This window comes from Chlamydotis macqueenii, chromosome 18, assembly GCF_036417535.1.
Source record: "Chlamydotis macqueenii isolate bChlMac1 chromosome 18, bChlMac1.mat, whole genome shotgun sequence".
Classification (NCBI taxonomy): domain Eukaryota; kingdom Metazoa; phylum Chordata; class Aves; order Otidiformes; family Otididae; genus Chlamydotis; species Chlamydotis macqueenii.
In genome coordinates this window covers 7612777-7756955 of record NC_141573.1, presented here as the reverse complement: position 1 = coordinate 7756955, position 144179 = coordinate 7612777, and the positions used below count along the sequence as shown (strand labels likewise).

Genomic DNA, 144179 nt, shown 5'->3' with positions numbered 1-144179 from the left:
TGACCATGTGCCTCAATAAAGGTAAACAGTAAAATTACCTGACATTATGTGTGGAGTTTCACATATTTGAGTCTTGCTTATTAGAGCTCTGAGAGCTAAGGATGAAATACTTCTAGCCTTGAAAAAGCATGTCTAAGTATCTCAAGAATGTCCTTGATGCCACAAAATTATTTTCAGTGGGGAAAAGTAAAGTGAGAAGAGCTGTGGAAGAATTTAGTGATACTTACACTGGGCAAAAACACGTCAGTAAGTGCAAAGTAATGTAAACAAGAAAAACAACTCTAACTATCAAATATAGTAATGGACAGTGTTCAGGTCTACGGAGGTCAGGTTCAGGTCAGATACGTGGAGAGGAATTATTGATTTTTTTTTCTAATATGGGAAGAACTAACGATTGACAGGTAAATAAGCACCACTAAAGTAGAGAAACTATTTTTCAATAAATTAATTTAAACTATAAATCTCATTGCCAGAGAGTTTTTGGATGCCAAAAAGTAAAATTTGTCCTAATGTGATTAAATCAAAGGAACAAAAATCTAGCAAAGGCTCTTGAACACAGTCATGTCTCCTCCTATGAATCTCTAAACTCAAGATCTCCAGAACGCTGGAAGATACACAAATTAATGTTATTTTTATAGTTATATCCAGAGATGGAATACAATTTAATGAACACAGTTTCATTCAAGGTGGTTTTTCTCCTTGATATATCATGCTATATTATGTTACAACTGAAAGAACTGAAGCAGAGTAATATTTAATGATCTAATTAAGACGAGCAGTGCAGATAACAATAAAATACACATCTCGTATCCAAGGTCTGTAAGTAGAGAGCTCTGTAAAAGGACAGCTGTCATCAGACTTACGGTGGCCTCAGAAAAGTTTAAGGTATGCACCCAAATGTCATAGTGCTTTCCCAGTGAAAGATTGTCTCTGCTCCCTTAGGTCAGATTCATGGAGCATCTATGGCCTACAGTGGTTAGTAGTTACCCTCAACCCTCCAGTCAGCATTAGTTGAAATTCCCTCCTTAGGAGTCTTCTCGTCTCATATTATTTATAGGAGATTTATTCACATAGCTAGTGAGAGACCAAAAATTTCTAATTATATCTAGTAACATCACTGTCCAGTTTTCAGTTCGTTCAGTTTGCCAGACAATACTTTGCCAAAAACAAAGTTTGCCAAAAATGCTTTGCCCAAAGACAGAGGAGGCATCTGCAGCATGTGCTGACCAGACTCTATAAAAGACTCCTTGAATCCGGGCTGTCCCGTCTCCAGATAAAACTTAATGGTAAGTGCATGTCTGTGGCTGGCAGAAAGGGACAACGTCCCTGCAGTCCACATGTCCCACTTCAGCCCCGCTGTCCTGGTGTATATATGTGTCTGCAAGGATTTAACAACTGTAAGAAAAAGTATGTTGGTATTTTCACTTTGCGACCTGCCTGTGGAATTCTGTGCAGCAGTAATGAGGGATCTGCCATTTCTGCTTTGCAGCACTGATCGTCTTCCAGCCTGCAAGGCATCTTCTCGTATCATTAGAGGTAAGAGCCTGATTTACTCACACTTAAGGGTCAGACAAAAAGGTGTCAGATTTCTCTAGAACAGATTTCTTCATGGCGACAAATTTCTGTAAAATTGTGTGGGCAATTGCTGTATGCCCATACATTCCTGGCCACTGCTCGGTCATGGTAAATGCTGATGGTAGGGCAGGCTGCTCATGGCGAGCAAGCTTTCCAAAGTGGCTGTGCGTGAAGCCACTGGCCACTGATGTCATGCCAGGAAATGCTTCTTGGGGATTCCTCATGTTTAATTATGGATCAGTGAAGTAAATGATCTATTCTGGCATGAAGTCCAGATAGATAGAGCCAATCAACAGAACAGACTATTGCAAAATCTTAACTTCTTCTAACAAATTGTATGTATTCCTATACATGATAATGGCAAAACATTTATGGGAAAATACTTTTCAGATGGTACTGCAGGGTTATAATCTGCATGTTAGCCTTGTACTATGAAACCTGGAAAAATGCAAAAATCAACTAACCAACTAAACAAAGAGATACACTGCTCCTATTCCTCTGAAACAAAACAGAGTAAAGTGGAGGATCTGCACTCTACTAGGAGTTGTTGCAAATGTTAATATTTTGGTGGCTTATTTAGGTAACTAAAAGTAATGACATGACATCTAAATAAGTTGCCTCTTTGTCTAACTTCCTAGGAACTAAGGTGCTTTCTATTACTATTATTTATTTCTATTTCTGTTATTCAAAGACTGATGTTATGATGCTGGGCTGCTTAAACAGTTTGTGATGAGAAGCAAACAACTCCAGTGAATGATTCAGAGCAAAAGCAAAAGACAAAGTGCACCAGTTTGTCTTCAGAACACCTTCTAGACGCACCTATCTGTATCTTGTGTGTAGGCAAGGAAGCTTCTTAACATGGGGTTTTTGGCTTGGTAACCCCAGGTAGATGCTGTGAATATCCTCTTCCTCTGGAATGGTGCCTCACTGTGATGCTTCAGTTCTACTTTTGAAGTCATTCCTTAATATTTACTTGCAGAAGGACACAAAGCATTCACAGTATGCTTTTAAAGCTTTGAGCTTACAAAATTTTGAGTGCTTTATTGATGTTGCATTCAATCACAGTAGCCTTGAAGCATTCCTCCACAAATTCCTTCAGCCTGGAGCTGACACAAATTTATGAAAGATAGTGTGAAATCCTGCATGTAGGAAAGAAGAACCCCATGGATATGTTGGCAGTTATTTGGCTACAAAATGTTTTTGCAGAAAAGGATGATGTGTAGTGGTGCACATGGGCCAGCAATGTACCTTTAGGAGAATGAAGGCCAACAGCACATTGTCAGGCACTGCAGGTAAAGGGAAGTGATTCTTCCTCTGCATTCAGCTCCCACATCTGGAGTACTGTGTCCAGTTTGGTGCTCCCTGGTGACAAGAAAGACATTGACATTTTGGACTGAGTCCTGTGGGTAGTTTCCAACACAGGTAGCAGCAAATGATATATGAGGAGAGGCTGAAAGGGTGGGGTTTGTCCACTCTCGAGACAAAATTAAACTGTGGTATTCATATTGCTGTCTTCAATAAAAAGTGGGTGGTTATAAAGTAAAAAGAGCCAGACGTTTCTCTGATGTGCAGAGTGAAAGGATGAGGGAAAACAGACGTGTATTGTAGCAATAGAAATTTTGATCAGGTATTGGGGAAAAAAAACACTCATCATCAGGATTGTCAGACACTAAAAAGGGATGCAGAGGGACTGAGGAATGTCCATTCTTGGAGATAATAAAAACTTTACTAGAAAAGGCTCTGGGTAACTTGATCCAACATTTGCCCCCCTTTGCACAGGAAGGTGGACCAAGAAGAGATTCTTCTCAAATCACACATTCTGTGATACTTTAAGTTTTTCAATAAACTACATGGCAACAAAAAAATGTTGACTCATTTGGCCAACGTATCTCCTCTTCCACAGTGTTCTCTGCTGACAAGGCCCTCTGTAAAGTGCAGCCATGTCATCAGACTCCGAGATGGCCATCTTTGGGGAGGCAGCTCCTTACCTCCGAAAGTCAGAAAAGGAGAGAATCGAGGCCCAGAACAAGCCTTTCGATGCCAAGACATCCGTCTTTGTGGTACATGCTAAGGAATCTTTCGTGAAAGGGACAATCCAGAGCAAAGAATCAGGGAAGGTCACTGTCAAGACTGAAGGTGGAGAGGTGAGTAAAATGCAAGATTTACAAACAGCACTAAATTCCCGCTCTGGGCTCTTAGCTGACATGCATGCATCTCTTTCTTCATCTTACAGAGTCTCACTGTGAAGGAAGATCAAATCTTCGCCATGAACCCTCCCAAGTACGATAAAATTGAGGACATGGCCATGATGACCCACCTCCACGAACCCGCTGTGCTGTACAACCTCAAAGAGCGTTATGCAGCCTGGATGATCTACGTAAGTACCAGCAGCACTCTTCCCTTGGGTAGCTGGGAGGAACTGCTCTGCTGGGCTAAGTGGAAGCCAACGTGCTGTCTCCCTTCCTCGCAGACCTACTCGGGACTCTTCTGTGTCACCGTCAACCCCTACAAGTGGCTGCCGGTGTACAACCCGGAGGTGGTGTTGGCCTACCGAGGCAAGAAGCGCCAGGAGGCCCCTCCACACATCTTCTCCATCTCTGACAATGCCTATCAGTTCATGCTGACTGGTGAGTGGCTCATCTGTCTCAGAGGGATTCTACCATGAAATTCTACAAGGGCATACTCTGTCTCAGTAATATGAGGAGACTTCTTCAAAGCTTTCATGGTTCTAAAGTATACATAATATTGTATATTTCACTGTCTTCACACTGTTGTTTCTACTATGTTAAATGAAAGACACTCCTGCATTTAGTGAGGTGTTTTGGCATTTTGTCTCTTAAGTTCATGCTAACAGGGGAGTGGACCTCAGAGTCATTCTATCAAAAAGACATTTAAAAAGTAATCAGAGTTTCCCTGATAAATATGCTGATATTTTCTTAACACATCATCAGAGTTTTATTTCAGTCATAGCATTAATCACTGCTAATTTAAACAAGATTTTTTTTCACGTCAGTATTTCTAAAAACAAAGTATAGTACCAGAGGTTCTTCCATATGAGATGTGAAAATTCCGTCTAATGATGTGAAGATAATTCACTGAAGGGCCACAGGGAACATCACTATCACAAATATTCAGATTTGTCTTGATAAAACCATAACATGAAAAAATGAAATAGAATTATATATTGCTGCTAGTTGCGCTTATACCTTCTCATTCCTTTCTTTCTCTGTGCTGCTGGGTTCGGAATTATTACCCATGCTCAGGATTCCTTTGTCATGGGTTCTCACTATTCCTTTCTCTACTTCTGGTCTAACTACAGTCTGTGTTGCCAAAAGTTAAAACAAAAAAAACCACCCCAGAAACAATTTCTTGTATGCAGCAGGAAAAAAAGGCTGTAAAGGGTGCAGTAGGGAAGAAACATATGTCCCTTCAAGAGCTTTCATTGTTAAGCATTACTTTACAAAGAATTGAATTTTTAAAAAAAATGTTACTAGTTAAGCAAAGGAAAAAGCATGCAAACATTTTTCTTGTCATAACTTACATTTACGACCCTAGTTTTCAATCTTTTTGTGTTCTTCATTTTAAAATTCTATTTTTTCCTGCTTCTTTCACAGATCGCGAGAACCAGTCGATCCTGATCACGTATGTACATCTCTGCTCAGGTCACTGCAGGGGTGTCGGGTGCCAGGGGACCTCCTGCCTGACCACACGCTCTCTGCTTCTCTCTTTGGTTTGACAGCGGAGAATCCGGGGCAGGGAAGACTGTGAACACGAAACGTGTCATCCAGTACTTTGCAACAATTGCAGCGAGCGGGGAGAAGAAGAAGGAGGAGCAGCAGTCAGGCAAAATGCAGGTCAATTAATAGATGCTGGCTTGAATCAATGCTTTCCTCTGTTCCTGATGTGATTTTTGGAGAGGATGACCAACAATAATTATCGTCCTGCAGGGAACGCTTGAGGATCAAATCATCAGCGCCAACCCACTGCTGGAGGCCTTTGGAAACGCCAAGACCGTGAGGAATGACAACTCCTCACGCTTTGTAAGTTTTTGATCAGAGAAGCTGACATTTACAGGTGAACAAAGATGTCACAGCAGAAGCTGTCACTTCTGAAGTGTCATGGTCAGATGGCTGTATTCATTGAACTAATATTTTCCTCATATTTTTGTCAAGTAAAACCTGTCCAACTAGACTAATTAAAAACAAAATTTTAAAAGTGTAGTACAGTAAAAAAAATATTTACAAAGGGGGATGATTTGAATATGTATAAATATATATTATTTAATATTTATGAAAATATATACATACATACTCCTGGTATGTGTCATATAGACTGTAGATAAAAAATTGTGTACATTAGTATAATGCAGAAGGACATGAGGAAAGGAGGGAGGGAGGGAGGAAAAGACAGACAGACAGGATGGAAATTGCCTGCCTCAGGTCTGTAAAAATATTGATCTCCAGGGTTTTAGACACAAAACTGGGCAGATCTATTAATCTGACTCTTCCAATCTTGATACAAGTTATCTGGGAAGGGATAGGGACAAAGATGTCTTCAGGACTTTCTATCAAAAACCATGACATATCCTTTTGGTCATTTTGATGTAAAAAGCCATTTGTAAATATTACTAGATAAGCTGTGAACGTCCTTGAGAAATCACAATACCAATCCACAGTCTCAGCCTAAAGTTCCATGTTCTGGGTGCATTGTTCTTGTCCCCACAAGGTGGAAAATAACAGTTGCCTTCTGTTTTTCTGCAAGATTGAAAAAATTGATTTAACATTTATACCACCAAAATCCACCTTCACAGCATCTTATCTGATTTTAAAAATGAAGCAATTGCCTCTTGGCTGTTTCTATATCCATCTGTTTGATTTGAGGCATGAATGACCTAATAAAAGGCTTGCTTAGTTGTTTTCTTGTTCCTGTGGATTCAGGGTTATCCACTTAATAATAATAACTTGGCTTAGATATTTACCTTTTTATTGCCAGCATAGAGAATTTCCTGAATTTTTTTTTGTTTTGTTTCACTTTTTAAAAGAAAAATAAGAAAAAAAAATCTAAACGACTTCTAGTTTCAAATCCTGTCTTCTGCAGAGAATGTAAAGTTACGTACTTACAGTCTTAGTGAAATTTCAAAATGCCTTTTTTCTTTCCCTTCTAAAGGGCAAATTCATTCGAATTCACTTCGGAGCCACAGGCAAACTGGCTTCTGCTGACATTGAAACTTGTAAGACACGTCCTGACTTGATCTCATCCCTTCCTCCTTTTCCACCTCAGTGTACTTTCTCAGACCTAACTCTTTATACTGTCCTCGCCAGATCTGCTGGAGAAGTCCAGGGTCACTTTCCAGCTCAAGGCAGAAAGAAGCTACCACATATTCTATCAGATCATGTCCAACAAGAAGCCAGAGCTCATTGGTAGGAAGTATTATAAATTTTTTGATGGAACCTCATTGTGTTTGACATTTATCTTCGTTCCTATGCCCAGATATGTCCTATTCCTCCTTCAGACATGCTCCTGATTACCACCAACCCATACGACTATCACTTTGTAAGTCAAGGGGAGATCACGGTTCCCAGCATTAACGACCAGGAGGAGCTGATGGCTACAGATGTAAGTGACACAGAGCATACTGCTGTGGTGAAAGTTTGATTTAATGGTCCAGAGGTTTATTTGACTGATTCTCTTGCCAGAGTGCCATTGACATCCTGGGCTTCACTGCTGATGAGAAAACAGCTATTTACAAGCTGACAGGGGCTGTCATGCACTACGGCAACCTGAAGTTCAAGCAGAAACAACGAGAGGAGCAGGCAGAGCCTGACGGCACAGAAGGTATTAACAAAATCTAGAGCTTCCAATGACAGAAACAGTTACATAGCTGGCAGTTGGCTTTCAGTTATCTTGCTGTAATTTACTTTCATAAAGACGTAAGTTTCAGCTTCCGTAATATTCAAACTTCTAAATTTCCCTTCAAGCAAGCACAATATTGCAGTGGTGAAATGTACAGCCACATCTTAGAGGATGTCCACTTTCAGTGATCATTTCTCTGTCACTGTCTCCCTCTTTCTTTGTGTGTAGTTGCTGACAAGGCTGCCTACTTGATGGGTCTGAACTCAGCAGATCTGCTCAAGGCCCTGTGCTACCCCCGAGTCAAGGTTGGGAATGAGTATGTGACCAAGGGTCAAACGGTGCAGCAGGTAACAACCAGCTGGTGACTGGGAACCTCTGGCTTGATTTACTCTCTCGCTCTGGGTACTCTTTTCCTGCTGCTCCATTCTTCTTTATTTTAGGTGAACAATGCAGTCGGTGCCCTGGCAAAAGCTGTCTATGAGAAGATGTTCCTGTGGATGGTTGTTCGCATCAACCAACAGCTGGACACCAAGCAGCCCAGACAGTACTTCATTGGTGTCCTGGACATTGCTGGCTTTGAGATCTTTGATGTAAGTACCACAGAAATTATAGTAAAATCTTGCAAAGGCAGTTAGGGCTCAAGAGAAACTGGAGAATTATGGTCGGTTTTTTTGAACACATTCCATTCACTTGCAATTTCAGATGAAGTTTTACATTTTTTGGAAAAAGTTTATTTTTTATTTTCTGGAAATGCTTTCCTTCCTTGTATATGTTACTGCTTTTTCTCCAGCATAATCCATGAGTTTCAATGCATCTGTATGTAATAGCTTTATGTGATACACAAGGAAGAAGCAGTTGCCTTTTACATAATTAGCACAAATGTTGTAGCTTTCAATAATTCAAGCTTATTATTTTAAAAATGCATTGGTAAATAGCACACAAATACTGAAGATATAATATGACAGAGCGTAGGAAGAGAAAAGTGTACTTAAGTCTCACACAAAATTGTGCCAAGGCTTTGGAAAAAGAAAGCAATATATATCCTTTGCTTCTGAAGAGACAAAGGGTGATTTCAACAGGAAGTGTGCATTGGCTGCCTTAGTGCAGACAGAAAAGTTCTATAGACATTTCCAAGCCAGGACTGGCAAACACTGACAATGTCTTTTTTTTTTTTTTGTAAGGGCAATGGGAAAATTTATGTAATGAAAGAAAAAAGTGATGTAAATTGCACCTTCATAGGGATAAGACTACCAAATAATTTTAGAATTTGATTTTAAAATAAATTATATATGTAAACATTATTCAAGTAGCAAAGAACAAAAAAAAAAAACCCAACCTCTTTAAAAATAGTTAATAGAATGTTTTAACATTTTGAAAAGTTTTGTTTTAATTGGGATTCTGCGTGCACAGGAGAAAGCTATACAGGCAGTTCTTAATCTTAAGTAAATCTTGTCTTTGCACTGAGCAGTTCAACAGCCTGGAGCAGCTGTGCATCAACTTCACCAATGAGAAACTGCAACAGTTCTTCAACCACCACATGTTCGTGCTGGAGCAGGAGGAGTACAAGAAGGAAGGAATTGAATGGGAGTTCATTGACTTTGGGATGGACCTGGCTGCCTGCATTGAGCTCATCGAAAAAGTATGTTGATTACATTTATGATTTTGTGATTTCTTCTTTGTGACAGAATTTTAGTATTTTTCTTCAGCCTTATTTTTTCTTGCCCTGATGCTTCACAGATTTACCTATTATTATCCATTTATGTTCCTGGCTGTTTTTATTCAAAAAGTACTTCTTAATTTCAAATATTGTATGTGTTCAGAAATTAATTTCTAAGGACCTTTGTGATTAGGCTCACACTAACTACATTACTATGCATTTTAATAAAATTAACTGCAAGTTTGCTTGTTTGGCAGTAGAAGAATTAATGTGATCGCACATAATTTGATGGCAAGGATTCTCTTTAGGTGTGTTTTCTAGTCTTCAAAGATGAAAGATCTCTTTTCAGAAACCCAGATAAAATTTTCAGTAGTGTGATTATGATTTCAGTATTAGTACTGTGATTTCTGAAACACAATTTCTAAGTAAAATTAGAGGTGTATATAGAATAAAGGTACTGGATGAACAGGGATGAATAAAAACATCAATATGAGCTGACACTGTGTTGTGTAACATCCTGTATAGGAATGAAAAATAGATATTTCTTAAAAAATAAGATTTCAGGAAGCAGCTGAAAGATCTGTTATCTATTTAATAGACTTTTAGTAATACATCTTCATCAATATAAATTTACTTTGTGAAAACATTTAATGCAAAAAAAATTCTCCTTTTGATTCATAAGTTTCCAAATTATTTAGAAAACTTTGTGTGATTATTGTGACACTATCAATTCTTAAATGCATTAGTTTCAGACACAAATTCATATTTTGTCTAGAAATGCATGTGCAAAACTTAATAAAGTTTTGATCCATTTTTGATCCAAAAATTTAATCCATTTCTCAGTTTCCTATGCCTCACTGCAGACTCCTTCTGAAGGTAGATCTGTATTTTATTGCTGTTATTTTTGCTACTTCTCCCAGCCCATGGGCATTTTCTCCATCCTGGAAGAGGAGTGCATGTTCCCCAAGGCAACTGACACCTCTTTCAAGAACAAGCTCTATGACCAGCATCTGGGCAAGTCCAATAACTTCCAGAAGCCCAAGCCTGCCAAAGGCAAGGCTGAGGCTCACTTCTCCCTGGTGCACTATGCTGGCACGGTGGACTACAACATCTCTGGCTGGCTGGAGAAGAACAAGGATCCCCTGAATGAAACTGTCATTGGGCTGTATCAGAAAGCATCTGTGAAGACACTGGCTTTACTTTTTGCCTCTGCTGGTGGAGAGGCAGGTCAGTTCTCTGAAATGTCATCTTTTTGGTGCACAATGGTTCTGCAAAATTGTGGAAGCATGAATGGGCCATAAACCCGTAAATGTTTCATTATTTTCACTTTATCAGAGGCTAGTGGTGGTGGCGGCAAGAAGGGTGGCAAGAAGAAGGGTTCGTCTTTCCAGACTGTATCAGCTCTTTTCCGGGTAAGTAAACATTTTGTCTTTTCATCTGTGCAAATTAGAATTAAACTACACTTTCAAGTGGCTCAGTTGCAGTAAAAAATAAAACAAACAACTTTAATTCAGATCCTCACTTTAAAAAAAAAAAATCTTATGGAAAGAAAAACGACATTATAAAGTCCTAAACTTACGCTTAAAATAAACATGAACTTCCTTATAAAACTATGAAGTGTACACCCTCTATTTCTTATTGGGTTCATGGCACCTTTTTTATTTTCCTAAAAGGTGATGTTCAGTGTTCAGAATCAAGGGGAATTGAGCTATTGATTGAGGTATTATCAGTTGATAATATTTAGCCCGGTGCATTTCCATTGATAGGTCTTTTATTCTAACTGCAAATAACCTAAGAGTTTTTCCATATTCCATATAAACACACAATAAATCATGGTCCAACAGGAGAACCTAAACAAGCTGATGACCAATCTACGGAGCACTCACCCCCATTTTGTCCGTTGTATCATCCCAAATGAAACAAAAACACCTGGTAAGATGCTCAAGCAGAAAGAGAACTTGCTCTGCTGCAGCCATTCCCCTCTGCACTGGAAACTGTGGTATTCATTTATGCTCTGAATTGCTAGGTGCCATGGAGCATGAACTGGTTCTTCACCAGCTGCGGTGTAACGGCGTGCTGGAAGGCATCAGAATTTGCAGGAAAGGTTTCCCCAGCAGGGTTCTCTATGCTGACTTCAAACAGAGGTAAAAGCTATGAAATGAAGAGATAAGTCAGGTGTCCTCACTGATTGCTGTTCATCAAATACCTGATCTTTGTCAGCATCTCGAGATGGAAGCACAATACCGCAACACAAGCAAATGTAAACAAGGTTAAAAAGATGCAGATTGGGATGTGGCTACAACACACTCTCAGATAAAAACTACAAACTCAGATAAAATGCTTTGGCCATTGTATCAACTGCGAATTTAAGGGGAAGATGCTTTCTTCCTACACACAGTGGCAATGTTCCTCTCTAACAATTCTCTACACATAGGTCAAGCAAAATAAGGATTGTACTCAAATAGCTGGACATCAGTGTCCTCTTTTCATCCGTGACTGATCACCTAGAGACAGTTAAACTTTCCTTAATTTTGTTTTCAGATTCATTATAACTTTATCTCTAAACAAGGGATGCAATTCCAACTTCCCCAGCCTCAGGCTGCTGTTGATTTCAATAAACTGTATAACCTTTTGACTTGAGATTGCCTCCATTCCTATTTCCTCTCATTGCACAGATACAAGGTGCTTAATGCCAGTGCCATCCCAGAGGGACAGTTCATTGACAGCAAGAAGGCTTCTGAGAAGCTTCTTGGGTCAATCGATGTGGACCACACCCAGTACAAATTTGGCCACACCAAGGTACAAACCCTCCTTGATTCACTTGCTGCGTGTCTGTGCTTTGCTCTACCTGACAGTGATGTGCTGCAACATTCCCTTTCTCCAGGTGTTCTTCAAAGCTGGGCTGCTGGGACTTCTGGAGGAGATGAGGGATGAGAAGCTGGCACAGCTCATCACCCGCACACAGGCCATGTGCAGGGGCTTCCTGATGAGAGTGGAGTACCGGAGAATGGTGGAGAGGAGGTAGACATTCCTCATCTTCCGTTAAAGTCACTGTGCTTGGGGGAAAGTGTTGACACTCATCATAATGAAAATATTTAATGTAAGTTTTAATCATGCTTCAGGGAATCCATCTTCTGCATCCAGTACAATGTTCGGTCCTTCATGAATGTGAAGCACTGGCCCTGGATGAAGCTGTTCTTCAAGATCAAGCCCTTGCTGAAGAGTGCAGAATCTGAGAAGGAGATGGCCAACATGAAGGAGGAGTTTGAGAAAACCAAGGAAGAACTTACAAAGTCTGAGGCAAAGAGGAAGGAGCTGGAGGAGAAAATGGTTTCTTTGCTGCAGGAGAAAAATGACCTGCAGCTCCAAGTGCAGGCTGTGAGTATTGCCATTTATTTACCACTCAGAAACAGAGTCTACATTCAGACTGCTGTTTCAAAACCAGAAGGTCAGACTATAGATGACCAGATGTCAGATATTTTTCGAATTATGCATCATATTGACTGTGAAGCTGAAGAAACTAGTTTCTTAGTAACATGGTAAGCCCCCTGACAGCCAATTCAGAGAGGCAGGGAGCTTCAAATGGGAATCAGTGCTCTTTCTTTCTGAGGAAGAAGCCATCTATAGCTGGCCAAAATGAAATACCTAGGACAGGGTTGTACCTGAACCCTTAACTCCCTTTGAGCAGGTGAGTCCTGCAGGCAGTATCTCTATCTCACCAACATTAAGTAATTTTGGAGAGTAAATGCAACCTAGAATTCAAATTGATGCTTCTAAATTCAGCCACTTAATAACTAATGGAGAATGGTTTACTCAGGAAGTGGGAAATTATGGCTTGACATTTTTCTTCAGTCTACAAAAAAATTAATCCAGAGGTCCTTCTTCTGAAAAAAAAAAGGGTTCTATGGTGTTTTACTATACTCCAGAGTGCTCAGTATTCCCTGGGAAGATAAAAAGGAACATATAGATACACCCTGATACAGGGAGATGTTGAACCTTCCTAGTGAAATGGTTGGTTGCGTCCTGCCTATTCTGCTTTAATCTCTAACCATTAAAATGCAAAATATGTATACCAACTACGTAAAATAATACTAAATTACCATTTCTGGATAGGCACTCCACACCTCTGTATTACTTAGATGTAATTTAGTACAAAGCATAATAACGATGCAGATGAGTAATCAAGCAAAATCTTTCATTTCTGAGAACTGTAGTGATTTTCATCTGCAACACAGATTTTCATTATATGCCATGTGGTAGATTTGTTATTGGCAGTGTCTCATGAACTTTGTAAGCACATCAAACATAGAAAAACAAATTATTATTTAAAAATATATTTCAACACAATTTTATATTCAAAGCCTATCTTACAGAGCAATTCTAAATTACTCATTAAACTATTTAAAGCACTGAAATTACCCAATAGATTATTCACCTTTCCCATAGTTACACAGTGATTTCAAACTTCATCTAGAAAATGGGAAACCTAGGTGGTTTTCCTCAGTCTGAAAGAGAAAAATAGACACAGATCTTGATCTTCTTACATATGAAGGTATCTGTCAGTTAAACTAATTTAGGACAAAGCAATTCAAGTGAAATACCAAAGACTGAAGGAATAGAAAGCCAGGTGAAATCAGCGTTGAAAACTCCAGACTGACAGGCTGGAAATGTGACAAGTATGTACATTTTTTAAAAGGTAAAACCTCTATAGTATGTGCAGTAACTTTAATGAATGTAGAAGAGTGATATTCTTTTTTGTTTAAAAGTTTTTCTCTTGAGAATAATAAACCCTTTACATCCCCACATAACACTGGGTTCAGCATCAATTACATAAGGGAAGACACTGATCACTGTGTATGAAGCAAAAAGGGTGCAAGTCCATTCCCTTGGAAAATTAGTAACAGAGATGGCCACTTTTTTTTTTTTTGTGATGCCTGTAAGTGCACAAAGTATTCTCACAACTACAGATTCTGAGAGATATTTGCAAAAAAAAAAAAGCCAAAAAAACCCCAAAGTTGTTTTAAACAGAGAAATTGCATAACTATTTCTCAGACAGAAAAATTGACACCATTGTTCAACTGTATGAGTGGAAGGACTATTTCAGACATGGCTGCTACATAAGTCACTTTAGTAAGATAAAAGATAAAGAAGATAAACTTCCAAATATTATAAACAAAGAAAACCTATATCTCCCCACCAGGAAGCAGATAGCTTGGCTGATGCTGAGGAAAGATGTGACCAACTCATCAAAACCAAAATCCAGCTGGAAGCCAAAATTAAGGAGGTGACTGAAAGGGCTGAGGATGAGGAAGAAATTAATGCAGAGCTGACAGCCAAGAAGAGGAAACTGGAGGATGAATGCTCAGAGCTGAAGAAAGATATTGATGACCTTGAGTTAACACTGGCCAAGGTTGAGAAGGAAAAACATGCCACAGAGAACAAGGTATAAGGCAGAACCTGTCACGCTCCTGAAAAGAACACTGTGCTGTTACAGGACTTCCATACCTACTCCCTTTATTTACACTTTCTCCCTTCTTCTCTAAGGTGAAAAACCTCACAGAGGAGATGGCAACGCTGGACGAGAACATTGCCAAGCTGACAAAAGAGAAGAAAGCCCTCCAAGAGGCCCATCAGCAGACACTGGATGACCTGCAGGCAGAAGAGGACAAAGTCAATACTCTGACTAAAGCCAAAACCAAGCTGGAGCAGCAAGTGGACGATGTAAGCACACAGGCCTGCAGCAAGAACAGGGCAGGTACGGAGTTAGAGCTGGCTGGCAGAGCACTGATGGTCTTGTTGTGTTTAGCTGGAAGGGTCCCTGGAACAGGAGAAGAAACTGCGCATGGACCTTGAGAGAGCTAAGAGGAAACTCGAAGGAGACCTGAAGCTGGCCCATGACAGCATAATGGATTTGGAAAATGACAAGCAGCAGCTGGATGAGAAGCTGAAGAAGTAAGTGTGGCTGTGGGGCACCTGAGTGCTGGGCTGGTGCACTTGTCTTTTTCCTTTGGGCTCTAACGCAGTTTGCTTTGCCCAAAGGAAAGACTTTGAAATCAGCCAGATCCAGAGCAAAATAGAGGATGAGCAAGCCCTGGGCATGCAATTACAGAAGAAGATCAAGGAGCTGCAGGCAAGTCTCTGTCCCTTCTCCTCTTTCACCCAGTCTCAGGTCAGGTAGCAGGAGGGCATGGGTGTGAAGGGTCCCTAATGTTCCCCAGGCTCGTATTGAGGAACTGGAGGAGGAAATTGAGGCAGAGCGAACGTCTCGGGCAAAAGCAGAGAAGCATCGGGCTGACCTGTCACGGGAGCTGGAGGAGATCAGTGAGCGCCTGGAAGAAGCAGGAGGAGCTACCGCAGCTCAGATCGATATGAACAAGAAGCGTGAGGCAGAATTTCAGAAGATGCGGCGTGACCTCGAAGAGGCCACGCTGCAGCACGAAGCCACGGCTGCTGCCCTGCGGAAGAAGCATGCGGACAGCACAGCTGAACTTGGGGAGCAGATTGACAACCTGCAACGAGTGAAGCAGAAGCTGGAGAAGGAGAAGAGTGAGCTGAAGATGGAGATCGATGACCTGGCCAGTAACATGGATTCTGTCTCCAAAGCCAAGGTACACAAATACCTTTTATGCTCGTTGACCCAGGGGAATACAATACACTTTCTTGCATCTGCTGTTGTTAAGACTGTGAATGCTTAATCCCTCCCCTCCCATATATCAACACATAGGCAAGTCTGGAAAAGACGTGTCGCGCACTGGAAGATCAGCTAAGTGAGGTTAAGACAAAAGAAGAGGAGCATCAGCGTATGATCAATGACCTCAATGCTCAAAGAGCTCGTCTGCAGACAGAATCAGGTGAGACATTCACATCTACGATGTGCAAATGAATAATGTCATAGAGTCACCGCAGAAATGACTCTTCTGGGCATATGGTCTGTCCAATATACTTTGTCTCCCCGCTAATGACAAATGCATTAAATGGGAACATAAGGTTCTGCAAAATCTACCAACCATTTTTACAGCCCCAAATGTCCACAATACTGTCATCAATGGCAATAAAAGGCTTGTGTATCTGCAAACTTTTCCAGGTGAATATTCACGCCAGGTGGAGGAGAAAGATGCTCTGATATCTCAGCTGTCAAGAGGCAAGCAGGCATTCACCCAACAGATTGAGGAACTCAAGAGGCACCTAGAGGAAGAGATAAAGGTGAGGAGGCTTTCCAAATTCTGTCTTATCCATCAGATTCCTCCTCTCTAAGAGATACTTCAGACTCTAGAGCAACTACAGAACTATCATCAGACAGGAAAACAAAACACTTAGGTAATTCAGTGCAAGTCTTCTCATATTAACTCTTTTCTGGTGTTTATCCATTGTTTCTATTGTCAATCTCAGCTTCTTTCACCATTCCAGATATTGCTGCCATTTTACAGAGAAGAATAATCCAGTGTCCAACAACATTTCAGCCAAGGGATTTCCCAGGATATTTCATTCATTGTCCCGATACTTTTGTTGCTGCAGGCCAAGAGTGCCCTGGCCCACAGCTTGCAGTCTGCTCGCCACGACTGTGACTTGCTCCGGGAACAGTATGAGGAGGAGCAGGAAGCCAAGGGGGAGCTGCAGCGTGCCCTGTCCAAGGCCAACAGTGAAGTGGCCCAGTGGAGAACCAAATATGAGACGGATGCCATTCAGCGCACAGAGGAGCTGGAGGAGGCCAAGTACGTGGGGAAGGCTGGCAGAAACTAAGGAAAGAAATTTGAAGAGGCCACTGTGATATTGTCAGGAAGAAGCCAATGTTCTGCTGTGGAGTAGAGTGGCAGGAGGATAGTGAATACATCCTATAGTGCATACGAGTTGGAAAAAAAATAGGCAAACGTGTAGACAGATAATGCCAGATACAAACCATGTAATATGTAGACAAGTAGAAATGGAATGTGGACCACAGTCTGTGAAGTGGCTAAGCATGCTGTTCAGAAAAGCACTACTGTAAAAATTTCTCTTTGCTTGTGAGCTATGAGCTGTGCTTGCCACCTCCCAGGAAGAAGCTGGCACAGCGCCTGCAGGAGGCAGAGGAACACGTTGAAGCTGTGAATGCCAAATGTGCTTCCCTGGAAAAGACAAAGCAGAGGCTGCAGAATGAAGTGGAGGACTTGATGATTGATGTGGAGCGATCAAATGCTGCCTGCGCAGCTCTGGATAAGAAGCAGAAGAACTTTGACAAGGTCTTTTGGGTTCCAGCCTTGGGGTTTCTGGGCAGAGCATCCCCTTGTGATTGCCACATCCATACTGAGGTGCTGTTTCTCTTCAGATCCTGGCAGAGTGGAAGCAGAAGTATGAGGAGACGCAGGCTGAGCTGGAAGCCTCCCAGAAGGAGTCTCGCTCTCTCAGCACGGAGCTGTTTAAGATGAAGAATGCCTATGAGGAGTCCTTGGATCACCTGGAAACGCTGAAGCGTGAGAACAAGAACTTGCAGCGTAAGTCCCTGGCCCTCTCCTCCTCACTGGGCTTTCTCACAGTGTCCATCACTATTGATCACTCCACATGGGTCTGTGTCTGCAGGCTGGCAAAGTTGCTTGTCACCCTGGTGTGACAAAACCCTTCCCATTCCATTCTGTACCTGACCATGCCATTGGTCTTTGTTCCCACAGAGGAGATTTCTGACCTCACGGAGCAGATTGCAGAGGGAGGAAAGGCGATTCATGAGCTGGAGAAAGTCAAGAAACAAATTGAGCAGGAGAAATCTGAAATTCAGGCAGCTCTGGAGGAAGCTGAGGTACATGCGCATAATCATCATTACCCAGAGAAGGGGTACTGTGGAGTAATGTGAGAGATTGTCGTAGTGAGTAATGAGGCCCCCCCTCACTAAACAAAACCAGAACAGAGATAAAAGCTTAGGACTATCAAAGAAAGTCAAGGCCTCAATTTGCACCTCATCGAGAGCAAAATAATCCCAGTTTTCTATGTAGTAGGTAGTTTTGAAGAGAACAGCTGTTGGAAAAAACCCTTTCATTGACACAGTGTTTTTGTCTTACTCAGGCCTCCCTAGAACATGAAGAGGGGAAAATCCTGCGCCTCCAGCTTGAGCTCAACCAGGTGAAGTCTGAGATTGACAGGAAGATAGCAGAGAAAGATGAGGAGATCGACCAGATGAAGAGAAACCACCTCAGAATTGTGGAGTCCATGCAGAGCACGCTGGACGCTGAGATCAGGAGCAGGAATGAAGCCCTGCGTCTGAAGAAGAAGATGGAGGGAGACCTGAATGAAATGGAGATCCAGCTGAGCCATGCCAATCGTGTGGCTGCAGAGGCACAAAAGAACCTGAGAAACACACAGGCAGTGCTGAAGGTATGGCACAATGGAACAGGTGCTTACTGGTTTCTGAAGCAGCTAAAAATATTCCTGTGTCACAATTCTATCAGTTCTATATTGATGCGAAAACAAAAAAAAGAAACAAATAGGAAAAATCTGCCTCACAATCTGTCTTGCCTCTTTTACCAGGATACCCAGATACACTTGGACGATGCTCTCAGGACACAGGAGGACCTGAAGGAGCAGGTGGCCATGGTGGAGCGCAGAGCAAACCTGCTGCAGGCTGAAGTTGAGGAGCTCCGGGCAGCCCTGGAGCAGACAGAAAGGTCGAGGAAAGTGGCTGAGCAGGAGCTTCTGGATGCAAGTGAGCGTGTGCAGCTCCTCCACTCTCAGGTAAGCTCCAGGGTTAAATGGATATTATATCTACAGTTCTTAGAGAATTGAATCGAGCATTAGGTCTATTTACCTTTTTTAACAGCTATATGTCACTGAGTCTTCAGCAGTCTAACATTATCATTAATCAGCAGTGCATATTCTTCATATAAAATATTAATAAAACCATAAATTTTTGTTTTCTACATATGGTATAAACACTGCATTTTTTCTTCAACAGAACACCAGCTTGATCAACACCAAGAAGAAGCTGGAAACAGACATTACCCAAATTCAGGGTGAAATGGAGGATACGATCCAGGAAGCCCGCAATGCTGAAGAGAAGGCCAAGAAGGCCATCACAGATGTGAGTTGGGGAATCCGTTCACTGCTTGCAATGGATGCATTCTCCCCTAAACTGTCTCCTGACCTAAAAATGGCTTTGACCCTATGCTCTCATCAGGCAGCCATGATGGCAGAAGAGCTGAAGAAGGAGCAGGACACCAGCGCCCACCTGGAGAGGATGAAGAAGAACCTGGACCAGACGGTGAAGGACCTACAGCTTCGTCTGGATGAGGCAGAGCAGTTGGCTCTGAAGGGAGGCAAGAAGCAAATCCAGAAGCTGGAGGCCAGAGTGCGTAGGACTAGTATTTATGTAGGACAAGTATGTCCCTTGGAGAAGTATCAGGGAAGCTGCAAAGCTGGTCTTCTCATTGCAGGTGCGGGAACTGGAAGGGGAGGTTGATGCTGAGCAGAAGCGCAGCGCTGAAGCTGTGAAGGGTGTGCGCAAGTACGAGAGGAGGGTGAAGGAGCTGACCTACCAGGTAAGGCAGGAGGCCTCCTTGGGCTGACAGAGTTTTCTCACAGCCAGTCAGATTTTGCAGACACCATTCCCAAGGGGAATTGTTGACCTTATGTGATGGGAAACCAATAATTCATTCTCTTTCCTGCTTGCCAACAATTCCAGTCAGAGGAAGACCGGAAGAATATTCTCAGGCTGCAGGATCTGGTGGACAAGCTGCAAATGAAAGTGAAATCCTACAAGAGACAAGCTGAGGAGGCTGTAAGTATTGCTTGGAGAGCGGGCAAGAGCCCCTTTCCATCGGGGAAGCACACTTGTTGAGATGAGAATGAATATCAGGAAAGGAACACGAAAGAAACTCCCAAGACATAACAGTCTTGGCCACACCATTTAGCAGGGAGTCATGAGGCCTTGCTGAGTTCTGGGCACCCTGCAGCAGTCGGGGATGAACTGAGGGAAGTTCTGCAGCCTCTTTTATACAGGAGGCCAGACTGACCTAAGCCAGGGGCCACATCCACTGGCTGAAGTCAACTGGAGTTTGTGAATGCCTGCTGCCGGTCAACAGCAGAGGATTTCAGGGTCTGTCTCAACCAAATGAATCACACTGATAGTTGGGCAGCAACTAATAGGAGAATAAGTACAGAAATGACAGCTCCAAGTGACAAAATTGCTCCTCCAAGCATGACCCAGTAGCAGTGAAGCTGGTCACAGTGGGGTCCTGCATAAGGGAGGAGGAGGAGGTCTATGTGAGGCTTACATGTAAACAGTGGTGGGTGGAGGATGGAGATTTGTGCCTTCCACCAGGGAAGAGCCGCAGCTCTGAAAGGCTGAGGCACAGGAGGAGGGAAAGCCCTGCCCTGGGCTCCTCCCCACCGACTCCCTCTGCCCGCACAGGAGGAGCTGTCGAATGTCAACCTCTCCAAGTTCCGCAAGATCCAGCACGAGCTGGAGGAAGCCGAGGAGCGGGCTGACATTGCCGAGTCGCAGGTCAACAAGCTCCGAGTGAAGAGCCGGGAGTTTCATGGCAAGAAGATAGGAGAGGAAGAGTGAGGATGTCATGAAGCAGCAAAGTGACCCAAGGGATGCACAAAATGTGAACCTCTTGGTCACTTTCTTCTGTAATTAGTCTCTGTAACCATGTCAATGTCTAGAGAATAAAGACCGTAGATTCCTTTGCATAGACAGCAGATTCAGTGCTTTTCGTTGTTACAATTCAATTCTGAAGGTACTTAAGTTTTGGTTGTTTTCAAACAACTAATTTTCAGGAGTCAGCTGCAGAAATTAATTTATTTTCTGGAGTAAGATCCAGAAAGTGTACTACTCCAGCTACTGCTAACTGTTACAGCCGTCAGAAGAACTGATGCACTACACTACACTACAGTGTTTCCCAGCAACTGAATTGTAATTTAAACTTTTAAGTTATTTTCTATGAAAAAAAAGAAATTTTAAACCTATGTTCTACAATGTTTACAATGATACATATCAAGAGGAACTTATCTTGAATATTTAAAACTGGCAATGAGAACAACTCTAGGAATGTGACAGCATGAAAGAAATCTCCAAATCTGACTTTCTCAGAATACAGTGAAACACTAAACATGATAGCTCCACACTGCCAACCAGTGCTTCTTGTCTGCTTTTTTTGCAGCAATAGATGAGTTTTGTTGTATAAGAGAACTGAATTATGGGTGGAAAGAATCAGCCCACTGTCACTGACTATTTTTTTTGTCATCCCACATGAAGTAACAATGCAAACAATTAAAATTGGAATATAATGTGTAGGTGGGATAGAAATGAGGAAAAGCTGACAATGAGGAAGAACTTCAAGGCAGAAAAGGTGTCTTCTAGCCCCAGTAATTCTCCTCAGTGCCATGAGGGGGCTGGGCAGCGTAAGCAGGTGGCAAGTCTAGATACTGCTGGTGCCTCCACCCTGAAGCAAAGAGCACTGTCCCGTAGGAGATGACAAACACGTTAGTGCTTCATTTATCTGGAGCAGATGTTTAACAGAGGCAACTGCCTATTTACCTGCGCAGGAAGCAGCACTGCAGCTTAAAATACAGAACAGCCATTGTGGCAGCTCTGGACCCTGGTGCACTGTGTAGCTACTAAGGGCAGATTCTACAAGCAGATGTCAGGAATGGTAAAGGAGATTTGACTCTCTCACTACAGGCATCCCTCTAGGTTCCTGGCTACCTCTACACCACTACATTTCCAAGGAGTACTTCAGGAAGCTGTGAAGTTGCTGGGGAAGGGAGTTGATGCTGTTGAAGGAGAGGTGGGGAGGAGACAGCAGGAGGGAAGCTTTTTGCACTGACCACAGCAGTCAGTGAGTTTGCAGCAACAGCATTCAGGATTCGGAGGTCCTCCTTCTCCCAAGCATGCTGAGGTTTACACCCAAGGAATTCTCCCATGGTATAACTAAATATGGAAGTACTTTGCTAGGCTGCAGCTAAATATATTTAAGGAAAAGATGACACCCTGCGTTGACTCCTGTGTCACTGTAAGTGATGCTCTTGAGAGACAGCATCTTTATGTGTGAAGCTGTGAAAGCTGTACCGATGCCAGCAATATCTGGGCACCAAAGAAGGCCCCTCTCCACTCTCTCTTCCCACAGTATGCTCCCAAGAAATAGCTGGGATTCCTTCTTTCCGGACACTTTGAAAGGAAGCAAAAGGATTTTGTTTGTACTAAAGCACATATTTCTTTACATGAACAAACAAATGATACGGAAAGCAAAAGCTTAATTCCAAAGTCAGTGTAACTGTGGCTCAATAAAAGCGTGGAGAAGCATTTCTAGCTCCATCGGTACCTTTTGAAACCTGCTGACTGACTAGCAAATACCGCAACTTTGGGGACCACACTTTGGTGCCTACAATCCCTGTTCCTCTTGGGTAATATTGCAATGATTGTCCAAATCAAACAACCTGGCCTGACTCTGGAAGAATCATGCAGCACTTGAAAATGTTAGGGCTCTGTTCTCACCTGTAGGAAATCATGGCTTGAGAATTTGTTCCTAAATGCTCAGCTGATAAAAGGTAATGTTGTGGGTTCCTTAAATAAGAACACCTTGTTCCAATTACCTACTTCAAAGTGCATGTTGGGAAATGGAGAGAAGTCCCACACATTGAACTGGGCTGACCTGGCCTTGCCACCAGCTATCCTGGAAAGTGTGATGAAGGCTTCTTGGAATCAGAGTGGAATATTAATGGGAGGGGTAAGTAAAACTAATTTCTCCTCACTTTGTGATTTGCTGCCTTAGTTGGAGGACAGGAGTCATTTTGCTTTGACACACTATTTCTGGAGTCAGACTGCTTGTGACCTGATAAGTGCTGATGCAAAGGTAACTGATCTTGGGAAAAACATTACTCCTATCAGACACTTCCCATCAATAACTTGTCATAATAATGTTCATCATTGCTATTCTCCAAGCAATTCCATGTTATACATTCAGGACCCAGAAATATTGCCTTGACCGAAAATTGAGTTCCTTGCCAATGACAGAAAACAAGAGGGACGGAGAGTGAAACAGAGTAAGCAAGAGATAAGGAGAGCAGGGAAAGGGAGAGGGAAAGAAGGAGGAGAGGTGGGAAGAGAGATTGAGAGAAAGAAATTGAGAAAGAGCAAAAAAAAAAAAAAAATGAGGAAGGGAGGGAACAACCAAACAAACATCATCTAGCTGTTGATATCTGACCTTGGACTTCAACTCTGCTGCTTTTGATCATCTGTGAGAGCATTTGCTCTTCAAGATGCTGGGTCACAGTGCAATGTAGCTGCTGTTCCTAGGAGCAGAATCATGGCTTCAGTGGCCAGAGGTGTGATAAGAGCACATGGATGCGGTGACTGTCACAGCCGTACCTACACTCCAGCAGAGTGATCCATGCTGCTCTTGTCAACCCACTGTCCGCCCACCCATTTCATGGCCATTGCCTTAGTGCCTCACTGCCTGTCTCGCTGGTAAAAGTGCCTCGGCGAACAGATCTGTTTTCTGATCGTCTGCTTTGTCATGTCACTGCAGGAGGGGCAGGCAGGCAGGCTGTGCCTGGTGCCTCCTCACACCCCAAGTCCTTGTGAGCAATGGTGCCAAAAAAACTGGCTGAAAACACTGAAGGGAGGCTCACCTTGGGAAAGCAGAGGTACTGGTGAGGAATGGGAGGGCGAGTAGAGTGTGAGACATTGCTGGAAGAGCTGAGAGTGTGAGTTTACATGTTAGGCATTGCATGACATGCTACTACTTCACAAGCTGTTAAAACTTTTAGATATACAAAGCCTAAATGTGATGATCTTAATGGCAGACACACTAGTGAGTGAAGAGAGTATTAAAATTTAAGCTAGGCAGGAAGTTTTCCCATCCTTAAGTATTCTTGGAAATGTTCAGAATTTCCTCCCCTCTTGGTATGCGAAATCACCATATTCCAAAACACTTCTTAATGTTTGTCCCATCCTGAAAGACACCTGCCTTGGGTAGCAAAAAATCTGGCCTTAATAAAGGATGGACTATGTCCGTGCCTCCGCACTGCAATATGGAACCACAGAAATCTACAAAGAAACACTTAGGATAAATACAGACAAAATCTATTTTTCCTAGGGGTGATTTGTGGTTGTGGATCAACCCTCGTGAAGCGAGGGGGAAATGGGCATGGAAAAGATGATACAAGATAACCCACAATAGTTCTGTATGTAACTGCGTGCACCTTATTCTGTTGTCGGGAGATGTTATGGGTGTTCAAACTGGTGTTTGAATCATAAGTAATTTGTGACAGTATGTAAGAAGAGTACAGCCACAGCTCAGACAAGGGATGGTATGTATGTTCCTTTCATTTGCAGCATAAAGTAAGGCATCAAAATCATATAAATCAGCTGATGTTATGGTACCTCTGTTATCTGTCAACAACTGATGAACGTGTTCTCAGACCTTTTCTAGGGGAGTAGTCATTTTCTCAACCTTACAATATACTAGTAACCTTGATTTCCCTTTGCTCTAAATCCTTCTCCAACTCCTTCTACCACCTGTTCTCTCTCTTTTTGCCTGCTCTACCCAGGGACCACCCAGCCTTCTCACCTCACTCACCTGCTCTGTAACAGGAGCTCCTCAGCTGCTTTGGTGAGTGATGGAAAGGGCATTCTTAATGTCACGTCCTCATCCAGGACCTACTCTCCCCTTCTTTTCCATTGACGCTTGCTGGAAAGGTAGGAGAAGCCTAAGTAACTGCGTAACTTCAACATACATTCAGCACCTGCCCAGGTATTTTTTTTTTTTTTTACCTTCTTCTCAACTTCACAGTTAAGTGGTGCTGAGCTATCTTTGGTGTCCCAGTTTCTCTTCCCGCTCTCTGTTCTGGAAGACATTGTAAGTGTGAAACGTTATACATGCTTACCTGGCAGACTTCTCTATACCATTAAGCTATACCACAAATGCATTGCAAAAATTCACCTTGGAGCAGAGTCAAGAGAGTACAATTAGGAGACAGACAGATCTTTACAGTCCCCCCATGCATGGGACAGGGCAATCTTCACAAGTAACTTCTAGCCCCAGAAATGCTAGCTTACCTTTGTCATCGCCAGTGTCATGAAGGGCCAAAGTTGCCCTGAACCACTTTGTATGTCTCCTCCTAAATGTTTTTAAGCTTCTGGTAGTTATCTTCATCAATCTGTTTTCCTCAAATATCAGTTAATTAATAACTCTAGTCCTATCTCATGCACATTATGGGATGTTTTTCAACTACATAGCACAACATCACTTCAGACTAGACACTTCCTGCAGGAAGTGCTAAAAGCATGCATTTCATTAGTCAACAGGAGAAAGAGAGATTTTAATAAGGAAAGTGTGTCTTACCATCTCCAGAGTCCAGTGCCCAGCTGCAACTTAGTGTTGGGAAGTGTTGGGATGAGAAGTCTTGCTCTGAACAATCACTGTTTCAGCAATTCTGTTTCTTTGGCACTAACATTCTTGGGAGCTCTCGTTTTACACTGCGGGCAGCAGAAACGCTGCTGCAGCAGAGGCTGGGCATTCCCTGCCAGATGGCTCGTCAAGGGTCCACAGGGCACTCTGATCTCTTCAGCATGCCCTGCTCATACTGAGAGCATGGCTGACAACAGTGCTTGCAAGCTGCAAATCCCATCTGGAATGTTTATCAAATAAAGTGTTGTACTGAATAATCCATGGGTTTATAAGATCTGGCCACTTTGGTTTTTTGGGGTTTTTTTTGTTTTGTTTTTTTTTTTTCTGGATGTCTCAATAGTTTTAGTTCTTCTTGAACTAATCTTTAATCTGACAAGATTGATGTCTACTACAGCTAAATACAAAGAAGATAAAATATTGTTCACAGTAGGAGAGTAAAATTGCTTCTGTGAGTAAGGTTGACAATGGCTGTCTGAAGACATACTGGTTCTTATGTTGATCATTCAGAGACATCTGCTCTGCTGTGATAGCAAAGGTGCTGCACCAAGAATAATTTCTGTCAATGTGATTGAGAGAAAAATGATTTTTAAATGAAAGCAGCTCATGGAGCTAGCTCTAGATTACCAGAAATCCCATGGGAGTTGCTTGTGAGTTTTTTGATTGCAGTGAAGATTTCAGAAACATTTTAAAAGCCAACACATGATCAAGCTGTAAAAAGAGTACAGAAGAAAAGATCCCTGCAGAAAAGTTGTTTTTTCACTACAGAGCAATTGGGGATATTCCCTTTCTTCTTTATACAGGAGGTTTTGAATAAATAGAAGTGTAACAATGCACCAGGAATAGGTGGCACTTACCTGATATTGCTAAAAGAATTAAAATCTGAAGAAACTGAATTATTTTCTGGGGCATATAATCAGTACTTAAATCAATGCCAGAGAAATAGAAATGGCAAATGTAATGTGAGGCCTTAAGAGGGACTTGGGAGTGAATCTGAGAATACATCCCAGTATGTGTGATTTCTATATCAAGATACTGATAAAAAAGGAAGAAAGAAAATACACTGCATAAGTATCAGCATAGCTTTTGTAGAATAAAGGGTGTGCAAAAAGGCGTCTACATCAGCGCTGGGTGCCTCAATGCTGACACTGAAGCAGTGCTAAGACTGCCTTGCTTCTCTGTTGCCACAGGTATTGATGGGCATCTGCATTTGAGGAGCATTGTCAACGTGATCTCACCACAGGAACCTCAAATGTAGAACAGCAAACGCAACAGTTCACCATGCAGTGTGATATTGGTTGGAGGGTCATTGTGGAGGTGCCTTTAGATGTGGTAAAGAAAAAATTGCACTTCTCTGACTCACTAGCAAGCCTCTAAATCTACACAAGCTGGCCTTGGGGCTTGCATACTCTTCAGTACTGGCACACCAGCTTCCAGGAAGCCCTTACTTCTCTCACATTTCTGCCACTAAGGCAGGCATACAAATCAGAGTGGTGCAGGACATGGAAGAAGGTCATTGCTAGTCAGTGCTTCTGGAAGTATGCTTCTGCTGGAAAAATTTATGGCAGTAACATATGGTTGTTACCACCTCTCTGGTTGAGGCCAGATCCACGCCAGTGCGGAGCTATGCCTGTTTAGACCTAAAAAAAATTTAAAAGGTTGTCAAGGAAAACAGAACTGTCTATTGGTGGCATTGATTATTTGCCTGGGACAATAGCATTTAATGTAGGCAGTTCAGTTGTGAAGAAAGTTGAAAGTAGAAGAGGTTATGAAAGACATGCACCCTCTTTTTGGCAAAGTTATATTTAACTTTGTCTGTTCCTTTAATCAGTTCATGTCCAGTATCAGAAATAGCTGTGTTTCTCTACATAGGAGCGCAGAAGCTTGAGAAAAGGATTTGCTTAACCAGTATAGCTACCAAAGCACCTCACAACCATTATCAGGATTAATCAAAGTCTTGAGTGTGGTTCATCCTTAAATATCTTCAAACCAATGCTACTAACATTATCAGGGATTTCTATTCTAATAAGCACATGGAAAAGGTTGGCAGGAATGAGTTCCTAAGTTTTATCCACATGAATGACTGCAACTGGTCCTTCATGCAGTACCATTAAGCAACAGGACACCTATCTTCACTCCAGAAAGGCATGGCCAAAACAATGACAGATCTGGTGACAAGCACAGAAAAAAAACCCAAAACAACAGTCAACAGAGAATTGGAGCAGCTGGGGCCCAGACATAGAAAACACTTCTGGAAAAATCACAGGCTGCAAGTTTCTGCAGGTTTTAACAAGGTATAACTCAAAGGAGCTCGAGAAGCCAGCATTTTGCATGAGGGGAAAAAAAAAAAGAAAAGCAATGTAAACTGTAAGAGAAAACATTGAACCACACCCTAAAAATTCTATCTGCAGTGAAACATTGCTTTGTGCAATGGCAGTAGGTAGTCAGACACAAGTTACCTGAAGGAGAGAGGGAAAGTCCTCCCATTCCTTCAGACATCTAACACCTGTCCAGTCCCTCTTCAGGAAGATTTTCCAGAGCTGCCTGCTTACAAGCCACGAGGAACGCATCATGTGGCCTCGGGAGACTGGAGTCAAGGAGAGCTGCTGAGCACACGGAGTGTTTATGCCCGGGTACAGGCGTGTTCACCTTGCACATACGTGTGTCCGCATTGCCACTACTGGACCTTCACCCTGAACCGTCAGATGGGAATAGGATGAAGCCGTTTCTGCTGTTTGTATTTGTGCAAGTGCTGAGTGCCTTCATCTGTGCTGACCTGTGTGGCCAGCTGTGTATATATGTACATGTGTCACATGTGTGCTCCGTGTGCATGTCACTATTCTGGGAATACACACTCAGCCTCGCTACTTGGTTGGACCTGGGCTTGGCACCGTCGAGGTCTTGCGTCTGTCACACTGTCAGATTCAGCCCTGCTCCCTGACAAGGAACACCTCTGGAACAAAGCCATCAGGAAAACTGCTGTCAAGGCAGAAGACAGTCAGGTATTGAGCATTGTGAGGTGGGGAAAGGAGCGTTTCTCTACCAGACAGCCAGCCTGCCCAGCAGACCCCCTTCAGCTGGCAGGGCTGCAAAGGCTTCTGCTGCTTAAGATATTCTGGCAGTGTCTGAGATAACAAGTGAATGATGAGCATATTTGGAAAGTTCCTCTGGCTGGGAAGGCACAAACCTCACTGCTCCTTTTCTACATCAGCACTGACAAGGAGGAAGCTTGATGGAAAGCAAATTGATCAAAATAAAAGGAGAGGAACCAACTAAAATGGCTGGTGTCCAACAAATATCTCCTGAGAGAACTATTGGTAAAAAGCCTTTTGCCATAGGACAACCAGCCTCATTCATTTGGGACATTTCCCAGCAGAAGAGAGGGCACAACATTTGGCTCAAGGCAATAGGAAATCCAGGGGTGTGGGGGAACCACTGTATGTGGCCACAGAGACACGCTCTTATGTATACACACACTTGCATATAGCCTAATAAGGGCTCTTTTTTTACCATCTGCAATGTGACTGTCACAATCCAAGAAGCACCTTTCCAGCATTTTCTCCTCCGAACCTTAAAGTCAAACCCCTCCCTTTACGTTCCTCTTTCTGAGAAGACAAAGCTGTGCTGGCATCAGCATCCAGCCTGTGCCCTGTCCTGGCTCTGCGCTCCGTGCGTGCCTCCCTCCCACTGCACTGCATGGCAGCAGCGTGCTGGAAGCAGCCCGAATGCTTCGCATAATGTGGAAGCCAAACACTTAGGTGCCAAACTTCCTTGTCATGCAGATAATCCACTGTTTAGTAGATGCCATGCTACAGGGTGTTCCCAAACAATCCAAGCAGCCATTGCATGTGTGGATTGTTTCCTGGGCATGTTAACAAGCCCTTTGCTGCTGGCAGGACCGCCGCGTGGACATCTCAACTGAGGACATGAGGGAACTGCTACTTTGGCAAGAGTGAACTGATGGAAGCCTAGCACCTTCTCGTGAGGTAAAGTGCAAGCCACTGTCAACAACAGCCCAGTCTTCCCCAGTTCCTGTAGTACATCGTCAAGTCACTGATACCACAACTCCCTTTTCTGCAATGCTTCTGGGACCATTGAGCCGATGCTGCTTTCTCTGGCACTGAGGTAACCTGCCTGGCTGAACAGGAGGACAGAACTCATTTGAGCATGAAGTAGGTTGCTAAGTGAAATCTTCCACAATAACATTGAGATACAGGGAATAAAACTTTCACCCATAATTTTTCCGAGTTAGTGCCTCGTAAGACCCCTGATATTGAAGACGCAGAGGACAGAGATGCTGCTGCAGACATTTCTCAGGAGTCTGACACATTATGACCCTGGTTCCCTATGGAAATCTGATGCCACATAGGAGATCTCTCTCTTGTTGTACCACACAGAGAACAGGCAAGTGTTAGTCCAATGGGATATAAGGACTGTGGTTCCACAGCCACCCTTCTGCTGCTGAAAAAAGAAATTAGTCCACCCAGTGCAAAAGCAGCAGTGGAGAAATCTCTCTCTGTAGAACAATTTTATCACATAAAGAAAGGAAAATGTTTACTCTCCAGCACATAGGAATCTATTTTCTTTCCAGAGAGAGCTATGAATGTTGTTTCATATACTTATGTGAGAACTGGGATGACGAAACAGAAAAAAGGAGTGAACGTGGTCATGGTCAACAGTGTCCATATTTCTCTGAGGAAAAAATGGTTTGCCTACATGTTTGCCCAGAGATTCTCTCCCAGGAAGGCTTCAGACTCTGCTCAGCAACAGCAGGGCTAATCCAGAAAAGAAACGTTAGAACACCAGAAATGGTGTGGGACAGGCATATGTGAGTATGGCTGAAAGGAGAACCATCACTTTAAATGAACTTCTAACATCTAAAACAAATGCATAAATCCACAAGTTCTTATATTTGTCCCAGATCATATTCCCTGTCCAGCTGGTGGATCCCAATGCTTAATTTACTCCCCATAGAGCTCTAACCTCCCCCTCAAATTTTACAACGTCAGCGAAAAATTAGATTCTTTCTTCTGAAACCTAACCCCTGAGAGCGGTGCTATCAATAACTGTTCACTGGGGTCCTCAGAAGTGTGTTTGTATTGGAATTGCTGAGCCAAGTTATTTCCATACCAAATCAGGCTCCGCTGGGTTTCCCCAGTACAGGCGAGTTCATTTTGAGGAGAACATCACATACTGGGGAGACAGACAACTTTTTAATTTCTTCAACACAAACATGAATCAAAATAAGAGATATTTGCAAGCACCTCACAGGAGTACCTCCCACTGGAAAGAGCATTCAGTGTCATCTGGCACAGGCATTTGAAATGTCCACTTGAAAATGCCCAGTCAGCCTTGGGTCCCTCAAGTTGGAGAGGAGATAGCCAGCAGATGTAAGATAAGGTCTGTAAAATCAAGAGAGGACAAGGAGAGGAACTGAATGAATGACTTAATTTCTCTGCACAAGAAGTAAGGGAATCAAGTGAAATTAGCAGATGGCCAAAGACAGAAGGAAGAGATTCTTAAACCACTCGTAGTTAACCTGCACAGCTCCTCACCACCAACGGAGTAGCTGCTGAATGCTTCCATTCATTAAAAAAGCTACCAAACAACTCCATGGGAGGAGAACCAAGTGCAGGCTCCTGACCCCACACACAACAAACACATTGGGATTGGGATGCACCTGAGCCAGAAGGACCTGGGGAATGGGGTAACGTTCAGGGAGAGCCTCAGCGCATCTGTCTGTTCTCATAATCCCCATACTTTTTCAGCCTCATACAACCAGTGAGGCTCTCAGCCTCTGCCAGGGACACACTGCTCTGGTCTGGCCTTTGGGTTGACCCAGAGCAACTGCCACGTCCTGCCATGCCTGTCACCACCAGCCGACACGCAACAGCAAGGTAGGCAGATCCTCCTTGGGGTCAGCACCTGGTGAAGAGGCTGTGCCGTGGAGGCCCTGTACACCAGTAGGGCTTTCAGCAAAGCTGCTGGAGTTTGTCATAAATCCTGGGTTACTTCTTAAGTGGCTGGCCCACAACCTCACTGCTAATGCTATCTCACTAGTGAGACACAAGCTAACTTGGGTGTGCCATGCTGTTGCTGCATGTCTGTCCTGCAGCCCACAATGCCATGGAGAGGTGCTTGAACCAGGTGGAGCCTCTCTGGACAATCTGTTCCCACCTTGGTTCACTCTCACAACAAAAATAATTTTCCTTATTTCTGATAGGATTTTCCCATGTTCCAGCTTGTGTCCACCATTTCTCGTCATATCAGATAACTGTAGCTATCAGTAAGATATCTTTTCAGCCTCCTCTTCATCATATTGAACAAACTCATTTCTTTTAGCTTTTCCTTACACATCCTGCCTTCCCATCCCCTGACCATCTTGGTGGCCTTAAGACTAGACCATTTCATCCTACTCCCACTTCCTAATACAATAACTCACTTCCACCAGAGGTAGGAAAAGCAGTTAAGTAAATTGTTCTAGCACACTTTGGTTTTAGGAGTAATGGAAATATTCTTAGAAAGAAAACTTTTTTAGATAGTTATTTGTGCCCCTGAGAAAAGAACATGCTTTTTCTAATTAGCCCCCAAAAGGAGGGCTTTCACAGTAACTCAAGGTGCAACCATGGCCTGGGGTGAGAAGGCGTGAACAAGCTGCCAGATCTCAGTATCCAATGGTGTACTGCAAGGCGAGGGCAGGAGCAGATAATCAATGCAGGTTTCTTTCTAGATCTCAATAAGAAAGGTCCAACAACAAATGGCTTAATAAAATAGCCAGTTGGATAAGTTAGAATAAAAAGAACACAGACGCTGAGTAAATCTTAGATCCCTTCAGATGCTAGGCACCTCATGTTCATGCAGCATCAGAAAGACTCAGGATGGATCTTCCCATGGTACACTGCACAGATCCCATCTGTGGAGGGGTTCCTTGTTTTCAGGTCATTTGTGCTACTACAATTTTCTTACAAAAAAAAACCCCAAACAATTCTGCTTATAAAGGATGGCCACATGAGAACTTCTTTTTGCACTTTTAGATACAGGCAAGTCCACGCAGGTGGTGTAATCACTGGTATCGAGAGGGAGCTGCCTACTGGGTCCTCCCTTACAATGATCTGGTTGAATGTGCACTGCAGCCAAGGGATTTGTGCAGCACAGACCAGCCTGAAGGCCATGCTGGATGGGCAGCACAGTGCAACAGGAGCCTGGCCATGCTCAGGTGAACTGTGATGTGGATCACTGACTACTCCATGGAGAGTGTTCTGCTGGTCAGGATCAAGACATTCCACTCCTTGATGCAGACAGTTTAACTTTCTCATGGATATTATGAGTTAAACTTTCTGTTAATAACATACGGAAGTCTCAAACCCTAAATTCAAGGGCCAACAGAGTAGACATGGCTTGTTCAAAACCTTCTAGTCCTCAGATGAACCTTAGTAAAAACCTCAGAAAAAATACCACATCAGTCCGAAAAGAGCATGTGCACTTGGTCAATGCCAAAAGACCATTGAAATGCTGTGAGGCATAGTAGCTTACATCCAATCCTGCTCACATATTGTATATTATGCACTCAACTGGAAGCGTGATGGAGATGGAGATCCATGTATATGCTTCATGTACCAAAAACTCTGTCCCACAAAAAAAAAATGGGTTCAAGATACGAAAGCCATCATACTAGAATAGCAGGTCTAGTGAGAATGAAACTGAGCGCATTGTGGCAAAAGGTCTGCAGGTGCCTGATGTTTTATTTTTGGGAAGAATAAGTGCCATTCATGTGGCACAGCTAAGAAGACTGAAGGACTCTTACAGAGTTCCTATTAGATGTTTCTGATAGCAGAGGGAACCTGTTGTGATTATGTTGCCTGATTATGAAACATGTTGTGTTGTGGTGCTTGTTTTTGAGGGACTGTGTTATGCTGTCCATATAGTTGACCACTGGTACTTAAAAAAAATAGGTCTCTGAAGAGGAATACCAGCAGCTTTTCATTTTCTACCTGAACATCTTCAAGATGGCTGTAGTTCAGGTACTATAGGATAAAGCCCTGGAGGGAAAAGGGAGTTAATTAATACTAACTAATTAACTAACAAGGGAGTTAGTTAATATTCAGGGATCACGTCCTCCAAGCTCAGGAGTGGTGCATCCCAACAAAGAGGAAATCAGGCAAAAATGGCAGGAGGCCCACATAGATGAACAAGAAGTTCCTGGACCAACTGAAAAACAAAAAAGAAGCCAACAGAGGGTGGAAGCAAGGACAGGGAGCCTGTGAGGAATACAGAAAGATTGTTGAAGCAGCCAGGGATCAGGTAAGGAAGGCTAAAGCCCTGACAGAATTATATCTGGCCAGAGACATCAAGGACAAGAAAAGCTTCTATAGGTATGTTGGGGATAAAAGAAAGACAAGGGAGAATGTGGGTCCTCTCTAGAAGGGAACAGGAGACCTGGCTACTTGGACTTATGCAAAGCATTTGACACTGTCCCACACGACATCCTTGTCTCTAAACTGGAGAGACATGGATTTGATGGGCCAACCACTCAGTGGATAAAGAATTGGCTGGGTGGCTACACTCCAAGAGTTATGGTCAATGGCTCAATGTCTAAGCTGAGACCAGTGACGACTGGTGTTCCTCAGGAGCTGGTATTGAGACTAGCACTGTTTAACATCTTTGTTGGTGACATGGACAGTGGGATTGACTGTAAAGTTCATCAATGACTAATTAACCATGAATAGACATCACTTGGTATCGATTGCCCCAAGGAATGCAATGGTTACTGGTTCTGTGCAAATATCCTGCCCACTAAAACAAAGCAAAGCAAAGCAATTTTGTGTTCAGCAAATCTGATGGAGATGGAGGAGAGACAGGGCCCAAAGCCAGGTAAGTCAGCAGCATCAGTAAGGCTGGAAGTTTCTGTTTTGCTGTGGTGGAAGCAGAGATGCCAGCCAGTCCAGAAAAGATTCAGCCTGGGCAGTGACTAACATTACCCACTCAGATTGGAGAGAACAGAGAAGCTCCAGACCACAGCAGTGAGGGGCAGGATCAGAGTTTACAGCCTGAGACAAGGAGCCCAAGAGGGAAGCTCGAGGAGTCCAGCAATAACATCAGACATGGGAAAAAAAGGAAAAAGTATCTAATGCCTTAACCAAAGAGAGCTTAATATAAGTCAGAGCCCAAACACCAAAATGCCTCAGTGGGAATTTTACAGTTACAGAAAGTATTACTGTGGGCATACCAGGGCCCGCACAAGTTATTGTATTGCACCTACATGTCATTAACTCTCACAAATTTCTTGCAAGTATTGCAGTAATGCTGACTTTTCTGTCTTTGACTGTCTAGTGTGCTACCTTAAAATCAGGGGGCAATACTGGATGAGGATAGCAGCATAAAGGTTGTCTTGCTTATGAGTAAATGCTCCTTTCAGAACAGTGCATTGTTCATATCAGTTATTCCCACCTGAAATGTAAAAGTTACCTCCACAGGAGAATGAAGAGGGGTAAGATAATTTATTTTGGGGGTCTTGGAAGAGGCAGGCCATAAACTGAGAATTCTGATATATTTCAACTTGATTTTATCTGAACTGCTGGAATTACCTGTCTATCCTTCCTGGCTCCTCTCAGTACGGGGGAAGGGAAATCATATCTTTGGAGCTGGCAGAAAGTGAGGCAGCTGCCTGATCTCCATCTCAAGAAAGATCTATTTTCAGCACACCCAAATCCCCCCTCCTCTGCAGGGAATGTCAACACTGCACGGCCTTGCTCACACAGCATTGCTGTGCAGGATATTCTATACCCAGAGACAGCTTTCAATCAACCACTTCTTTTTGGCTGTGCTGTGTTTTCTTCTACAGCCAGTGGTGTCCAACCCTGCATAGATGGAAACAGAAATGGCAGAAAGTCAATTATTGCCAGGATCCTACTTGTTTTTCTTTTTCCATCCAAGCATTGCTGACTCTTTCAGGACTGTCCCTCTGCATGTTTAACTGAATCTTGATTAGATATGGCATGTGGATTCACAAACTGAATGCAATCCTGTTGTCAATTTCAGAGGCCATTATGTATTTCTCTTCATAATCACTTTCTCTTTGTAGCAACACTAATTATGTTTTGGTTTGGGGTGTTTTTCGGCAAAATACACAAAAATATACACCGCTCCTCTCTCCCAGGGTTGTCAGTTTCCCTTGAATTGTACTTACCTGACACTAACCTGTGCACATTATTTGCATTTCCCTTTGTTGAATGTCATGAGATTCCTATCTTCCCATTTCTCCAACCTGTCAAAGTCCTTCTGAATAGAAGCATACAATACAATGAGAGCATCCAATAACATACATTCAAGCAACAGTCTGTGTGAACAACCCCAAAAAAAACCCCACAATAGAAGGCTCAGAGATGGCAGGCAAGGATGAGGTGCTTAAGAAGCTCAGAAAAGAGTGTAGGAAGTGATCACAGCTATCCTACAGGGAGCTGAACTTATCTAAACCCAAAGGGGACCTTTGTTTTAAACAGCTGTATCAGTTGAGTGGCACAACTGTTTATGTAAATGATTTTCCTTAAAACAACCAGTAGAAATATAATCCTCCCTCCTGAGCTGGCTTCAACTCACATATTCCTGCCTGGTGACTGGGGATGGCTAATATCATGATGGTGAGCATCTAGAGACATAACAGGAATAATGTTTGTATTGGGATTCAGCCATATATTATAATCACTAGATTACATTTGTGTTGTGATTTCCATATTGTGCAGTATAACTCTGCTATATCAGAATACTGAATATGCCAAAAGCCTGAACTGATCAAAACTTTGCAGCTGATCTGCACAAATCTTTTTCACCAGGTGATGAAATCAACACTATTATAGAAATACGATACCCCCAAACCTCATTCTACTATGAAAAACAGTTTGTAAGAACACACACAAAAATAAATAATAAACAGACAGATCAGAAGCCCAAAGATTTTATGAATAAATCTCACATATCCTTTAAGTCCTAGTAGGCTGCTTCTCCTGTTCAGTGACTTTCAGATTTGCTGTGACCTCTCTGCAATCTGCTGTAAGAACAGAGGGAAAATACATCCAGTGTCAACAGTCATTTCATATACAGCAATAAGTTATAACCTTGAGCAAAGGAAGCCTGGACAAAGAAGGGACACAGGACTATTTGGAAAGTTTCTTCAGTAAGGACTACTTGTGGTCGTGCTGAAGAGGGGGTATCAGAGGAAGATGTAGAGCTATTAAAGAGTAACTTTGAAGGAGCCAGGTTCAGTTAACAGTATGGCCAGCAGCATGGACCTGCTGTTGGGGACAGTGAGCAAAGAATACTGACCTGCAAACGACTCACACTTGTGAGCATTCATGTCCCAAACTGACTCCAGGGAATGTAGAGTCAGGTAATAGCCAGAGAGTCTCAAGAGAAAGAGGACACCAGTGACTAATTGTGCCCTTTCACATATTACTCTGTTTTCGTATAATCTTTCCAATAATGCATTCTTTAAAACTTAGAAAGTAGGAATAATGGGATGTGAAGTTTGGGAGCCGTTCTGGCTGCAGTCACTGTGAGATGCTGGTATTCAGGAGCCTGGGAAGAGGGAAAAAAGCAAATTGTGGGATCATAACTCTGGCCTTCAAAAGAGCAGACTTTCACCTGTTCAGGGATCTACTTGGAAAAATCCCATGTGAGACTGTCCTGGAGAGAAGAAGGATCCAGGAGAGATGGGTGATCTTCAAGGATCGCCTCCTCCAAACTAAAGACTGGTTCATCCTGATATGCAGGAAGTCAGAGAAAAGTGGTAGTGGCATGGATGAGCAAGGAACTCCTGACTAAAATCAAACAGAAAAGAGGAGGCATTCAAGAGTTGGAAACAACATCATGTGTCCTAGGAGGAATAAATACAGTGTATGAGTGCAGGAACGGGATTAGGAAAGTCAAAACCTATCTCAAGTTGCATCTGGCAAAGGGATGTGAAGAGCAAGAAGGGCTTCTACAGGTACATCATCAGCAAAAAGATGACTGGAGAAAATGTGGGTCTGCTGATTATTAGGGCAGGGTACATGGTGGCAGGGAACATAGACAAGGTCAAGGTACTGAAAGCCTTCTTTCACTTTCATTTTCACAGGTAAAATACATCTTCAGAAATCTCAGAATCTTAAGCCCAATAGGAAAGTATGGAGCAATGAAAACATACCTTCAGTAGAGAAGAATCGAATTAGACAGTAATTAAATAATTCAGACACAGTCAAATCCGTATGACCTGATGGGACACATACAAAAGTGCTGAGGGAGTTGGCTGATGTCATTACAAAGTCATTATCAATTATCTTTGAAAGGTCGTGATGACTGGCAAGGTTCCTGAGGACTGGAAGAGCGCAAATGTCACTTCTATCCTCAGGAACGGCAGGAAGGTGCAAATTACATGCCAATCAGCTGCTCCTTGATTCTGGGGAAACAGATGCAAATCCTTATGGAAACTATTCTCATATACCTTGAAGGACAAGGAGATCATTTGGAGTACTCAGTAAGAGAAAAAATACCCAATCAACCTAATAGCCTTCTGCGATGAAATTGCTAGTTTAGTGAATAGGAAAAGAGCAGTGTCTGTTGTTCAACTTGACCTTAGCGAGGCTTTTTACACTTTTGATCCTGTGTGCCATAATATCAGAGAAGGAGGAGGGGGAGGAGATGCTCCAGGCACCGGGGTAGAGATTCCCCTGCAACCCATGGAGAGGACTACGGTGGAGCAGATATGCATGCTGCAGCTCCTGAAGCACCCCACATTGGAGCAGGTGGAAACTTCGCGCAGCAACTGCAGCCCATGGAGAGCCTACGCTAGAGTAAGGGAAAAGTATGAAAAGGAACGAGCAGCAGAAAGGAATTGTAATGGACTGACTCCTACCCTCCATTCCCCATCTACCTACACCAGTTGGAGCTGCAGAAGGATGAGCTAGGAATGAAGAAGTGAAGTTGAGTCTGGGAAGTGTTGGGGAGAATGTATTGTTTTAATTTTTATCCTTGTTTCATACTAACTGAATCTAATTTAACTGGCAAAAATTAAATACTTTTTCCTCAAGTTGGGTCTGCTTTGCCTGTGACAGTAACTGGTAAGCAGTCTCCCTGTCTTTACCTTGACCCATAAGCTTTTCCATCCTGTTGTCTCCTCTTGTCCCTGTTGAGGACGGGAGTCCAAGATCAACACCTTATCAGACAATATCACAATGAATTTTCTCTGGCGTATGCTGTGATACGTGGCAATAAGCATGAATTGAAACATAGGAAATCCCATGTAAACATAAGAAAAAATAATTCAACATTGAGGGTGTTCAAGTGCTGCAACAGGTCACTGAAACCAGCAAAACCTGGAACAAAGTCCAAACTCCTGCTTATTCCATGCAATACTATAACCTGTAGTTGCAACTCCAAGAAAACTTAAGTTACAAACTTTTTTATTATTTCAGTTATGACTTATCTGTTTAATCAGTTTATCTCTGCAAGATAAAAATCACTTAAATCATATTTTTAGGAAACAGAACATGATAACATGAAAATTAACCAGAAAATGTGATGAACCATGTAGTTGTTCCAGTCTATGTGAATTTCACTCCTCTAGATCCAAGGTGACCTAAACAACCTGAAAAACAATACAATGTGCTGGCTAGATTAAAAGTAGTTTCATTAATAATTTATAAATTACTTTCACTTTGAAATTGAATTAATTTTCAATTGCTGGTTATATTTTCCCCTTTTCCTCCTTTTTTTTTCTTTTTTTTTCTCACAATCATTGTGACATAGGGAGAACGAATAGAGAAGTGGGTTTTTTATTCTTTTCTAAGTATTTTTTACTCCATTGCTCTTTTTCCTCTCTGTAACTTTAAAAACTTAAGAAGCCCTCAAAAGTTACAGGACATGTAGTGAAGTTAAGAAAAGAAGGAAGGAAAAAGAATTGTGCTTCTATGATTAAATAAATAGGTAGAGGGATGAGGGAAAAAAAGAAGTGAACTTTAGTAAGGATTTTGACATTTTATCCTATACAATCTCATTCATAAGAATGCATTGGATGGAAGGACTGTTAGGTTTGTTGAAAATTGGCTGGACCCCTGAGTTCAACCGATAGTGATGAACGGCGTGATATTCAGTTAGCTGTTAATAATAAGCACAAGTGTGGTCCCTATTGTTCAACATTTTCATCAGCACCTTGGACAACGATAATACGGAGTATATCCTTGGCAAATCTTCAGATGACAAATGAGAATACAAGCCAGCAGTGCACCCTTATTGTGAAGGAAACAAACCATGTATTAGGCTACATTAGGAAGAGTGTCACCATCAGATTGAAGGAAGTTGCAAGTTGACGCTATACCATCCTAGTTTAACAAATTCTGTAAAAGGTCTTAATGAGAACATGAGAATGTCTCAAACATGAAAAATTATTCAGAAAATTGACAGAACAGTTAATTGTTACTTTTTTGTAATAATAACTTGGTTTCTTCTTTTCCAGACATTGAAGATTACAGAGATTACTGCAAGCAATAAAACCCCAAATTTGAGGGTGTACTATGGATCCAGTCACCTTTGACTTAGATCCTACAGGTACTTGCATTATGATGTTTTCTACTATTGCCACAGTATTTATTCGTTCTCTATTGCATCTTTTTGTTGTCAGTTGTGGGAAAAAAAAAACATTAATGCACCACCAAAATAAGAGAGATGCTTGAGCTTGAAAATTCCCAAACTGACTTTTTATAATTGTGCCTTTCCATACCACCAACACTTTTAGACCTAGAGAGTGCTAAGAGTGAGGCAATGACCGTGTTTAGGAAAGTCTTTATCTGATCATGGCCTAAGAGTCTCCTCAGGAAGAGGAAATTTTATATTGAAGAGCAGAGCAGCGTTTCCTGGCTGGGACTGGAGATGCCTTCTGTGACTGTCTTCCTTTGCTGTGTTCTGACCTAGTGTTAACATCCCAGGCAGAATCAATCTTACTCATGGAGTGAGATGGAACAGGGAGCTTTAGGCCAAATTGTCCTACACAAATGAGGAACAGTTCACTTTCTGCTCTTTATCCTGAACCTCCTTTAGGCTAAGGATCAGGATAAGGGTAAGAGGAGCACTTCTTCTCTTATACAGCAAAGTGAGAAGTTCTTCTGCCTTGGCAAGTCCCCTTTCCAGACAAGTAATGGATAGAACCTCTTTCTAGACTAATAGAGTCTTCCCATTCTCACTTTTCCAAGCTAGATGGAAAGGCAACTTAATCCGCAACTCAGGGCCTCAGGATGGCTTTGGGACCTGATATGTGTGAACTGAACTATCTGAACTAGGCAGAAGAAAGTCACGCATTGTAGAAGGTGGTCCTTTATCATCAGGTTTCTAGCAAGGGAAGCTAAAGACACAAGTAACAGAAAAACAAGTCATCTGTCTTTCCCTCTCGAATCTGTTCGAGATCGTTCCCATTACCTTAAGAGGTGAAACAAAATACAAGATGCCAAACTGACAGAGAAGATGATATATTGCATATGTGATCTTTGAACTAGTGTATGGGAATCCAAGACACCCTCTTTAATTAACGTGTGCAGAGGACCCAAGAACGAAGATGAAATATGAAGAATGATTTTGCAGCTACTACTAGACACATAAATACAGTAATGACTCTAAAAGTGGATACTGCAAGGTTCACAGAGAGCCTTAATCAGAATTAAAAGGATGAGAGGTTTCTTACAGCTATATGAATTTAAGCTGCTAAGCTTTCAGTTCCTGCACAACTTGGAAGTCACTAAGTCAACAGTCAGAGAGAAGTTTATTAAAAAACTATAGATACAACTTGGAGTCAATTTCATGTGTCATATAACAAAGAGTCAAGTCAATTATATAATGCATTAGAAGAAGAGGGGGAAATCTATCCTTTCTTTCTCTTCCTTTATCCTGTTTTCCATCCTAGAGGAGGAATAGGACCTTTCCATTTCCTTCAATGACATTTCTCCAAGTACTTATTTTTCATACAGAAACTGTAAAATCTCTATATTTATTGTTCAGAAAGACATTGTCAGACTTATAAAAGAATACTTGTTCTCAGATGTTTCTGTTGTACACACAATGTTCGAAACATATAAAAGTTCTTTAAAGCAGAGAGTTGAGAAGACTGGTCATCCTCTCTGACCCTTCTTACAGTGCTTCACTTTCTAGAAGTTTGACGGAGAGCATGAGCCTTCAAAATATGGTACAGAATCACAGCACATCATCCTAGCTCCATGGTAAAACTTAAAATGGCAGATCATACCTAACACTTTGCAAAGGAAATTATAGCGCTGCAGGACCCAGAAGGTATTCCCAGACACCTCTATAGTATCAAACTGTTGGTATTTAGACCACCTAGTGTTCTACTTTTGTCTTTTCCCCCTACACCCTTTGCACAAGATATAACATAAATTTTCTGCTGTTTGAGGTCTATCTGTAGCACCAGAGGATATGGCCACACCATATTCCCTAAAGCGGCCATATCCTTAAAATTCTCTATGACTTGCTAAAAGGCCTGTGAGTGCCTTTTTTTCCCAATTAATTAATGCATCTCTTCCCAGGTTTACATAACGTTCATCATCACTGAGAACTACCATGCTTAGTTTAAAAGCCTTCTGCACAGCTAAACTTATTTGTACATAGATAAACAACTTGCCTGTGTGAAGACACAATTCATTGTCATTGATTTATTGGAACAAGTCAAGTGCTCTTCTTCCTCTATGTAAACAGCATCCAAAACTTTTGTGAATTTTGCTTAAAGTAATTATTTTTTCTGTTTGTTTGTTTTAGAAATGACAAGTCATTTTAAGATTAAGAAAAAACTTCCTTTTTGATCTAGATTTGTATTCTTAGGGTGAGGTTTAGGTTACTTTTGTTAATACTTTCTGTTGAACGAGTCTTCTAGCAGAATAAATCTACTTAGAATATCTAGGATTTGCACTGGATTGCTATGAGGAAAAAAAAAAAAGTCGTGTCTACATCCACAGGTTAGACATGTCAAGACCCAGAGCCTCCCAGAAGTTCTATAAATTTCTGTGGAGTTTATGTTTGTGCTTAGGAAGGCTGGAGGAGGTGTGTTTGTGATATATACCCCATTCTTGCATTTGCTAACTATAGCCACTGTCTAAGGTTTCCACAACAGCAGCAAGCTGGGGAGTTAAAAATGCCAACAATCCTAAAAGACAAATGATGCAAAATGCCAGTAATCGCTGCTAGTCTAACCTTACCAAAACTTCTGCTAGACAGATGGCTGAGCAAACCAGCACAGCCAGATACGGAGAACAGCAAAACACTACCTTTAAATTCCAATCTCAAATTGTAGCCAATTGGAAGAAGGTAAAAGATGTAGTTAAATGTGTGAATCAAGGGGGATAAGCAGTCTTCTCTGATCTTTTGAAAGCAGCCAGCAAAAAGCTAAGGAGTTGTCAATAGGTGCAGTAAAACAAGCATGATACAGTTGTCCAGACTTTTGGAATTAGACTATACTAGATCATTCCTATTTTTTATTTACGTAATATTTCAGAATAGAATCTCCTCAAAGCTCTTTGTAATAGTAGTACTTCTCACTACTGCTAAGTCTTGAGGCACACAAATCTTAGATGTCAAACAGCAATTCAGGAGTCAGGAAAAGTGAAGCCAACAATTCCAGGTCCTGGTGTCTTACTCTATTTGCTGGACAGCACTTCCTCCTTTCAGATTCCTAGTCAAATATTTATAGGAGATTTATTCACATAGCTAGTAAGACTTCAAATATTTCTAAATATATCCGCAAGCACGAATGGAAATCATGCACTCAGTCAAGTTTGCCAAAAATTTTTTGACCTAAGAAAGAGAAGGAGGGAGTTACATGTGCAGACCAGAACCTATAAAAGTGCTGATAGGACAAGCCTGTTCTGTCTCCACGGAAAGCTTCAAGGTAAGAGCATGGAGGGCTGGGTGCTGGCAGATTCCCACCGTGTCTGCTGCCTGTGGAACTGCTTTCCTCAAAGGACTGTCTCTATCAATAGATTTACTTTCTGCTTTCAAGTCACTGGCATGTTTTTGCCCTGTGGCTTATCCTTGTGATTCTGTGCAAAAATAGATAAGAAGGAAGTTGTAATTTCTGTTTTTCAGTATTGACCAGCTTCCAGCCTGAGAGCCAGCTGGTATCACAAGAGGTAAGACTCCGATTTCCCCACTCCATAGGAATAGAGTCTCCAAGATGTTCTTTTAATGCAGCTGTATGGGCACTTCCCATATCCCTTTACCTCTATGCATACTAGTGCAGTACAATTCTACCTGAGCTGTGCTGTCTGAAACAGCAAATTTCCCTTCATAACTGCGTTGGACACATTGGTTTGGTACCTGCTGGGAAATAGTTGACCTCTTACCACAAAGAACTTCTAACAGAAGATTGCCTGTAAACAGCAACCCAGTAAAGAGAAGATGAGTGAACAGCACATATATAGTTAAGATTTTGTCACATTCGAGTGTTTTCCTCTTTCGGTACAAATTAATCTTAAAGGATCGGCTTGAACTGGAAAAGATAGAACAACTGGAGAAGCTAAAATTCTGTTTTCTAACTCAGGAAAAATCTTAGCATAGACAATTCACACACGTGCTTCTGCTTATTCCACATCTTTTTCCTTTTGCTGCTCCATCTCTATAGTCAATACAAATTACATGGTCTAAAATGTGCAAGGGAGAAAGGATACAAGAGGGCTTTCATAATTTCAACAAGGTGACATACCTTGGTATCTCTGCTGTTTCATATAGAAAATTTTTAGACTGTGCCAATCACTTCATTTTTTCTGTAAGGTCTGCTAAACACTGCTAGATCTAAAGAACTGAACATCTAAACTGGAATAAGGGAGATAAAGTTAAAATACTAAATTAAATATACCTATCTTCTTTGGGATCTAAACAAATTAAAGGATATCTAGGGTGAAAACCAGATAAGACAGAAAGGGAGACCATAAGAACAGGCCAAGTAGAACACTACAGAGGGTCAGGTGTGTGGCATAAATACATTTCTTCCTTCAGCCAGCACTGTAGTGCGTTTCTCCATTTCAGCACCGTGCAGTGCTGCACTCAGTAAACAGCAGCCATGTCGTCAGACTCCGAGATGGCCATCTTTGGGGCGGCAGCTCCTTACCTCCGAAAGTCAGAAAAGGAGAGAATAGAGGCCCAAAACAAGCCTTTCGATGCCAAGACATCTGTCTTTGTGGTGCATGCTAAGGAATCCTATGTGAAAAGCACAATCCAGAGCAAAGAAGGAGGGAAGGTCACTGTCAAGACCGAAGCTGGAGAGGTGAGTAAAATGCAAGATTTACAAACAGCACTAAATTTCCACTCTGGGCTCTTAGCTGACATGCATGCATCTCTTTCTTCATCTGACAGAGTCTGACTGTGAAGGAAGATCAAATCTTCGCCATGAACCCTCCCAAGTACGATAAAATCGAGGACATGGCCATGATGACCCACCTCCACGAACCCGCTGTGCTGTACAACCTCAAAGAGCGTTATGCAGCCTGGATGATCTACGTAAGTACCAGCAGCACTCTTCCCTTGGGTAGCTGGGAGGAACTGCTCTGCTGGGCTAAGTGAAAGCCAACGTGCTGTCTCCCTTCCTCGCAGACCTACTCGGGTCTCTTCTGCGTCACCGTCAACCCCTACAAGTGGCTGCCGGTGTACAACCCGGAGGTGGTGTTGGCCTACCGAGGCAAGAAGCGCCAGGAGGCCCCTCCACACATCTTCTCCATCTCTGACAACGCCTATCAGTTCATGCTAACTGGTGAGTGGCCCTCAGAATGATTCTATCAAAAACACATTTTTAAAGTAATCATAGTTTCCCTGATAAATATACTGGGTGCACTCTATCCCAGTATGTGTCATTAATGGAGGTATTAAATAGTATTGGTCCCAGTACAAACCCTTGAGGGACACCACTCCTAAACCATTTGAATATTGACTGTAACTCTTTGGAAGCAGTGATTCAGTCAATTCCTTATCCATGTAACAGTCCACCCATCAAATCTATATTCCTGTAATTTAAAGCCAAGAGTGCTGTGAGTATGTTTAGAGATAAAAATTTTAAAAAAAAATTATTAAGAGTAAACAACACAAAAAACAGGCAGAATTTTTTTCTTGTCACTACTGACATTTACTGCATTAATTTTCAGGCTGTTTGTTTTTTTCATTTACAAAATTTATTTGTTTCTGTCTCTTTCACAGATCGCGAGAACCAGTCGATCCTGATTACGTATGTACACTCCCTGCTCGGGTCACAGTGGGGCTGCCGGGTGCCAGGGGACCTCCTGTCTGACCACACGCTCTCTGCTTCTCTCTTTGGTTTGACAGCGGAGAATCCGGGGCAGGGAAGACTGTGAACACGAAACGTGTCATCCAGTACTTTGCAACAATTGCAGCCAGTGGGGATAAGAAGAAGGAAGAGCAGCAGCCATCAGGCAAAATGCAGGTGAGCTCCTAGGGGTAGGAACCAGCAACGGCTGGATCTATTTATGAGCTATCTCATGACAATAAGATTTCTGTCTCAGGGGACACTTGAGGATCAAATCATCAGTGCCAACCCACTGCTGGAGGCTTTTGGTAATGCCAAGACCGTGAGGAACGACAACTCCTCACGCTTTGTAAGTTGTTGCCTGGGACAAAACTGCTTTTTTTTTTTCACATCAGCACACTGACTCAAAGGTTTTTGCAGTCAGGTTGGGTAAAATAGATCTCGATTGACTTTTCTGCTTCTTTCAGGGTAAATTCATCAGAATCCATTTTGGTGCCACAGGCAAACTGGCTTCTGCTGACATTGAAACTTGTAAGTGACCCTCCTGGCCTGATCCCGTTCCTTCCAGCCTTCCTCAGTTCTTGTGCTAACTCTGTCCTACCGTCCTCACCAGATCTGCTGGAGAAGTCCAGAGTCACTTTCCAGCTCAAGGCAGAAAGAAGCTACCACATATTCTATCAGATCATGTCCAACAAGAAGCCAGAGCTCATTGGTAGGAAACATCACTAACTTCTCCAGACAAAGGCCACGGAACAACCCTTTGTTCCTTTACGTGCCAATTCCATTTCACCTGTATGTGCTCTGTCCTTCTTTTCAGAGATGCTGCTGATCACCACCAACCCCTATGACTACCATTATGTGAGTCAAGGTGAGGTCACGGTTCCCAGCATCAACGACCAGGAAGAGCTGATGGCCACGGATGTAAGTAGCTCACAGAAGTTTTCTTAGGTGGACTCTGACCTTTAACAGGCATGGTACTTACTCCAATGATTCTTTTGTTAGAGTGCCATTGACATCCTGGGCTTCACTGCTGATGAGAAGACAGCCATTTACAAGCTGACAGGGGCTGTCATGCACTACGGCAACCTGAAGTTTAAGCAGAAGCAGCGTGAGGAGCAGGCAGAGCCTGATGGCACAGAAGGTACCAGCATGATACATACTGGAGCATGATATACACCAGAACGCAGACTAACACAGGCAGTAATTCAGGGTCAGAATCATTGCCTCAGCCTGGGTGTTTCCCCAGATGCTGGTAGTGTAGAATACAAGCATGTCCCAACCAGAGAACCTTGCTGGAAGAACACAGCTTGTTGGAAGATGCAGATTATTTTGAGCTATACAAAGTATAAATTCCAGTGAATCTCAAAGCACAGTTCCATAGGAGTCAGGCAGAAGAAAATCAAGCTTTGCTGCTATACTATATAGCAGCTTCCCAGGCCTGACACAGAACCAGGAGCAAGTTTGTTTACTGACTTAAGTTTATGTATCCAGGTAGCTACTATCATTGACCATCAGCTGTAGTCACCTCCTAATGGTATTGTTTCCAGGTGACAGGCAGCCAGAATCCTGAAGCTGCTCTGCCTCAGATCCTGTGATCTGGAGGCAACTTGTGGCACCTGAACTGAGAGCATTGTGCTACTTCATTTCAAATGGGGGGTTAAGAAGGAACACCAGTTAATACAGCTCATATGTTCTACATTTTCTGTAGAGTCTCAGCATGTCTTCAGGACTTCTGTTTGAAAAATAGACATCTAAGATATGTCTATCATGTTTGCTTTGCCTAGGATTTTTCAAAGGTGCATTCCTTTAAAGTTTATGGAAGTATTTCCATGAAACTATAGTTATTTGTATATATTGTAATATGTACCATTAAGCTTTTTGGTTTTTTTTTTTTTCTCTTGTTGTTTTTGTGTGTGTGTTGTTTGGGATTTTTTGGGGGAAGTTAAGACAAAAGTGAAAATGACTGCAAGGAATACAATAGCAATGAATCTTGCAATGATGAATAGTAATAGTAAAATAGGCTACAAATAATAGCTGTAACTTTACTGAAGTGATGGTGTTTTGCTGGCTAAATCTTGGAAATATTTGGAGCAGTGTACCTAACACTGATTCCATTGAAATCACTTCTGTTGCACAGATACTGTAATCCTCTTCTGAAGATTACTCTGAACCTGTGAACAAATTTCTCAAAATCACGTTTTATTTTGCTAGTTTTATTGCTTATAAAGCTGGGAGAGGACTGTGGCTGTTCATCTCCTTCACCTCCTGTGGACTCCGTTTACTCTGCAATCTTTATTTCTTTATATGCTTTTGAAAACATTGAGGAAAACATGCAATCTATTCCAGTACTTCACTACCCTTACTTATTGGAATTTTTTCCCCAATTTCTAGCCTAAATATCTCTTTACAGAATTTCAGACTGTTAGATCGTGTCCAACGTTAATTTAGCAGTCCGCTATACTTTTTTTTGTCATGATTTCATTTGAATTACATAAGCATTCTTGAACAAATCATTTTACATGCTGTGTCTGCTGGCAGTCTTTGAATTCAGTAGTAAAAATGATAGAAGGCAAAATGCCAAACTTTTTGTTTGAGGATGGACTTCTAAAAACAGCCCTTCATCTCACATGTTTAGCTGTAGACTCATAAAGCTGTAATTGACACTTATGCATTGTGTTTTCTTGAGTATTACGTCTTTAAAGTTACCTTACCACAAGTCACTGAAAAAAATTGCACTTTATTTGCTTTGGAGAGGATCTGCAACTGTCTGCATATTGATGATCATCTTAGGCTTATCTTTCCTTCTTCTTTATCAGCCTATATTATTGAGAAGTCTACCTACCTACCTGTCTCTAAGCTGATTTTTCATTCAAAACTCAAAATAAACTAAGAATAGGTGAAGAACAAATAGTCAATATAAATGCTCCATAATTACCGGGGAACATTGCTTATGAACTACAAATACATTATTTTTTATCTTAACTAAGCTTTTATCTTTACTAGAATTGCCTTTTAATATTTGTTTTAAATATCTCCTGATACCTTAACAACTGATTTTTTTGGTCGTTAGTTGCTGACAAAGCTGCCTACCTGATGGGTCTGAACTCAGCAGACCTGCTTAAGGCTCTCTGCTACCCCCGAGTCAAGGTCGGGAATGAATTTGTGACCAAGGGTCAAACTGTGCAGCAGGTAACAAAAATCCCTGTTTTGTTGACAAATCCTCTGGACTTTCTCTTTTGCTCTGCATGATAACTACATCCTTCTGTTTTTTAATTTAGGTATACAATGCAGTTGGTGCCTTGGCAAAGGCTGTCTTTGAGAAGATGTTCCTGTGGATGGTTGTTCGCATCAACCAACAGCTGGATACAAAGCAACCCAGACAGTACTTCATTGGTGTCCTGGACATTGCTGGCTTTGAGATCTTTGATGTAAGAACAGTGTTTTACTAACATACTTTTAGAAGTAACTCCATTGTGTTCCAAAGTACTTAAAGAGGAATTATGCCTTTTTTTTTTTCCACAAGTGTTTATATCCTTTCAGATTGCATCTAAAGCATCATGATTCACACAGGTTTTTAACTGAGAATAGATTTTTGTGTTGCACATATGCCAATGGAAACCTGTAAATGCGGGTTTTTGACTGATTACAAACAGTAGACTAACATGGCATTTGGCACCTAATGCAGAGACATGAGTTCCATAGACGTAATTTGTGCTTAGAAGGCTTGGACATGCTTTGAAATTAGCATTTGGAAATGTATAAACTGTTGCACTGTGGACTCTCCTGTAACTGCATTAGCTCAGTAGTGCATGCCAAAACTGGCAATTCTGAAATATTGAAGTAGTCTAAGCTTCTAGGGATCATTAACATACAGATAAATTTTAGCTTGACAAAAGAGAGACACTGACAGAAGTTCCAAGCTCCTGGCTGAGCAAAGAAGGAACATTCACAGATCCCTCTCTAATTTCATACACAAAGCCAGCACTGTGCTTTATCCCTAACTTTCTAAATTTACGTTGATAGTAATCTCTGTTTGTTACTGTGCAGTTCAACAGCCTGGAGCAGCTGTGTATCAACTTCACCAATGAGAAACTGCAACAGTTCTTCAACCACCACATGTTCGTGCTGGAGCAGGAGGAGTACAAGAAGGAAGGAATTGAATGGGAGTTCATTGACTTTGGGATGGACCTGGCTGCCTGTATTGAGCTCATTGAGAAGGTATTTATGTAATTCACAATGTCTAATATTTTCAGAACTGCATTTAAAAATATATTTATAACTATAGCTTGAAAGAATAAATGTGATATTGTAAATACCTAAGTTTAGATTATTTTACAATTAGCTGTGCTGAGCAGAACAATCCCTGAGACCTTTAATATTGTCCCACTGAGGAAGCTATTTCTTTATCCATGATTCTTTCTACCTTTTCTCCTCTTCCTTCTTGTTTCTGCTTCTTCCAGCCCATGGGCATCTTCTCCATCCTGGAAGAGGAGTGCATGTTCCCCAAGGCAACTGACACCTCTTTCAAGAACAAGCTCTATGACCAGCATCTGGGCAAGTCCAACAACTTCCAGAAGCCCAAGCCTGCCAAAGGCAAGGCTGAGGCTCACTTCTCCCTGGTGCACTATGCTGGCACGGTGGACTACAACATCTCTGGTTGGCTTGACAAGAACAAGGATCCCCTGAATGAAACTGTTGTGGGACTGTACCAGAAATCATCAATGAAGACACTGGCCTTACTCTTCGCCTCTGCTGGTGGAGAGGCAGGTCAGTTCTGTGAAATTCATATTTTCATTTTTGTTTAATCAGTCTACCAGAGCCATGAATATCAGCTAGAGTGTTCTAAAGAAACTGCATGTTGTATTGTGCAGAGTGTCCATGGCTTGACTTCAGTAACAAAGGAAAAGATCAAATGTATTTCAGACTTTCTACTCAACCATGATAATCCCTTGGATTTTCACACACCTTTGGTCCTCTGTTCCTTTAGACTGAGTGTTGACTCTGTTTCTCACTCCATCCTAGGTTTCTCTCTTAGCCTGACTGATAAATATGAACAAGCTTCTTGCTGACTCAGAGAAAAATTTTACGCATCAAAGTTTTAAAACCATCTTTCTTTTTATGTTCTTCAGAGAGTGGTGGTGGCAAGAAGGGAGGCAAGAAGAAGGGTTCTTCTTTCCAGACTGTATCAGCTCTTTTCAGGGTAAGGACAGAAGTCATTCTATCTTTTTCCTCTTTTTTTCTCTTTTTTTTTTTTTTTCAATTGAAAATTGTGAACTCTCACACAAAATCCATCAAGACCATTTTACTGCACCTATTAATATTTTTCTGGGTCAAGAACATATCTTCAGTTATTCATAAAAGAGCTGACTCCAAGTCAGTTGTGGTCAGCTGAAGAAGATACATCTTGGTCTAGCTTTTTGTCGAACATTGTGAAAAGCACTTGGGTCGGGCTAAAGTTTCATTTACTCCTAAGTACACCGGTTGCTAGGATTAAGCTCTTCCCTTTCTCCCTCTGCTTTGGGAGGACAATGGTGGATCTGGCTACCTGTATCAGGGAATCTCAAGTCTGGATCGGCACATACAAATGTATGTGCATTTGCACATGATAATCCATAACACATAATCAGTAACATACAATAGTTTGCACGTGATTATACATATGAAGACAAGGGAATAGGAAGATGCCAAGGCCAATTACCTTTCCACCAATGGGCTCAGCTTAAAGTGGATGGAAATACTCTTATTTCAGCACCTGGGTCATGTAGCTACTATCTGGCATCCTAAACAGTTTTTCACACTGTCTGAACAGCTCTGCCCCTGCTCCAAAGCAGGGCTAAACTGAGAACTGTTAGGACCTAGCTAGTAAAAGCAATTGCTAAATCAGATATAGTTTATGGGCTTGCTTTTAAAAACACTTCTAGAAAGGACTGCTATAGGACCTGCCACTCATGCTTTTTCTCTGTGACTTGTGAACCCTATTCTCACTGAACAGGGAGTCTTTCTTGTCTTCCTCTACTCAACCTTTGTCAAATATATCTTTGCAAGCAACTCCTAATGCCTTTAAGCTTCCTTTCCCAGCTTTCTCTGCAAACTTGGTTTTTGCCCCTCTTCCCTTTTGTCCTATTTTTTGTTTTGTTTCTGCTCCCATCAATAGTCAGTGTTTTCCTTAGAGTGAGAATCTGGTAACTACAAAGAATAATCTTTCACTGAAAATTATGCCTTTAGCCACAAACTTCAGGTCACTGTTCTCCATATGTGTCCTCTCTGAGTGGATGTATCCCTCAGTCTCATGAAAACACATTACACAGTTTTGTGACTTTCTCTCATGCTCAAGGCTGAAAGGCAGCAGAAAACTCAAATTAGGATGGCTCTAAGTGGGAATAAGATATCCACTATTACTTTCTAACACTTTTCTCACATCTGACAGTATAACTGCAGAGGTACCATTTGTTAATGAAATATCATTGCTCATGAACCCACAGGAGAACCTAAACAAGTTGATGACCAATCTACGGAGCACTCACCCCCATTTTGTGCGCTGTATCATCCCCAATGAAACAAAAACACCTGGTAAGAATCTCAAGTAGAGACAAATCATAGTGTGATGCAGCCATTATTCCCTATGCTTCGTCATGAAGTATCAAATAATTGTCTTATTTGCTTAAGGTGCCATGGAGCATGAACTGGTGCTACATCAGCTGCGCTGTAATGGTGTGTTGGAAGGGATTAGAATTTGCAGAAAGGGATTCCCCAGCAGAATCCTCTACGCAGACTTCAAACAGAGGTCAGTTTCCTTTCTGCTCTCTATTCTGTCTTTACTGAATAAGATGTACATCTTAACTATTTTAACATTTGTGATTATTTTTATTGCCAACACAATCTGGTTAAGAGTGAAAGAAGGGGAAAATGATTGAATGTATAATCGAGGGCAACGAGTATGGCTAGCAAAACAGAATTTTTTGAGAAACAAAGATAGAAGTCAGGTGTCCTCATTGATTGCTGTTCATCACACAACTTAACTTTGCCAATGTCTCTGAAGCACTATACAGCTACACAAGCCAATGCAAACAAGGTTAAAAAGATGCAGATTGGGATGTGGCTACAACACATTCTCAGATAAAAACTACAAACTCAGATAAAATGCTTTGGCCATTGTATCAACTGTGAATTTAAGGGAAAGATGCTTTCTCCCTACACGCATGGTGGCAATGTTCCTCTCTAGCAATGCTCTGCGCATAGTTCAAGTGAAAAAAAGGGATCGACCTGAAATGGCTGGACATCGGTGTCCTCTTTTCATCTGTGACTGATCACCTAGAGACAGTTAAACTTTCCTTAATTTTGTTTTCAGATTCATTATAACTTTATCTCTAAAGAAGGGATGCAATTCCAACTTCCCCAGCCTCAGGCTGCTGTTGATTTCAATAAACTGTATAACCTTTTGACTTGAGATTGCCTTCATTCCTATTTCCTCTCATTGCACAGATACAAGGTGCTTAATGCCAGTGCCATCCCAGAGGGACAGTTCATTGATAGCAAGAAGGCTTCTGAGAAGCTTCTTGGGTCAATCGATGTGGACCACACCCAGTACAAGTTTGGCCACACCAAGGTACAAACCCTCCTTGATTCACTTGCTGCGTGTCTGTGCTTTGCTGTACTTGACAGTGATGTGCTGCAACATTCCCTTTCTCCAGGTGTTCTTCAAAGCTGGGCTGCTGGGACTTCTGGAGGAGATGAGGGATGAGAAGCTGGCACAGCTCATCACCCGCACACAGGCCAGGTGCAGGGGCTTCCTGATGAGAGTGGAGTACCGGAGAATGGTGGAGAGGAGGTAGACATTCCTCATCTTCCGTTAAAGTCACTGTGCTTGGGGGAAAGTGTTGACGCTCTTTGAAAATATTCAATGTACATTTTAATCATGCTTCAGGGAATCCATCTTCTGCATCCAGTACAATGTTCGGTCCTTCATGAATGTGAAGCACTGGCCCTGGATGAAGCTGTTCTTCAAGATCAAGCCTTTGCTGAAGAGTGCAGAATCTGAGAAGGAGATGGCCAACATGAAGGAGGAGTTTGAGAAAGCCAAAGAAGATCTTGCAAAGTCTGAGGCAAAGAGGAAGGAGCTGGAGGAGAAAATGGTTTCTTTGCTGCAGGAGAAAAATGACCTGCAGCTCCAAGTGCAGGCTGTGAGTATTATTAGTATATTTCTTCCAGAGGAAAATAAATAAGGTGTAATTTCACTCTTATAGTACAGAACTCTCACACTGCACACTAAATTGCCTTAGAAAATATTTTAGTCTGAATCACTAAATATGAAATTCAGATCACTCTGTGTCAACATTATAATATGAGGTTCTAATTTGAGAATGACTTTTTAAGTGTCTGTGCCTACAGATATGTTTCTCCATGCAAGCTCACAAAATAAAGGCCAACTGTAGTCACAAGAGATTTAGTATACACAGTTAATGGAGTCTGGAGAGCAATTCAGTTGACTAATTACTCTGGTTTTCATCAGTTGCCTAGATAAAAGAGTCTTATGTTGTTCCTTATAATACATAGTGTCTCACCTGTACTGCAGCTACTATTCCACGAAGACACAAATACCATCTACATCCTGTCAGCCCTATGAGTGTCTCAATGTCTTTTGAAAGATAAAAAGATTTGTTCAGCATTTACAACATCCTTCTGTGCCTATAAGTGTCTAATTCATAGCTTCAGAACAAGATGAAGTTGAAATGGAAACTACCAATTTCATCTCATTATACAACCAATTTATCTTGAACAAAGATGGCAAATTCTAAGTCAGTCTTGCCAAGAAAAGCTTTTACAAAGATAAAACAAAAAGATCTGTGCATAATTATATTCAATTACCTTCAAGGAAAATAATAAAAATCCTTGGGAAAAGAAAAAATTAAAGTATTTAGACCTCTTATCTATAAATAAAGGAAAAGAGAATACTTGATGAGCACTAAAAAATTAAATAGATTAAAAATCTACTCTCATGTAAAAGGGGCAATGGAAAAATGCAAAAATTTCCGATCAGATAATTAAAAATGCTAATTACATTTTTTTTTTAAAGCAGGAAATACCCTCAACTTCTGCTAAAATTTGAGATTCACAAACCCCGCTATGTTTCTCTAATAGGAAGCTGATGCATTAGCTGATGCTGAGGAAAGATGTGACCAGCTCATCAAAACCAAAATCCAGCTGGAAGCCAAAGTAAAGGAGGTGACTGAAAGGGCTGAGGATGAGGAAGAAATTAATGCCGAGCTGACAGCCAAGAAGAGGAAACTGGAGGATGAATGCTCAGAGCTGAAGAAAGATATTGACGACCTTGAGTTAACACTGGCCAAGGTTGAGAAGGAAAAACATGCCACAGAGAACAAGGTACAAGGCAGAACCTGTCACGCTCCTGAAAAGAGCACTGTGCTGTTACAGGACTTCCATACCTACTCCCTTTATTTACACTTTCTCCCTTCTTCTCTAAGGTGAAAAACCTCACAGAGGAGATGGCAACGCTGGACGAGAACATTGCCAAGCTGACAAAAGAGAAGAAAGCCCTCCAAGAGGCCCATCAGCAGACACTGGATGACCTGCAGGCAGAAGAGGACAAAGTCAATACTCTGACCAAAGCCAAAACCAAGCTGGAGCAGCAAGTGGACGATGTAAGCACACAGGCCTGCAGCAAGAACAGGCAGGTACGGAGTTAGAGCTGGCTGGCAGAGCACTGATGGTCTTGTTGTGTTTAGCTGGAAGGGTCCCTGGAACAGGAGAAGAAACTGCGCATGGACCTTGAGAGAGCTAAGAGGAAACTCGAAGGAGACCTGAAGCTGGCCCATGACAGCATAATGGATTTGGAAAATGACAAGCAGCAGCTGGATGAGAAGCTGAAGAAGTAAGTGTGGCTGTGGGGCACCTGCGTGCTGGGCTGGTGCACTTGTCTTTTTCCTTTGAGCTCTAACACAGTTTGCTTTGCCCAAAGGAAAGATTTTGAAATCAGCCAGATCCAGAGCAAAACAGAGGATGAGCAAGCCCTGGGCATGCAATTACAGAAGAAGATCAAGGAGCTGCAGGCAAGTCTCTGTTTCTTCTCCTCTTTCACCCAGTCTCAGGTCAGGTAGCAGGAGGGCATGGGTGTGAAGGGTCCCTAATGTTCCCCAGGCTCGTATTGAGGAACTGGAGGAGGAAATTGAGGCTGAACGTGCCTCTCGGGCAAAAGCAGAGAAGCATCGGGCTGACCTCTCACGGGAGCTGGAGGAGATCAGTGAGCGCCTGGAAGAAGCAGGAGGGGCTACTGCAGCTCAGATTGATATGAACAAGAAGCGTGAGGCAGAATTTCAGAAGATGCGGCGTGACCTCGAAGAGGCCACTCTGCAGCACGAAGCCACGGCTGCTGCCCTGCGGAAGAAGCATGCGGACAGCACAGCTGAACTTGGGGAGCAGATTGACAACCTGCAACGAGTGAAGCAGAAGCTGGAGAAGGAGAAGAGTGAGCTGAAGATGGAGATCGATGACCTGGCCAGTAACATGGATTCTGTCTCCAAAGCCAAGGTACACAAATACCTTTTATGCTCGTTGACCCAGGGGAATACAATACACCTTCTTGCATCTGCTGTTGTTAAGACTGTGAATGCTTAATCCCTCCCCTCCCATATATCAACACATAGGCAAGTCTGGAAAAGACGTGTCGCGCACTGGAAGATCAGCTAAGTGAGGTTAAGACAAAAGAAGAGGAGCATCAGCGTATGATCAATGACCTCAATGCTCAAAGAGCTCGTCTGCAGACAGAATCAGGTGAGACATTCACATCTACGATGTGCAAATGAATCACTGCAGAAATTACTCTTCTGGGCATATGGTCTGTCCAATATACTTTGTCTCCCTGCTAATGACAAATGCATTAAATGGGAACATAAGGTTCTGCAAAATCTACTAACTAGTTTTACAGCCCCAAATGTCCACAATACTGTCATCAATGGCAATACCTTTTATTGTGTATCTGCAAACTTTTCCAGGTGAATATTCACGCCATGTGGAGGAGAAAGATGCTCTGATATCTCAGCTGTCAAGAGGCAAGCAGGCATTCACCCAACAGATTGAGGAACTCAAGAGGCACCTAGAGGAAGAGATAAAGGTGAGAGAACTTTCCAAAATCTATCTCATCCATTGGATTACTCCTGTCTATGAGGAGCTTCAGATACATATGAAGTTACAGAATCGACAAGATGAGAGGGGAGGAAAAACGCACTTACTAATGCAATTCACAACTTGTCATATTAGCTTTACTTCCCCTTCCCTGAAGTCCATCCATTAATTCTTTTGCAGATTCCCAGATCTTCCTTTCTCATTCAGTAGCTTGCCGTCATTCTCACAGTAGAATAATCCACGGTCCATCAGCATTTCAGTCAGGAGATTTCCCAGGATATTTCCATTCATTTTCACACTACTGTTTTTCCCCCAGGCCAAGAATGCCCTGGCCCACGGCTTGCAGTCTGCTCGCCACGACTGTGACTTGCTCCGGGAACAGTATGAGGAGGAGCAGGAAGCCAAGGGGGAGCTGCAGCGTGCCCTGTCCAAGGCCAACAGTGAAGTGGCCCAGTGGAGAACCAAATACGAGACGGATGCCATTCAGCGCACGGAGGAGCTGGAGGAGGCCAAGTACGTGGGAAATGAGGGGAAGGCTGGCAGAGACTAAGAACAGAAATTTAAAGAGACCACTGTGATATTGTCAGGAAGAAGCCAATGTTCTGCTTTGGCATGGGGTGTCAGCAAGAGAGAAAATATAACTGAGAGTGGGTATGCACTGGGAAAAGCAGAAGCAGTTCTTCAGATGCAGAACAGCAGAGAGATGCTAGTGTGAACAGCAGGCTGAATAGCAGAGAATTGCTCTAGCCCAGGATTCAGATTTAGAAACAGAGTGGCTGGCTGGGAGAGGTCCTAAACCTCTGTGTAAACATAGATTACACCCTACTAAGCGACTAAGTGTGCTCCTGTGAAAAACATACGGGCTGCACACCACAGGCTCCCATTTGCTTCCTCACCTGGAACTGTGCTTACCACCTCCCAGGAAGAAGCTGGCACAGCGCCTGCAGGATGCAGAGGAACACGTTGAAGCTGTGAATGCCAAATGTGCTTCCCTGGAAAAGACAAAGCAGAGGCTGCAGAATGAAGTGGAGGACTTGATGATTGATGTGGAGCGATCAAATGCTGCCTGCTCGGCTCTTGATAAGAAGCAGAAGAACTTTGACAAGGTCTTTTGGGCTCCAGCCTTGGGGTTCCTGGGCAAAGTATCCCCTTGTGATTGCCACATCCATACTGAGGTGCTGTTTCTCTTCAGATCCTGGCAGAGTGGAAGCAGAAGTATGAGGAGACGCAGGCTGAGCTGGAAGCCGCCCAGAAGGAGTCTCGCTCTCTCAGCACGGAGCTGTTTAAGATGAAGAATGCCTATGAGGAGTCCTTGGATCACCTGGAATCGCTGAAGCGTGAGAACAAGAACTTGCAGCGTAAGTCCCTGGCCCTCTCCTCCTTGCTGGGCTTTCTCACAATCTACTCCACTGAGCATTCCGTATGGGTGTGTGCCTGCAGGTTGGCAAAGATGCTTGTCACCCTGGTGTAGCATGGCCGTTCCCATTTGGCTCTGTGCCTTAGCATGCCATTGCTCTTTGTTCCCACAGAGGAGATTTCTGACCTCACGGAGCAGATTGCCGGGGGAGGAAAGGCAATTCATGAGCTGGAGAAAGTCAAGAAGCAAATTGAGCAGGAGAAATCAGACCTCCAAGCCTCACTGGAGGAAGCTGAGGTACAGACTTCTGTTCTTAATTGTTTACCTACAACACAGTTTACCAACCTCAGGTGCAATTTATGGCATTACATGCATTGAGAATAAACTCCAGACACAGGAATCGGGGTATTTTGGACACCATTAAAGTCTTTGGATACACTGGAATCTTTTTTTTTTTTTTCTTTACTGCAGTTTCTGACCTCATGCTGTACATTATTCTTCAAGAGTAGTTCATGTAAAGTTACTGGCATTGTTGTTTTTATAATTAAATGCTTTGCGTTTTTTTTCAGGCTTCCCTTGAACATGAAGAGGGGAAGATCCTGCGCCTCCAGCTTGAGCTCAACCAGGTGAAGTCTGAGATTGACAGGAAGATAGCAGAGAAGGATGAGGAGATTGACCAGATGAAGAGAAACCACCTCAGAATTGTGGAGTCCATGCAGAGCACGCTGGACGCTGAGATCAGGAGCAGGAATGAAGCCCTGCGTCTGAAGAAGAAGATGGAGGGAGACCTGAATGAAATGGAGATCCAGCTGAGCCATGCCAACCGCCAGGCTGCAGAGGCACAAAAGAATCTCAGAAATGCACAAACAGTGCTCAAGGTATAGCACAGCTATACACGTGCTGACTGGTTTCTGACAGAGCTAAAATTTTTCCTGTTCCACATTTCTTTCAGTTCTCTACTTATGTCAAAATAGAAAATAGGAAAAATACACCTTAAAATCTGTCTTATCTCTCTTACCAGGATACCCAGATACACTTGGACGATGCTCTCAGATCCCAGGAGGACCTGAAGGAGCAGGTGGCCATGGTGGAGCGCAGAGCAAACCTGCTGCAGGCTGAAGTTGAGGAGCTCCGGGTAGCCCTGGAGCAGACGGAGCGGTCGAGGAAAGTGGCTGAGCAGGAGCTTCTGGATGCAAGTGAGCGTGTGCAGCTCCTCCATACCCAGGTGGGTGTAGAAATATATGTAGTATTTATACTTTTGCTCCATACATATAATATAACTGAAGACTGGGTGAACTGTCACAATATTTTGTAAAATGCATTATAATTTTCACAGTTTGCATAACAAATCATAAACGTGACTCTTCAGCTGCAGATATAATATGAATTTCACTAGGCTACAGTGCAGATACCTTAAAAGTAATAAATTCAGTGAGATATGTGGGGTTCTTACTCTAGGACTTCACTGAGTTCAAGAGCTTTCATATTTACGCTTGAGACTGTAAAGTCTAACTTAGATTGGCCATTGACAAAAAAGGAATACACTAATACTGTCATTAAGAAAATTTAACAATGTCATTATAAGTATTCCATAGCACCGTTTAAAATTTTACTGCCACTAGATTGAAAATTGTAAGGAAAGATTTTGTCTTTTTTCTTTATAATACATTCCTTGTCTGTTGACTAAGTAACTGTGAGGAAGACTTTATGGAGGACATTCTTGAAATATTGAAGCACATCGCAGCTATCACAGCAGTTCCCTTACAACCTGTGACCTGATGGCACAATTTATATTAAAAAACAACATTTATGCAATGTTCTTGATGTGATATTGCAAGGTAACAAAAACAAAATTGTAATGTTGATGCTGCTCAACAGAACACCAGCTTGATCAACACCAAGAAGAAGCTGGAATCAGATATTTCCCAAATTCAGAGTGAAATGGAGGATACGATCCAGGAAGCCCGCAATGCTGAAGAAAAGGCCAAGAAGGCCATCACAGATGTGAGTAGGGGACTCCTTTCACTGCTTAATATAAGTGCTTTCTTCCCAAACTGAATCCAGACCCAAAATGGCTTTGACCCTTTGCTCTCATCAGGCAGCCATGATGGCAGAAGAGCTGAAGAAGGAGCAGGACACCAGCGCCCACCTGGAGAGGATGAAGAAGAACCTGGACCAGACGGTGAAGGACCTGCAGCACCGTCTGGATGAGGCTGAGCAGTTGGCTCTGAAGGGAGGCAAGAAGCAAATCCAGAAGCTGGAAGCCAGAGTGCGTACAGCGTTTATTCGTGCATGAGTGAGCATCTCCCTTGGAAACGTACCAGGGAAGCTGCAAAGCTGGTCTTCTCATTGCAGGTGCGGGAACTGGAAGGGGAGGTTGATGCTGAGCAGAAGCGCAGTGCTGAAGCTGTGAAGGGTGTGCGCAAGTACGAGAGGAGGGTGAAGGAGCTGACCTACCAGGTAAGGCAGAAGGCTTCTTTCTGTTGACACACTCTACTTCTTGGAAGTCAAAATGTTGGCACATTGCCTCCCAGAGGGATTTCTTTCTGTACCTCAGTCAGTGACAGAGTTAACAGGACTTTGACCTCTGTCCCTCTGGACAGCAATGCTCCATAAGGAATGTTACTCCGTTTCACATTTATGAAATTTAGGGAAAGAGGCAAACAAAGTCTTCTATTACTTGCCATTTTCTATAGTCTGAGGAAGACCGGAAGAATGTTCTCAGGCTGCAGGATCTGGTGGACAAGCTGCAAATGAAGGTGAAATCCTACAAGAGGCAAGCTGAGGAGGCTGTAAGTACCACTCTGACCGAGGCCAGACTTCCTTCTGATGGAGATGTAATTCTGTGTTGGTGTTTTCTTCTGTCCAATTTTTTGCAACCTTGACTTTTTCGATGTGTTTGCTTCTACCAGACAATGGGGAATGTAAGAGTAAGAATTGCTAGTTTGGGGACGAACTAACATCCCCAGCTCTATTTGTTTTACTCTAAGGATCACTTCCCACTTCTATTTCTGCCCTCCTATCCTACCCTGCATGTCAGAAGCAGCTGCTAGTCTGTCTATTTACAACCCCGTCATGAACTCTGCTTAGACCATGCTGTGTGTAATGTGGCCTTGTAAACACGCCAAAGTTCTTTTCTCTTCTGGCACACTTAACACCCTGAGTAGCTTCTTACCTTGGTTTTGAACCTGCCCTGCTTGCCCAGCTGTGGCATTCAAATTTTTGTTTACCTAGTTTTTACATATTAAATGTCCACATGCTGCCTGTTTGGGTTTGTTTTGTTTTGTTTTTGTGGAGTGGTTTTTTTTGTTTTGTTTTGTTTTTTTTTTTTGCAACTCCCTCTCCCCATATAGGAGGAGCTGTCCAATGTCAACCTCTCCAAGTTCCGCAAGATCCAGCACGAGCTGGAGGAAGCCGAGGAGCGCGCTGACATTGCCGAGTCGCAGGTCAACAAGCTCCGAGTGAAGAGCCGGGAGTTTCATGGCAAGAAGATAGAAGAGGAGTAATGAGGATCCCAATGCTAAAAAGTGATCAGAGGCATACATAAAATGTAAATCTCTGTGTTGCTTTCTTCTGTAATTATCATTTATGTCTAGGCAATAAATACAGTAGAGACTTTTGCATATGAACAGTGATTAGCATGGTTTCTTTATTTATTCTAATGCTCATTACTTTTGGAGTACATCTACCCAGTTGATGTTCACATTTAAAAGTATATTAAAGGGAAATACATTTTTACATTTACATTTTCAAAATGTCTATGTAGCAAGTCTGCTAAGGCCACAGACTCCTGGGCATAGATAAAATTGCATATTTTATGGACAACTGAAAGATAATTGAATGTGTATTACTAAGGCAGATAAAGGTGAAGGAGTGTTTTCTTTTTTCATTATAGGTACAATATAATATAAAGAAGTAATGTCATAGATAAAAATAACAAGCTTAAGTGAAAATCACTTTCAAGAATGATAACAGTTTCTACTGAGGTATTAGTATGGTATCAGGAAAGTCTGCTACACTAAGCAGAAGTGGGATTTGAATATGGATAGATATTTCTCATATCATAAAAAAGATAAATAATTCTGGAAATTGTGTTCTCATGTTGACTTTCCTCACACAGACTGAAGATCAAACATGATTGTGGGGTTTCGTATCTCTCCAGCAAGCTGCTTGTCAAACGAGAGATCACAACCTACCATTGATTTTGCTAAAGTAGCAGTATTAGAAGCAAATCTTTAAGTGCAAGATAATAATATCATATTAAGTGATAGTAGGTTGTTCAGTTTAAAAGAAAAGATACACAGAATCTACTTATATCACCTTTTTAGACAGTAAGGGATTTTTTTGTACAAAAATTGATGGACATAAAAGTTTAGAATGTAAGAGATGCAGCAACTATTAACAGTGGACGGAGATCTTTTATTTCTGTTGATGTACTTACATTTTAAAACTGCCTTCTATAGAAATCAATCATTGTTTCATAAAGAAATACATATTTTGGGTGAGATTCACACGTCATATTCTGACACAGAGGAGACACTTATTGAAGACTTTATCTCATCTCACTGCTTCTTTTCACTAATCCCTGCATGCATGCTTGCTGTAGGGAGACTTGCAAAAGACCCTGTGAAAAGCAAACATCTTCATCAGGGTTTTCTATATTCTCTGCATTCTGACATGTACAGACGATTTGTCTGTGCTTGGACATCAAGAGGGATGAAAGAGTATTTGCCTCTTCTGGAGAAGAAGGACCAAGAGAAGGAAGTTCTGTATTAGAAGAAGGAGTCCCTGAAGAAAGATTCTCTGTAGAAATAAGAGAAAGAGAGAACTGACAGGTCAAGCCCAGCCAAACAGTGTTGCATGCAGCAGCACTGGGAGAAGATAGGCTGATAGGTACAGAATACTACTTTCCTCATCTGGCAGTAAAGAGGAGAGATCAGTCACACACCCACACTAATCTTTATAGGTCTAAACCTTGGGGAAGGGTCCTGTGGTCAAGAACACTATAAGACATACCCCTCAACAAGATCCCCAAATACATTTACAATCCCCAAATACAATTTTATGAGAGAAGGTAATGAAGCTGTGTCAGAGGATGTTCAGATTGGACATAGGAAAAGGTTCATCACTGAAAGGGTAGTCACTGACTGGAACAGGCTCCCCAGGGAACTGGTCACAGCACCAAGCCTGTCAGAGTTCAAGGAGCATCTGGATGACACTCTTAGTCATGTGGTTTTGTTTTAGGTAGTCCTGGGAGGAACAGTGATTTGGACTCAATGATCCTAACGAGTACCTTCCAACTTGAGATATTCTGTGATTTTATGATTGACAATGTTGGGCATGTCATTGCACTGATCATCTTCAGGAACCTTACTGACTCACAGCCTGATAGTAAAGATAAGCAAAGACAGCCCAGTTGAGGTACTGAAGGATATGATAAGGGAGAAATAAGCTGGAAGATGGCCAGAGACAACACTGACAGATTTCTGCATTCTAACAGAAACTTTCTAAGGTGGCAAAAAAATGTCTCTCCTCCTAGCTAAGGACATGCCCTTACCCCTCTTTCCCTATATGCATGCCTTCCTCCTTCATGACCAGTTCTCCACACAGGCCAAATCCTGGCCAACTTCACATATACACCTGATCCAAGTTAAAATTCAAGGAGTCTCATGCAAAGGCCTAAGAAAAACAATCCTTTCTTCAAGCTATTACAACACAGTAATGTCCTGCAATGTTGGACAGTAAAATTGGACAGTAGCACAGCTGGATGGTCAGCTTACTGAAACAACTATGTGAGGAGTATCAAATATACACAGTACATATCTCACATGTAGCAGCGTACCTGTAGGGAAAAAGTGCTCAGTGGAGAATTGTCTTGTGCTGTTCAACTGTGAGAGGCAACGGCCATGGCTTGTCAAGTAAAGCAGACAATTGTCCTGGTTCTGGCTAGGATGGAGTCAACATTCACCTGAGCTGGGAGGAAAACTGGAGCTGGCGGCCCCTAAGGGTGGGGCACCCAGCTGGGATAGGTTACTAATTAGCCAACAGCTGGAGTAAGTTTACCCAAATTAGCCAAAGGGCCATCCCATCCCATGTGACATCACGCTCAGTATATCAGTGAGGAGGGTGCTGAGGGGAGCCTCCTGCTACCTGGGAGGAATATGGGCATTGGGGTTTGCTGTGAGCTATTGTACTGTATTTGTTTTCCATATCTTCTTTTTTCTTCCATTATTTCTTTTAAATTTTTTTTTTGTTTGTTTCATCTCAGCCCAGGAGTTTTGCCTTCTTTTCTTTACCAATTCTCCTCCCTGTCCCACTGGAGGGTGGGGGGAGTGAGTGAGAGACCGTGTAGCTTGGTCCTGAGTGGGGCTAAACTATGACACAAACATCATTACAATACATTTTGGCAACAAGTAATGCTGTCTTAGAAGAGTGTGTCAGAGGAGGAAAGTACCAAGGGAGACTTTGGGAGCATCTGTTTTCTGCATTGTCTCTAGCAGAGAAGTCACTTTAAGGAAATCCCTTGGGACTAGTGCCTCCGCTTGTCCCACTCAGATCCACCAGTTCTCCTGCCCTCTCTCTTGTCTCCTCTCCTCACCCCTTCTGCTCACTTTTCTCTGTCTGTAGGCTAACTCTCTTGTTTGTTTATTGTCATTCTCATCATACCAGGCCTGTTCATTTTCCTAAGAACAGATTATTAGCCCCAAAAGTAGTCTATTTAGTGTCAAGCTGAACCATACATTCAGCATTTACTTGTTGATGGCAAAAGTAACATGAGACCAAGCACAGCACTGATTGCGTAAGGTGTCTAACTACTGATCATACTTTACAGACGGGTAAGTAAATTTGAGGGTTTGGGAATGCATTCAATGTGTCTAGGGGCTCTGGTAAATTAGAAGTGATGAGGCTGTATAGGGACTCCTGTTACTGCTAAATAAATTTGTTTTTGCCAAGCTACAGAGCAACACTGTGAGATTGACTTCGTTGGTATTTTTGGCATATGTGACAAGCTTTAGCAGCTATCTCAAACTGTCTGTTTATTTAAAGCAAGTGTTAAACATCTTTGGCCATCCCACCAGAATTTTCAATCTTGACCTTGATGTGTCCTTTTTGGATATCTTTTCTAATCCTCCAGCCAGCCTTCAAGCAGTGTAAAAAACCCACTGCCTTCAAATGCTAAGGATTCTTAACAGAACATGTCAATAACATCTGGGGAGCAGAAAACAACTCAAGTTAGGAGAGGACACTACTCTGTCCATTTGAGAAATGGTAGTTCAGGATCGACCACAGCTGAGCATCTCTGGTGGTTTTTAGTGCCCTCTTGAATACTTGGGGTTATTGTGGCACCCTTTGTACAAGGATGTGCCTGTTTTCCCTGTGACATTGGTTGTGCTAAACACAACCCAGCTGTGGTGAGAAGAAGCATCACACTTTGCAGGATTTGTAAGTGTGCTAACATATGCCCTGCTATTCTAAGGGTTCATCAGAGATCTCCATTAATACACCCCAGTTTTTGGTACCAGCCACATTTCAGAAAGGGTGGCAGGAGGTGAACAAGCTTTTCTGGTAACCCACTTACTTGTTTGGCTGTGTACAGGAGAGAGTTTTTACTTCCTCTGTAGCTGCTCACCTACGTCCAGCTTCTCCACCACAAAAGCACGGCGTGGGAGGCAGGCAGGTGGTGGTCAAGCACAGCAGCAGAGATGAGAAGCCTCCATCAGTGTCCCTCACCGCCCTTTTCTACGGGGCAATGGCCACCGCCCTGGCTGGTGCTTGAGAACAGGGGCCCTGCCAGGGAAAGTGTGCAGGGAGGCAGGCCTGTGAATGCCAGCTACCAGCTGGTTTCAAAACTCCTTTCAATGGTCTATTCAGCTCTCTGTGAATTTCAATAGTTCCCTCTTTTCACTATTTTTTTTTTCAGCCTTGGTCTCCCTGTGCTCTGTACCTCATACCCAGCGCCTGTCCGAGCCCTGGCTTGGTCTCCTCGCCCATGGCACAGCCTGCCGCAGGCCGAGGGCCCCACCAGCCAGCTCGGGGCCCCGCCGATGGCAGGCCTGTCCCTCTGGCAGTGCTGCACGGCAGCATGGACGCCGGTGACACCGCTGGAGCCCCACAGACTGTCCACACCGCAGTCCCTGCCTCTGGGGTCTTCTGCTTAGACGCGGTGCCCATCTAGGTTGGCTCCAACCCCTGCAACAGAGCAGCAGGATGAGGGAAGGCAGCATGGAGCGAGCCTGTCAGAGGTAGGGGATGAAGAAAAGTATTGTGGCACGATGCTTATTTAGGTTTTTCTTCCACCAGTTGTAAATGATGTTGCCTATGTAGTGCTTTGACGGTAGATAGGAAAGTATCAGTGACATCAATAGACACCCAGACAACTTCTGGAGTATCCTTAAAATGGGAAATAATTTATTTTTTCCTATATATGAATTTATTCTTTTTTTTTTCTGGACTGTATTATATGTAAGCTAGCCTTAATGCCCTTTCAGTTTGTAGTAGTTTGCTTAGTGAATGTTCAACAGCAATCAGTTGCAATTGCTCTCTGGCTGATGTTTATCAGACATTACAATTTATCATTGTTGACTTCTTGGAAAGCTGCATTGTTAGCCCAGACTGAACATAGTAAAGTATGAACAAGTTATAATAAAAAGGGGAAATTTTTATTGGCATAGTTTCTGCCATTATGCTCAATAAGCAAAACTTGTCTTTCGTAAGTGCCTCAAACATTTGACTTTTGAAGAAGCCACCACCTTTTAACAGGTCTGAGAGCTGGCTGAAGAAGCTGCTCAGACTTCTCATTTCACAGCAGCCTCTCTAGAAGGATTTATAGGCTCCTCTGTGCTCAGACAACTGCTGCTTCTCCTTTCTCAATCAGCAGTGCAGTAATTTTAGCTTCAGTAACTGTTGCCGGTGTGGACACCCTCAGAATGAAGAAAGGGGTAAAATGAGCAGGAATTGGCCACAACGAGAGAGGAATTCCAGTGACTGATAGATGTGTAGTACTTGGTTTGGATTTGTTACACGTGTGGGTCAGATTCAATTCCAAACTCCAGATACCTACACTTACTCATCTTCATGAATATGGAGGTTAGCAAGCTGAACTCCCATTGTAGACACTACTGTTAGAATCAGGTAAATGTTTCGGTTCACTCTAAGGTAGACAACCACATTAGGACAACTGAATCATTCCCCAGACTCCATTAGCTCAAGCTCCACTGATGATAACAGGATCTCAGGCACCTATGGGAGTATGTCTGCACATAGTTTGTTGTGAAGGGTTGTTGTTGATGGAAGACTTGAGCAAATGAGAAGTGCACGTATACAGGAGGAGGAATATACTTGTGCAAGTAGTAGGGAGTTGCAGTGGATTTGGTAGAGAACAGGAGGCTCTGAAAGTATATTATAGCTGGCAAAAAAAAAATGCTGAAATGTCCCTGTGAAAGGCTGTGAAAGCTTGTGGCTGTTTTTGTTCTGCTTGATTGAAACAAAAATATTGTATGAAAGCAAAAGATTTTCTGGCATTTTGGAGGAGGCAAAAACTGCATTTATTTATGAGCTGCCACAATTAGTTTTCTTAATTTTGACTTTTTTTCTTTTATTACCAAATATAGCAAAATAAATTATATACAAGGCTTAATCCCCCAGACACACATGCACACATGTACCTCTTGCAAGTAGAGGTTTTTAGACTGCTGTCAGCTTTATGCCAGTATTACATATGACTACAGGAAAACCACGTGTTCTTCTAGTTTTTCATAAACAATTTTAATCCAGGTCAAAACTGCATGCACTAGAAAAATGGGACAACATACAGAGTCATTGATATACCTGAAATTCACTGTGAATTCCTGTTCTCAGACAACGTAATTGCATTAAAGAGATGAAAGAAGTGCTTCTTTATACTCAGGTGAGGATCTAGCTGTTAGGGTTAAAGCACAGGCAGTCTTATTCTTCAGTGTGAATTTACTCCAAATGTGAAGCTGACCTCTGCCAACTTCTTCCCCACCCCCAGGATTACAGTGCCATCACAGAGACAGAGTCAGCTGAGAGAAGAGGAGGAAGGAATTTCCTCACTTTCTTATCCAGACCTCTGAGTAGGTGATGCTAAGAGTGGAGAACAACAGGTGCTGTAAGTGGGGAGTCAGAATGCTATGGGATCAGGTGAAGCTGCTGCGATGTGATTCAGTTCAGATTGCCTTGTTTGTCACAGGAATTGTCATTTGGAAAGTGAAAACCAGCACATAAGAAAGAAATTGTTGCATGGGGATGAAACGATCTCTCAATAAATTGAAGGGTTGTACTGTCTTCTTCACCAGTCCCCTCCTTGTGCTGTTGCAGAACATGTGTAACCCCCTCCTTAATCTGGGTGGGCAATATCCCAGGGATCAGCACAGCAGGTTGGCTTTTTTTCACATACTAGCATGGGGTTCAGCTCCTTCTAATAATAACTGCCTCTCTTCGAGACTAGCATAGGACGTGACTGTTTCTCTTCTAGAGAATGTAAATTTATTAACCCTTCCCTCCATCTAGCACACTTATTCTGCAAAAGTTGTGCTGAATTACTCCTCTATGTTGAAACAGCACGTAGTTCTCCTGCTTCCAGTGGGATACATGTCTTAAGTTCAGTACAACAGTTCTATAGTCCTGTGCATATGATCCTTGAGACCCTTCAGCCCCAGAAACAAGAGTTGGATTTCTTTGCCTTTCTTCTAACTCAGTGACTTCAGTCTTAGAGGCTTCTATCTTCAACTCTAGGCTTAACTTCTTTTCCCTTTTTATTGGTGTTAGTGTCCATGGTGACTTGCTGTTATCCTCTTGGAATCAGACTGCTATTTACTCATTCTCTTCCTTGATCACATATCCTTCCTTATCACTGCCTTCAAACTCATCCTTCCCCCTTTTCTTGCTTTGGCATTGGTCCATTTCACTATTTGATCATTTATATCATCCCTTGATTCTCACTCCTGTGGCTTCTGTTCCTATTCAGATGCTCCCTCCTGCGTTGGGATTTCCTTCCTCTAACAATGACCCTGCAAGTCAATGGGATACCTCATGCTTTTCCACATCACAGACTCAGAGCATCTGCCACATGCAGGAGCCTGTGGCTTCATTTCTCCATCCCTACATGCTTCCTATCCCAATACACTGGCCCTTGCTCTTCACTTGCTCTGCTCGAGCCAGCATGGATGGATTACAGTAGCCCCTTTCATCTCCTTTAGTACACCCTCCTGCTTCCTCCCCTTCTCAGGCTCTCTTGTCAAATTATTTATAGGAGATTGATTCACAGACCTGTTATGTCTAATTATATCAATTCAGTTCTAATGTGAATGGCAATTCTGCTAGGAGTTAAGATTGCCAAAAATGTTTTGACCTAAGAAAGAGGAGGAGGTGGCTACGTATGCATATCAGACCCTATAAAAGTACCCTGGGATCAGTGTGTCTTGCCCTTCTTCAGAAATCTCTAAGGTAAGAGTGTCAGAGGCTTTGGACTGGGGAGGTGGGGGATGAAGGGAAACTGGCCCTGCATTCCACAAGCACCAGTGCATTCCTACTGACACTCACTTTCGTTCAATGGGGGACTGCCAGCAGCAGCTGTGATTTGCAGTCTGCTTTCAAGGCATCCATATGTTTTCTGTCTATAAATTTTCTCTGGAATTCTGTGCAGCAGTAAGAAGGAAGTTGCTAATTCTGTTTTACAGTCCTGACCAGCTTCCAGTCTGCAAGCCATTCATCTTTTCTCATAAAAGGTAAGATCTTGGTTTATTCACTCCTTAGGGACAGACAGAGATGCTTTAAGGTAGGACTTCTCTGCAGGTGTGCTGGCAATCCCTACATTCTTTATATTTATGTCCATTATATAAATACAGTATAACAATTGGGCTGGATTGCTGAAAACTTTGCCACAAGGTTCTTAAAGACAATGCTGCATTGCCTGTATTCTCCCCAGGATTCATCTATAGGGAGTGGTTTCCTACATTAATAGACACTAGGTCCTAAGCTTAGGAGAAACTGTTCTAAGAAGAAAAACCCCATCACGAAGTAGTTTCCAATTACTTGTCCATAAATTAAATATATTCTTGAAGAAAACTTTTTTTTTTTTGCATTTAATTCAAACATCAAGGGTCACTGGCATTAGATGTGAAGCAACATGAAAAAAACATACATATTTAAATAATGTTAATAGTTCCTTTTTTTCACAGGGAAGCTTGAGGAATGGGGTTAGAATGCTCTGTATCAAAACATTAAAGTGCTAAAAGAAAGAATTTCATTCTGAGCTTCTTTATAAACTTGCTTGTGCCTATGAAAATATTGCACAATCATGATATAATTATATAAGCAAATATTAAAAAATCACAGGGAAATCAAGAATGGATGATACCCACTTGGATAACTAGAAAAAGAGAGATGGAACAGCAACTAAATCAGAAGTTTAAAATATTTGCAGCCAGGAAAATTAATTGTTCATATTTACTTTTTACATTAATTTATATTAATTTTGTCAAATATTGTCACTGGAATATATCCCTCAAAATTATAAAATGTCAGCAAGATATCCTGTGTAAAGAATATACCTAGCATGCTTTGAATAAGTGAAGCAGAGTTAGTCTATCATTGATTTCAGGATAAATCATATAAAACAGTCAAAAGAAAATAGTAATCAAATACTTCTAAAAGGCAATCTAATGACATATATATATAAAATATGCTACCATAATGTATGTTAACATATTATATATACTATACATTGTAATAATACTATAAAGATACATTGTAATTATAGTATAGCATATCTATTAAAAATGTAATATGCAATATACATAATATACACTAATATACTATAAGATATACTAACATAATACATACTAACACAGAATATACTAATATACTAGCATATATAAAATATGCTAGTATTATTCCTGTTAGAAACTTTGTAAGAAAATATGAGATATTATAGGCAATGATAAATCTACCGGTGAAAGACTGTTTCCATTTTACAACCTTAAGTAATTATTTTGCGAAATGGTCTCATTTGATTAAAAACACTTACATGTAGCATAAAATCACACAGTTAAAAACAAAACCACCAGTCAGGAGATTGCACCCATGCATTTGAACTGATAACACTAAATTGTGTCCTGAAGCCTGTCTTTGCTGGTTAAGAAGGCAAAGCAACATTTTTCACATCTAAGCAGTGGAATACCCAGTGGAACAAGTTTCATAATGTACAAATTTACTCTGATTTTTACAAAAATATTATTTCTGTTTGGCTGGCTGTGCTGCATAATGAGATTGCTAAATGGTAAAGGGTTCAGAAAAGTTTATAAAAAGTTCAAAATGTCTTTCCTGCAATCAAAATGAAACTGTTTCTCAAGGAAAAGGTAACCAATTATTTGATTTTTACCTACAGATCTGCCATAGGTGAAAGTATTGATAGAGAAACGAGCTGCTTAATTTATTCAGTAAAGCTACTCAAAATCCAAATTGTAGGTAATTAACGTAGGTAAAATCAGTCTAAAATTAAAGGATAAGTTTGGAACAGTATTAATCTTGGAACATTATGCCTAAATTCCGGCTTCACAATTGCATGAAACGTGCCAGTCAAAAGACAACAGTTCAGCTATAATAAACAGGGTTACTAATATTTTTTTTAAAAATAGTAGTGAATGAACGCAAGATTACTTGGTTTCTGTTATGGAAACAATCAAAGTGGAGAATATCAGCTTTGTTTGTTAGCAGATGAATCTGTGAAATAACTGAAATATTTGACAAATTGGGCTATTTTACCCCAAGGGAATGTCTTTAATTAGAAGGACTAATAATAATAGCTCTCTGCATATCCAGTGTACTGTGCCTTTTCCAGTCTTTTATTGTAAACAAATCTTATAGCATGAAAGGTGCCAAAAAAAAAAAAAACCACCAAACATGAGAGGGCTTTCACAATTCCAAAACTGGGAATATCTAGTAAGTGCTGTTAACCTGTTATTTCAACAAATAAAAAGAAAAAAAAAACCAAACACCACAGAAAGCATTCCTCTGTCCATACAGTTGTCCAGTAAGCCTAGAGACCTGACTGCGTAACACAGAAATGAAGAAATTTATAGAACCAAGCTCTGAATTAGCACTAAAGTGACAGAGTTGATTCAATCCGTTCATACATACAGCAGAGCACTGTTTAATCCACTATGCTGTAGAAGTGTTTCTTCCATCTTGCGCTACTGTAACGTATTTTCTACCCTCACAGATACTTGCTGCAGTACCCCTAGTAAACAGCAGCCATGTCGTCAGACTCCGAGATGGCCGTCTTTGGGGAGGCGGCTCCTTACCTCCGAAAGTCAGAAAAGGAGAGAATAGAGGCCCAGAACAAGCCTTTCGATGCCAAGTCATCCGTCTTTGTGGTACATGCTAAGGAATCCTATGTGAAAAGCACAATCCAGAGCAAAGAAGGAGGAAAGGTCACTGTCAAGACTGAAGCTGGAGAAGTGAGTAAAAAAAAAAAAATTGAAGGTTTGAGAGTACAATTTAATCCTGCTGTGGACTTTTAGATGGCAAATATGTATCCTTTTTTTTTCCTTCGCAGACTCTTACTGTGAAGGACGATCAAATCTTTTCCATGAATCCTCCCAAGTATGATAAAATTGAGGACATGGCCATGATGACCCACCTCCATGAACCCGCTGTGCTGTACAACCTCAAAGAGCGTTATGCAGCCTGGATGATCTACGTAAGTACCAGCAGAAGGAGATTATTCCAGATTTTGAGGAGTTGAAGACACCTTTCAATCTCTCTGAAGAACTTCCTGACTTCCTGCTGCCTTCTTTCCTCATTTTTCTATTTCATATTTCTTTCTTGCATGTGTTCCCCTCTTGATGTCTACATCCTCTCTCCCTTCTTCCTTCTCACTTTTACCTTTCCCTGGTCATATGCTATATCTCACCCATTCTCTGATAGGTCATTCTTCCACTTTGTTTTCTTTTACTACCCTGGTCTCCCCAGAACATCATTCACCTCTGCCTTACCTGCAACTCTCCTCAGCTCTCCAAAATCAGCATTCTGTCTCCCTTCCTTACAGACCTACTCGGGTCTCTTCTGCGTCACTGTCAACCCCTACAAGTGGCTGCCAGTGTACAACCCAGAGGTGGTGTTGGCCTACCGAGGCAAGAAGCGCCAGGAGGCCCCTCCACACATCTTCTCCATCTCTGACAACGCCTATCAGTTCATGCTGACTGGTGAGTGCTTGATCTCCCTCTCAGCAATGTAAACCAAAAAGCCTCACTGATCTCATTGGAGGATGTGACAAGCCAGCTAAAAACAGCACAGACATGTTTGACTGAGAACTTGATTGAGTTATGCAGGAATTAATTTCAAGTGAAACTGACCCAGAAGCATGCATGGACTCAACACTGTATTATTTGCACCTTATTGTGTGAAATTCTACACTCTCCCACAGCAGAAATACTACTAGACTTTGAAAGAAAGAATTATTATTCCATAAAATCCTCTATTTTGAATACAGATAGGCAGTTTGTTTCAATTTCTTGATGAGAACTGTGTGAGGAGCTAGTGGGTCCACAAGTTGTCTGAGAAGCACATGCTTCTGACAGCTCTATGCAATCATTTATACTTACTATTGTGAGGACCCGGAAGGGAATCAGGTAGTCTTGGGCTACTTGGACTATTACTCTTGGAACGGAGAGAAGCCCTAATATACATTTACAGCTTTACATCTCATTCAGCTTAGTATTGCTCAGGACAGCAGCTAACACTGTCTTTCATTTTGCCTCTTTCACAGATCGCGAGAACCAGTCGATCCTGATCACGTATGTACACTCCCTGCTCGGGTCACAGTGGGGCTGCCGGGTGCCAGGGGACCTCCTGCCTGACCACACGCTCTCTGCTTCTCTCTTTGGTTTGACAGCGGAGAATCCGGGGCAGGGAAGACTGTGAACACGAAACGTGTCATCCAGTACTTTGCAACAATTGCAGCCAGTGGGGATAAGAAGAAGGAAGAGCAGCAGCCATCAGGCAAAATGCAGGTGAGCTCCTAGGGGTAGGAACCAGCAACGGCTGGATCTATTTATGAGCTATCTCATGACAATAAGATTTCTGTCTCAGGGGACACTTGAGGATCAAATCATCAGTGCCAACCCACTGCTGGAGGCTTTTGGTAATGCCAAGACCGTGAGGAACGACAACTCCTCACGCTTTGTAAGTTGTTGCCTGGGACAAAACTGCTTTTTTTTTTTCACATCAGCACACTGACTCAAAGGTTTTTGCAGTCAGGTTGGGTAAAATAGATCTCGATTGACTTTTCTGCTTCTTTCAGGGTAAATTCATCAGAATCCATTTTGGTGCCACAGGCAAACTGGCTTCTGCTGACATTGAAACTTGTAAGTGACCCTCCTGGCCTGATCCCTTTCCTTCCAGCCTTCCTCAGTTCTTGTGCTAACTCTGTCCTACCGTCCTCGCCAGATCTGCTGGAGAAGTCCAGAGTCACTTTCCAGCTCAAGGCAGAAAGAAGCTACCACATATTCTATCAGATCATGTCCAACAAGAAGCCAGAGCTCATTGGTAGGAAACATCACTAACTTCTCCAGACAAAGGCCACGGAACAACCCTTTGTTCCTTTACGTGCCAATTCCATTTCACCTGTATGTGTTCTGTCCTTCTTTTCAGAGATGCTGCTGATCACCACCAACCCCTATGACTACCATTATGTGAGTCAAGGTGAGATCACGGTTCCCAGCATCAACGACCAGGAAGAGCTGATGGCCACGGATGTAAGTAGCTCACAGAAGTTTTCTTAGGTGGACTCTGACCTTTAACAGGCATGGTACTTACTCCAATGATTCTTTTGTTAGAGTGCCATTGACATCCTGGGCTTCACTGCTGATGAGAAGACAGCCATTTACAAGCTGACAGGGGCTGTCATGCACTACGGCAACCTGAAGTTTAAGCAGAAGCAGCGTGAGGAGCAGGCAGAGCCTGATGGCACAGAAGGTACCAGCATGATACATACTGGAGCATGATATACACCAGAACGCACACTAACACAGGCAGTAATTCAGGGTCAGAATCATTGCCTCAGCCTGGGTGTTTCCCCAGATGCTGGTAGTGTAGAATACAAGCATGTCCCAACCAGAGAACCTTGCTGAAAGAACACAGCTTGTTGGAAGATGCAGATTATTTTGAGCTATACAAAGTATAAATTCCAGTGAATCTCAAAGCACAGTTCCATAGGAGTCAGGCAGAAGAAAATCAAGCTTTGCTGCTATACTATATAGCAGCTTCCCAGGCCTGACACAGAACCAGGAGCCACTCTGCTCACTGACTTAAGTTTAAATACCAAGGTAGCTACTATCATTGACCATCAGCTATAGTAATCTCCTAATGGTATTTTTTTCCAGGTGACAAGAAACTAGAGTTATTTGCTTATATCATAAATATGTACTATTATATTTTTTTTTCCTTGACTTTTTTATGTATGTGGTTTGAGGTTTGTTTTTTTTTTTTTTAGGGAAGTAAAGACATAAGTGAAAATTACTACAAGGAATACAATAGTAATTAATCTGATAATGATGAATAGTAATAGTAGAATAGGCTACAAATAATAGCTGTAGTCATTGCATGACTATAACCAAAGGAAAGAGTTATAAATGAATATAATAGAATTAGAGGACTATTTAATTAAAACATAAGTCTACAAAACTGAAATAAAACATGACTTCTAATTCCATTCTTGTTTCATTTCTTCCTCTTTCTAGTGATAAATGTATATTAAATACTTAATTGTAAATAACATACAAGAGAAGCAGCTCAAAATTAGCGTCTATATATATATACACACTATAACAAGGTTTGGTCTCCTCACATTAAAGGACGCTATAAATAGTACTGGTGCTTACTGTCATCTTCGCTGTGAGAAGAGACAGACAGCAAAATGAAAAGTGATGACAGTGTATCCAGTGCTCTAGTGCCTGTATTTAATAGCCTAGATTCAGAGAAAATGAAAACTAGAAAAGACCTGTGTGTGTGGTATTTATCCTTAGGGAGAATCTAGTCCCCCTATGAACGTTGATGATATATCCTATTCATAGTTTTGACATAATACTTCACTAATCTTTCTAACTCTCTATAATGACAGTAGAGTTTCACCGACTATAATTTTCAGTACAGTGTATTTCTCTACCAACCAGTTTCCTTTTCTGTCTATTCAGATTGTAACTGAATAACTACCGTATTCATGGCCCTTTGCCCTTTTGTCTGTTCAGTCACTTGTTTCAAACTTTGCATGTTCATTGTAAAAGCATTTGGAAGAATCTTTACATTTTTAACTCATCTAAATTAAATGGGGAAAAAAAACAGTAAATCAAGAAAAATTACAGTATTTTAAAGTATGTGACTTAAAGTATATGTTTACTCTGCAGGAACAATTCTGAATTACTACGAGATACATCTACTGGCGAGCTAATATTCAACCTTGCTGTATGCTTGTTTCCTTAGTTGCTGACAAGGCTGCCTACCTGATGGGTCTGAACTCAGCAGATCTGCTCAAAGCCCTCTGCTACCCCAGAGTCAAGGTTGGGAATGAGTATGTGACCAAAGGTCAAACGGTGCAGCAGGTAGGAAACAAGTGATGATAGAAAACAAATTATATGAATTAAAAACTTTGAACTTCCTCTTTTGTCCTGGATGGTAACTTTTATTTTACATTTCTTTAGGTGTACAATTCAGTGGGTGCCCTGGCAAAATCTGTCTTTGAGAAGATGTTCCTGTGGATGGTTGTTCGCATCAACCAACAGCTGGATACAAAGCAACCCAGACAGTACTTCATTGGTGTCCTGGACATTGCTGGCTTTGAGATCTTTGATGTAAGAAAAGGATCTTCATACAAGTTTCCTGGAAGGGGCATTAAGAAACTTGAATAGTTTGGGGTTGTTTTTTTTTTTATTTACGGTTTGTTTTTATTTATTGGATAACTTCACAAGTAAGTATATCTCTTTGCATTCTGCAGTTCAACAGCCTGGAGCAGCTGTGCATCAACTTCACCAATGAGAAACTGCAACAGTTCTTCAACCACCACATGTTCGTGCTCGAGCAGGAGGAGTACAAGAAGGAAGGAATTGAATGGGAGTTCATTGACTTTGGGATGGACCTGGCTGCCTGCATTGAACTCATTGAGAAGGTTCTTGGGTCCTACACGCTTGATAGTTTTCCAGATGTAAAATGTAAAAGGAATCTTCTATGCTCAAATTAAACCACTCTAATGTGTGGCACTCACACTTAATGCAGCATATAAAATGATTTTTTTTCTGGGCTCCAGGCATTGCATATACACTTGCATTTGTCTGTCGCTCCACTGCCTGTGGGATTCTGTCACATAGTACATATGATTCAAAAATATTTGTGAATGTTTGCCACATTTGTGAATGGGGCAAACATTTCTGTTCTAGTCACATTCTGGAGTTCATACTCAAATGCGTGTATTTTTTAATGCATGCTGAATGAGTAAATGTACTAAGTAACTTCTATCTCAATATTTTAAAAGAAATTTTTTATCTTGTTTCCAAGAAAAAGCATTTAGCAAGTGTAAACTCTTCCTTACATCTGAACGCTACTGATTCATTAATTTTGTTTTCTGTCTTCAACTACCATGCAAAAACTGGATTTCTACATGCTAGGTCTTTATTACATCACAACCCTGAAACCTATGGGTGAGCTTGTTTTCATATAATTGATGGCATATCCACTAACAAAATGTTCTTTCTGGAAAAACATAAGATTACACATTCTGAGGAGGGTTTTTGTATAATTTTTATCTTCCATTTCTCTCTCTTATACACATTGTCTCTGCTTCTTGTTTCCACGCTTCCTTTCTTCACGTGCTGCTATTTCTTGCAGCCCATGGGCATCTTCTCCATCCTGGAAGAGGAGTGCATGTTCCCCAAGGCAACTGACACCTCTTTCAAGAACAAGCTCTATGACCAGCATCTGGGCAAGTCTAACAACTTCCAGAAGCCCAAGCCTGGCAAAGGCAAGGCTGAGGCACACTTCTCCCTGGTGCACTACGCTGGCACGGTGGACTACAATATCTCTGGCTGGCTGGAGAAGAATAAGGACCCTCTGAATGAAACTGTTGTGGGGCTGTACCAGAAATCATCCCTGAAGACACTGGCCTTACTCTTTGCCTCTGTTGTTGGGGCGGAAGCAGGTGATTTCTTTGCAATCTGTTCTAATATAACTTATAGAAATAAAATCTTGCAATAATATTTTGCAATAATATTTACATTTCAAAAATTGAAAACCCAAAACCTCATCTACTTTTTGGAACTCAGTAACTCAGATTAAAAAAAAAAGGATATTACATTTCCCTAGAGACCTTAATAGATTTGTAGGTTTTAAGACCAGGTTTTAAGACCAGTACTACAACATTAACACAAGCTAGCTGACAAACCAGATTTCTGCAATATGGGGCATTCCCAAATACTTCAGGGAACACAATCAAGTGTATCAACATGCTGCTAAATTTATGCATACCCTTAGATTTAAAGATACATAACGATTGCATTTGGCGTATTCACTAATGGTTTATTTAATTCCTTAAATTTCCTTAAACGTTCATTTTATTTCCTGTTTGTATTATCTTAACTTCAGCTTGAAGTCATTAGATTTCATTCTGCGATCATCTGAAAGAATTAAGTCTCCCATTGTAACTTTAAACACTGTATGCATTTACAAATTTTGATCATGTTATTACATTTTCTATTATTTTAAGAAAAACAAAGTCCTTCAGATTCTAACTGCATGCTTTTGTTGTTCATTTCTTTTTTTTAAAAAAAAATATTGTTTAGAGAGTGGTGGCGGTGGCAAGAAGGGCGGCAAGAAGAAGGGTTCTTCTTTCCAGACTGTCTCGGCTCTTTTCCGGGTACTGTAGCATAATCTTTATAAATTTTAATGCATTATGAAAAAACAGAAAGTTCAGTTCAGAAAAGATTTAGATTGATCTAAGATACAAAATCTTTATGGTCAGAAAGGATAAAGGCACGTGCTTCTTAATAAGGAAGGATTGTCATTGAATCCCTGAAAGTATTCTTTCAGAACGGCCCAGAAGTTCTGTTAACAAAAAAAAAGTACTGATCATGGATTTATTGCAGTGTTTTTACTCCATCTAATACTGAGATTGTGTAAGTGATATTATTAAATCCAAGTCTTTGCTCTTGCTTTTAAGGAAAATTTAAACAAGCTAATGAGCAATCTGCGAAGCACACATCCCCATTTTGTGCGATGCCTTATTCCTAATGAAACCAAAACACCTGGTAAGTTGTTAAAGTTCAAAGATGTGATAAATCTGTTCTTCTCTGTGCAGTACAATGAAGTACCAATTATTACGTTATTTATTAGGTGCCATGGAACATGAGCTGGTGCTGCATCAGCTGCGGTGTAACGGCGTGCTGGAAGGAATTAGAATTTGCAGGAAAGGATTCCCCAGCAGAATACTCTATGCAGACTTTAAACAGAGGTCAGATTCCATGTGATCCACCCTCTGCCATATCCACCAATGCTGAATAATTTGCGTTTCCTAATTGTTCTACCTACTGTGGGAGTTATGAGAGGTGTTCATTGTACCTACCCTTAGGCATACAAAAGTCAATTGGCCAAGTTAGTCATCCAGTTTCTTTCTATAGATAGAAGAACAAGCATTTTCAAAGGGCAATCATTTATTCCTGTCCTTGATTCATATTCTGGTATGGTATAAAATATTTTTTAATTAGCTATCCAGAAATTAAGTTGACTGGCTTAGGGTAGCAGCCATCAGCACATTAATGTGAATAAAGAAACCGGAAGATATTCAAGACTAATTTGTTGGAAAATCGAATAAAATAAAAAGTTCTTGCTTCTAGTTCTATATCTGCTGGAAAATACTCAGATAGTATGTACTGCCACTGTTTTGGATGAAGAATTGTTTCTCCTCTTCACATAGTTTTTTCTTGCACATAAAGTTCTCATTTGGAGATAAGACGTGAGATAATAGGGCATGTGAAATATGTCAGCAGTTACCCACAGAAATCAGTATTTGTTCTGTGTCAAGTATTTCTGGACTAAGGAAAGTGCAAGGTTTTTCCTAAAAACATATTTACCTATGAAAATGTGATTTCTAAACAATGGAACAGAGTTCAGACTTATTCACTTCTCTTCCACTCGTGAACTCCCTTCAGAGAATCTTATCAATGGCATCAGTTGGTATGGGTTTGTTTGAGCTTTCAGGAATCTGACCTTCTTCATATTCTACTTCCTCCTTTAGGTATAAGGTGCTTAATGCCAGTGCTATCCCAGAGGGACAGTTCATTGATAGCAAGAAGGCTTCTGAGAAGCTCCTTGGATCCATCGATGTCGACCACACCCAGTACAAATTTGGTCACACCAAGGTACAACTGCTGCTTGGCTGATATGCTTGCATTACGTGACAGTTATGTACTACTGCTCCGTGTCTGTGCTTTGCTCTACCTGACAGTGACGTGCCCTTTCTCCAGGTGTTCTTCAAAGCTGGCCTGCTGGGACTTCTGGAGGAGATGAGAGATGACAAACTGGCACAGCTCATCACCCGCACGCAGGCCATGTGTAGGGGATTCTTGATGAGAGTAGAGTTCAAGAAAATGATGGAGAGGAGGTAGATTCTTACACTTATTTGGGCTCCTAGGCCAACTGCCATCAGATACCAATGATATGAACAAAACTGAAAATAAGCTGCTTCTCATCAAATCTCATTTATTTGTCATTAATTCGGGTTACCAATATGGGTGTATTTGGGAGTATACCCTGGCAGTAGATGAAGCAGTACAAAATCTTGATTTAGGAAAACAAAAATATAATTTTTAATTTATATCACCCTTTGTACTAGTTTTTACTAAATTCAGTAAATGGCTACATTATAGATGTGTCCAAAATCTAGTCTAAGCTAATTATTTTAGGTCACCATTATAATCAAAAGTGAGAAACACATATTTGCAGCACAAGGGAAGTATTCTCTTCCCTTGGATAACTTTTCATGAAAGAGACCGAGTAAACTTCTGAAGGTGTTCCTTTTCTTTTGCCACGAAAGTGAGTTAAATATCCAGACTTCAAAACTGTCCATACAGGTTGAGAATCTACATCACATCACACTAGGGAGTTTTTTTCAGAGATAAATATATATATTTTAATATATTTAATGATGTATAATTATTGATAATATTTAGCATATTTATCATATAATAGATATTTAAATACATATATATGAAAATATAAAGTGTTATATGTTATACATGTTATACATATCAATATATAGAATTAACTATGTGTTATAAATTTAAAAATATGTAACATAATATATTTTTTCTCACCTTTCAGGGAGTCCATCTTCTGCATCCAGTACAACATTCGTGCATTCATGAATGTCAAGCACTGGCCCTGGATGAAGCTGTTCTTCAAGATCAAGCCCTTGCTGAAGAGTGCAGAATCTGAGAAGGAGATGGCCAACATGAAACAGGAGTTTGAGAAAACCAAGGAAGATCTTGCAAAGTCTGAGGCAAAGAGGAAGGAGCTGGAGGAGAAAATGGTGGCCCTGCTGCAGGAGAAAAATGACCTGCAGCTCCAAGTGCAGGCTGTGAGTATTGCTAATGTTTTTGGCTTGTAATGTCCTGTGTAAAATGATCAGAAATGTCTCCGTAATAGACACATTATCACAAACCAGTATTTATTTTTAAGACATACATGTATTTTATAAAATAGGAAGGAAAAGAGCATAGAAAAGCTAAGCGGAAATCTACAATATTATTAAATTTGCAGTGAATTATTGCAGCTAGTTCCTTACACTTTTAAATCAAGAGAGAAATAATCAATTCCCAGTTAGTAAATACGACAGTTTACAGCATGACATATGGCAACTTATATCAGCAATTATCATGTCTTTATACAACTTTATATACTATATAATTTTGATATGTTATCCTCTGATCATTGAAGGTATTCCAGAGGTCCTATTAACACAATTTATTTGGAGAATCACAAGTAGATTCAGGTGGAATAGAGGGGGCTGAGAGTGTCAGGTATTCCTCTAGCATTTATGGTCCATGTCTTCTCAGGCAAAACAGTGATGAAAGTGGAGCCCTCCCCTTTTCTCTGGAAATAAAAACATAGCAACAACAATTCCCTTAAATCCTTAATGGCAAGGATTAGGATTCATCTAACCCCATTTTGATTTCTACAGTCTAAAAGTCTACATCTGAGCTAGTAGCCTCAAGTACTCACCTTCAGCAATGAGAAACTCACCTTTTTAGAGTATGATACAATTTGTCCGTAAATGTAATTTTTTTTTTTATTTGAATGGACTGCATGTTGAAATCATGGCAGTTATCTAAATCTACATGAGACAAACCCAAACCTAGCTATAAAAAGTCTTCTGCCTGGATGATATTATCGTTCTTCACTAGAACAAAGAGAAAAACAACAAGTAGTATGTAGAAAATAAAGGTTATTTCTTAGTAACTTGCATCTTAGAATGCATGTAAATTCAGGAAATTCATACTGCCCTGGTGAGTATAAGCCTACCTTCCAAAACGTTCTTCATGACCACAAGGGTTAGAAAGATGCCTGAATCAATTACTGCCTTTGAAAGAGCAATCTTACCACAAAATTTTGCCAAAATTAAAAATTAAATTAATGCTCAGTAAATCTTTTGGAGAGAGTTGTAATGTTATTTTCTCAGGTGAATCTTGGAGTTCTTAGCATTCAAGTTTAAACATTGTATGCTAAAAAAATCTGCCTAAATGGTTATCTTCAGTAGAATTAAATAACATTTTCAAGTCCAGTCAAATGCAATGTAAATAAAACAATTAAAAGATACAAGGGAGATATTGCCATATCTGATTTCATGCTCTATCTTCAAATTAATGTTGGAGTTGAATAAGCAGTTAAAGAATTTTTTTTTTTTTTTTAAAAAGTGCTCAGAGTCTATATTTATAGAGTGATAATATATTCCTTTATTTTCAGGGCTGGAGGTAGTACAAAACAAATATACTCTTATAATAATGAGTTTTAACTACAAAAGACATTGTACAGCAGCTTTGAAGATAATAATTCATTTTTTTAAAATCTGTGAGAAAAAATAATTGTTTGAAAAATATTTTATTTAACTGTATCATATGTAGGAAGCTGATGGTTTGGCTGATGCTGAGGAAAGATGTGACCAGCTCATCAAAACCAAAATCCAGCTGGAAGCCAAAATTAAGGAGCTGACAGAGAGAGCAGAAGATGAAGAAGAGATGAATGCAGAGCTGACAGCCAAGAAGAGGAAACTGGAGGATGAATGCTCAGAGCTGAAGAAAGATATTGACGACCTTGAGTTAACACTGGCCAAGGTTGAGAAGGAAAAACATGCCACAGAGAACAAGGTACAAGGCAGAACCTGTCACGCTCCTGAAAAGAGCACTGTGCTGTTACAGGACTTCCATACCTACTCCCTTTATTTACACTTTCTCCCTTCTTCTCTAAGGTGAAAAACCTCACAGAGGAGATGGCAACGCTGGACGAGAACATTGCCAAGCTGACAAAAGAGAAGAAAGCCCTCCAAGAGGCCCATCAGCAGACACTGGATGACCTGCAGGCAGAAGAGGACAAAGTCAATACTCTGACCAAAGCCAAAACCAAGCTGGAGCAGCAAGTGGACGATGTAAGCACACAGGCCTGCAGCAAGAACAGGGCAGGTATGGAGTTAGAGCTGGCTGGCAGAGCACTGATGGTCTTGTTGTGTTTAGCTGGAAGGGTCCCTGGAACAGGAGAAGAAACTGCGCATGGACCTTGAGAGAGCTAAGAGGAAACTCGAAGGAGACCTGAAGATAAACCAGGAATCCATAATGGATTTGGAAAATGACAAGCAGCAGCTGGATGAGAAGCTGAAGAAGTAAGTGTGGCTGTGGGGCACCTGCGTGCTGGGCTGATGCACTTGTCTTTTTCCTTCGAGCTCTAACACAGTTTGCTTTGCCCAAAGGAAAGATTTTGAAATCAGCCAGATCCAGAGCAAAATAGAGGATGAGCAAGCCCTGGGCATGCAATTACAGAAGAAGATCAAGGAGCTGCAGGCAAGTCTCTGTTTCTTCTCCTCTTTCACCCAGTCTCAGGTCAGGTAGCAGGAGGGCATTGGTGTGAAGGGTCCCTAATGTTCCCCAGGCTCGTATTGAGGAACTGGAGGAGGAAATTGAGGCTGAACGTGCCTCTCGGGCAAAAGCAGAGAAGCATCGGGCTGACCTGTCACGGGAGCTGGAGGAGATCAGTGAGCGCCTGGAAGAAGCAGGAGGAGCTACTGCAGCTCAGATTGATATGAACAAGAAGCGTGAGGCAGAATTTCAGAAGATGCGGCGTGACCTCGAAGAGGCCACTCTGCAGCACGAAGCCACGGCTGCTGCCCTGCGGAAGAAGCACGCGGACAGCACAGCTGAACTTGGGGAGCAGATTGACAACCTGCAACGAGTGAAGCAGAAGCTGGAGAAGGAGAAGAGTGAGCTGAAGATGGAGATCGATGACCTGGCCAGTAACATGGAGTCTGTCTCCAAAGCCAAGGTACTGAAATATTTCTTTGTAGAAATTCTAACTTAACCAACTATTTATATTTTAACATAGACTTTTAAGCTAGTCACACTTTAAAATACATAGTTGCACTTTACAACTTGCATTTTAATTTATATATTTTAGAATTAGTATAACAATATACTGTGTCCTTGGGTAAGAGCTACAAAACTAGTGCCTGAAGCACCTAGGATAAGGAACTACACAGTCTCATTGGTTGATTCAGAATATTATGATAGTGAAATTAAAGACAGTGAGTTTTTCTTTTTTCTTCTAAAATTGGAATTACTCTTACCCTACTGTTTCCTTTTTATTCCTATTTTTCTTTTTATCCCTTAAATAACTCAATGACATAATCACTAAGAGACAAAAAGAAATTTAAAATAATTCATCTTGTTACAGTGTCCCACCATCCTTTTTATCTATTGAAAAAAATGGATTGTACATTAATAAATTATACAAATGTTGGAATCAGGGATGTAAATTCCATAGAAAGATATATCAGTTAACTGAGACATTTTGACTTTACTTCTAAATCATTGGCTTCTTTTCTTGCCCTTCATAAGACTTCAGATTCTGAGTAATTATCTGTTGAACCACCAATCATGTTTCATTCTGTTCTTCATGCAAATAGGCAAATTTGGAGAAGATGTGTCGCTCCCTAGAAGATCAACTCAGTGAGATTAAGACAAAGGAGGAGGAACAACAGCGCACGATTAATGACATTAGTGCTCAGAGAGCTCGTCTACAAACAGAATCCGGTAAGATACTTGTATTTTTTAAGAGAACACTGTATATAACCTGAGGCCTTAAAAAAAGTGTCATAAAGACCTGGAGGTCTTGGTGGAAACTAAATTGAACATGAGCCAGAAATGTGCTCTTCTGACAAAGAGAGCCAACAGAATCCTGAGCTACATTAGCAGAAGTGTTGTCAGCAGGTTAACAGAGGGTGATCCTTCCTCTTAGTCAGCACAGGTGAGGCCACTCCTGGAGTGCTGTGTCTAGTGCTAGCCTCCCTAGTGCCAGAGACATACAGACATCCTGGAGTAGGATCAATAATATGATTAAGGAACTGGAACAACCTCCCCAGGGATGTACTAGAGTCCTCATCGCTGGAGGTTTTGAAGACAAGACTGGACAGGTTGCTAGATAATCTCATCTAGGCTCCCTTTCCCATGAAACATTGGAATGGACAACTTATAAGGTCCCTTCCAACCTGGACTGTTCTATGATTCTGTGACTAGAGTTTCAAAGAAGAATTCACCTATCTTATAACCTAGTCTTCATCCTTCTACTTCCCAGGAGACATTCAGGAGACCACATACTTGAGCACATAATCCATATGGTATCATTCTGCAAGCTCCAGGCTTGAAGTGACCACTGGACTTAATGCAAACATACAGTAAAACTAGTCAGATATTGAACAAGATGGCATGATGTATCTCATTTCTTGCCTATAAGATAAATACTTTGGCATACTCAACAGATATGGATTAGGATTCCATGAAAGAAATAAAATTTTGTTTAACTCAAAATATCTTTCCATGTAGTTAATTATCAAGGTTAATATTTTAAAGTAAGTCATTAAATGTTTATTTCTTTTACGCATCTGAACTTTCACAGGTGAATATTCACGCCAAGTGGAGGAGAAAGATGCTCTGATATCTCAGCTGTCAAGAGGCAAGCAGGCATTCACCCAACAGATTGAGGAACTCAAGAGGCACCTAGAGGAAGAGATAAAGGTGGGAGGACTTTCCAAATCCTATCTTATCTATTGAATTCCTCCTGTCTAGAAGGGCTTCAGATACATATGAAATTGCAGAATCAACAAGATGAGAGGAGAAAAAAAAAACTTAGGGAATTCAGTGCAAATTTCCCCATATCAGCTTTGCTCTCCCTTCCCCTTCCCTGAAGTCTATCCATTAATTCTTTTGCAGATTCCCAGATCTTCCTTTCTCATTCAGTAGCTTGCCGTCATTCTCACAGTAGAATAATCCACGGTCCATCAGCATTTCAGTCAGGAGATTTCTCAGGATATTTCCATTCATTTTCACACTACTGTTTTTCCCCCAGGCCAAGAACGCCCTGGCCCACGCCTTGCAGTCTGCTCGCCACGACTGTGACTTGCTCCGGGAACAGTATGAGGAGGAGCAGGAAGCCAAGGGGGAGCTGCAGCGTGCCCTGTCCAAGGCCAACAGTGAAGTGGCCCAGTGGAGAACCAAATACGAGACGGATGCCATTCAGCGCACAGAGGAGCTGGAGGAGGCCAAGTACGTGGGAAATGAGGGGAAGGCTGGCAGAGACTAAGAACAGAAATTTAAAGAGACCACTGTGATATTGTCAGGAAGAAGCCAATGTTCTGCTTTGGCATGGGGTGTCAGCAAGAGAGAAAATATAACTGAGAGTGGGTATGCACTGGGAAAAGCAGAAGCAGTTCTTCAGATGCAGAATAGCAGAGAGATGCTAGTGTGAACAGCAGGCTGAATAGCAGAGAATTGCTCTAGCCCAGGATTCAGATTTAGAAACAGAGTGGCTGGCTGGGAGAGGTCCTAAACCTCTGTGTAAACATAGATTACACCCTACTAAGCGACTAAGTGTGCTCCTGTGAAAAACATACGGGCTGCACACCACAGGCTCCCATTTGCTTCCTCACCTGGAACTGTGCTTACCACCTCCCAGGAAGAAGCTGGCACAGCGCCTGCAGGAGGCAGAGGAACACGTTGAAGCTGTGAATGCCAAATGTGCTTCCCTGGAAAAGACAAAGCAGAGGCTGCAGAATGAAGTGGAGGACTTGATGATTGATGTGGAGCGATCAAATGCTGCCTGCGCAGCTCTTGATAAGAAGCAGAAGAACTTTGACAAGGTCTTTTGGGCTCCAGCCTTGGGGTTTCTGGGCAGAGCATCCCCTTGTGATTGCGACATCCATACTGAGGTGCTGTTTCTCTTCAGATCCTGGCAGAGTGGAAGCAGAAGTATGAGGAGACGCAGGCTGAGCTGGAAGCCTCCCAGAAGGAGTCTCGCTCTCTCAGCACGGAGCTGTTTAAGATGAAGAATGCCTATGAGGAGTCCTTGGATCACCTGGAATCGCTGAAGCGTGAGAACAAGAACTTGCAGCGTAAGTCTCTGCTCCTGGCAGGGCTTTCTCACAATCTGCTCCGCTGAGCATTCCGTATGGGTGTGTGCCTGCAGGTTGGCAAAGATGCTTGTCACCCTGGTGTGACATGGCGCTTTGCATTCGGCTCTGTGCCTTAGCATGCCATTGCTCTTTGTTCCCACAGAGGAGATTTCTGACCTCACGGAGCACATTGCTGAGGGAGGAAAGGCAATTCATGAGCTGGAGAAAGTCAAGAAGCAAATTGAGCAGGAGAAATCAGAACTCCAAGCCTCCCTGGAAGAAGCTGAGGTACCCAGTTTTATTTATTTATCTCTTAACACATATTGGATCTCTATCTAATTATAACTGCTATGAAGTCATTCCCAGACACAAGAAGAAAAGAGTGTTTGTATGAAAGTGTAGAGATATTATCTAAACATGGCACTCAGCTTCAGGTTCAACATTTATCATATAAAAATTATTCTAATTTATTCTTGTTCAGGCCTCCCTGGAACACGAAGAGGGGAAGATCCTGCGCCTCCAGCTTGAACTCAACCAGGTGAAGTCTGATATTGACAGGAAGATAGCAGAGAAAGATGAGGAGATCGACCAGCTGAAGAGAAACCACCTCCGAGTTGTGGACTCCATGCAGAGCACCCTGGACGCTGAGATCAGGAGCAGGAATGAAGCCCTGCGTCTGAAAAAGAAGATGGAGGGAGACTTGAATGAAATAGAGATCCAACTGAGCCATGCCAACCGCCTGGCTGCAGAGGCACAAAAGAACCTGAGAAACACACAGGGAGTGCTGAAGGTCTGTTGAACGAAAGTTGCCTATAGAGAAATGTCTTATCTGATATTTTCAGTGCCAAACAGCTCTGAATCTGCTTATAATTTATGTCAACGGCTCTGCAGGATACCCAGATACACTTGGACGATGCTCTCAGGACACAGGAGGACCTGAAGGAGCAGGTGGCCATGGTGGAGCGCAGAGCAAACCTGCTGCAGGCTGAAATTGAGGAGCTCCGGGCAGCCCTAGAGCAAACAGAGAGGTGTAGAAAGGCAGCTGAGCAGGAATTGATGGATGCAAGTGAGCGTGTGCAGCTCCTCCATACCCAGGTGAGGTCACTTGGTGAGAAATAGCACACTTGGTTAGTAGGACAACACTTGTATGCTTTATGCCAGTCACCATTGGAGGCTCAACTTTAAATACGAGCATTATCTTTTCTGAAGTAACCATAATGACACCAAAAGAGATATTTACTGAAAAAGTGTGTACACTGGCTGTGTTCCTAGGTTGTATTTGATGAAACCCATGCTTCTACCTTCTTTGCATCCTAACATAATCTCCAGAGGAAAGGCATTTAGTCACAGGGAGCAGGTTTTTTAGCCACACATGCCAAGTGGTATGCCATCTGAGTAGGCAGGGACTGAAACACTGAGACTACAGCAACATTCATTCCTTGCTCAGTTGAAATGTAGCACTAGAGAATCCTCATATTCCTTCAAATGTGCTTGTCTACTCTAGCAAGAAAGTAGAGAGGAACTCCTGGCTCTGATATAGCCCGTGTCAAGTAGACTTTGTCCTGAGCTACTTGTTACAGCAGTCATCCAGCAGTCAAGTGCTCAAATCTGTGGAAAGCATCTGGTTTCGAAAGCTGAAAAGATTCTGGAAGGAATCCATCAATTATAGTTTTTTCCTGTTTTCAGTTGATGAGAGTTGATTACTCTTCCCTAATATTGAACAGAAGGCATTTCACTGAATTGTCTCACTTTATTTATATTACTTTCTTGTGCTAGCCTTGGTGGATGAGATGAGATCATATTTCTAAGTACTCTTTTTCAAATTAATGAAATTAATTCTTGGAGGAAAAAAAAACATCAAGCCCCTAGTGATAAGAAATTTTAAAGAAAAATCTGTGGTATCAATTTTTCACATAATTATGTCTAAAATAATTCAAAATCCTGTAATGTTACTGATTTGAAATAATGAGCTAACAAAAACAAATCTCTGATGCTGCTCAACAGAACACCAGCTTGATCAACACTAAGAAGAAGCTGGAAACAGACATTTCCCAAATTCAGAGTGAAATGGAAGAAACAGTCCAGGAAGCCCGCAATGCTGAAGAGAAGGCCAAGAAGGCCATCACAGATGTGAGTCAAGGGCTCCTTTCACTGCTAGTTGTGAATGTATTTTCCGCCAAAAAGTCTCGAGTCCCAAAATGGCTTTGATCCTTTGCTTTACAGGCAGCCATGATGGCAGAAGAGCTGAAGAAGGAGCAGGACACCAGCGCCCACCTGGAGAGGATGAAGAAGAACCTGGACCAGACGGTGAAGGACCTGCAGCACCGTCTGGATGAGGCTGAGCAGTTGGCTCTGAAGGGAGGCAAGAAGCAAATCCAGAAGCTGGAAGCCAGAGTGCGTAGGGCTGGAATTAGTTGCATGAGTGAGCATCTCCCTTGGAGAGATACCAGGGAAGCTCCAAAGACACTTTTTAAAATGCAGGTGCGGGAACTGGAAGGGGAGGTTGATGCTGAGCAGAAGCGCAATGCTGAAGCTGTGAAGGGTGTGCGCAAGTACGAGAGGAGGGTGAAGGAGCTGACCTACCAGGTAAGGCAGGAGGCCCCCTTGAGCTCACATACCCTTCTTGTAGAAAGCCTTAGGGATTTATTTCTGTCCTGAGTCATATAGTTAAAAAGGAGAAGATTAAGAACATCAGAAGAAATTATCTTTCTGGTCATGTTAGGAAGATCCAGCATATCACCTCTGTTTTACTGGACAGCAATGGTTTATAAGGAATGTTACTCTTTGTTTCATGTAGAGGGCATTTAAAGAGTAGGGGCAAAGAGGTGCTTCTTTTTCTTGTCCTTGTCTTTAGTCTGAAGAAGACAGGAAGAACGTTCTCAGGCTCCAGGATCTGGTGGACAAGCTTCAAATGAAAGTGAAATCCTACAAGAGACAAGCTGAGGAGGCTGTAAGTACTGCTGTGTGCAGTCAGTCTCCATCCAGATGGAGGTGAAATTCTGTGTTGGTGTTCTCTCTGGTATAGCTCTGTTCGAACCATTAAATTTTTGGTTTTTTCTCACTGTAGACTCAGGAATGAGCAGCTGAACAGCTATTCTGGCTGAACAGCTCAGGGGTCTAGAGAGGTGTAGAATACACTTTCTGTGAGCATTACCGGGGGCATTTTTCTGTGAGCATCACTGGGAAGAGCAGTGAAGGCTCAGATCAACATTGTGGGAGTAGGTCTCTGCTTCTGTTTGCTTTATTTCATATTTCTGCCTAATAGAAAAAAAAAAACCTGTAAAAAAAATTGTAATACATAATTTTATAGCAGTAAATAAATGAAAAATTATTTAATGAAAATGACTGTAATTCTATATAATTAATAAAAAATTCCGAAGTGCATTAGCACTTCATATCCAAAGAGGGATTCCTGGTATATCTTATTAACCATCTAAACATTCAGCATTTAAGCTATTTCATTGGATTCCACCTTAGAAGTATTAGAGAGAATTGCGTACTAACTCACAGTCGGTTTTGGTTTTTTTTTTCATTATTTAAAGGCAAAATACCACAGCATGTCCAGTGCAATGTTACAGTAGGAATATTATTAAGCATTTTTAAACCTGTTTTAACTCTCTTCCTATCCCCAGGAGGAGCTGTCCAATGTCAACCTCTCCAAGTTCCGCAAGATCCAGCACGAGCTGGAGGAAGCCGAGGAGCGGGCTGACATTGCAGAGTCACAGGTCAACAAGCTCCGGGCAAAGAGCCGTGAAATTGGCAAGAAGGCAGAAAGTGAAGAGTAAATGCCTCCAGTGGTGCAAAGTGAAAGAGAATTGCACAAAATGTGAAAATCTACCACTTTGATTTTATAATCACTGTCTAGTCCTTCTTCAATCTGTAGATAATTAATGCCTAGATAATAAAAATTGTAGAGATTTTCCGATGGAAATATTGAGAAGTTCAGTGTTGTATTTTAATCATCATCCTGAATTCGTATAAGGTTTACATTTTTCCTAACTTATTTAAATTCATTCAATTAAAAATCTTGCTTCAGGTATTTACAAAGTGTTTCGCCACTGTTAACATGGTGTAATCAGACATTCTGCTTCATTCTCACCATGGAATTTCATTTGACTTCCTTAATGGAGAAAATAATTATTTCTTTATAATAGAGTGTAATTATCTCTTATAACTTCTGTTTCGGGAATACAATAGATTTTAACTCAAAGGTCTGTCCAAAGAATAAGAATTTGTTGCATCTTCTGGTAATCCAGTCTAACCATTGATTGTTCTATTAAATAGTGTGTCCTATTTGCAAGAAGATACTTTTTCAGGTTAAACCTCTTCAGTCCTTCAAGCCACTTTGAAACATAGTTTAGAGAACATTTAAACCTAAAATTAGATCTACTTTTAGCTTTCATTCATGAAAGTAATCTGCAAACCAACATTCCAAGGGAAGCACAACCAACTACCTCATATATTTGTTCATTGTATTCTGTTCCCAAAAGTCCCCTGAGTCTTCTAATAGTTCTTATGTAGTCTCCAGGGTAACCCAAGTAACTTTGCCTAGGTTGGTCTCACTCAAAACATGGGCTTTCATTCTTTGGGGATATCTACATAGATTGGAGAATCCATTATCACCTCTTTTAAAACAAGGAGTCACTTTCTCTGTCATAACCTACTACTTAGCACACTTGTCCTTCCACAGTCTGAAGGGATTTGAACCACTGAGACCTTCTCAGGACTGTGTCGTATTCAACCTGGAAATAAGATAATTGGAGAAGCCAAATCAACCATTCCTGTTGAAGATGGACTGTTAGGCAGTCAGAAATAAAAAAAAATCACTATCTACAATGAAAAATGTCAGAACGATCTCTGTAGGATAATAGAGAAAATACTTATCTGGTAAAAGAATGACTGCATTTGACAGACCCATCATTACTACTGAATGGCTGGCAATTCACTAATGTTATATGGGCCTGTCCAATTCCTTTTTTGATATGTATGATGAACCTGATGACTTGTCAAAGTTCCCAAGCACCAGGGACATTCAATTATCTTAATTTGAGTTGGGCCATACCCTAAAACTTTCTTCCACATCTCTCCCATTTTCTCAGGTCTCATATCATCTTCTTCCTTTCATACCCCAGTGTTAACCAGACAATGATGCTGTGGTGCTATCTGCTGTGTTTTGAAGAAGTCCAAAGCAGAAGGCTACAATCAACAACAATGTAGTCCCTTTCCCTACAGTAGACTTCTGTTTGTGGTTTCTTCATTTGGCTTCTTCTGAGAGGAGTGATCTAGCCCACAACGCATCTGTCATTTAACAGTGAGACATCATTGTTTCAGACCGATCTTACAGCCATTGTACTTATCTGTGAACACAGGTTAGACTAAACAATATTACCTGTCTCAGAATCGATCATTCCAAATGGTTTACCAGTCATTCACAACTCTCCCATCTCCTGTTAAAATAAAGTTATTAATCTTTCTAACCATAGAGTGGTTAGGAAAAGTCAGAATTATGACTGGTGTTCAGCCTACCACAGTCAGTTCTGATTATGTACTAGGTTATATAACCTTCAGGTGTTTTCCAAAGGTCCAATTCTTAATTTAAGACACATGAAAGACAGCATTCAGTGACTGAGAGCGCTTCAGTAAATTTTTCCCCTTTTTTTTTCTGTTTAACAAGTATTATTCAAAGCAAGCTTGACGATATAAATACTAAATTCTTCATGGGCTTTCCAAGGTTATAAGATACATGTGTGAAACATTACATATTAATGTATTTACTTTATTCAGTTTATGCGTACATATATGTTCCTTTCAATATTTAAAAGGGGCTTCTAAGAAAGATGGGGAGAAACTTTTTAGCAGGGTCTGTTGTGATAGGACGACGGGTAATGGTTTTAAAATAAAAGGAGGTAAAGTCAGACTAGAGGTAAGTGTTGGATACCTGGAGTACCAGGGGCACTTAGTGAACAATCCAGACCGAATGGAATTGTTATGTTTGTGAGCAGCAGGCCTCAAGGACATCACTGAAGCCGCTTGTGAGAAAGTACTGAAGCTGCCTGTAAGAAAGTACTGAAGCCACCTGTGAGAAAATAATGAGGCCGCCTGTGAGAAAGTAATGAAGCTTCCTGTGAGAAAGTAAACGAAGCAACCTTGAGAAGAAGGAAAACAGCTGGCATACGTGACTGGGGGCTGAACGTGAAGCAGGGTGCAGGTGGAGAGGGCCGTGCGCATGAACATAGAGACTTAACGAATCATATTTTAGCTAGGAGCGCGTGCATGATATAGTTAACCAATTAGTAGAGAGCTTGCGCATGATACGGAATTAGAAGGGCTATATTAACCGGGATGTATCAACAATAAATTGGCATTTGCTTGATCATATTGGTCGTCAGCAGTGTCTGTTACTTCCGCGTCAACAGGTGGCGCCCGAACAGGGACCCTCAGATCGGCGTTGGACATCCCGACGGAACCGAAATAGGAAAAGAAGAGGGGGCGGAAGCCGGTCGAAGGCGAGTGCTGCCCCGGCACTCGGGAAGTCGCTATAGCGCAAAAAGGTACAAAAGGTACGGAGGGAATCTCGTCTTGGCCAGGCGAGCGGCCGGGGAGGAGATGGGGTCCACACTGACCAAAGAGGAGTCAGCAGTGGTTAAGCTCCTCCAACATATGCTCTCTATGAGAGGACTGATTTATGACTCGGCCATCCTAGAAGCTTTGCTGCAGTGGGCAAAGAAAAGGGAATTAATCTCCACAGTTGATGCTGCTTTTGAACTCCCGACATGGGAGAAGATAGGAAAAGAGCTGTGGGATGAAAAAAGTAAAGGATCAAAGGAGGCGAGCAAACTCTCCACCGTGTGGAGGCTAATTAACGAAACATTGATAAGCATGAAAGCCGAACGTTCAGTTGCCACATCTGCTTTTGTGGCCTTAACTCCAGCCGGCAGGTCCACCTCCGCTACTAGCATGCCGTTCTCGGGTTTAACGAGCCCTGCCGCCGCCCCGGCTCGTGCTGAGGCTGGGGGGGTTCGAGGCCCAGCAAGGACTCCAGGAAATGCAGCCACAGCCCCTATAACTATAGATATGCGGGCACCAGAGGGAAAAACTGCCAAAGGCTTTTCACCACCATCAGATGTACCACCGCCAGGCACCCCGCCACACTGCGCCAGTGCAGGCTCAGAGTCACGAGCCTTTTCGCCGGCGCCAGCGGCTCCGGTTTATCCCCCATTACCACCTTCTTCCCTGCCACCACGGCATGAGGAAGAGGGGGATGAACATTCATCCAGCTTGAAGGATGCACAGCTGCAAGAGACACTAAAAAGGCTAGAAGCCCTAGAGGTTCGCCTAGAAGCATCGCTGGGAAACTTGTCAACTCCTTCGCCTGTGCCACATCGAGACCTGCCAGCGTCCAACCTATTCGTTCCGGATGGAATATCGGGTGAGATCAGTCTTTTTGCACCTTTGCAAGGGACGCCGGCGGGAGGGGCTGGGGTTTTGAATCCGATAGTGCAGTGGAAAGAGGTGATTCGAGGTGCTTTGATAGAAGGAGAGCCTTTGCCCATGGCATTTCCAGTTGTGACCAATAATACTGGGAGAAGTGTGTGGCAAGCATTAGACTGGAAAATATTGAAGGAAGCTAAAAGTGCAGTTACTCAGTATGGGCTAAAATCATCATATACTCAATCTGTGTTGCAGCATATTTTTTTTTGTCACAGTTTTTAACTCCTTATGATATTAGAATGATTGTCCAGATGCTTTTGCTACTGTCACAGCAGCTGCAGTTCTTTCAGTACTGGCAGGCTGCTTGTGATAGGGCACCTGCAACGCCTCGACAACAGGGTGATCCATTATTCGGGGTGCAAACTCAAATGCTGATGGGAGCGGGACCCTACACACGATCTGATTGGCAAGCGTAATTTGCTACCAAAGTGTTACAACTGGGCCAAGATTTGGCTTATAGAGCGCTTGCTAGGGTGTATGATGAAAAGTCCAGACCTGTTGTTACGTCAGTAAGGCAAGGTCCCACAGAACCATATGGGAAATTTATTGATCGGTTGCACACCGCAATTATGGCTCACCCTGATCTGGATGATGACATGAAAGCAAAGTTCTTAGATATGCTTGCCTTTAATAATGCTAACAAAAAAAAAAAAAAAAAAAAAAAAAAAAAAAAAAAAAAAAAAAAAAAAAAAAAAAAAAAAAGCCTAAGAGAGCCCTTAAGAGCCCTTAGTGTGCTGCCAAAAGGATCTAGTACAGGGCAACTGCTGGAAGCTGTCGAGCGAATGTTAGAACAAGAAAAGGCTCCAGTCATGGTTGCTGCTGTAGGTGCAGCCGTTAAACCGTTGATATCAATAAAGCAGTGCGTGATTAACTGTCTGTAACCCCCATTCCCTCTTCCCGCCCCCCATCCCTGTCCCGCTCAGGGCGCAGGGGAGGGAGGTAGAGATGGTGTTAAGCCCGGGAAGAGGGAGGGGTGGGGGGAGGTTGTCTTGTTCCTTTTTTCATTATCCTGCTTTGGTTTTAGTGATGGTCTGTTTTTTGCCTGTAGCGGTGGCTTTAAGGATCCCTCCCTATTCTTGTCTTAAACCTCGGGTTTTAGTTTTCTTTCCTCCTATATGCCCGGGGCCACAGCCGCCGCCAGGCGCCCCCACCCCCCCGCCCCTGACGTGGTTAACAGATACTCCTGTCTGAGTTGAGCTTTGTATAAGTGGAAGGACCGTTCCCTCTTATAACATGGGGGAAGGGATACGCTCATGTCTTTACAGGAGCAGTAAACAAGTGGATCCCTGTCTGTCTCATCTGCGGGTATTTCAGAACATGTTTGATTGACCTGCCAGATACCGGTCGGACAGCAACTCTGTGTAAAACAGCAGCAACCACGAGTGCTGAGTGCTAAAACTACAAAAGATGGAACTTTTTGGGATCAGTAAAGATGGACTTCTGTCTATTTTTTAACTATTCAAGAACTAATGTTTCTAGAGGGGTAATGACTGTAAATGCTTTAAGATCTACACATTGCAACGACACAGCATGACGTAATCATGCGAGCACATATCAAAATCTAGACAGCATAAAAGACCTAAACGAAGCATACATAGCATTGAATCTGATTGCCAAGACAATACAGAGATTTGGAAACTAAGTAAAATTATTGCTGCTTCAGTCTTTACACCTGGTGTGGCAAGTGCCTAGGCGTTAACTACGCTAAATAAATTGGACTGTTGGCTTGCTAAGCAAATAAATATAACTTCATCGGCACTATCAACGCTGTTAACTGATGTAGATTCTATATACTATGCTACTTTACAAAACAGAACCGCTGTTAGCCTGCAGAGCACATATTTTGACAGGCCTTGTTGTATGCACTGGCCATGCATGCAGCAACACCTAGTCAGTACTCTTTCACTGAATCTGCTGAGGGGATAAACAGAGGTGGCTCGGAGCGGAGGGGAGAGGACAGACCCAGAGCACACTTTATTTACAACAGGGGACGCCCTGAGGGTGCTGCGCCTGTCTCCCTTCTCTGCTCTGACCCGGCTGATAAACAGCCTCTTGCTCAGCGGTGTCTTTCGCATAGTTGGGTTAGTAACAGAATAGATCAGCAATAGATTTTTTTATTATTATTAGCACAAAATCATGACTGTCAGGATTTTGATGGGCTTTGCTGCATGAATCTGTCTGATCATTCGGAATCTATTCACAAAAGTATTCAAAACTTGCAAAAAGGAGTACAAAAACAGCAACAAAGTGATGGTTTTGATATTCAGAAATCTTTTGGTGACTTGATATAAGCTTGTTACTAATAGTTGTGGGATGCTTATTCATTCCTTTTATATATGTATTTTGATCTATATTCTGTGTCTTAAAATGTGTGCAGACTTTAACAGATAAAGCGTTGAAACAAGCCTCTTCTCATAAACAAAGAAGGGGGAGATGTGGTATTTCGCTGAGCCAGTATGGTATCAGTGAAAGCACACCGACCTTGAGGGAGGAATGCAATCATGCTCTCAGGAAGAAAGCCATGGAATGAGAAGGGAAGCTTTAAGATACAAAACATTGTTAGCAGAATTTATGGCTTGTTTCAACAGAGGCCTGCAGAAAACTAGTCATTGCTCTTATAGATAAGTTACTGGAGTTGTTATATCTATAATAGTAGAAGAATGTTATAGTAGAAAATTACTAGAAGGTAGTGAAACTTAGCTTTGCTTCATAATCATGAATATGTATAACGTGTGATCAGTAATTTTATTAACTAAGCTTGTGTGTGGCATAATTGGGTGGTTGCTGTCCTTGGTTAAAATCGGAATTGTGATACTAGGCATCATACTAGGCATAATCATTAACATACCATGCTTGCAAAAAATGATTAACAACTCAATACAGACAATCTGGCTAATAAAAAAAAAAAAAAAAAAAAAAAAAAAAAAAAAAAAAAAAAGGGGAGATTCAGTAGAGGCCTACATGAACCTAGTTGATATTGTAGTAAAATAAGGTCAGGAGTACCAAAAAGGGCCATAGGAGGACCATGTTATTTTGGAAAATTGATAGTGTTTGCTCCACCTATGAGAACATTACGGTATCATACTCGAGCAAGAAGATCGCTAAAAGTATTGACTCCCCATTGTGACAGCAATTTAACCCTGTTGGGTACAGCTGAGCAGATAGCATTATCTTTATTTGTTCCTTGGGCAGCAACTGCAAAAACTTTAGCTAGCTTAAATAAATTAGCTTGTTGGGCACAAAAGCAAATGAATTTAACCTCTAGCATGTTATCAGGATTATTAGAAGACATGGATAGCATGCGTCATGATATTTTTGCAGAATCTAGCAGCCATTGATTTTTTGTATTAGCGCATGGACATGGACATGAAGATTTTGAAGGTATGTGTTGCATGAATGTTTCTGATCACTCTAAGTCGATACGCTATCAGTTGGCAGAGTTATGATGCAACATGCATGCAATACAAGTGGAAAGCAGGTTAACAGACTGGTTGAAATCCTTGGGGGTCACAGGCTGGCTAAAAGATTTGATAGTTTATGGGTTGGTATTATTGATGGGTTTGCTGTTGACACTGATGATTTTGGGGTATATTTAAAAATGCTTTGTGAAAGCTATGGAACGTATGATGAAAGTGGGTCTGGATTGTTCAAAACAAAAAGGGGGATTTGTTGGATACCTGGAGTACCAGGGGCACTTAGTGAACAATCCAGACCGAATGGAATTGTTATGTTTGTGAGCAGCAGGCCTCAAGGACATCACTGAAGCCGCTTGTGAGAAAGTACTGAAGCTGCCTGTAAGAAAGTACTGAAGCCACCTGTGAGAAAATAATGAGGCCGCCTGTGAGAAAGTAATGAAGCTTCCTGTGAGAAAGTAAACGAAGCAACCTTGAGAAGAAGGAAAACAGCTGGCATACGTGACTGGGGGCTGAACGTGAAGCAGGGTGCAGGTGGAGAGGGCCGTGCGCATGAACATAGAGACTTAACGAATCATATTTTAGCTAGGAGCGCGTGCATGATATAGTTAACCAATTAGTAGAGAGCTTGCGCATGATACGGAATTAGAAGGGCTATATTAACCGGGATGTATCAACAATAAATTGGCATTTGCTTGATCATATTGGTCGTCAGCAGTGTCTGTTACTTCCGCGTCAACAGGTAAGGAAGAAATTTTTTATGATGAGGGTGGTGGAACCCTGGCCCAGGTTGCCCAGAGAGGTGGTGGATGCCCCATCCCTGGAAACATTCAAGGCTAGGTTGGCCGGGGCTCTGAGCAACCTGATCTGGTTGGAGATGTCCCTGCTCCTCACAGTGGGGTTGGACTGGCTGGGCTTTAAAGGTCCCTTCCCACCCAAACCATTCTGTGATTCTATGATTCTATATCTATGTATGCAAATACATATACATATATACATACACACACACATATATAAATGTGTATAAATTTTCCAAAGCTATTTTTTCAGCAGCAATCCAGTAACATGAAGATGTATGTTACTGTTTCATCACTGATACGTAATCAACGTCAAAAGTAGTCACTATTTTTAGCGTTCAATTTTAAGGCTTTGATAAGCATTTTACAGCTGTACAGGACAGCTTTCCCTGACCGCAGTCCTAGCTGAGTGTCACCATATCTCCAAACCCATTCCCAGAGTCACACATCAGACACTTGAGAAAGGAAATTCTGTGGGACTGAATGCCACCTGTGAAAAGTACAACTACCAGGTTCTTTTACTAGGAAGAAAAAAGATGACAAATCAGCATGTAACCTTTATGCTCTCTAGAGAGCCCTGTTTTCACGTGTGCCTCCTTGTAGAAAGCCTCCTTGCTCCGAAACGCCCTAGCCTGCCTAATAACTGTTTGGGCTTTTGGGGGCCCCGCTTCCTACTTTTCATTATGCTTTTTTCCTGCCTCTGACTCAAGCAGATAATCTTTTTCTTTCAGGATCTGTGTGGACTTCTAACTAAACTGTAGTCCAAACCATTACTGTCCACAGATACAAACTTCATAGCTAGTAGCTACCATCTTTGAAAACAGCTTTGCTTGCATTCCAGTGTAAGCACAAGATTTTGCTTTTACATAGGCTCTGTCCTACCTACCTTGCAGTGTATGCACAGGATGAAACCTTGGATTACGAAACATGGGCTGCGAAAGCCCTCCAAGCTCTGGGATCTGGACCAGTTCATTACAGAACCAAAGCTGACAGGTCCATTTTATCAACCTCCCAGGGCAGCTCAGCCATGCGGGGGGCTTTGTAAGCCCACTGGCAGTGGCAGGTAGCGTTACTGCTGTGGGACAGACAACACCTCGTCACGCGTGGACTGGCATGGTCACAGTGTGGAATGCTGTGGCAAGTACAGCAAACCTCCTCCGTTTGGCGTGCTGCAGGTCGTATGTACACTTCATCTCTGTCTAACAGGCTGACTGTGAGTCGTCAGAACTTGAAGAAGGGGTTGGGCAACAGCTTCCCCGTCTTGCTGTCAGCCTGCAACACCTGTTCAGACACCCATAAGCTATGCCAACCACAAAGGTTGCAACAGATCTGGTCTCTTCAGATCCAGTACAGTACAGGGTCATTCAAGTGACACCAGCAGCATCAGAAAAAAAAATGTGAAAACTGTCACTTAGCTTATGTGGCACCACAGCATTCACAAATGGTGCAACAATGTGCTGATAAGGCCTCAGATATTATGCTAACACCAGTAAAAACACCAGGTTTGACTCTTTCTGCTTCCCCTCAAATGCATGTGACTTACTCCATCCCCGTCACTTCTCCACTCTGTCTTTACTGCCTACTTGGAACAGGAAACAGTTCAAGCAAAGCACAGTGTTGATGTCCCAGTTGTAAAAGATATTTTATAAAAAGCACTGGAGTCCTTAGCGCTAGGCAAGACCCTTCTGACACCCTGGTAATCATTACTCAGTACATTAATGACTTAAGATAATGATAGCTGTTTCATAACCTGCTCACAGGCTCTACAGGCAACGATAGCAAGGGTATACGGGACGTTACTTAGGAGAGGTGTGAGGTTACATAAGGAGTGTGAGGACACAAGGCTCGTTGAGGCGGCACTGGAGGGCTCTGCTGGGCTCTAATTCTATATATAAATAGAGCTGCCGGAGTGAGCTTTGCCCTGGGCTGCTCCCGGGATTTGCTTCAGATCAAGCCACTTTGGACACTCAGACACCATCTCCAGGGACACTCATGTGTCTGCAGCAATGATAATTGTCCTGTCCTTGTCCAGGATCACTTCTCAGAACTGTCTCATATAACAAGACAGGCACACACTTAGCTTCTTTAAGAAAGGCGATATACCATCTTACACAGCTTTTAGATATTAATTAAGGCACTAACAGCTGATTCTCCCACGTATTTTTGATTCTCCACTAAGTTTGTGGAATATTACTTCCCTTTATAAACACTGTTTTTCCCAGTGTGTTATATTTACCAGTGTGTCCTCAAATCCTACTCATTATTAGCTTCTACACTTTTCCCAGTACAGGCATCAGGTTTACTGGGCTACGGTTCCCTGAACTGCTTTTTAAAAAGACATCTTCCAGATCTCCAAAAGCAAGGCAGTTTTAGTAAGAGCTCACACACCACAGCCCATAGCTCAGCTGTTTCATCCCCACACCTTTTTGGAAATCCTACGTAAATCCCATCTGATCTTGGCCACTTGTTACGATTAATTTTTTCTATTTGGCAAGAAGCAGAATGTACGATCATCATCATTTTATTAGCTGAACAATTCCGGCATGGAAGCCAAGCTGTTTTTTCCCAACACTGTTTTTTTTTCTCTGCTGCTACTAGATAACATCCCAAATACCCAATACAATTTGCTCTTCTACAAGGAGATGGTACAAGTGTGAGACCAGCTCTAAGAGGGAGCAAACAATCTGGATTGTTTCAGTTGTTCCTGCCTCTACTTCTGCTTTAGCTGCCAGAATTGCTTGGGAAAGCAGTGGTGTTTTGCCTTCACAATGCCAAGGTACAAATGATGGCCTGGTAATGAATTGCTTTTGAGTTTAGTTGCCTCAGCAAAGGCAGAAGGAAGTAGAAGACCTGTCATTTAAGATTCAATAGCCCCACAGTCCGCAGGGTAATACATAGCTCTTGTCAACAACTTGCGCAGACTATGGATTGCTGACAACTTTACAATTGCTGAAACGCCTGAAGATATCATCACATCACTGGAAAAAAAAAAAAAAAAGAAGACAGAACAATAAATTTAGGATAGAGATTGCCTTCCCCAAAAAATGCACAATACATGTCACTGACCATTTTGCAGTGTTTACTAGTTAGCTGAAAGACATCTTCAATGCCCATGTTCAGTATTACAACAGAAGCCCTTCTACACTGGGAGTAGTTGACAGCTGTGAAAAAAGCTTGCAAATATATTTTTAGAAAGGAATCTCTCAAAGATTATCATTAATTCTATTTGGCCTTAGTGCAGTGTCAAACCCATGCTCACTGACGCAGAAAATCAGCATGCAGTATCATACACTTTTGACAAGTTTAGATTAACTTTCTTTTCCCTTTACATAAATTATCTGTAGCTTTCATTAGAAAAGAGTGTCATTTAAAGTCAGCTGGAGAAGATGAACTTTTAGTACATATTTTCAAAGCTCAATACATGTGTTTCTGTTAAATGCAGGAACTCTTGCTGAGTTCAAAAACATATTTGAAGATATATCTTTCCATGAATATGCATTTATTCTGCCATCACTGATCATTTAAGCCTAAAAATCATTCTGTCTAATCTGAGAAGAGCTATGGAGGAATTCCCACTCTTTTGCACATGTACGGAGACTGTATGCCAAATTTTTTTTCTATAAACAGGCAGTAATGGCTTTAAACTGCAAGCGGGTAGATTTAGATTACACATAAGGAAGAAATTATTTAGAACAGGTTGCCCAGAGAAGCTGTGGATGCCCCATCCCTGGAAGTGTTCAAGGCCAGGTTGGATGGAGCTTTGAGTGACGTGGTCCAGTGGAAGGTGTCCCTGCCAGGGCAGGGGGGTTTGAACAAGATGATCTTTAAGGTTCCTTCCAATCCATTCTGTGATTCTGTGATTACCAAATAAAACTGTGTGATTATCATGGTATGAAATTGCAGTGAGTCATGTCACAGTTCTGTCTTGTGGATGGTGCTTCTTTTCCTCCTTTTCTCCAGAACTAGTCCCACACAACTTTGCAAACACATACTTTAAAGCACAGGAAACAGGCCTTATCCCATAATGAATACTAGTTACATATATGACAGAGTATCTTTGCGGCTTTCAGAGACCTGCATGAATAGACAAGGATATCATCCAAACGTACAGAAATACTAGTGCAGACTAATGATCTTAAAGGCCAGGCAACTTTGCATCACTGAAGATGTAATGAAGAATCCTACATGAAGGCTAAAGCCACAAAAAAAAAATTGTATTTTCAAAAGGTGTTTAAATTGATGGACGACAACAAGAAGTTACTTGCCTCTCTTCCCCTTTATTTTTTTCCTGGTGTACTGCAATAACAGCAACACAATAACCTGGTAAGATGCAGTCATAAAAAATCTGAAAGGTGGATGGTATGAGGAACAAATAAGTATCTGCTAAAAGGTCTAGGAAAAGGAGACTGGGTATGCAACATGAGAATAGCTACACTAGTCCATCTGTTCCAACAGTGTCAGACAGTTGCAAATACAGCAACTTCAATCAGTGGGTTAGAGACAATCAGTGGTTTAGGGACTCAGTATAAGCTGGTTTACTTTACCGGCCACTTGTAGTAGAAAAATTATCTCTTCCTGAGCATCCAGTGGAAAAGATACTGGGTAACTGTAATAGGATCAAAGCTGTTTGGTGCTATGAACAGATGTGGTGTTGCACCTTGCATTACACGCAACGAACTGAGGAGTCCTGCCAGAAGCACAGGAACAGACAAAACTAACGCTCTTTTACCCACAAAGAACAAAGAATTTATAAGATAATCAAAGGCACAAATTTTGCAGCTTGTGCTTTGCATGGTATCTAAGCTTTCAGCTATAAAGACAGGCTCACATTTACATTTTACATATCTCCCCCAGGAGAAAATGCAAAATCACTTTTATTACAAAAGAATTAGATGAGTCAGATGTAAATGACAAGACAGTCTCTGACAAAGAGTAATCATTGTTCCATTATCTCTATGGTTAAGCTAAAGATGCACTTAACTAAAATGTAAATGTAAGTGCATATAGCAAATAACGAAGAATGCCGATGGAAATGTATCAAAAGCAGGTCTTGAGACTTCTAAAGTGTAAAAAGTGCGTGCAAGTTCAGTGCTGCAACCAGCACAGGTGATTCGAATCTTTGATTCATAGCAATTGGTTAAAGAAAAATACAGTAATAATATTATCTCCACACCTATCATTGTCATTTCATGCAGGATCTGTGCTTGCACTTCAGGTTAGACTGTGACAGACTGGCAGTGACTGTGATTTAAAAAAAAATATATATATAATAAAAGCATTGAAAAACATACTACAAAAATCTCAAGAAGCAAGAGAAAAGGGCTGAACAGGACATGTCTGAACAGGAAGTGTCTGAACACCTGAACACTGCATGTTGCAATGCCAGTCCATTTTCTGTAACGGAACCCAAGATACCCTCTTCGATGCCTTTACTTCCTATACAGTGGATCTAAATAGGAGGCATTATGAACATAATCCAAAACAAATAGCCAATGATAACTGTGTAAATGCACCAAGGACATTCCCTAGATCGAGCCAATGTGAAGCAATGACAACAATGCATCTGAAAATCCACCTCTTTCCGGATGGAGACCTGGGTCAATTCTACAAAGAGGTGATAAGATTTCATGGCCTCTAAAGTTTAAATCATTTTCCGACAAATATTTCTTCTGCCTTTAAAATAAATAAAAGATCAGGTAATGATGAGAAATCTACTTTGCTATCGCATCTCCTGTACAAAATAATCTAATGGTAAGAGCATTTACCCAAGCTCTGAGAGTCCTGGAATCAATTCTTACTCTTGAGGAACTCAGATCTCAAGCTCACATTCCTGTAGGTATATGGCTCTCGGCGTGTGTATAGGCCCACAAGGGAACAGATTAACATTCTCAACATCCCTTCTGAAGTTCCACTCTCCAAGAGAGGGGAAAAAAAAATGTTTACAGGAGTGCTTGGGACACAGGCAGAAAAGTAGAGAGGGCTTCTAACCTACCGATTAGGAAATGTATCTGCTTAGCTCTACTGCTAAATCTTATTCAAACGCCTCTTTGTATATTTCATAGCAAGAAATCACTGACGAAATTGCACAAACGGACACCTCCTTGCTGGTGATCCTGTAGAGCTGTCGTTATCTCTGGCTCTCTCATATTTGTTCTAATTGAGAACAACTTGATTTTGTTCTTCATACCAGAGCAGTTTCAAAGAGAAAGGATTTAGAGTTTCATTCCTTGCTTTCTTCATTGTAACTACCTTGTAATTCAGTGATAAAGCTGCAGACCAAATTAATAATAATAAATGTGAAATGATGCCCATGAAAAAAAAAATATAATCCCTTTTTTTACACAGAGAAATGGGTTCTAAGATGGCCATCACTACTCGGAAGAGATCACACAGATACAATAGCTATTCCTTTGAAAACATTAGCTTCTATGCTTGGTAATGGTTCAAAAAGGGAAATAAATGGTTTTACATTATTAGGAAAGGAATAGAGAGCACAAAGAGAAAGCACTATGTGAGTGTGTAAATACATGATGTACTCACAGCATGCAGTTCTAGCTAAACGTACCCCAAAAGGAGATGAATGAACTGGGAAAGGCTTAGAGAAGGACAACAATAGTGAACAAAGCAACGTGACTCCTTCTGAATTAGGCGTTACTAAGAAGTATAAAAGCATGGGTGGAGAAAGAGAGCAGACAGGAAATAATGTTTCACTGTAGATGACACCAATTAGTTTTTCAGATGGGTGGCTCAGAATAAATAAAAGTGGTTGCTCTTCATAGATGCAATTAACTTACTGACACAGGATGTTGTGTATGCTAAATGCTTACAGGACTACAAAAATGACTGAGTAATTTCATAGAAGAAATCCATTAAGAACTATTTAATCTAAAGGTGTAACATCAGGATCAGTGTGACTGGTGAGGTTTCTTTCTTCTCATTGTCCCCATAATTATTTTGTCAAGTCTGTCTCTCTGTATATATTGGTTTTTGTTCCCCTTTTACCTTAGTTTCCCAACTGACAAGGTCCCTGATCTGGTAACCTTGCTGGAATAAACCTTTTCACACTCTCACATGCCTTCATCAAGTAGCACGACTGACTGGGTTTGGTTCCTATCATTTCTTCCCTTAGCATTTGTCATTCTCTGCAGGATAACGGAGCGGCACAGAAGCCAGGCTCCTTCCTGCAGGCTGGGACATCAAGGACGCCTGCACACCGATGGGTGTTATAAACCTACAGGCCAGGGCTGCAGGTCTGTCTTGTGGTCCATAAGCTGGCAGCTGTCTTACTCTGTCTCAAGCTTTTAAGATCCATTAAAATCATAGTCCATAAAGAAATAATTGTGCATAGTTAGAAAAAAAACCTAACCCATCTTGTTGGTTAAAGCAAGCTCTTGAAGTCAGGAACCAAGTGTTGCCTTATTTGGCATTATCAGAGCTGTCGTTGCGTTCCTCCATCCTCCATCCTGGCACAGGGCAATGTGAAAAGAACAGGTCAGTGCAGCTGACTCCGTACAACCTTAAACCAATCCTATCTCTGACTAATTAGCAGAGAGATCACAGCTTCAACACGTTTACAACTAAAGAGTAAATTATTATTGACCAAAAATAGAGTGCTTGAATGCTGCGTGGGCAGGAGGTTACATATAAAGAGCCACAGCTGAAGGCAACCTTATTCTTTGTTACCTCAGAATCTCACGGTAAGTCCCATCTGCTTGCTTCATACTCTAACCATGACATCTCCACAGCTCTGCAAAGAGATGGAGTATGTAGGGGAATTTTCTTCTTATTCCCCACTTCTAATGTTCCAGGTCAACACAGGCAATGCCAAGGTTGTATGACCCAAATATTCCAGTATGGTGTGTGCAGAAGCAGAAGAGCCACACCATGCCATTCTTTGGAGGGGCCTTCTACAAACTTTGCTACCTCTAAGCCCTATGAAAGGCACAGGAAAACTAACTCTGAAGGCAGTTGAAATTGACTGGAAAAATATATGTAATGTAGCTGTCTTCTCATAGAATCATAGAACCACAGAATGGTTTGGGTTGGAAGGGACCTTTAAAGCCCATCGAGTCCAACCCCCCTGCAAGAAGCAAGAACATCTCCAACCAGATCAGATTGCTCAGAGCCTCGTCCAACCTAGCCTTGAATGTTTCCAGGGATGGGGCATCCACCACCTCTTTTCCTACATACTAGATTTGTTTTCAGCAGATCACAGTAATGTGGGGAGGAACACTAGATTTTCTGTGGGATTTGGCTCTAGTCCAAGAGTTGTAATGCTCTGTGTACAGTTCAGCTGTTGGAAGAGACTACACAAGATGTATAAATGTTTGACAGAGCATATGCTCAAGACAATGGACTGTTTTTTATTTAACTCTCTCTGTCCTTTCTTTAACCATTCCACACAGATACTGAAAGCAGACTACCTCGCGAGTTCTCTGAAGGTAAGGGTTTAACAAACAGCATGTAGTTTTGGTAATTGATCCTGAGCAACGAGTGAAGCTCACCCAGACAATGGCAAGGGCAAGTGATAAAAGACCATCTTGTAGAACCAGGTTCACTGTAAAGGATATAAGCTATTTTAATCAATATGAGCATATTCACAGTTCTTGGTAGGAAATACTTCATTTATCGGTGTCCCGGTTCTGGCTAGGATGGAGTTAATTTTCACCTGAGCTGGGAGAGGAGCTGGAGCTGGTGGCCCCTGTGGCTGGGGACACAGCTGGGATGGGTTATTGATCAGCTAACAGCTGAGATTGTTTACCCAAATTGGCCCAAGGGCCATCCCATCCCATAGGACACCATGCCCAGTATATAAAGGGAGGAGGGTGCTGAGGGGAGGTTCCTGCTATTTGGGAGGAAGCTGGGCATCAGGATCTACAGTCAGCTATGGTACTGTAAATTACGTGGTTTAGTTTTTCTGGTTTTGGTTTTATTTGTTTGGTTTTCCATCTCTGTTTTTTTTTCTTCTGTTATTTCTTAAACCTTTGTTTTTATTTCAACCCACAGGTTTTGCCTTCTTTTCTTTACTAATTCTCCTCCCTGTCCCACTGGAGGGTGGGGGGAGTGAGTGAGAGACTGTGTAGCGTGGGGCTGAAGTGTGACAATTAGAAAAGAAAGGTGACAGATACTCAAGCTTATCCAAGAGGATACAAGAGACAGACAGTAATGTCTTTTTGTGGTGTAACCTGGGATTCTGGGATTTATAGACAATTAAAATTCACTCCCTGTCGTCTGCACAACTGCTCGAAGCCTGAAACCAAAGTTGCTTATCACACAGGTCCTGAAACCAGAACAAAGATCAGGACAATCTTGTCTCCTGTCTGATACAGATTTGTTTATGTACCGAGTTACCTTCACAGAGAACTTAATATGCACCATTCCCTTCTAGGCTTCCTGGGGAAGGTTAGTGATTGAGTGACTGGGAGAGTTCACCAGAGCAATAGGAGGAACCCTCCACACGTGACTTCCATGCTGACACCAAAAAATGCTCACTAAAATTGGAGCTGAAAATGGAAATATAGGGCATTCTCTAAGAGAATGCCTTCTCATAAAGATCTGTGCATAATGATCTAAATTTTACACTACTGTCTATCAAAGGCATTCAGCAGTTTAACAGACTGTGCCCCTTGAGAAATTTTCTGATAACCTATTCACATTTTCTGATGCTCTGCTTAATCTTTCCATGGACACTGAAAGAATTTATTTTTCTTTTATGTTGCTTCCCTTGAGCCACTTGGAAGCAGGATCACATACCCATAAATGCTGGGCTCTGAATACATGGAATAATAGTTTCTAAGTTTCTGGGCTTTGAAATCCCTGGGTATTAAAGGCTCTTGACTGCAAGGTGCATATCCAAGAGCAGATAGTTTTGTTGAGAGAGATCACATTTCTACAGTAATGTGTCCAAATCAGCATTACAAATGCCTTCAGACTCCTTTCATTTTTTTTTGCACATAAAACCACTCTGTGTTGATAGTTTCAGTACTGTGATGCCTTTGAAGTATACATCCGAGTCATCTAATTCTGTTGCTTTATCTTTTTAGTACCACAGTGCATCAGACAGCCCATGAAGTAGCAAGACTTTAGTTTGGTTTTTTTTTTTTTTTATTTTGCTAGCCTATATATTAGCTTGCCTGGGGAAGAACATGTTGTTTATGCTAGTTCCTGCCTACATTATTTCTGCCTGTGTTATTCCCAGATGCTCTTGAATTAACCACATCAGTCCTTCTGACTGTAGCAACCAAGAGCATCTATTTGTGCTGAATAATTTTTACTAGATATTTGTAAAAGTCTAAAATAAAACTGAGTATAAAACAGTTTTCTGAAATATTTCTACTAGACAAACTCCTAACTGAATCTCTGATAACGTATTGGTATACATTAATTGTCTTTTAATGATTCATAACCAATATTACTCTATGCAACATGTTAAAGCTAAAAGGTACTTTGTAATTTAAATTACTTGAAATGTTACATCAAATAATTATTTACCTAGATAATACTATGCTATTAATTATTACCTTCAATATATGTTATGTTCCTTTATTGGCTAATTTTGCCACAGGTCAAAAAAGACGTTTTATATATGTTTTGTATGATAAACAGGTTTGGCTGTAGTTAGGTGATGATTGACTCTCACAATTTGTTCCAGTCAAACAGAAACTAGTTGAACTTTCCCTGCTTGGTATTAAAACATAGAAAACAGAAGGGTGCTAAGAATACCTCCACTTAGAAATTGTGTGAGAGACAATCTGCTTAACTTACAGGTCTTACTTGTGTCTACGTTTTTAGAAGTAATAAAACAATCAAAGTGGGTACGTGTGTGTGGCTGTGCAGTTGTGTGGATAGCAGGTGAAGATACAGCAGGAGAAACTTCTGAAGGCTTCTAGCTTCATATTCTCTCTGCCCTCGTTTGAGCACACAGGCATCCTGTTTAAGAGGAATGTCTTCCAAGACAATACACCTCTGCCTACAAAAGAAACTTTACTAGGACTTCTTCGGAGGATACTTAAAACTGAGGCAGAAGTTAAGTGTCTGACGTTGGTTAGTCCTCCTCTTCCATTTACACATTGAGCATGACAACTTTCTGGATTAATATAAATTACAAATGCACAGACTGTCTGAAAATTTTCTGAATCTTCCAGAGCAACTCCAGCCATGAGCTCAGATGCAGAGATGGCAATCTTTGGAGAAGCTGCTCCTTATTTACGGAAGCCTGAGAAGGAGAGAATTGAAGCCCAGAATCGCCCATTTGATGCTAAGGCAGCCTGTTTTGTAGTGGATGAAAAGCAAATGTATGTGAAAGCTACTATACAGAGTAGAGAAGGTGACAAAGTCACAGTTAAAACATATGATGATACAGTAAGTGATATCAATTCTTAATCATACATGATCATCCAGTTCAAGCACATATGTGGCTTAGATTTCTTCTCCTGTTGTTCCTTTCTGCTTTTGTCAGACTGTGACTGTAAAGGATGATGAAGTCTTTCCCATGAACCCTCCCAAATTTGATAAAATTGAGGACATGGCCATGATGACCCACCTCCACGAACCCGCTGTGCTGTACAACCTCAAAGAGCGTTATGCAGCCTGGATGATCTACGTAAGTACCAGCAGCACTCTTCCCTTGGGTAGCTGGGAGGAACTGCTCTGCTGGGCTAAGTGGAAGCCAACGTGCTGTCTCCCTTCCTCGCAGACCTACTCGGGACTCTTCTGTGTCACCGTCAACCCCTACAAGTGGCTGCCGGTGTACAACCCGGAGGTGGTGGCTGGATACAGAGGCAAGAAGCGCCAGGAGGCCCCTCCACACATCTTCTCCATCTCTGACAATGCCTATCAATCCATGCTGACCGGTGAGTCATTTGGCAAGAATGGGAAGCCCTGATGTATGCAGGGCTGGCTGCTTGGTCAAGGAACACTTGATAGTTTAAGCATCTTAGGTGCTGTTCTACTCAATGCCTGATGGCAATGGCTCCCAAAGTCCTATAGCACAACTCAAGATCAGACTGCCTGTGGCATCTTAGAATCATGGAACCATAGAGTAGTTTGGGTTGGAAGGGACCTTTAAAGGTCATCTTGTCCAACTCCCCTGCAAGGAGCAGGGACATCTTAATGACCTCTGCGCTGTCAGATAATGAAGGAAAGGCAGTAGCTAGCTATATGGCTTTGTGCCCATTCTCCTAGTAACAAATTTAAAGAAACAGTAAGGAAGGAACACAGCAGAGAATCTGATTCTGATTAAACAATATTTAAGCCAAGTTCTACACATAAAAGAAAACAAATAGCAAGTGGGAAGCCTTATGAAGAACCACTGCTTGGAGTTAGATTTTGCGTTGCTCCATCCTTTTGCGCACAAAAAAAATCCACAGGCAGACTTTACTTTACCTGGTTACAAAGGGATAAATACAGGTACAATATAGTTCTTTCCCTTGAAGTCAGCTACGTCTGATGAACAGAAGGTCTGCACATCTCATTTGAACAGTTCTTTCTGTGCCTTTGTTTTCAGATCGTAACAATCAGTCAATCCTCATCACGTGAGTACATTTTGGTATGCGTGACAAAGTTGACAGCAAAGTAAAAATGTTTCCTGCAACATTTAATATTTTCACTTCAACAGTGGAGAATCCGGTGCAGGGAAGACTGTCAATACGAAGCGTGTGATCCAGTACTTTGCAACAATTGCAGTTACTGGTGAGAAGAAGAAAGACCAACAGCCCGGCAAAATGCAGGTATGTTGTTTGCTCCCCCTTCTAGGGTTTGTCCAAGGCTGTGCCTGCCGAGCAGGAACCGCCAATGCGTGCTTTTGGGTTGTAGGACTACCAAAAGGCAGAAGGTGTAGTGCAACTGGGGAGACAGTCAGGACGCAGTCTGAGCACACCTATGCTCACTTACCCCTGCTACCCAGCCTCCATCCCTCTGAACACCAGTGGAATTTCACTTAAAGAAACATTTCCTTCATGTAGGAAAGGCTTAAGCCTCAGTTTCTCTCCAGTCCCCATTTACACAGGGGAAGTCTTCACCAGGAAGAGGAAAATAATGTAAGATAGCGGTTTTCCCGTGCTGCCTGTCTGTGTGTCTATCTGTTAGTATTCTATGAGATTGGGCCCCATCCACAGCACCTGAGCAGCTGCCAGTGTAAAGAGAGCAGCTGGTTCCCATTCCTATTCCTTTGACAGGGGAAGTGCAGGAACTCTGGACCCCAGAGTGGCTGTGCTGAGGTGAAGAGTCACTTCAGCTGCATCAGGCAGTAGTTTCCACAGGCTTGTTCTCCTGCCCGTGGTCAAGGCAACAGCCCTGAGGGGCAGCATAAGAAAAGGGACAGTTCTGGGTCAGCTGGGACCACTTGCCTGACAGTTAGAAAGTAACCTCAGCAAGGATCCTTCCAGGGAAGAAAGGACATGCCCTGATGCCCCCTTCTGCTGAGCAGCCCAGCTGCTGCAATCCCAGCCCACGGGTGCGTTTGCAAGGCGTGGGCTTCATTCCCTAGCACAGAGCAAACAACAAACATCCTTGCGGCACAAGTGTGTGTGACTACGGTCTGAGATGGCATGTGTATCAAAGCGGGTGACACCTGTCAGCCTGTTATTTGAGTACCCAAGGGCACAGCGGAACCTAAGGACATTCCAAGGCTGAATATTCTTTTCGCACTCAGAGGCAGGTGTCTGTGATTGGGGTGTTATGGCCAAGGCAAGTTCATCACAAGCACTCTTTCCATCAGTGCCATTTCAGAATCTCCTGGGCTCAGCTTTCACCAGCTGCTCACTATGTGGGGACTGATAAACTTTGAGACAGCTGAGAGATGTAATGACCATGTTTGATACAAGGAAAATCGCCTGGCTTTCAGATCAACAACAACCTGTTCTGTCAGCTTTGAGTTTATTCACAGAATACTCTATTTTTTTTCAGTAGTCACAACCTCTGTAACAGAGTATAGTTCATAAGAACATCAAATAAAACACTCAGGTTTTAGTTCTGTCTAGCCCAGCATCCTATCTCAGAAGCAGGCTGAAATCAGATGCCAGTCAAGAGTCTATGAATAAGGGAAGAATGAAATAGCATTTCCCCATAATACTGTCTCAGCCTCTAGCACTTTGTCACCCAGGACTCCAGAATGAACTGATATAAAGAACTGTGATGTCTTCTTCCATGCTTTTCTCCATGCATGATGCTCACAATTCCCTGGTCACAGCTGTGCCTTAAAAATAGGTTTGGTGTTGGTGTAGTCAGCTGCACTGACACACACCTCTCTCTCCTCTCACATGTGAGAAGGCATTACTCTAGGGATTTTGGTGTTTTTATTAAAAAAAAATATATATATAGGGCTTCATATGCTATGTCGCCTTAATTAAAAAAAAAAAAGTGCTTCATATGCTACTGTGTTACCTTAGTTTTACAGGAGGCATCTTCGTGGTGGACTAAGAAAAACTAATTAAAAGCTATTGTGCCATCTGCAGACAGTGTTGGGAATGGCACTCCCTCTCCATTGCAAGATACTAAAGGTTGCGCTGAACACCGTGTACGAAAGTGCAGCAACTTGAGCTGTGTCTCAGATCTTTCATCTGGATAAAACCTGATTACTTTTTCCTCATTCTTTATTTTCCATCAGTGTCTTGGAAGTTATCCCTGGCAACGCTTATGTGCCCTGACTACATAGGGATCATGACTTTGCTAGAAGCCTTGAGAAAAAGGTTTGCTCTGCTGTTCCAAAAAAGCACACAGTGACAGTTTCCTGGACCATACTGCACAAAAAAAAAGGAGACATAATGTCACAGAAGCGTCTTTTCTCCCGTATTTTTGCAGTTAACAAGAGTGATACAATACAATATTGAAACTTTACATGTTGATCATTCTTTCTGCAGTCATGCAGGGAAAAAAAAAAACCACCTCAGTTTATGTTCTGTTAAGTTTGGGATTGGAGTCCCAGGCTTTGTCCGCTCTTCTCAGAGCATGTCTGGAGATGGATTTCTGCGTTCTGAAAGGCTGCTGGTTGTTTGAATGCGATTCAAAAACTTTACGTTCTCCATTCCTTGGTGCTTCCTGCTGAAGGCTGTACCTGTCTGCGTGTCCTGGGCCCAAGTAACCTCCAGAAAAAATCCCAGAATTTTCACATTTTCTTTATCTGCCTTGGCCTTTGTGAAAGGGAATGTGGAAGCACCTTTCTCATAGGGATTTCAAACTCCCTGAGCTTCACTATAGTGACTCTGTATATGACAACCAACATATCATAGCAGGTACATGAAGGAAAGAAAATACAGACCTGTCTGTCAGCACTCTTCCCTTTGAAACCAATTTCATGTGTGATGAGTGTTTAAAAACTCTGCTAAATTTTAGGTTAAAATCATGTATGAAGTGTAAAAATGCTCAGTTTGAGTATCTCCTCTGCAATATTTATTAACCAGTACTGAAGTTTGCTAAGAACCTTCTTTTCCTGTGACTAGGGAACTTTGGAGGATCAGATCATCCAGGCCAACCCACTGCTGGAGGCCTTTGGCAATGCCAAGACCGTGAGGAATGACAACTCCTCACGCTTTGTGAGTTCACTTCAGATCCGCTGGAATGCAGACATCTAATACGTGTCTCGTTCACTGATCGCTGTAACCAATGGGTTGATCTGTACTATTTGACAGGGAAAATTCATCCGGATTCACTTTGGAACAACTGGCAAGCTGGCCTCTGCAGATATTGAAACCTGTGAGTTGGAGCGAGCCAGCGTGTGCAGAATTTGCGCATTTATGATCTCAAGCTTACCAGGAGACTAATGGCATCTCTCTTTTGGTTAGATCTTCTGGAGAAATCCAGAGTGACTTTCCAGCTGGCCAGTGAAAGAAGCTATCATATTTTTTACCAGATAATGTCCAACAAGAAGCCGGAGCTCATTGGTGAGTGCCAGCAGTGCAGGGCTTGGTTCAGCGAGCGCTTTCTCTTTCCACTATGACCTGCTCCAGTGCCATCAATGATGCCCTGTATATCTGCAGATCTCCTCCTCATCTCCACCAACCCCTACGACTTCCCCTACGTGAGCCAAGGAGAGGTCACTGTTGCCAGTATTGACGACAGCGAGGAGCTGCTGGCAACGGATGTGAGTACAGCGGAACACCAGGCCGGTGCTGTACACGCTTGGCGAGGGCGGGGAAGCAGGGGAGAAAGACCACCTTCCCATTGCAGCCCACGTGCATGTTAGCAGCACCTTGTGCTTCAGCCCTCGTGCTTTTCTGACCTTTCCTGACTTGCTTCTTGCCTCTGCAGAGCGCCGTGGACATCCTGGGCTTCAGCCCCGATGAGAAGGCGGGGATGTACAAGCTGACAGGGGCTGTCATGCACTACGGGAACATGAAGTTCAAGCAGAAGCAGCGGGAGGAGCAGGCGGAACCAGACAGCACAGAAGGTAGCGTTGGCTGCAGAGTTTGTGAACCTCACCAGAAGACAAGCTAGCAGCCCCACCCCGTAAAGCACCCAACACTTTGACAATGATTTTTCCTTCCAGAAACTAATGTTAACTTTATTGCAAGTTCCACGAAGTCAATGACTTATTTATGCTCCACAAGGAAACGTAGACACAAAGACAGAGCATTGCTGCAGCCCTCCAGGTGTGGAACAGGAGCGCGATGTAGCAGAGATATCGCCTGTGTTGAGGGGGAAACCATGCTCCATCAGACTGGAGAGGAGCTTCCCCTGACAACAGGCGTGTTTCAGTAGCACCAAAAGTAGGCTCCCTGTAACAGAAACATCCTAGAGGGCCAGGACACCCTTTCTTTGTCTCTTTTGAACTCGTTTGCTGTCTCTGATCCTAGTGGCTGACAAAGCTGGCTACCTGATGGGTCTGAATTCCGCTGATATGCTCAAGGCTCTATGCTATCCCAGGGTGAAAGTTGGAAATGAATATGTAACTAAAGGACAAAATGTCCAACAGGTACCTGGACAGCTGATCAGCTTTTCATTTTGTTTAGAGAGTTCTTTCACCTTTAAAGCTAACAACTTTCATTAATGCCACAGCTGCATTTCTTACAGGTATACAATTCAGTGGGTGCCCTGGCAAAAGCTGTCTATGAGAAGATGTTCCTGTGGATGGTTACTCGAATCAACCAACAGCTGGATACCAAGCAGCCCAGACAGCATTTCATCGGTGTTCTGGACATTGCTGGCTTTGAGATCTTTGATGTGAGTTACAGTGGGTACGCTTGCCTATTAATGACTTTTCCAAACTAACTGTCATTTTTTTTGTATTTTGAATTTGCAGTTCAACAGCCTGGAGCAGCTGTGCATCAACTTCACCAATGAGAAACTGCAACAGTTCTTCAACCACCACATGTTCGTGCTGGAGCAGGAGGAGTACAAGAAGGAGGGAATTGAATGGGAGTTCATTGACTTCGGGATGGACCTGGCTGCCTGCATTGAGCTCATTGAGAAGGTAGAGGAAGTCTTTTTTTTCATTTTAGGAGAGCATATTTCTTTCATGGTCACTTATTTTAGATCAGTCATTCTTAATAAATTGACACACTACTGTTGAATGACCCTCATAAGAAGAGGCAGTTTATAAAACCCAGGTTTTTGGAATAACAGGCTGCCTCTGCACAAACAATGGTTTCCTGAACAGCATGGCTGCCGTGAGAGGGAGAAGGAGTACACAATGTTAATTTAGTGCCTTTAACAAGACTGCCTTTAGCAGTAAGGTGAACCTGAAGTCTTACTCCTTGCAGTAATGGATAGAACTAAGTTCTTGGTTCTTGCAACTCAGCTCTTTCTGGCCCCTCTCTCACTGCCCACTGCTACTGCACTGGGGATCTTAGAGGGAATTTACTCCTCACTGCCACGTTACAAGCCAGTGGCTGGGCACAGCACTTACACATCACGTGCAAATCCAGTATGTGCACACCCAAATGTCTTCCTTCTCCAGAGCTTATAGGTATCTGCTCCTAGCACTACCACTCACGCCCAGTGAGTCACTCAGCCATCCCATGTGCATGTTCACTGCTCAATATTCACACCCATGTGTTACATCTTTGCACAAGAGCCTCGCATTTCTTGCTAACCTCCCACACTTCCCACTGCATAGCAGCACCTACAGCCAGCACTACCATTCACAGCTAGTGCCTGTTGCTTATTGCTATATTTAACGCTCACGCTTACTGTTCCATGTCCACGTATTTTGTGTTCCATATCTACAACATAGAATATTAGAGACAGAGGAATCAGAACACCCACACTGATCTAATGCTGTAGTCTCTGGTAACGACAGGAAAGAAGTAGACGCTTCTAGGATGCAAATAATAGAAAAATGTATTAAGGACTTGTGCAGTACAAATTACTGAAACCAGCCACAAATAATACGCAAGGTGACGTTTTATTTACTTTTCCTCTCCCCACCACTTACTTTTGTCATGTATTCATATTTCTTCCAGCCTATGGGCATCTTCTCTATCCTAGAAGAGGAGTGCATGTTCCCCAAGGCAACTGACACTTCTTTCAAGAACAAGCTCTATGACCAACATCTGGGCAAGTCCAACAACTTCCAGAAGCCCAAACCTGTCAAAGGCAAGGCTGAGGCCCACTTCTCCCTGGTGCACTATGCTGGCACGGTGGACTACAACATCTCTGGCTGGCTTGACAAGAACAAGGATCCCCTGAATGAAACTGTTGTGGGGCTGTACCAGAAATCATCCTTGAAGCTGCTGTCCTTCCTTTTCTCTAACTATGCTGCTGCAGAAACAAGTAAGTGCTTTTTCAGTGATGATCAATGAGACAAGAATTGACTGAAGTCCACTTCTGCTCCTCCTCTCCGTGGTACACTCTAGACTTTCTATCATCCCCTAATGTGACCTTGTTCTTGTGTGCACCCAGATATGCCAAAACTAAGATACCAACATGCAGAACTGCAGAAAACATCACATTCGTGTGATACAGAGAAGTAAAACTCAGCAAGTCCAAAACAAAGTGACAGGAGGTTTACGTTTCCTGACTTACTGTGTTGTGAATCATGTGCATGCTTACTCATCCTCTACATAGCTGCCAAATATGTGTAAAGTGCAAGCACTTTATAGTCTTTGGGGACAGAGTTTTGTTTCTTGAGGTAAACTGGAAGAACTAAAAGAAATTGAGAGCTTCACAACCTACACCTTCAAAGAGATTATGGAACTATTTGATATCCATCTGAGAAGTCCTGATGTTGCAAGGGAAAATGAAAGAGAGATAATATAATTTAAAAGTCCTCTAAGGGCATCAGTCCAATCCCTTGCTCTTTTTTGTGGTCTTTTTTTTGTGAAGACCATTAAGTTGGACAGTCAATAGGTCTGCCTTACCAAAAATGGCCACGCAGATTTCTACAAAAAAAAAAAAATCCTCAATATTCTTGTAGCCTGGATGCTAGGCAAAAAAAAAAGAGGCAGTATACAGTAGTAGTCAACTCAGCCATCAGACACACGGACAGTAGGGTTTGAGGCTCAGGTGAGTACTGCACGGGGACTTTCCTGCAGTTCAGTTTGGCTGACACAACAATGTGTCTGAGCAAGCTCCTAGGAAATACTGGGGACGAGTCAGCTGCAGTCCTTGTAGGTATCACCAATATAAGGAAGGCGAGAAGAAAAGGTTGTGGGGATAAAATTTTGGATAAGATGTGAAGTTTGGAGCACAAATACTCCATTTAAGTCTCAATTTGATTGGCTTCAACAGTGCAGCAAATATGAAAAGGCACTGAGCTGCTTGGACTTGTATTCCTAAGACTATAATTTGCTGCCTGACTTGGGGCTGCCATAACTCTGAATAGACCCCTGTTCTTTATGTGGAATATTGAATTAGGAGATTTTTCTAAAGAAGAAACAAACGTCCACTGCTGAGCCACATTCTTGTAGCCTTTTACCTAATTAAAAAGAAAATTTAAAATGAGCTTATGTCTACAAGTAAAAGCAATGTGACTAGTAGCACAAAGTACGCTGTTATGAAACTGATGTCAGGCCATAGCGTTTCATACCACCAAAGCCATATACATTATGACGCAACCTCAGTCATGCATCTGAGACAAAATACATCATACACTGATCAGAAACCAGCTAGCAGCAGTTCACTGAAGCTCTCATGGAGCAGTGGGTCAGTATTGAAAATCAAGTTAGTTACTTTATTGGCCCATGACCAAAGAAAGGAAGGTGATAAAAACATGCTGCTTACTCTAACCATTCCTCTCCTATATATTTCTTCCAAGGTGACAGTGGTGGTGGCAAGAAAGGTGCTAAGAAAAAGGGAGGTTCTTTCCAGACGGTGTCTGCTGTGTTCAGGGTATGTGAAATTCCTTTTAAATGAGTCATGCTTCCACAAAAGTGTTCTAAGGGCTGGTATATCTCTCCTATGAAGAAAGGCTGAGATAGTTGTTCAGCCTGGGGAAGAGAAGGCTCCAGGGACACCTCATCGAAGCCTTTCAATATATAAAGGGGGCTTATCAGAAAGACAGAGAAAGGCTCTTCATTAGGGCCTGTAGTGACAGGACAAGGGGCAATGGCTTTAAACTGAAAAATAATAGGTTTAGACTGGACATAAGGAAGACATGTTTTACCATGAGGGTGGTGAGACACTGGAACAAGTTGCCCAGAGAAGCTGTGGATGCCCCATCCTTGGAAGAGATCAAGATCAGGTTGGACGGGGCTTGGAGCAACCTGTTCTAGTGAAATAAATCCCTGCCCACAGCAGGGGTGTTGGACTCGATAATCTTCAGAGGCCCCTTCCAGCTCAAACCATTCTGTGATTCAATGACTCCTCGACATTTGAATAAAAATGCAAAAGCTTTGTAGCTCAAAGCTCAAAACCATGTTTTGTTCTATCACAGGAAAATCTAAACAAGTTGATGACTAATCTAAGAAGTACCCATCCCCACTTTGTGCGTTGCCTGATTCCTAATGAGACCAAGACACCTGGTAAGTCCATCATCATAATTTGAAGACAATTCCTTGCGGGAATTGTCCTGCTTAGCTTCCACACAACTTCTTCTAGAACAGCTCACTTTGCATGTCAAGTTCTGGTGGAAGTTTGCCTGTGGGACAGTGCCCAAGTAAAACCTCTTGTATTGTTCACGACGACTGTAAAATTTTGAGCATTACACTGTCCACAACACTTACCCATCTTTGCTTAACATGTGTACAGAGCTGAATATAAAGATGGGATTTATTACAGCTGATGAAATTGTTTGTTGTGGGTAGCAGCATTAGCAAATCGGTAACAAATGCCTAGTTCCAAGGACCACTGTGTCATTCAGAACTGTTTGGTTCAGCTCAAGAACGCTCAGCAATTTCTAAATATTCAGTGTTAGGATCTGATTCACTGTGCTGGAGGACTGTCAAAGAAATACATCGTTTGTAGAATTCCTTGTACAAGCCGCCGGGTGCTGCTAGTGCTTGGAAAGCATTTTGATATACAGTCACTTTTTTCCTTTATTTAATTAAACTCTTACATAGAGTTTAGTCTCCAAGAACAGTCAAGTTTGTGAGTATTTTCATGTGACCATTAAATTCAAGTACTTGGGGAGAGACTTGCCCGTGTGGGTTTTAGGAGTCTAATCATTACGAGGTCTGATACTGGCAGAATGATAAGTAGATACTGGTGGAACATAGTGGATGCAACAGGAGTACCAGGAAACAGGAGCTTGGCATCTGCTTAATCTGCTCAGGAAATAAGATCAATGTTTCTTACCTTTCATGTTTACTTCTCTCTGTGTAACCCTGAAGACCACAAGCAGGATTTAAGCAACACACATATGTAAGACACTCACATTTCAGCTATTCATCTAAACTTTTATATTCAGTGGAGAGAAGCTGGCATTTTAAGGTATGACTCATCTGTCCCCTTTTATACATCTATCTTAGGATAAGATGAATCACATGCTAGAAGAAACTTTTTCGCTCCACTGACTATAAATGAAGCCCAAATGGAAATGTCCGCACTTCATATCCTAAAGTGAAGAAAGAGGAATCCCACTGGGGTCTTGACAGTTGAGAGGGTGTAAGGGGGAAATTAAGGAGCCCTACTAAAATGCAGAAGCATCTTTGAATGAATGATTGTGCCAGATATGGCTGTCATTTTAATGTTCAGTTGGTTGTTTTGACAGAGGTGACTCAGAGCAAATCTTGACTTCTGCCTTTTAAGAAAAAGTAGCACTGTATGAGTGAAATAAAGGATAGTGAAGTGAAGGAAGAGAAACTGGACATTTTCTGGTTTTAGGCTGCTTATGCTTGATTTCTCTAATAATCCCTTTGGGTACATCTTTGTTGATTACACTGAAAAGATAAAGTTAAAGGTACGGACCATTCTGCATTAATTAATGTCTCTAGCAGCTGATGGAAATTTCTGCATGACAAAGTGATTCCAAGAGGGTTTTATTCTGTCAATTGCACTTTGTTTGTCATACTTGGGAATAAGACTTGGAAATACAGTTGATTATTATATCCAAGAGATATTTTAGGAGGAGAAAGATAACTCTTCCAATTTTAATCAACTGACCTCTACAGGCAGACAGAGCTTTAAGCAACCTGCTTCTCCGCTCCTGTGTGGTAATCTATCTAGCTATCAAATCTAATCAAGGTTGAGTATACTCAATACTTGTATCACAGATGCAAGGCAAAAATCTTACATAACATGAAGAGTTGATTGTCTAGATGGTACTACATTGTGCCACCTCTACCTACATCCAATGAGGATGCTGATGCTGTTGAAGATTTTTCAGCTGGTCTCCTAAAGCACTCTCCTGTCATTTTTTAGTAATGTGGCCTTATGTCTTTTGGTCATTGGTGATTCACAAGCACTGCCAGTTCTAGTATTGTTAGTAAAGCTCAGCTCACTGAAGAAGCTCTCTGCAACTTGTATGAATTGAAGGCAAGTTCTGTCTTCACTTCCTGCATCTTTAATCAAGAACTGGTCACATGTTACCAAAAAAAGAGAGGTCATTCTGGAATGCTAATAGATATGGAGATTCTTTGAAAGAAATGAGACTCATCATGGATGTTTTGTTGTTGTTTTGGTTTTTTTTTTTTAAGGTGAAATGGACCATTACTTGGTGATGCATCAGTTGCGGTGCAATGGGGTTCTAGAAGGCATCCGAATTTGCAGGAAGGGTTTTCCGAGTAGAATCCTTTACGCAGACTTTAAGCAACGGTAGGTCTTCAGTTATTACTTCCTGTTAAGATAAGGCCTCAGTAAACCCACCACTCAGGTGACAAGTCTGGTGACATCATGGGAGACACAATCTGACTAGATTAGTGGCATTTGAGGGAACCAAGTAATTAATACTGTCTTAGGTCACTCCAGTCTTTTCCCTCTTTGATCAGACCAGAGACTTCTTGATTCATCAGAACCAGTACAATTTCTAGACTGTAGTCAATTCCCAATAATTCAAAGAGATGCAAAACACTTGTAGTGCAATGAATTAGGGGGCATTATAGACTGCTCTTTGTAAGTCTCCCAGAGTGTAGATACAAACCCAATACTCACCAGTGCAGCCTCCTTACAGTGCACTGACCAAGCATTCAAAAATCCATGGCTTTCTGTGCTCTGTCAGCACTGGTCTGCATCCTGTGCCTTGTTTTCCTCATCTTTAAAATTGAGAAAATTAAACAGGTTCATGTGATCTCAGTTGCTACAAAGAGCTGAATCAGAACTGGCTGCTGCTATAATTAAATGCAACAGCAGCATCTTCCATGCTGAACTGGTGTGGAAAGGACCCAAGACTTCTCTGAAAATACTCTGCAACCTGATGTTTAATTCAGTAAGACATAAGCTGCTCTCAATTGTCAAATCATAATTTGATATGACAGATGAAGGAATCTGTCTGTAATGGCCAAGGTCCAGAATCAACAAGTGCTTTATAGTTCAAAGGAAATTTGCTGGCATTCAGGAGGAACTACAACAGAAGCATAAAACGGAATAAATTCACTGCACCATTATCACTCTCTAGATTTTAAATGTTCTCTTTCAAGGTAGGCTTGAGAATAAGTAATGCTCCAGTGTACAGTCACTTATCCTCACTGATCTATCTAAAGAAACCCCTCAGGAAGGATTAGGTGGTCCTGTCCATGACACAGAATTACCTTAATCATTAAGTTACCTTGCAAAATGCTAATACTGCTGTTAGCTTTTACAGAATAATGCCATGCCATTTTTAGTGCAAACTCAAGGATTCAGTAGTACAACTTGTAGACTCTGTGAGCAAGATCTGTATTCCCTTTGGAATATATCTGATTCATCTTCAACTTTAATTTGAGTAGTGTTTCTCTACTCAATGAAACAAGATGAGAAGAGGTTGATATGTTCTCACTATGTTCTTCCTAATTCCTGGACCCGCAGACACTCTTAAGTACGCTCATTAATTTTGTATGTAACAATATACTGTGTTGTTACACAGCCAACAGATTCCTGAAGAGTAGACATGCCCCCTTGTCATCACGTTCTGTTCAGCCAAAACTGTCTAGATTTCAGATGGCACATTCAGCCGCTTTCAGACAGCTGAGCTTCCAATCACATTATTTTATGATATATGATGGATTCTATTTTCCTCACCCTGTTTGCAACCAGTGTCTTGCAACCTGTCTTACCACAGGTACAAGATTCTTAACGCCTCAGCCATTCCAGAAGGCCAATTCATTGACAGCAAAAAGGCTTCAGAAAAGCTTCTTTCCTCCATTGATGTTGACCACAACCAATACAGATTTGGCCACACAAAGGTAAAGTCCTTGTGGAAGAGTGGGTATAATTAATATAAAAAATATTGTTCATTGAAAGTATGTCTTGCATATGAAATCAGCCTTCACAATGGTTAGAAATGAAGTACACCACTAGCAAGAAGGAGTACAGAAAAGTTGTCTGGTTCTGGGGGTATGTATGAGGCATAGCACTATCAGCTCTGGGAACCCCACACTACAAGAAAGACTTAGTGTGGCTGCAACTAGAACTAGTGCTGTCCCTTTCTCCTGCCAGTTGAACTCATTTATAAATATCAATGCATGTTAGAAAGGCTCAGACAAGTTTGGTCAGTCAGACTTTTCAGGGGATTTAGGCACACATACAAGTCTATCTTTTATATCCAAAGTAGCATTAGGTGGGACACTGGTTGTCTGATCAGCACAACCAAGGCAGTACTATCTCTGGACAAACCCCTAACTGCCTGCACTACTGAATAGACATCATGTATGCTCCTCAAGCCATCTCTAATTCAATTTACAGAGTAAATCTTGAGCCTGAACATCGAGACATAGAAAGGTAGAGTACAGCAAAGAGACAGAGTAGGATATAGCACTAATCTGACAGGTGTTTAATAACTACTGATGAGCTAGATCTTCCACAACCTACTCTGGAGCAAGCATCAAATAACACTGCAATAATGTTATTAGACAATACAAGGAGTGACCTGTATGAATCACGGGAACACTGAGGATATGAATGCTGACACAAATATTCTCGAGCTGTTAAACCTTTACTCTGCAGGCATTTTTCCAAAACTGCCTTGTACTACCCTGCATCAGCTGCCAACAGTTGTGTATCTGCCTAAGCCTCAAACCATTTGATCCTCTTTTATGTTCTAGGTATTCTTCAAGGCAGGTCTCCTGGGACTCCTAGAAGAGATGAGAGATGAGAAGCTTGTGAGTCTCATCACTCACACACAAGCTCTGTGCAGAGGGTACCTCATGAGATCTGAATTTAAAAAGATGAATGAAAGAAGGTAATATAAGAAAATACTGACAACAACTAAAAGATTCCCAGGCAACATGCCATATAAGTTTGTCTGGTTTGGAGTATTTCTCCCTCTTATATCCAGATGTAGTTATTTTTCATGCTAATGAACCAGCCATTCTGCAATCAAGGGCCTAGAAATGACTCTTTGATAAAAGCAAGGGAGGTGAGGAAAAAAAAGTCTCATGAAGAAGTTCCTTGAGAAAAGTGCTGAAGCTGTGTGGCCAATAATCAGAGTCTGTTTCCAACCCAAGTCTCACCAGCCTCATAAAGTGTGTTTTCTTGTGTTTCCAGAGAATCTATTTACATAATCCAGTACAATGTTCGGTCCTTCATGAATGTGAAGCACTGGCCCTGGATGAAGCTGTTCTTCAAGATCAAGCCCTTGCTGAAGAGTGCAGAATCTGAGAAGGAGATGGCCAACGTGAAGGAGGAGTTTGAGAAAACCAAGGAAGATCTTGCAAAGTCTGAGGCAAAGAGGAAGGAGCTGGAGGAGAAAATGGTGACCTTACTGCAGGAGAAAAATGACCTGCAGCTTCAGGTTCAATCTGTGAGTAATCTCCATTTTCAGATTCACCCCGCTTCCTTTTATTCTGCTGCTCTTTCCCTTCTCTTTTCCATTGTCCTTCATAAGCAGACATGCAACAGGGACAGATTCTCCACTGGTTTGTATCTGGTCTTGGCATTTACACCGAAGCAAAGTGAGTACAAAGCACATCTAAAACATTACCACCAGTATGGATACAGGAAATTCTGTCTGGGCTCCCATGTAAACCCACTTCACTATTAAGCAACCATCAGTGGAAGAATCAGATGTTCCACAGTGTGGAAAGCACAGTGTGCCTCCTAACAATGGTATCTGGTTCTGGATGAACTACAGGCTGTTTCAGCATCTGCTGAACACCATAATACAGAGCCAGGGCAGGAGTGCTTTTCTGTCAGAGACAGGACTGAAACTGTGGAACAGACTGATGCTCTTCTCTTGAATTCCGCTGAGCAGAGACTGAAATTGCACAAGAGAGGAATACTGTCAGGTTTTAAAAGGGAACAAGATACTACGTGGCCGAGGGCAGTCTGGTGCAAGTGGACCTGTCACTTTCCATGTACTTTTCATAGAATCATAGAACGGTTTGGGTTGGACCAATTGGGCTTTGCCAAGAGTCCTGTATTGTTTCAAGCACTGAGGCTGTAACTGCATGCTGAAGATCAGATTCGTTACCTGAATCCTTTTTCAGAACTTCCACTTAACCTCACCCAGTTTTCTGAGTTTCTTTGTACCCTGCTTGGTACTTAATGCTCTGTTCTCCAGAACCCACCTAGTTTACAAGCATTTGAAGTTTCACTTGAACCCCTTCATGGACTGTAAGCCAAAAAAACCAAGAAGCCCAGGTTTAACTAAGTTAACTAACTTCCAGGTTAGGATGCCTTTCAAAGCAGTCAGATTTCAGCTTTTAGAACATAAAAGAACTTCTAGGGTATATCACTGCCCTCAAGTGTGTTGTCTAACTCTTTCTTGACTCCCAGTTCCTCACTGTTTCAGTACTGGAGGAGTCCTTTCTGCGTTCTCACTAAGTCCCATTTTCCTGGGGGAATTTTGTCAACCCTGCTTGAAAGATTCCTCAAGCACCACCTTCTCCAAGTTTGTCCTCAGAATATGCACACTCACTAGCCATTATTTTCAGTGTGCCATGGGTTTCAGTCAGAATCTGAGAAAGAATTAAACATACCACCTTCTGTTACTGCAGTGATGGCTTTCAGCCATGACTCTTCTGGGGAGGCAACAGATACCTCTTCTGGTATTCTGCCTAGAATACATCACAGTAGCTCTAATTTAGACAAAATTTTATCTGTCAATCCTGTGTCTCCAAATGTTAGTTATAGTAAAAGTTGCTGGCTAAAGTTTAGGTCGAGCTTGACCCTATCTTGGCTGAGAGATTAGATAATGATGGAAGCAAGGTTAGCTTCTTGTGAATAAAGTTGGAGAAGTTGTTTGGGGAGAGACAGTCTGACCTGTATCATTAGAGCTGGAGGAGCTTATTAAAGATGGAATCATCCAACACTCTATGAAAGATGACTTTGAAATGTTATATGTTTCAGAAATCCACATCTAAGCTAATCCACATCCATGAAATTCAGCTTGCTACCCACCTATTTATCTCACTGATTCCTTGCAGGCTCCTTTTCACGACTGAACCCTGTGAATCTATTGACATGGTGTTGTAGTCAAACCATCTGACTAGCTGAAAGGAAGTGTCTCTACCATGGAATTATGGTCCACTTTCCTAACCATAACTGAGCAGGACAATTTCCTCGTCATCAAATTGTGACTTGCATAGGAAATTGTCCTGACTTGTGCAATACATTTCCTAGTGATGGCACTTGAAGAACATATGTTGCCTTTTGTCATTTTTATGATAAATATAACGTGCCTTCAATATGTTCTAACAGGAGAGTGAAAATCTAGCTGATGCTGAAGAGAGATGTGAAGGACTTATCAAAAGTAAAATCCAGCTGGAAGCTAAAATTAAAGAATTAAATGAAAGAATGGAGGATGAAGAGGAGACGAATGCTGAACTGACAGCAAAGAAGAGGAAACTTGAAGATGAGTGCTCCGAGCTGAAGAAAGACATCGATGATCTTGAACTGACTCTGGCCAAAGTGGAAAAGGAGAAGCATGCAACAGAAAATAAGGTGATAGAGGAATCAGGGAATTACTCTTCCCCAGACAGGTTTCCCAGACAGTTTTCAGTTTTGTGGAAAGTTGTGGTCTTTCCTAAGTGCTCTGAATAGAACTGATATGTGTCCAAGGCATAGGAGAGTATTGCCACTTAATCACTTGTGACAGAAATTTTTTTGCTAAAGTATAAATTCCTATATTTTCTGTGAGAGTTCAAAAACAGTTATGAGGTTGTTACGGTACCTGATAGAGAATTTCCCTATTTGGCTATTTGCAGGCATAAGGAACCGGTATATTTGTGTCTCTTGTGGATAATGGGGGACTAGTATGCTTGTGAATAGCTCGGCACAGAATGGCTATGCTTGTCCTTTCTCACATGCATTGAGGAGAACTGATTTTACAGATGTCAAATGTTTTCTTATAATTCTCTCATATTTAAGAAGCTCAGGTTTCAGCTAGGATGGACGCCCTTCTCTTCCATTGATTTGACGATACAATGAGAATTCTTCCTGACTTCTAAGGCTCAGACTCTCAGTGTAGCAAGGAGAGTCTATATCAGGTGGTCATGAACTCGTTTATCTCCCAGTAAAAGCACAGGTCTCTTCATGCACATCTCAACAACCAATATGAAGAGACAGAATTGAGACACGTATGTTAGAATTCAAAAGCCCACATCCGTGGTGACAGTGTTCAGTCCTGATGTGGAAACAATACTCGCAGAGATGCAGTTACAACCTTGATGTTCCCTTCACTGCCATCGCTGAGAACAATACTGGATCCTAAGTTTGCAATTACAGATATGTTGGACATTTCTATACTGCTGCTTAGAGGCAATCTAGCTGGTGCCGGGTGTTAGGATGAGAGTGTGTCTTACCAGATATCAGGGCCATATAGCTAAAGCACTTAGTGGAGTGGGCTTCCCTTATCCTTACTGTCTGTCCCATCCGAATGAGATGAGGGTCAGGCAGGTTAATGCACAGCACCCGGGGTGTTTGAGATAACACTGCTGGTGTGCGTGCTCCTCTCAAGTACAACGAATAAGTTTCCAACATAAAGGTAGCAGAGCTGGTATGTCTGGCAGCCCACTTAGCAGCTCCTGCCCTAAATTCATGATCGCCTATTCCAAGTGCATAAGGTTCTTTGTCGTGTTATCTTGTTCCTTTCACTTTTATGGAAAACTTAACATATCTTTGGCTATGCTTGGCACTTGATATCTTTTTTGAAGAACCTCACTTGCTGAGTACTTATAGCTGTTTGCCTAGCAAACATATCACTTGCAGGAAATAGATTTTTTTTTTTTTTTTTTTTTTTTTTGAGCAAGAGCAACTCAGACGCCTTTTCTAAATCCTAGTGAATAGGAGCTTGCAGAGGCAAGCAAAGATCTAGCACATGTTCTGCTACGGAATTCAGCAGGATAGAGCTGGGAGTCAAACACAACTAAAGCAAGAATTCCTTCATTGCAGGACCAGAGAGGTGTGACTGTCAGGCTTGACACTTGTTGCTACTCTCATCATGAACAATATAGATCTTCCGTGGAGAGCATTTTGACTACATCCACGCAAGATTTTGCAAGGGTGCACTCACTGTGCTCTCAGTCTGCCATTTGTCAAGGCCCCCCCTCACAGTATGGATGCTGGCTGTCTAACAGGTTAAGAATCTCACCGAGGAGATGGCCACTCTGGATGAAAATATTTCTAAACTCACTAAGGAGAAAAAGGCCCTCCAGGAAGCACACCAGCAGACACTGGATGACTTGCAAGTTGAGGAAGACAAAGTCAGCACACTCACCAAAACCAAGACCAAGCTGGAGCAGCAAGTGGATAACGTAAGAAAGTTTTTGGGTTGCGTAGGTGGATGCTCTGTCCGATTAGAAATCTGTAGCTGGAGTATAAGCAACACCTAAAACAGCCAAGCCAGCTCTAATAATTCCAGCTAACAAATTACTGCCAGTCGGCAGGGCGTTGTGGAATCCAATACACCTTTCATCTTTCCCTGCCTATTTAAACTGTGTTCATCACTGGGTATTTTCAGCATTTTGTGCCCTGTTTCAACCAATTAGCTGGAGCAGTGTATCTGTGGCAGTTGAGGTTTGCTGCAGAGTTATTGGTGGTCTCTTTACTGTGCAGTGTGGATATACTCCAGGCAATTATGAACACTGGGAATTTGTCTATATTTAGCAGTCTATATGCTAGGAACTGCAGCTGCTGGAATATTTTGATTTCTGTATTTTTAAAAAACTTGCATTTCAACTGTGCACACCCAAGCTGTGGACAGCTTAATATCTGAAACCAAATCATAATGGCAGCTCTGATCTTGCAGCAAGAGCATAGCACAGGTGGAGATGAGAACTATACACCAAATCTGATTGTTTTCTCTATTCACCAATTTCCAGCTCTAGTTAGATGTTCAAATCAAGAAAGTTATTTCCAAAGTATAATTTATGTGTTTCAAAGTATGTTTTATGTGTTTTAGCTTGAAGGATCTCTGGAACAAGAGAAGAAACTGCGAATGGACCTTGAGAGAGCAAAGAGAAAGCTGGAGGGAGATCTGAAAATGTCTCAGGATTCCATAATGGATCTGGAAAACGATAAACAGCAGATGGATGAGAGGCTTAAAAAGTATTGCACTGACTTTTTATGCTCTGAATTCTAAAATTCAGATTTTACCATAACCATATTGAATTTGCATTTTTGTTATTTAACAGAAAGGATTTTGAAATCAGCCAGTTGCAAAGTAAAATTGAAGATGAGCAGGCTCAAAGTTCTCAGCTGCAAAAGAAAATTAAGGAGCTTCAGGTAAAGTCTAAGAGTTATTGATATTTTTAGCAGCTGAGCACAAGTTCCTCAGAATTAATTGATATTTATTCTTAGACTGTTCTACAAAAATATTTTCCTACACATGAATGAAACAATGAACATGGACTCTGGGTGCTGTTCCCATCTCAGGGCACTTTACAGAAGCTCTAGCCTCTAATCATACATAATTATGTAAGAAATTTCTTAAGTAAACATTGTGGGAGGCTTTGAAAATGGATCAGATACTGAGTTATAACAGTAGTGAAGCCACTGAGAATCGCTTTTCTAAGAAAACAATATAATGTGACATAATCCATCATGATCAGGACAGAGATCACCTTTTAAATGCAGAGCCAGGAATTCAGTTCTCTTCAGTGCTATTACCCCATGGTTGCTAATCCCAAGGTTCCTCCCATCTTGTTTGCTGATGGAGAGAGGACACTGCTTTGTTTTGGCCTGATCTTTGGGAACTTTCTAAGGAACTTGTGTTCCTTTACATTTTCCAGTGACATATCCCCTATTTCTTCAGAAAAGTGCAATACGAGATCCTTCACAACAGAATAAATCCACTCTAAGCTATAATATAAAATAATATATCAGATTTTATATTCTCTATTCCAAAACTGAATATTGCATGTCCTAGGACACAGTTCAGTGAAATTTCTAGTGGTGCTTCACTCTCTACACTAATATAAATGGATGTGAATGTTTGTTCTTTATTCCTCAACGATAACTTGAAATCTGTCTATCAGAAGTCCTCATTTAACCAATTACTTTTCACAGGCTCGAATAGAGGAATTGGAGGAGGAAATTGAGGCTGAACGTGCCTCTCGGGCAAAAGCAGAGAAGCATCGGGCTGACCTCTCACGGGAGCTGGAGGAGATCAGTGAGCGCCTGGAAGAAGCAGGAGGAGCTACCACAGCTCAGATTGAGATGAACAAGAAGCGTGAGGCAGAATTTCAGAAGATGCGGCGTGACCTCGAAGAGGCCACGCTGCAGCACGAAGCCACGGCTGCTGCCCTGCGGAAGAAGCATGCGGACAGCACAGCTGAACTTGGGGAGCAGATTGACAACCTGCAACGAGTGAAGCAGAAGCTGGAGAAGGAGAAGAGTGAGCTGAAGATGGAGATTGATGACCTGGCCAGTAACATGGAGTCTGTCTCCAAAGCCAAGGTTGCTGCACAGGAAGAAACATTTCTCATCAACACCATTGTTTTTCTGAACAATTAGATAAGCTGAAGGATATGCTTTCTATCTCTTAACAGAGCAATCTGGAAAAGATGTGCCGAACTCTCGAAGACCAGTTCAGTGAAGTCAGAACCAAAGATGACGAACATATGCGACTAATTAATGATCTGAACACGCAGAAAACACGTCTACAGACTGAAAATGGTGTGTCCCTAGATGAAATGTAATTGTCCTGCGTCAAGTACTTAAATACGCTGTCTGGATGCACGTGTATTTTGTAATGTGACCTGAACAAAACTCAGACTGTAGAATTTCCTTCTGGTGGCAGTCGTAGAAACTCCACCCAAGGAAAAACAAAATCAAACGGAAGAAGCACTGTCAAACAAAATTAATGTGTCAGTTCATCCCCTTTCCTTTGATGCCAGCACAATATTTATTTTTGATAGCTTTTTCCTACTAATGGGAAAGAAATTTCTACTCTCCCTTCATTTTACCACATTATATCTTGTGATGTTAGCAGAGGCTGTTGTGATAGGACAAGGGGTAATGGTTTTAAAATAGAAAGAGGTAGATTCAGACTAGATATAAGGAAGAATTTTTTTTTTTACGCTGAGGGTGGTGAGGCACTGGCCCAGGTTGCCCAAAGAGGTGGTGGATGCCCCATCCCTGCAAACATCCAAGGCCAGGTTGGCCGGGGCTCTGAGCAACCTGATCCGGTTGGAGATGTCCCTGCTCCTGGCAGGGGGGCTGGACTGGATGGGCTTTAAAGGTCCCCAATTTGTTCTATGATTCCATGATTTCTTTCCATACAGCTAGGTCTTTTCATTTGTCTGTTTTATGTCTTGTGTCTCCATCTAAAAAAAAAAAAAAAACATTTTCTCATTAGGTGAACTTACTCGGCAACTGGAGGAGAAGGAGTCCTTGATTTCTCAGTTGACTCGAGGCAAACATGCTTTCACTCAGCAGACTGAAGAGCTGAAGAGGCAACTAGACGAAGAAAATAAGGTGACTTTTTTAATTTGGACCCACAAATTGTAAAATAAATCAATGAACTATAACAATAAGTGAGATTTCTCCTCAGAGAAAGGTGGCGACATTAGAACAGTGAAATTTTTGAACTTTGCCTTGGAGTACAACATACAGAAGAGACACTAGAAATGAAACAAGGAAGAGAGTTCAAGCCCTTTTTGTCACGCTTTCTGAAGTTCAAAATCATGAGAGAACTGAATGGAAATAGCTCTGTGTGCATATCTCACCACTATGGGAAATCCCTGAAGCAAAGAACACAGCAGCAGCCAAAAAAAGGAAAGTGAGCAGGAGTGCAGGTGTACCCAGCGTTAGACATGACAACGCAGTTTAAAGTTTCTTCCACCTTCAGATAAACACCAAAATATATCTGAAGAGCTTATGTGGAAACTTCTTGAGAGATAATTCCCACCTTGTCTACTGCTGGATTTTCTGTCTTTGCCTGAAGTGCTTGGTGTAGATGTGTTTGGCAGGCAGTATCCCAGACAAGATGGACAAGTGCCTGATCCCGTTTAAGTCTGAAACATGGAGTCCCTAATGTTATTCGTGTTGCTCCTTCTGTTACTCTAGCAACTGTTGCACACAGGCAGTGAGATGTGGAGTTTTTCTCAAAATGCAGTAAAAAAAACCCAAAAAACAAAAACCAACCAGTCACCAATTGTTAATGTTGTGACAATTTGTATAATTTTAACTACACAGGCCAAGAACGCCCTGGCCCACGCCTTGCAGTCTGCTCGCCACGACTGTGACTTGCTCCGGGAACAGTATGAGGAGGAGCAGGAAGCCAAGGGGGAGCTGCAGCGTGCCCTGTCCAAGGCCAACAGTGAAGTGGCCCAGTGGAGAACCAAATACGAGACGGATGCCATTCAGCGCACGGAGGAGCTGGAGGAGGCCAAGTAAGTAGAGGGATGGTCTCAAGCAAGTAGAAGGATATTTAAGTATAAATGTGAGAAGGAACTGGAGAAAACCAGAATATGCTTGTAGTGGGAACATGCAGAGCAGTGTGCTTTGTGATGCATTAGGAGTGAAAAGGGGAGTGAGTAGAGGCTTGGAGGAGGAGGAGTAGAGTCTTGGGAGTGTCTACAGAAAGGATAATTCCAGTGCATTAACTATGGAGTTAATCACAGTAGCTGAAAAATCACATTCTTCACACTGCCAGTATTGAAAGTGTGTTTCTGGTTCCTCTCCACGTTGGCATAATCTATCCCAGCCTGTGCACCACTCCAGCATCCTGTGTCATCCAAGGCTCCTATCCAATGCTCTCTGTTCACACCACCACAGCTTTCTATGTTACTCTGTCCTCCCATCTCTCCTGTACCAAGCTCCCTTCCTGCCCGTTTCCTGAGAATGTCAGAACTTTCCTTCTCTCAGTGCTGCTTGTCTCTTCCTGCAGAAAGAAGCTTGCTCAGCGCCTGCAGGACTCGGAGGAGCAGATTGAGGCTGTCAACTCAAAGTGTGCTTCACTGGAGAAGACAAAGCAGAGGCTGCAGGGGGAAGTGGATGACCTCATGATTGACATGGAGAGGTCGAACGCAGCTTGTGCAGCATTTGATAAAAAGCAGAAGACTTTTGACAAGGTTTATTCAAAGAGCCTGACAGATCTGAACTTCATTAGACATTTGATAGGCCAGGCTAAATTCTGAAATTATGAAAGTTCTGCGCTCACAGTAAGATAAATTACACTTTATACAAAGCAAAGCTATGGTAAAGAGCACACAACAGGACACATGGTAACGATAACCTCACAGTGTGAGTAACCCCAGATGACCACAGCAAACAAGAAAGTAGCTTTCTGATAATTTTAAAAAGCATGAAGCATTCATAAGGGAGATTGGGAGGATCCACAGCTATTGATCAGGCAGACTGAGCAAGTATTCACACACAAGCGAACCAGCCATGGCTTTTGCGTGGTGCTAGTCTGCCAGCCTTTTATTTGGGTTAGGCAGAGACTGAGACTCCTTTACAGTTCCAGCCTTCACTGCCTTTAACAACATCTAAAAGAATCAACACTGTTTGCCCCGGTGATGTTGCCTGAGAGCTTGGGGTATGTACTAGCGTTGGATTCCACCAAAACAGCCAGAGTATGTATCACAGTGAATTGATTGTCACAGGCAGAGAACAGTCCAAAGCAAAAGATTGTAAGACAGGCCCTGCCTCTTGGGTTCTTGTCCTGTAAAAGTGCAGAGATAGGAGTGTTGCAGAATGGGTCATTCTTATGCTCTGATAGCTCCTGTCACTCCAGGTCCTGGCTGAATGGAAGCAGAAGTACCAGGAGAGTCAGGCTGAGCTGGAAGCCGCCCAGAAGGAGTCTCGCACTCTTAGCACTGAGATCTTCCGGATGAAGAATGCCTATGAAGAAATGTTTGACCAGGCTGAGACTATCAGACGGGAGAATAAGAACCTCCAGCGTAAGTTCAGATCTCTATCAGCTCCACCGTGATCCGCCATCAGCTCCATGAGGATCCACCATGAATCCTAAGATGCTTCTGTGACTCTGGGCTACCAGAGCTCTGCTTCTTTCCAGGGTTTTGTTCCTTATGGTTTTCCCACAAAGCTCAGCTTAGGCAACTTTCTTTCCTGTTCAGCTGATCACAAAGTTACCTGTAAGCACAGGCCTTTAGCTCATTACAGCATCTACTTACCCATGGTATTCTCCCTCCTTCACACCATCATAATCCAAATTAACTGAATGGACAGAAATTATGATGAAACAGATACTCTTTATTTTCAGATTACTTCAGTCACTGCTATTAGAAAATAACTGGAGGGCTGTTGTGTATCTCCTCGTTATTGGAAGACCATGCAGTTGTGGCAGAACGGATTGTCATTCGATAAGCCAACTAACTGTATAAAGGAAGCACAACCCAGTTCCTTTTTGAGAGCTGGATGATCCCTGGGGAGCATCTGAGAATAGAGAGAGCAATCAAATAAGACTGTCTCTGGAGATGTAATTTCACTATCCAGAGGAAGCTGACATTATTCTCTGAGCTCACTCCAGTTGGTCCCTCTTATTTCCAAATTACACACTGAACTGGAAATAGGTAATCAGAAATGAAGATTGCACATGAGACAAGACCTATTATTTCTCCTCACTGCTGCATCACATTACATCATTATCTCTTCCATCACTCCCATTGCCAAATAGCAATTGCAGGTGCCATTGGCAACATTATCTAAGATGAGTTGAGTGTGTATTTTCTGTGTTGCAGAGGAAATTTCTGACCTGACTGAACAAATTGCTGAATCTGGAAAAGCTAATCATGGACTGGAGAAAGCAAAGAAGCAAATTGAGCAAGAAAAGTGTGACCTTCAAGCAGCATTAGAAGAAGCAGAGGCAAGTGTCATCAACAGCGGGACTTCCTTTTAGAGAGATCATGAATGGAGAAAATTTGGAGATTATATACTCCTGTTTATCCTGATACTGTCACAAAGGTGCAGTATGAGAGCACAAGCAGAATTTGCTCTTCTAAAAGGCTAAAGAAAGGTCATCTGTATTTCAAATCTCTGACAATTTTTGTTTTCTAGTCAAATTAATCAAGGATGTTTTGAGGGCATGTCTAATCCATGCTTAAAAATCTTCTCTACATCACCTCCTGTTCAAAGAAAGGTATAAAGCAGGGCAAATCTGTCTGCATTGCTGGCTGCAAAGTGTCAAAATTCTCATGGGCTTTTCCCAATAAACAGACACAACAGAGACAAATGATATTATTTCAACCCTGCCAGGGCTCTTTAGAACACGAAGAGGGAAAAATCTTACGTGTTCAGCTGGAGCTGAACCAGGTGAAGTCAGATGTTGACAGAAGGAGTGCAGAGAAAGATGAGGAAATTCAACAGCTGAAGAGGAATCACCAGAGGGTACTAGAGTCCATGCAGACCACGCTGGATGCTGAGATCAGAAGCAGAAATGATGCTTTGAGGCTGAAAAAGAAGATGGAGGGAGACCTGAATGACATGGAAATACAGCTGAGCCATGCCAACTGTCAGGTAGCAGAGACCCAGAAGCACCTCAAAGCCGTGCAAGGGCAACTGAAGGTAGGGACCACAAAGGCTACTGTTCTACAGGTCTTTGCAACTCACTCTGCTTGGCTCTGAGTCTCATGGTGCTTCCACCCTCAAAGGATTCCCAGCTCCATTTGGATGACGCTTTGAGAGAGAACGATGACCTGAAAGAGCAGCTTGCTATGTTAGAGCGTAGGAACAATCTGATGTCAACAGAAATGGAGGAGATGCGAGCTGCTATGGAGCAGACAGAGCGAGCCCGGAAAGTTTCTGAGCAGGAGCTGACAGATGCCAGTGAGCGAGTGCAGCTTCTCCGCTCGCAGGTATTTGGTATCTTCTTTACAACAGGTACGTGGGAGGGGCATGAAACGGAGCGGGAATGAGCTATCTTTGGACTGTCCCAACAGAACACAAGCCTCCTCAACACCAAGAGGAGACTGGAAGTGGACATTACTCATTTACAGAATGAAGTTGAAGACAGCATTCAGGAAGCCAGAAATGCAGAGGAGAAAGCAAAGAAAGCAATCACAGATGTGAGTCCTCTTGCTTGCCTCTCTTCTAGTTTATATGACCACAGTCACTTTTACACTTTAGAAAGGCAGCAGTCAGGTCGAGGAGAATCAATTCTTCAACATGTGAACAGAAAATATCTGTGACGCACAATCCCTCCCACGTGGCCTCACACAGCCTGTGCCCCACCGCTTGGCACAGAAGGCCCCTTCAGTCTATGTCCTCTACTCAGGTTCTGCTAGCAGTCTGTATTGGAGAGGCATCCTATCTCCCCTTCCCCATACCCACGTTCACTTTTGCTTCCAGCATAAATGTAATAGACAGGATAGAACAGATGGTGGCAAAATTGCAATAGGAAAAGAGGAGTCTGAACCAAGTCCTGTTCAGACCCAGCACAGAAAAGCAGAAATTAAGACTAAAATCATACATGTTTCTATATAAATGCCAAACACTTAAAAAAAAATAAAATAAAAAAGAGAGAGAGCATAGAAATGTTTCATTTAAACAAGGCTACAGTTCCACAGCATCAGAAGAAACAAATTGTAGGACTATCTAGGAAAGGTATACAAAAATTAAACAGAAAAACATTACACTATGGCATCAAGTTGAATGGGGCACCTCGGCCTGAAGCGCTGTGCCCAGTTGTGGTTGCCCGCCAGCGGCAGTGCCGCAGGCTCCCCTCTGCCCTGTCACATTGGTGACAGCTATCCATCCTGGGTTCTGAAGATCTCAGCAGGCACAAGTTTTTCACTGTAGTTTGAGGTACTGGGGGTCATTTCATTGGCAAAAAAACTGCTTAGGAGTCTGACTCTTCAGCAGATTTAGGCACCAAATGGCCAGATAGTCAAAATCTTTTGGGAGCCCAGAAAGGCAGAGTGCTAGCTGGTGATAATTCAAGATGCCCCTAATTTCCATTGACTCTTAAAAAGTGAAACTTTGGTACTGAATTGTTTGCATACCTTAATTATTTTTTCTTGTCATCAACCCTGCCCGTTCTCCAAGGCAGAGTAATTTTAGAAATACAGATGTTGAGAAACAGTGATCCTCTTTATACGATAGACCTTTAGCACACCCACGGACACTGGGAACGTGGAGAGCCATGCACCAATGTGAAGCTGGGCATTGCTCCCACAGAGAGCACAGAGCACAGGGACGGGGAGGCGTATTCATAACATAACTGTGCACTAAAACTAGGCAGCCATGATGGCAGAGGAGCTGAAGAAGGAGCAGGACACCAGCGCCCACCTGGAGAGGATGAGGAAGAACCTGGACCAGACGGTGAAGGACCTACAGCTCCGTCTGGATGAAGCCGAGCAGCTGGCACTGAAGGGTGGAAAGAAGCAACTCCAGAAACTAGAGGCGAGGGTACGGTGAAACTACTAGGTAGGCTCAGGTCAAGTTCCTGAGCGAGAGCTCTTGGGAAGGTTACAACAGGGACAACCCCAGGTATCTCCAGCACGTTTGAGAGTTACACTGAGTAGTCGAAGGTTGCACTGTGTGTGAGGAACTAGAGAACGACCTCATAAAAACTGAGTGGGCAAAAATGGTGGCAGATTAACATCAGGATAGATATATACAGTAACTTATCTAGGGAAAAATAATCTCAAACCTACCAGACAAGCGGGAGGGGAGCAGACAGCGGCCAGGTGTCCATGCTGTCCCTAAACAGTATGTGCTGCTGCCATTCCCAGAGGCAGAGCATTGGGCGAGATGGACTGTTTGCCTGACCCACCTATTGCGCTCTTCAGCTGTTCCTGTTCCAAAACACAGCACAGCTGACGGGGAATGAGGTGCTCTTGGCTTGGAAAGGAAATAGCCACACAGAAATAAAAGCACTGGTGTCCAGGTTTGACTTATATGGACCGCAGAAGGGGCATGGAGCTATGGGAGGTTTTTAAGGATTATCCATGAGGACAAGCCGGACTCGAAGATTACAAATTAAACAGATTTTCCCCATTTACCTGGTGAACACTGGCAGAACCCTCCCTTCTCTCTTTCAGTTTCCTCTTCTTTGCCAGATTTAAGCCTAATTTTGGTTATAAATGCCCCAGATATGCACCGCTAAGTTCCTTCTATAAATAACTATGGGTTCACACATTATGTCACTACTAATACAGCACGGTGAGCCGTTTCTAGCTGGTCTAGCCCCAAGAAGCAGCTGCAGGAAGCGGCCCTGCACTGCCACTTTCTCTGCAGCGCTGGTCTGCAGAACCTTGGTTCCCAGGACCCTACGGTAGGATCAGCAGCCATCCTGTCAGCTCGCTGTCTTCACAATGGTTCTGTGTTTCAGATTAATGAGTTAGAAAACGAGCTTGATGCTGAGCAGAAACGAGGAATAGAGTCCCTGAAAGGCGCTCGCAAGTATGAACGAAGGCTGAAGGAGCTCACTTACCAGGTATTTCAAACCCTTTGCCCTCTTACGGATCTTCCTAAGCGCATCACCTCAGTCCATCTTCCAAGGCTGACTTGATTTTTGCTTCCTACAGTCTGAAGAAGATAAGAAAAATATTCTCCGTCTCCAGGATCTGGTGGACAAGCTGCAGTTAAAAGTGAAAGCATACAAGAAACAGGCTGAGGAAGCTGTGAGTGCAGGACTCATTTTAAATCTTCGTAGGCCCTGGGTGGAGGTTTCCAAAAGGTCTGGGCTCCCAAGTTCGTTAAAATAATTGATTACTCAGTTTGATAGGGCAGCTATGGCCACTGCTTTTGAATATTCCTTACATCGTAAAGACTTACAGCTCACAACACAGCAGGTATAGCTGGAATTATGCTGGAGTTGTTGCGTTTCTGGAGCTGAAACTGAGCAGGACTAATTGTTCTGTCCCCAGCCAAGTGCTCGTGTTGCTGACAGTACTAGATCAGAAGGCAGGGATGTGGCCACGAGGCTGACTGTAGTAGGTGATGTCCCTGTGCCACAGCCATGGGGTGTTCAGTTAACGGTGACAGGGCAATGTGGGTTCGTGTCCGTGTCACTGATGGCACTGCATGCCTTCCAGGAAGAACAGGCAAACGCTAATCTCTCCCGATGCCGCAAGACCCAGCATGAGCTGGAAGAAGCTGAAGAGCGAGCTGATATTGCTGAATGTCAGGTCAACAAGTTGCGAGCCAAAAGCCGTGATACTGGAGGACAGGTGAGTTGGAGGGCTGCGGGAAGGACCCCTCCTGTGCAGCAACTGCCACAACGATCTGTGTCCACACACCTGGCAGACACAGCTGTATCCCTCCCATGCTTGCACTGGAGCACCCTCATAAAGAAAGGCCAGAAGTTTGCACTTACTCAAAACCAGGGGGTTTTGAACATCTTAAAAAGATGTTCAAAAAGTGACAAAAAGATGTTCTAAAAGTGCCTCCCACAAGACAGCCCAGATACAATCTACTCTAAGAATCCAGATCTTTCAGCAGAGTTGGGAGATATTTGTTCTTTGCTAGTAATATGGCAGAAGATTTGCAATAGCCACCGACCTGAAGCAACCCCACAAAGAATTTGATTGCTCCAATAACCTCTACATTATCTCCCTCTTTTTTTTTTTTTTTTTTTTTTATATTTAGAAATCAGAGGAGTGAGGTCCCTGACCAGAGCTGCAGCAGGCTCCCTTACAATATAGATGTCTGTGCATCCAACAGATATACTCATTACTTGCTCCAAGTAACTAAGTGTGCATGCAGCTGATCTTTGACCTGCTCCTGCTTAGCCAACCCTAAGTAGAAGCCGTGAGAAATAAAAATAAATCTGGCTGACGCACTGGTGACTGGAAGGACCATCAATTTCTTATGAAAGAGACAGTGAGCGTCTGGGTGGATGCAGCAGGTACAGCAGCGATTCCCAAAGTCCAGGTTATGCCCTACGCAGGGAAAAGGCTTCCCAGGGCGACGGGAACACGCCTCAATTGTTCTCCCCGGTTTCAACTTTAATGCTTGAGAGAAGCGAACAGCTATAAATGGGAAAAATACAGAAAAAGCTCTGTAAAGTTCCAACCTATCTGTGACATGAGCTGCTCCCTTCTTCTGCCTTCGCAGGCCACAGCAAAGCCCCGTGGGGACGGGGAGAGCATCTCCTCCAGGTAGCGCACGTGTCGGGAGGCTCTGCCACGCTTGTGAGGAATGGGTTCGGGTCTGCACCTTGCGAGTCCGTGTGTGTGCGCGCTGTGGCTTGTGGGAGGGAAGGTGGGGAGAATCTGTCCCATGCGGGAGTGGGAGGGGTGCGGAAACGTCCCACGCAGTGGAGGGGGAGTGATGGCGCGGGGGTATCCGCGCCGTGCAGTGGAGCTGTGGAGGAGCTCTGCCCACGTTGGGAGGGGCTGACCACGCTGGACCCTCCAGGCCTCCGCGCAGCACCCGCCGCCCACCCAGCCCTGGAGCCGCCCCGACCCCCTTCCCCGCGTGCCCACAGGGGGACGGGTCGCGGGGAGTGGGGGCTCCTGGGGCGGGCCGGCCCCCGCAGGAGCTGTGCCTGTGCCCCGGCGCGCCGGCAGGGGGCGCTGTCGTGGCGCTGCGGGGAGGGAGACGAGGCCGGTGGGGGGCGGTGGCGACCCGGAGCGGCCCCGGCTGGGCTGAGCCTGGGTGTTCGGGGCCGCCCGGCCGGGGCTAGCGGCGTCCTCCCGGAGCGCGGCCAGGGCCGATCCCTCCACCCGTCCCAGGAGCCGGCCGGGCTGCCCCGCCCTCTGTCAGCTCCAGGCTTCGCCCCTCTGAAGCGGCGGGGTTGGGGCTCTCGCCTCCAAGCGCCGCGCCGAGTCCCTGCGCTCCGAGCAGGGGCCCTGTGCTGCGGGAAGGGGGTGCTCCGGCCGCGTTGCCCTGCGCAGGTCTTTGCTGAGCTGCTCGTCGTTGTCCGAGTTAAAAAAAAAAAAAAAAAAAAAAAAAAAGAGCCATTTCTGAAAACTGGAAATGTTCTGGAGCACATTAACAGCTTCAGAGTTTTCGTTGTAAAACGTCTGGCTGTAGGAGCGGGACTTTGCCGAGCGGTCGTGTTCAGCCGTGCAGTTGGGCCAAGTGACAGCTGGTGGCTCTGGCCGTTCCCCGGGGTCTCAGTTTTGTCTTCAGGCACAGGTGTCATCACCAGGCATCAGCCGGACACCCCGGTCCGGGCTCTGGCCTCCCCCCTTTACGTTCAGTACTCTGTGCCCTCTGTTCACATCCCTTGATGTCCCCTCCTCCCATGCCATTCCTCTCCCCTCCCGTGCATTTGTCCATGGCAGTTGTTCTCATACGTTCTGTTCCCTTCGGGTTTCTGTCATCCTTCCCCTGTGTGTTATACCCTGTCATCACTGCTGGCTGTAACCCACATGCCTCCTAACTGGTCATCCTCCCGTTGGCATTGAGCATCCTTTGTGCCAGCCACAGCTCTCCGATGTTTTCTCTGCTAACACCCCATCAGACGGTGATTGGACACCACTGCCTGTCAAGCTGACCAAAATCACCCTGTTGTTTCTTTTCCCCCGCTCCGTGGCTACGTGCCATCGTTGGTTCTAGCTTGCATGTTCTTCAGCACGGCATTTTCTGTTGTCAGAGATGGACGTGGACAGCCCGGTCACAAACAAGGCTGACTGTGACTTGAACGGTCATCGTGTCCGCCCCTCCCAAACTGGCAGGTCCTGCCCATGCTCTCACATGACATGATGCGGTTTTCATTGCACAGCTGTGCACACTGGGACCACGTCTGCCCCAGCCAACAAACAGTGCTGTGATAAGCACAATCCTAGCAGACACATCAGTAGATTAGCAGGGTTTATCCTTTTGTGAAGAACAAACCTGTTATCAATACTCTTATTTGTACATAAAGGAAGAAAAATGGAAAGAATGAGAAACAGCTCCTGCACAGGAGTTTTGTTCTGCAGGAGTGGTTTTTAAGGCTATCTTTTCTTTAGGAAGATGATGGCTGCAAACGTATTTATAAAGCTGAAAGAAAAGCCTTTGTCTGAAAATTTCTTTGCACTCCCAGAAGCTTCTAGATGTGCTTTGTAGTTGTCATGAGATCTACAGAGCCCTCTAAGTCCTTTGCTTGTCTCAATGTGCTGGGAAGGGAGAGATAGTGGAACGACCAGACGCACATGCGTTATCCGTGAGCCAGCACTGGCTTGTTCTTGCCACACTGGGCGGCAGTCGGAAGGATCATGTTGTGTGATCCCCTCTCTCTCTCCACAGGAGGATTTCAGTAAAGCAGCCTGTTAGGTGTTTAGGCTGTACATTGGCATCACTGGCTTCCTTTTGCCACCACGGAACGTTCACCTTGCTCACTCAAGACAGCTCTGGGAGAGAGGCAGGAGAGACAGGGCGAGGGTTAAAGGCTGAGTCCAAATCTGTGCTCTTTGCCACCTCTGCACAGGGGCAGAGTGCGGTCTCCAAGCTGATGGTTTGAACCATCAAGGCCAAAGGCTTGAATTGCTCTTAGACTAATGAAAAAAAAAAAGAAAGAAAGAAAGAAAGAAAACCAGACCATGCCTTTAACTTAGCTATAAATGTGAAAACAACAGCAAACATCCATGTCATCTGCTCTTCAAAAATTGCTCACTGTTCAGATACGTGTCTCCACACAGAGTGAGAAGACAGGAGAAAGGCATCGAGCCTCCAGACGCTGGCAAGAACTTGAACGCAGGTCTGTGCCAGGCAACTCTAGACCATTCCCAGCTCAGAGGTTTTTGTCTTT

The 144179-nt window shown here is 42.4% G+C and overlaps 3 protein-coding genes across 3 annotated transcripts; all 3 read left to right on the top strand.

Annotated features, from left to right (window-relative positions):
• Window positions 1-3500: 3500 nt before the first annotated feature.
• LOC104477347 (myosin heavy chain, skeletal muscle, adult-like) lies at window positions 3501-20744 on the top strand. Its single transcript, XM_086762040.1, has 38 exons — window positions 3501-3719; window positions 3809-3952; window positions 4046-4202; window positions 5190-5217; window positions 5315-5429; window positions 5523-5615; window positions 6742-6805; window positions 6897-6995; window positions 7088-7191; window positions 7272-7410; window positions 7657-7775; window positions 7869-8018; window positions 8897-9067; window positions 10006-10312; window positions 10421-10497; window positions 10930-11017; window positions 11112-11229; window positions 11761-11884; window positions 11970-12106; window positions 12208-12463; window positions 14286-14528; window positions 14630-14806; window positions 14892-15037; window positions 15125-15215; window positions 15304-15693; window positions 15810-15936; window positions 16170-16288; window positions 16601-16797; window positions 17118-17301; window positions 17388-17553; window positions 17728-17852; window positions 18116-18424; window positions 18578-18781; window positions 19002-19127; window positions 19224-19394; window positions 19480-19584; window positions 19728-19823; window positions 20457-20744. The coding sequence occupies exons 1-38, from the start codon at window positions 3516-3518 to the stop codon at window positions 20610-20612; spliced, it is 5826 nt and encodes a 1941-aa protein (XP_086618166.1). The 5' UTR covers window positions 3501-3515; the 3' UTR covers window positions 20613-20744.
• A 23798-nt stretch (window positions 20745-44542) lies between these two features.
• On the top strand, window positions 44543-91775 carry LOC104475019 (uncharacterized). The gene is given in 76 exon segments (XM_086762645.1): window positions 44543-44746; window positions 44836-44979; window positions 45073-45229; window positions 45670-45697; window positions 45796-45913; window positions 45993-46085; window positions 46204-46267; window positions 46350-46448; window positions 46554-46657; window positions 46739-46877; window positions 48807-48925; window positions 49015-49164; window positions 49784-49954; window positions 50197-50503; window positions 50866-50936; window positions 52219-52306; window positions 52403-52520; window positions 53219-53342; window positions 53428-53564; window positions 53661-53838; window positions 54875-55117; window positions 55219-55395; window positions 55480-55625; window positions 55713-55803; window positions 55892-56281; window positions 56398-56524; window positions 56746-56864; window positions 57192-57388; window positions 57798-57981; window positions 58068-58233; window positions 58405-58529; window positions 58802-59110; window positions 59254-59457; window positions 60111-60236; window positions 60331-60501; window positions 60588-60692; window positions 60929-61024; window positions 61586-61715; window positions 72507-72712; window positions 72811-72954; window positions 73303-73459; window positions 74023-74050; window positions 74149-74266; window positions 74346-74438; window positions 74557-74620; window positions 74703-74801; window positions 74907-75010; window positions 75092-75230; window positions 76734-76852; window positions 76952-77101; window positions 77245-77415; window positions 78132-78441; window positions 79082-79155; window positions 79459-79546; window positions 79632-79749; window positions 80533-80656; window positions 80762-80898; window positions 81618-81873; window positions 83417-83659; window positions 83761-83937; window positions 84023-84168; window positions 84256-84346; window positions 84435-84824; window positions 85465-85591; window positions 86454-86572; window positions 86904-87100; window positions 87510-87693; window positions 87780-87945; window positions 88109-88233; window positions 88427-88735; window positions 88837-89040; window positions 89950-90075; window positions 90169-90339; window positions 90427-90531; window positions 90800-90895; window positions 91578-91775. Coding segments are annotated over 76 exon segments (11592 nt in total).
• Window positions 91776-110803: 19028 nt separating this feature from the next.
• Window positions 110804-142677, top strand: LOC104473060 (myosin heavy chain, skeletal muscle, adult). Its single transcript, XM_086762644.1, has 41 exons — window positions 110804-111007; window positions 111105-111248; window positions 111342-111498; window positions 112152-112179; window positions 112263-112374; window positions 115084-115176; window positions 115273-115336; window positions 115426-115524; window positions 115621-115724; window positions 115892-116030; window positions 116437-116555; window positions 116654-116803; window positions 116883-117053; window positions 118045-118354; window positions 119838-119911; window positions 120456-120543; window positions 122656-122773; window positions 124215-124338; window positions 125197-125333; window positions 125639-125894; window positions 127793-128035; window positions 129670-129846; window positions 130494-130639; window positions 130726-130816; window positions 131600-131989; window positions 132082-132208; window positions 132891-133009; window positions 133730-133926; window positions 134424-134607; window positions 135273-135438; window positions 136240-136364; window positions 136754-137062; window positions 137149-137352; window positions 137437-137562; window positions 138734-138904; window positions 139830-139934; window positions 140026-140121; window positions 140536-140670; window positions 141557-141600; window positions 141801-142051; window positions 142583-142677. Exons 1-41 carry the CDS (start codon window positions 110804-110806, stop codon window positions 142675-142677), a joined length of 6192 nt encoding a protein of 2063 aa, XP_086618770.1.
• The last annotated feature ends 1502 nt before the right edge of the window (window positions 142678-144179 follow it).

Bases quoted from the DNA above. Each gene is read 5' to 3' on its own strand.
- LOC104477347 (XM_086762040.1), top strand. From the start codon at position 3,516: ATGTCATCAGACTCCGAGATGGCCATCTTTGGGGAGGCAGCTCCTTAC. The intron at 4,203-5,189 runs GTGAGTGGCTCA...CTTCTTTCACAG, and splicing joins CTATCAGTTCATGCTGACTG to ATCGCGAGAACCAGTCGATC. The intron at 12,107-12,207 runs GTAGACATTCCT...ATCATGCTTCAG, and splicing joins CGGAGAATGGTGGAGAGGAG to GGAATCCATCTTCTGCATCC.
- LOC104473060 (XM_086762644.1), top strand. From the start codon at position 110,804: ATGAGCTCAGATGCAGAGATGGCAATCTTTGGAGAAGCTGCTCCTTAT. The intron at 136,365-136,753 runs GCAAGTGTCATC...CAACCCTGCCAG, and splicing joins CAGCATTAGAAGAAGCAGAG to GGCTCTTTAGAACACGAAGA. The intron at 137,063-137,148 runs GTAGGGACCACA...CCACCCTCAAAG, and splicing joins CCGTGCAAGGGCAACTGAAG to GATTCCCAGCTCCATTTGGA.